Source organism: Calidris pugnax, unplaced genomic scaffold, assembly GCF_001431845.1.
Source record: "Calidris pugnax isolate Ruff unplaced genomic scaffold, ASM143184v1 scaffold626, whole genome shotgun sequence".
NCBI classification, from domain to species: domain Eukaryota; kingdom Metazoa; phylum Chordata; class Aves; order Charadriiformes; family Scolopacidae; genus Calidris; species Calidris pugnax.
In genome coordinates, this window is record NW_015091342.1 from 59766 (window position 1) to 181923 (window position 122158).

General features: G+C 36.2%; 1 protein-coding gene across 1 annotated transcript; it reads right to left on the minus strand.

The window, feature by feature from the left end:
* Positions 1–20907: 20907 nt before the first annotated feature.
* LOC106899272 (leucine zipper protein 2-like) lies at positions 20908–120722 on the minus strand. The gene is made up of 8 exons (XM_014961021.1): positions 120647–120722; positions 92622–92684; positions 89335–89397; positions 68158–68232; positions 63901–64065; positions 35519–35605; positions 22225–22302; positions 20908–21544 (listed from the first exon to the last, which is right to left on the minus strand). The coding sequence occupies exons 1-8, from the start codon at positions 120686–120688 to the stop codon at positions 21440–21442; spliced, it is 678 nt and encodes a 225-aa protein (XP_014816507.1). The 5' UTR covers positions 120689–120722; the 3' UTR covers positions 20908–21439.
* Between the last annotated feature and the right edge of the window lie 1436 nt (positions 120723–122158).

Genomic DNA, 122158 nt, shown 5'->3' on the forward strand with positions numbered 1-122158 from the left:
TTGTGAGTCTGTGATGTGCTCGTAAAAGGCTGGACTGCCTTGGGGAGCAAATCCCTCTGCAAACCCTTTCTTCTGTTCTAGAAGATGCCTTCCAGTCTAACACATCTTTCCCAACGTTTTTTGGGCCTGTTAGAGTGCTCTGCAAGTCGCACAGAAGACGTAATAAACCTCAGTCACACACGGCTCCTCAGGCCTAGAGCTGCCAGCAAGCTGCCTGGCTTTGCCAGAAGGTGCACGGATCGTCTGAGTTCCTGGCTCACTCCAATTCCCTCTTTTCTCTCCCATTTTTGTTGCGAGAGGCTGCTAGGATTGCCCAGCCCTGCAACTAAAACACCTACGTTTTCCATAGACGATAGAAAGGCCGGATTACCTCAGGTGGCTCTGGAGGCACACAGAACATGTTTGGGACTGCTCTGAGGAATAATTTAATTTCATGAAGTTACTTCTGATCATGATCAATCATATCAAAATCGCTCCATTGTGTTTTGGGTCAGTTTTTCTCATCCGTGATATATTCTGCTTCTCTGAATCATTTTCAGTTATATAATTCTCACCCACTTTTACTACATACATACATACATACATACATATAGTTGATCCCTTCATACCAATTTGTGAGTCTGTGATGTGCTCGTAAAAGGCTGGACTGCCTTGGGGAGCAAATCCCTCTGCAAACCCTTCTCTCTACACATATAGTTGATCCCTTCATACCAATTTGTGAGTCTGTGATGTGCTCGTAAAAGGCTGGACTGCCTTGGGGAGCAAATCCCTCTGCAAACCCTTTCTTCTGTTCTAGAAGATGCCTTCCAGTCTAACACATCTTTCCCAACGTTTTTTGGGCCTGTTAGAGTGCTCTGCAAGTCGCACAGAAGACGTAATAAACCTCAGTCACACACGGCTCCTCAGGCCTAGAGCTGCCAGCAAGCTGCCTGGCTTTGCCAGAAGGTGCACGGATCGTCTGAGTTCCTGGCTCACTCCAATTCCCTCTTTTCTCTCCCATTTTTGTTGCGAGAGGCTGCTAGGATTGCCCAGCCCTGCAACTAAAACACCTACGTTTTCCATAGACGATAGAAAGGCCGGATTACCTCAGGTGGCTCTGGAGGCACACAGAACATGTTTGGGACTGCTCTGAGGAATAATTTAATTTCATGAAGTTACTTCTGATCATGATCAATCATATCAAAATCGCTCCATTGTGTTTTGGGTCAGTTTTTCTCATCCGTGATATATTCTGCTTCTCTGAATCATTTTCAGTTATATAATTCTCACCCACTTTCACGCATGGGGATACAAAATATCATAAAGGATATTGCCCATTAGTTTAGCTACGTGAATCTTAACTTAAAATACTGGTCCTGACTTACCAGAATCTTTACTTTGTATGCTACTCAGCAACAACAGAAGATATGTTATATATTTCAGATTCTCATGGAAACAGCTGCAGCTGCTTCAGTGGAAATCTCTATTGAATAAGACCCGAAGCAGGATCATTTCTTTATTACTCAGGTTAGACTACTTGTTCTGCACTATTGTTCATCAGATTAAAAGACCTGTCTGTTCTGTTTTGAAGAAGAGTGAAAGATACTGAATATTACAGTCAAACTGTGTGTTGCTTTTAAAAAAAAGGAAGTTAAAACAAAATAGTTCCAAAATATAAACAATTTTCGTCAGCTTTACCAAAGCCTTCCAAATACTGTGAAAGCAGTGGTTTAAATGTCTATAAAAGGGGGTTCAATCAAAATAACCTAATGCTACCTATCCGCATCCTTTCCCTTGTGTTAGGTTGTAAAATAATTTTTGCTAAGCACATTTGGCAAATTAAAGTTCTTCCAGAAAGTGACAAGTGGCAGAGCTCTGCTAATAATTTCAATACAGCATAAACTGTCACGTAACTGGATGAAAAATTTTCAGAATATTAAAATGTACAGAGCACTACAAAGAAAGCAGCTATGAAATATAGATGCTAGCTATGTACACAGCCCTTAAATTTTGTACAATGTTTTTTATACAATTCAAAATCGCTGTTTACATTATTTGTAAACACAGCATTTGAACTAAAATATTTCTTTTTCAACATCAGTTTATTCCATTTCAAAATAAGAAATGTCAAGTCTCTTTAAAGCTTTATAGTAGGCCATTATAATGCTGATGACATGATAAATTTTATAGGTTTGAACCTACTCAAACTAATTTCATAGGTTAGCAAAGGTAAGTTGAAGACATAAATATACTTCTTTTTTGATTACCACAAATATTGCTTAACTGTAGATGCAAATTTTAAAAACATAACGTACAACCAGCTGACGCAATATTTTACAGCTTAAATCTCTCATTAAAGAGAAAAATTTACTTCACTGGATAGAGGAAAGATGCTTGGATTGTAAAGTCCCAGAGAATTTCCAAAAGTCTGATTTAAGTTTCACCATTTCCTCACTCATCCTCGATTGCTTTCCAAAGAACACAGCAAGCCTCCTATTACGGGAGCCAACTGATGTGTTACCTCATTAGGTACATCTATATCATGATTTTAGTCCACATCAGGACTGCACTATTAATGTGAATTTCCGAATCACCTGGCCTCATGCTGCGCAGTTTACACTGCAGTGTCATCTTCAAACACAAAAGCTGGATTCATTTGGGGTGAAGCTAAATCATTACATTTCTCCAAAGGAGGCACCTAATGCACCCCAACTGCTGATGGGAATTCACTCTGAAGGATTAGGTAAAGATAATGCAAAATAAGGTCCCTGAAAAGCATTGAGAGTGGATGAAGTCATGCCAATGTTGGCATGGTAACCTGTACTCTTGCCTTTGACGGGTGCTTGTACAAAAGCTTCAGAGGAAAACATATAAGGAATTTCACACCTGACACCAGGAATGACTCACCCAAAGTCTCCTGTTGTAGATAGGGAGCTGCCTGTTACTGTGACCTTCCTTCATGACAATTTCTATACCCGAGTGCACCTCACCCACTAACGGACAGGACACGATGAGGAGAGAGTGCCAGTGCATGGATTTTTCCAGCATTATTTCCCCAGAATTTCGGGTGAAACAGGTAAAATTTTTGCATGGAAAAAGGAGGAGGGATATTTGTTCCAAGTTTTACCAACTCTCTAATTCAAGAAAAGTGCCTGTAGGAGCTCATGGTTACAGAGACAAAGCAATTAATGAGTTGTGTGTTTCCTATCTGAATATACTGGAATCCCATACGTTTTGTGCATCATACAAGAGTTGGATTGTGGGAGGTATATTTAGACAAGTTTGAAGCAAAGAATTTACTTTATAATTTAGAACAAGATGATTATAAAGTACGACAGCTTGGAAATTGGGTAAAATTTGCAAGGTAGAAGTACAACAAAGCTTGGAAATTGGGTAAAATTTGCAAGGTAATGCGATCGTTCATTATTTTCCTTTGATGATTAACTTCTTACAAAAGCTGACTGTGAATACCACGGCATCTGCCTATATGTGCAAAATATAGTGAGGGTTTTTTTCACAAGTGCTGACTCCTTAATAGACCACAATAATTTGATAATAAGCCAGTGAAATGTATTAGATCATAATAATTTGATAATAAGCCAGTGAAATGTATGATAAAAGAACTTCATCCTCTTCTTTTGCTCATTGATGACCATAAATTTGCTTAGACAAAAAAAGTTACATAGTGAATAAAAATCTGTAATGACATGGTAGCTGACAAGTAAATGTACACCCCGTGGTTTTAAAATGCAATGCAATAAAAAGAAAAAAAAAGTAAATTGCTTGGAGAGACTTAATTAACATCTGAACTACCCTATTAACATTTAACATGCAACTGATTTGACAGTGCAGTGGTAGGCCATTCTCTGAAATCCTGTCCCTAGGACTCTCCAACAGTTATGAGTTTTGATCTGCAGCCCGTACTCCAGCGAACTGCTTGATGTCTATTTTTCCACTACCAAAGAAAAGACTGTGTAAAATGTGGCAGAATGATTAGGGTCGAGATGGGAATAATGGCAGGGTGAGAGATGAGGCATTTGAACTAAAACATCTGACTTTCCTGGCCACTGAAGTAAAAATAATCCATGAGGCAACCGATCTCCGGCTCTTACCTTCTTCACTCTAGACAGAAGTGTCAAATGGAAACAAAATATTGCCTTCATATTTCCAACTTAATTTCACCTTGGCACAAAAACTTTATTTCAGATCAAAACCAAACTGACAGAGAGATACTCAAACGAATTATGGCAACATTGCCAGAATATTCAAAGATGTTTATCCATAGTAGGACCATCCAAATAACAACTGTAGTTTTGAAATAATCCACAAATTCCACACTCACACACACACACTGCCCTGTAAAAAAAGACTTTCTACCACAGTTTGGTTATTTGGTTTTGGATTATTAAAAGGAGAACATTTATGTTTCTTATGTGTATATTTTAGACTTACACGTGCCTTCTCTCCTCTCCATGTCCCTTTCCCCCATAGAACTCAGCTGAAAAGAACTAACAAATTATTCATTATAGCATCAAACCCAAGAAAGCCTGGTTGCCTTGGGGTCTGAAGTGAAAAGTGGGTGAAAGAAGGTACAAAACCCATTTAAACCTCTTCTTCTTTTGGGGCACTTAAAAGAATTTTGCAGATGTTTCAGGGGAAAGAGGCACATGAAAGCCCTGTGAACAGTTTTATACTTTCTATCCTGCATCAACTGATTCTCCCCCTCTACTCCGCTCTGGTGAGACCCCACCTGGAGTGCTGCATCAAGCTCTGGGGTCTCCAGCATAAGGAGGACACGGACCTGTTGGAGAAAGTCCAGAGGAGGCCACGAAGATGATCAGAAGGAAAGCTGCGGAGGGACTCTTTACCAGGGAGTGTAGTGACAGGACAAGAGGTAACAGTTTTAAACGGAAAGAGGGGAGATTTTGATTCTTTACTGTGAGGGTGGTGAGGCACTGGAACAGGTTGCCGAGGGAAGCTGTGGATCCCTGGAGGTGTTCAAGGCCAGGCTGGATGGGGCTTCGAGTAACCTGCTGTAGTGGGAGGTGTCCCTGCCATGGCAGGGGGGTTGGAACTAGATGATCTTTGAGGTCCCTTCCAACCTACACCATTCTATGATCTACAATTTTCCTGACTCTTACCAAAGCTTTGAACATCTGAATCCTTGACTTCTCCAACAAATTTGGCTGAAACGGGCCAATGGGACCAAAAATTTCTTCAGAAGATGCTTTCATAGATGAAAAAGCAATATATCACAAAATCCATCTAAATACCTGGCAACTGAATGCTTCTTTCTTACCTAGAAATCTTTTTTTTAAGAAATAAGAAAAATAAATATTTTCATGTTTTCAAACACTTGTCTGAAAAATAAGAGTGTTGAAAAGAAGTCCTCTAATTTCTTCACTTTTTTTTTTTTGGGTCTTAGGAAATAAGCAAATAATAAAGGTAAGATCAAAGAAAAGAGTTTTAGTTTTGCACTGCCTATCTCATAAAACAGGAACACATATTTATAATAAAATGGAAGAGTAAACAAATTCAAATTGTAAACAAATAAATTAAATATGTTTAAAGTTTATAAATTGTCTGTGAGAGAAAAATATTTAGAGGAATTGAACCAAGATCTATTCTGTTATTTACAAAAAGATGTTCTTTTGACTTAAACTAAATTGCCAAGTAAAATAAAGAAAGAAAATTCTATTTCTCCTGAAGAATTCAGTTAAAATTAAAAATTCTATTGATACTAGGCAACCAAGAGCTTTGGAAGTAGTGTTAACTCTTATTTCAAGATTCAAGCAAATCTTTGACAACTATAAAACGTAGTAATTTCTGCAGAAAAATACTACATAAAACCAGTTGCCCTGTTCAAACTTTGAAGCATCTGATTATGATCTTTGGTCAGTGAAAGTAGTTTGTGATAATAAAGGATGCTGAAAAGATCATGCACAGTAGCTCACTCTTCCTTCAAATTTCATTTCCTTCCCTGCAGTGGGTCAAGTGTATATAACCTTGAAAAAACTTAAGGGATCTTTATGGAATTCCTCGTCCTGCCAGTGCTGCTGGCCCTGCCAGACTGGCCAAGACATTAATTGTTGTGAAATGTTTGATACGTGCATTGGGAAATTGTACAGAATATCTCCACAACAGTGCATGCTCTCTCTGATAATATGCTGTTGTCCTTTTGTTAACATTTGTGCTATAGAAATACAGCTATTTTTACATAGACAGCTCAGAGGAAGACAGGGATAAATAACAGATATAACACTTATTTCCCAATGCATAATCAAGATGTGCTGTTATTATAATTTTCACAGATTCTCTTTTAAAACATTTTGTGTTCAATTCCAAACACTATAGAATAGACTCTGTGAAGGGTTGACAGGATAAAACTTCATTATTAATGTTGCATAAATCCCATGTAAACCAAGACAAGCGCATCCCTCCTAACATGCCATTTTGGGGAGCAGAAAGAACAAATTCCAGGTCCTTTAACTACCCCAGAACATGGAATTTGTTGTATCAGAAAGGGAAGAGCACATGAATTACTGCTCAGCCTCTCTGCTCCTCAACAGCATGATTTCCTCCTTGCTGGTGTGTGCGATACATGGCAATTTCCCCTTCGTTCTCCACTCCTTTGCTTAATTAACATGAAAAAGATGTTCCTTTCCATTATTTGAGAATATTCTTTGCTTCTGTAGATGAGACTGTAATTAACAAGACTACGAGAAAGGAGAAAAACAAGAAATATGCCTAAATTACTGAGATATTGCAGATATTATGGATTAGAGCTGTTCAACGCTGCCAGCTAGAACAATAGCAGGGAGACAATGTCTGCTTTCTTCTCCTTACACTAAAACCATTTTTAATTAAAAGAAAAAGATTGAGTGGAGAGGAAGGCTTTTCTTTTATCCCCTCTCCAGTAACCTATGATTTGGGTTTGTTTTTTTTTTCTTTTTCCTTCTTCTGCTCCACATGACACACAGGATGTTTGCCTAGCAATGCAATCGGAGGTGTCAGGAGAACGCTGGCACTCAAAATTACCAGGTTTGACTTTTTACTACATTTCATTGGAACATCAGTCACAAGCTGCCTTCCACACTGCTGTCTCAACCCCCCACTCCCCCCCTCAAGAAACATACGGCTGGTTTTGCAGGCGCTCTCCCTTCTGCCCCAACAACGGGGCTGGTGGGAAGCAGAAGAAAGCTGGCACCCCGCCTGCGCATCCCGCCAGCTGAGCCATCCTTTAATTTGGAGAGATACATGCTAGGACAGCAACCAATTTAAAACAGCTCTTCCCGACTACCACAGATGATGAAAGATAAAGAGAGAAGCAGGGTGTGCCTAAAACCACCTTGAAAAAAGACAGGGGAGCTGCTGCTAATGTAGGTACCTACTGGGATGCGACTGTGGGAATCACCTTGCGGTTCTTCTGTGGATTGAGAAACATGAAATAAAGAATAAAACAGGTCCTTCAAAGATGCAGAATGAATATGAAAAGAGACGTTGCACGTACTTTGACACCTGGTTTTAATGTCTCATTGAACAGCAATAATAAGTATCAGACTAGAAAAATGGGGCATTCTTTTTACCATGCAGAGCTGGATTTTTTGCTTTTACTTTTTTTCTTGTCTTATCTATATTCTGCCCTTGTGAAGCATGTTCCCTGACACTTACCTATTTGCTGTGCAACTGACAACAAAGCTATTACTATGACAGGTCAAATCTATTGCTTCCTGACTAACATATCCCAAGCATAACCTGCTCAAGACATTGCATAAGGCTTCCAACTCTCATAGCTGGAGACAGTGAAATTCCCTGAAAAAAAAAAAAAATAACCAAACACACCAGCTGACTCCTCTCTCAAACCCATCATACTGTGGGATTTTTTTTGGTTTGTTTGTTTGTTTTCTCTTTTTGTTTCTTCCTTCTTTAAATACTTAAGAAAAAAAGAGATCAGGAGACAAAAAAGCCAAACGTTTCCTTTTTCCTTTTGATTTTGACTTCACAAGACAGCTAAAATGTTTTTTTTTTCTTCCTTCTTTAAATACTTTAAAAAAAAAGATCAGGAGACAGAAAAATCCAAACATTTCCTTTTTCTTTTTGATTTTGACTTCACAAGACAGCTAAAAAGTTTAATTCTGCCTGTAGAAATTGCAACGCACATACAACAAACACCATCTTGCAAAACGTATTTCACAGATTGTGTTGAGAACAGCCCTTTTGTATTTTGTTTTGGTACTACCTGCAGCAAAATAGATCCCCAGTATACGGTCAAGTCTCTTACTTCCTACAGTAGGAAAGAAGAAATATTGGCCACAGAAGTGAACTGGCTGCCCATTAGCAAATCACTGTATACATATGTCCATAGCAACGTGCTCCTAGGCTTGGCTGAGTAGCATTTAATGGGTTTTGAAGCTTGGTTATCTGGATTTCAGCTAAGCTTTCAGGAAAAGGAGGCAGAGTAAAAACGCACATATCCCACAAGTTTTGACACTTTTTTGAGCTTTACATTCGGGAGGAAGAAAATATTTAAATTTTGAAGTAAACCCAAGATCTCTTATTCATAGGGGGTGCAGCCAACATGAGAGGTCCACACCTGTGAAACTGTAAGGCTGGGATACTTCAGTATCAGAGCACAGCACAGTGGTGTTTTCACACATTAAAGGTGTTGGGTATGAACATTTCCCTGTACCTGAACCTGGTCAGGGGAATAATAGTGCCAGTAAAAAAATTCTGACTAGAGAAAAGCCTTCAAGTGCTCCTGTAGCAGCTGTTGACTGAATTTGCAGCCTAGCAAGACCATTTTCTACTGTTCCATCTGGTTGGTTGATTGTTTTTCTCTGAGATCACTAAGGTACGCTTATTGTGTAAAATATTTCTAATCCCACTTTGAAAGCTGATTTTTGAGAGATAACAATCTTATCACTTGGCCTATGATTGCCTGTTTAAGTCTGTGTTATTACACTGCTTACACTGACTCTACTGTACGCAGTGCGGAAGGGTTGATGGATGGGTGTGCGCAGATGAATCTATTTATGAATTAAAAATAGACTTCAAAGTATAAAAGAAATGTTAATTAACTTACTAGCAAGTATCCACACTTATATTTCACAGTTTTTTTCTACTGTCCTTCTAGCCTCATGGAATATGGTAAATAGATTAACACTGAAAGGTGTAATACACAACCCCTCTCTCTTTGGCACCATGAATTAATCTGTCCTTACAGGCATCTACTTATAGAAGTAGTTGAATCTTTCATGGTTTTTTTGCTTGCGATAAAAACTATGTCCTATCTGATTCCCAAGTCAATAAACCGCTTTACAAGCTTAAAAGCAAATGTTCTTGTTAAGTTAAGAACTGCACATTCTGAACAGGGTGTTGAACTGCTGACTAGACCATTACCAACTACTAAGGGAAGAGCAACGCACACATTTTTTCCTCGCTGCCATGATGTAGCGTTTTCCTTACCTGGCTGCACACTGGAAGGATTAGACCTATGTCAATGACAAAACAAATACTTTTTCTCAAAAGTCATTGCCCAAATTTTTTTTCTTGCTTACAGTTGTGAAAATAAAGGCAAAAAAAACCTCCATAAAATGAATCCAAACTCATTATTTTACATTTCAGTCATTAAAAGATATAGGATCACTGAGTCACTGTCTACGTCTTCTCTCCTTTACTGTTCATCATTCAGCAATTAAAATTCAGATCTGTGAAAGTTTTGCAAACCCAGGGAAATAAAAAGATTTTCTCGGCCATTTTTTTGGTTTTGCTGTGGCAGGCTTTTCTGAGTTAGTGAATTATTTTTCTCAACATAATAATTCAAACCAGTACGTTTCCCGGAGGATGTTCATTTCTTTTTTTAAGTACATTTTTTCCTAGTTAAAATGGTATTTGAAAAAGGGAGCAGGAAACGAGGAAAGGAACGAGACAGATATATCAATCACCAAAGAGTTTTAAAGAGCACTGACTGCATTAGTTCCAACAAATACATTATGTCCTGATTCAGGAATGGTAAGAAATTACATCTTACGTATTATGCATGAAGTAAATCCAGCTTCAACCTCCTTTTTGATCGCCCAGGTCCATCAGGAGATGAGAGGGGTAGAAAGGCACAAGAAAGCGCCTTCAGGGTTCTGCAAATGCAGAGCAACATACAACGTGAAAAATCAGGCTTATTTCAACAGATCTTCTAAAATACAGTTGTCATATGTGCACCAAGGACTGGCAATGAAAAATCCATTTCTGAGGCAGTAACATTTGCCCTGTCAAAGACGGTCCTATGATATTAAGGTTATTATACCCGGAGAACAAGACCCAGCTGGCACCACTAAATTTAGCTGAACATTCGGCCATGGGGGAATTTCTTACAGATGGCAGTCATCTCATCTGCACTGGAAAAGGTAAAAGCAATATAATTTCATTACTCGCAGTGAGCCTTTGCCTGTCACATCTGCAGAGCAATGACACCACAAGAAGATTTTTTAGTGTTAGATTTTGCTCAAATAACATATAATGGCTCCACTCGGCATGTGAATAACCTAAGAAATGGGTCAGTTTATCAGCAGCTAAAGCCCATATATTTGAATGTGTTAACTTTGTAGAAGTAATGGATGTTTTATTATGAGCAATCACAAATGTTATCAGAGCTGTAAAGCCATTATTTAGCTTAGCGCTGTTCATTGATTAAGAAGCACTTTTAATTAAAACTACCAAAATTCTAGTCTCCTTCATTAGTGACATATTAGAATTAAGATTAAAAAGGGTCAGTCTGGGGATTATTTTGTGAATATTAATTTATTCTATTAATTACTATTCTATTAATTAATATTACTTAACAAATTCTGTCTTGGAAATGATAGTTAAGTTAATAGAGAATTATAGCCAAAGTGGGAATCTCATATTTGTTTGGTTTTATATTTAGGAACATAAATTAGAAACCTGATTAACTGGAGTAAAATTCCACCTGCCAAATTAACATTGAAGTTTTGAGTTAGTTTGTGTTCAGATTTTAAATTTTCTTGCTTGTATTAGTAAGACAAAGAAAAATACCTACCCAGGAAATCCTGTTCTGTCTTTGATGACCCACGATGAAGAAAAACGGACAAATGAGGATGGGTTCCAAGTACATACAGACCTCCAAAACCAAAGACCTCTCTTACTCAGGGATATAAGCATCTAAGATATTTAAATATTTGTTGTTGTTTAGTGGGGTTTTTTTCTGTAAACCAAATGAATTAATCTGCAACAGTGACCCCCCTACTTTTTAATGTTATACATTAATACACATTGTATGGTTTTTAAAAAGTTTGAAATTGCATTTATATGGTCCAGTTTTACTCAATTTCACCCACATGTAACACAGGAGTAAATCTAACATGAACACAAGACAAGATACTTCTTTTTGAAATGTAATGTATATATACACACAAGGCAGAGGAATTTCCCTTCCCTTTTCTAAAGGTTTTTGAAAAGCGGCAGCTTCCTTCAGGGCTGCTCTCCAAAATGAGAGGGGAGCATGTGGTTCCAAATTATCTAAATTCTCCTGCATTTTCTGCTGAAATAAGATAATTAGGCAACTTTTTCTTTGGGAAAAAAAGTGTCATAGTACCAAATCCAAGATAATTATCTGCAATTGCTTAAGTTTCATTACAAATCTGAAAAATAGTAAGACTGTAAGCTGCTACCAACTAATTCTAGGCACGACTAAAAACATCAAAAAATCTGCAAACTATTTTTTAGTTTGAAAAACTACCACTCTGCCTAGTAGCTATCTTAATTAGTAGCCATTAGATGAATTTTAATTCATTTTTATGTGTATATAAAAATCAAAATCTCACCAGTAAATTTAAAAGCAGTGGAAACATCATTCTTTGTTTCTTCACCGGGGTTCTGCAATGGCTACAAAAGTGATCCAACATTTAAAATTCTTTTTCATAGTGAAAATAGTATTCTTTCAGAGGATGATTGGAGGTCAATTTCTGGTTTCTGTCCTATTCTGTTTATTCTGAGTTTGAATGTGAAGTGGAAGAAAGAGATGCAGTTACTCACACATATAAACGAAAGAAACGTTAGACAACTCCATATCCCAAATGTTGGGCTTTACTTGTCTGCACTCATTATTAGCAGCTTTGAAATAATCCTGAACCAGTCTTATTATTAGTTTTCCCAAATAATAAGGAATAAATAACCCATAAATATGGTTTTTGTGGTTTTATTTAACAGCTAAATTTAAACTCTTTTTTTTATATCTCTAGACCTATATATCTATCATTATATATAGATAGATACAAATATATATAGAAAAGTATTCTTGAAGCTACACATTATATAAGAATATGATGTATATACTACAATAGAATATACCACCTATAATATAAATTATGGATTTTATACAAACGCTACGTATTACAGTATAAATTATATTACTATATACTAATAAGAAATGCGTAATATAAATTATTGTTGGTTATATAAATATAAAAAGTATATGTTAATGTTAATTCTAATGCTTGTGCCTCCTTCCAGGTCACCAGAGAATGTTAGTTACCAGAAGCTTCACTGAAATTATATGGTTAAAAATTAAACCGGCTGAGGGTTCCTAAAACAATCTTGAATTAAAAAACCTACTTTATGTGGGTCCTATTTCAATCAGTAATCAACTCCTTCCATCAGTAAGTCTAGATTTTGTTTGGGGATTTTTTGCTTTGTTTACTTTTGGTCTTTTTTTAAATTTTTGTTCATTTAAATGATATCTTCCACTGCATTTCTCAAAACATCACTAGTTTGAACATCAACTGAAGCTGTGATGAATTACAAATCCATAAAAACAAAAGTCAATAATACTTTTTAAACAGCATGTTTTCCCATATCACGGGAAAGGTGTAAATAAATTCTCCTTGTTTCGAAGGCACTAAAGAAAGTGTGTTGAACACATTTTGTTAACTTTGCCAAGGCTTACAATTCTGAAACAGGCAGTTACGCTTGGTGTAATTTTCAAGGCTTTCAGAGAAAAGAACAGCCTGGAAACTACTGCTTACCACATCCAATTCTCTTTAATGTTGTCTTTAATTACGAAACAAGTGCCGTAGCAGTATTTGCTCAGAAGTACACCTGCCACAGCATCCGAGATAACACTGGAGTTCAACACGATGCCTCAGCCAGGATGTCAGATGCTCACCCAGCACTGCCTGTGCCAAAGCAGTCGTCCAAGTTCAGTGACCTGAGGAATATGAATAAACATACCTGCAGAAAATATCTTTTGTCAATGGGACGTGACCGCTGTGTTGTGTTTGTAGCAGGATTTAATAGGAACATAATCCTTGAAAACGACACTTCAGCCGACAGGCTGACAGTAGAAAAGACAGGAAGATGGGAAGAAGAAAGCGAGAGGATATTATCTGATGCATAAAATGAAATCCTTCTGAACATCACTTTATACTACAGGTCAATATTGGACAAAGACAGATGTTTAACCAAGTGTTTCTTGATATGCCAAAATATTATTTGCTTGTCATCGCGTTAATCAAAAGTATTCCTATTAAGTTACAGTTACGAATCGAGACAGATACATGGCAAATATCCAGGTTTCTATACATTTGCTATACAGTTTTAGTTAAATACTCTCCAATTGAGCACTGTATGGAGCACGGCAGAATGTTTGCAGAGTGCATGTATATACACCTCTGTGCAACATTATGTCCATAAAAGTGCTCATCTGTTTTCAGGGATACTGGTGAACTGGCAGTACTGAGTGAATAAAACAGCAGAACCAATATTAATTTAATCTCCAGTTCCTGAGAATGGAAAAACTGCCTGTTTCAGGAGCATTCAACACTTCCGACTATAAAGCCCTGTTCTTAGAAGCTCCTAGTTTTAATTATTTGAATTGTTCTTTCCATTTTGGACTTCTACCCCAGGTACAACTTTTCCTTTAATTTCATCCAAAACAATTTAACTCATGTCCCATGTAAGCTCAGGAAAAACAGACCTTTTTTCTTTTTTTTTTTTTTTTCCTAGACTTAATAATAAAGAAAACTGCTAATGGAAGACTGGAAAATTTGCACTTTGAAATCTGCAGTTGGTGGGATCAAAATCCACCAGAGTGGATTTCGTCTGTGCTCACCCTTTGTGATGCTACCGTAGATTATGCAGAGTTAAAACAATTTATTGAAGTAAAGGCTGCCTTCATTTTCCAAGGAGAGGGGGGAGCTTGGCGAAGCTTCAGCAGCACCAGCTGGGGGAAAGCAAAGGAAAGAGAGAGCTGCTGAACCTGCAGTCGGTCTGCAGGGCTGCCAAGGCAAAGCCTGGTGCAACGCACAGGGAGCAGCCCAAGGAACAGCTCCTGGAGGACAGGAGACTTGTCCGGGTGAGCTGCAGAGGACAGCTGCCCACATTTCCACGTTGCCTACGTATCAAAGGAAAAGTGATGGGCTGAGGACAAGGGCAAAGGAAAGGACGCGGCACCAACAGACAGACTTGTTTTCAAACCGTTTCTCATTCTGTCTTCACACAAACTACATTCAGGGGATATAATTTTCTGTATTTAAAAAGCTTTTAGTTGACCATTTGTAACAAAACCTAGCTTTTTGGCTGTACTATTACGTAACAAAACCTATTTTTGGCTGTACTAGTAAGGGAAGGGTGAAGGCAGCTCTTATCTGAGCTGGGCTGATGTAAAATCATGCATTTAGGAGACAGTGGAACCCACAGTTTATGTAGGTACCTAAATACAGATTGAACTGATGGTTTTGCTAATTTTGGTCCACGGTTTCTTCTGAATGTTCTGTATCTGCACATAATCAGCAGGTTTCCCTCCACCCCACCCAACAACTACATCCACTTTTGACAACGATTTCAAGTGAACAGTCTCTTCTGTTTACTTTCATTTAGTTCAACATAGCTTGGTCACTAGGTACCAATACATAATTCTAATCTCTTGCAATTAGAGTTAATTACAGTACGCGAATCTATAAAATTGAACTATTAATCATGATAAAGTACAAAGAGATCACCACATCATTGCTGTAGTACAAGGTTGAACGTGTTGCGGAAAACTGAAACTCATTATCTTTCTTACTCTTCTGAATCAGTGTATAAATTCTGGGACACTATTGTGTCACTATGCAAATCAAGGTGAAAGCATTGAAGTAAACTTCTAATGTTATCGTATTTGAAAATACCACAGAAATTTAAGGAAATATATTTTCACTTAGCACAGTTAATGACTCTCAGAAAAGTTTTGCCGTCTGATAATTTACTTATATGATTTACTTTAGGCATGAGTTGTTTCATGTCTTGAATTAAGGCAAAAATCATGAAGTTAAAACATGACAGTAAAATCAAATTAGTGTTTTATATATCATTAATTTGTATAGTCTTTACTCATGGCACTGTTAAGAATATTTTTGAAGAACAAGTTAGTGGTTTCTGGGTATGGCTTATATTTAAGGTTTGTTCAGTTTTTGTTGTTTTTTTTTTAAACTATTCATTTAAATAAATTAATAATACTTACACAGCAGTGTATTTTAATATATATTTAAACACATATGCCAAATCCTTTTGACTGCTTGTTCAACTTTAAAAAAGGCCACTAAAAGTAAAATAAAGCAGCAACTACCGAGTAGGATTGCAAGTGCAGACTTTGCTACTTATTTTCATTATGAAATGGTTTTCTTTTCTGCTTTTAAGTGGTGTCAAAATAGGAATTTTTCTTATAGACACCTTGTGAACGTATATAGAAAAAAGAATTCTCAAAGTGCATAAAATAGCAGACAAATAAAAAAGATTTTGCTAGCTATTACTGTTTTGAGATTTTTCTAGAAATCCACCCATGAATTTTTCTTATAGACACCTTGTGAAAATATATAGAAAAAAGAATTCTCAAAATGCATAAAATAGCAGACAAAATTGATTTTGCTAGCTATTATTGTTTTGAGATTTTTCTAGAAATCCACCCATTTCTGGACCTTCTCTTTAAGAAATCAAATTTGAATTTTTTTTCAACAAGCAAAGAAGAGGAGGAGGCTGAGAGGAGACCTTATCACACTTTATAACCACCTGAAGTGGGGGTGTAGAGAAGCGGGGGTCTGTCACATCTCCCAGGTCACAGGAGACAGGACAAGGGGAAATGGCCTCAAGTTGCGCCAGGGGAGGTTCAGGCTGGATATTAGGAAACATTTCTTCACGGAAAGGGTTATCCAGCATTGGAATGGGCTGCCCAGGGAAGTGGTTGAGGCACCATCCCTGGAGGTGTTCAAAAGACGGGTAGACATGGTCCTCAGGAATATGGTTTAGTGATTTTTTTATTGCTAATTTCTTATTTATTTTTTTGTCAGAGTTAGATTGATGGTTGGACTAGATGATGTTTAAGGTCCCTTCCAACTTAGATGATTCTATGATTCTAAGAAAATGTGCTAATATTTCAGATGCCACTATTACATTTTTTGATCAGAGTATCTGACTTAAAAAAATTAAACTATCTTATCCCATAATCATATATTCTTGTTATAGAAAGTAGTGTATCGTATCATTTGTACTGAAGTACTTACAGAAGTGAGTGAGACAGCTTTCCTAAAGCCACAAGGTCAGGGGGAGACACAGAATTTAACCTACCTTAAGTTTAATGTTCTAAGACTCAGTGAGAGCATCCTTTGTTCATATTCAAAGACATTCTTGTTCAAAGAGAAAAGTCAGTCCTTCTGACCACTTCGTAACACATGCCTCTGAACTGGACTGCCACTGGAAATTTTGGCTTTTCATAGCCCCTTATTACTGAAAAAAATCAAAAACTTCACCAGTTCTTGAATAATTGAATGAAAAACTCCGTATACAAAATTCCATATGACAAGTCAACAATGGACTGGATTTCACTACCTTAATTAGGGAAGCACCAAGACAGAAATCAAATCTAATGATATATGTATGCACACCCAAGGAGAATCAAGTTCTACTGCAGAACTTAATTAGGGAAGCACCAAGACACCCTGATGACTGAGACAGAAATCAAACCTAATGATATATGTACGCACACCCAAGGAGAATCAAGTTCTACTGCAGAAAATGACCCATTTTAAACACAAATAAACTAAAACATTTCTACAGTTTTTCAACAAGAAAATTAGAGAAACAACAAGAAAATAGTGTTCTATTTTTATATACAGGCATTGCCTTGATCTTTGACATTTTGCTAAAGTGACCACCTCAGTTATAAATTTTATAATGCAAAGTAAAATCTGACCATGGATGCAATTTCACTTGAGAGTATTTAATTTACATATACTCATATATGTATCTGCATATTCACATGTAAACTTACGTATATACACATATATAATATGTATTTATGATTACAAATACTTATGCACATAGATACAGACGGATAGAGAGATTAATTCAGAGAAGTCTATTTTGCAAAAGGAAAACGAAGATGGAAGTTTAAAGTTTGAAACAATCTAAAATCCAACCCATTCTCTTACAGAAGAGAAAATGTTTGGCCTGCTCTTAAACTGGAAATTACACTGCTTTTAACTGCTAAAATTCGGAATATCTAATAGAAGAGCCCTTTGTTACCTTATGTGTAAGGATACGGTCCGTGACCCAGTTGCCAGGCAACTCCATGGCATTACAAAACATTTTCTTTAGACATGCGGCTCCGCGGTATGATGAGTCCACACACACAAACAGACCCAGTGACACGGTTCTCTCTGAACCTGAGCATAAAAGAGTTTTAGAGTGTTCTAGAGAGACCAAGAAAGTGCAACTCTGACTTAAATTGTATAAACTGAAGTTCCTTTATGACCATGTTCTTTATAATGTTGCGTTAACTACAAATCAGAGGAAATAGCTTCAGCCCAGCGCTGGGATGTGAAACCACTCATGCTCATGGCTGGAGTGAAAGAATGGTTATTGATCCACTGAGGGAAAATATACACACCTTTGCTAGTGACAAGCTATGTTAAAGCTTATTTTTCTTTCTTTTTGAAATCCTTGACTTTTACCACACAAACTCTTATAAATCCCAATGTCCTCTCTAAAACACTTTTTTTTTTTTTTCCCCCACGTATACATTGAAAAGAAGTTTCTTCTCAAACTGCAAAGATGTTTATATGTTTTTGAACCGCAGTTCTCTGAGATACAACAATCAAGGATGGATTTCATTTTAGATGTGTACCAACCTCCTGATCTTCAGAATAGCCATATTTGTTAAGCCATACCTACAAAATAAATCAAATACACCTACATCGCACACAAATAAAGGATTAATTTATCCATCCTTATTTTTCTTAATTCTGTGTCATCATGTGGGTTATTCTAAATATAGTAGGTATGAAGATAAGCAGAGACTCCCGGAGTCATCATCGTCAAAAAGTGAAATTGTTAATCACACTGAAAATTAGTAGCAATCAATGTCACACCTGAAGGTAGTCAAGTAATCCTCAGACCAGACATAATTGATTCCTACACCTTTAATCAAAACAGGAGGATAAATTCTCCCCACCAACATGGCTTTATTCAGTTCTATCTCACCTGATCTTCACCGTCACTTAAGGGCCATACAAAAGTGAAAGCACACCTCCATGCAAACATCCCCCAGATCATGATCCCATGGCCAGAGGAAAGCTTCTAACAATACACCTTTTGGAAAAAAAATAAAACAAAAACACCAAAAACCCAAGCCCAAAATAACCTTACAGCACGCCACCCACCCCAATATTTTGGGTTGTTTTTCTGGTGGTAAACATATTTATTACATTAATTATCTGATAGTGAAACACCAATTAAATGATGCACATTTCCAGAAAGCAGAGGGCTGCTCAACCATTTCACGCACATTAAAAAAAAACAACCAAAAAACCAACCAGGCTAGATTGTTGCTGACTTACAAGGTACAGTTACAGTTTTTTCATATTGTAGACACCAACCCCAAGCCCTCTCTTGACACAGCAGTAATAAGTAGTTATAACAGAAGTAGAAGTGTTGTCAGCCCTGCTGAATCCTTCAGAAAGGTGAAAGGAATACCAGGTAGGACAGCTTACCTCATTCCTCTGGGACATGTACGTGAAGATCCATCTCCTTTCTAGAGAGATGACTGAAACAGCTTCAGTGACCTTTTCAGCCCATACCTCAGATACTTCAGGTAAAGCGTGTCATATACAAAGAAATGTTGGTTTTGACATAACTGAAAATTAATGCCAGCTGTAGGTATGACAGGATCACAAGTCTCTTGATCACTGAAAATTATGAAATACAGCAAAGTGTCTTCAGGCAGGTTTGTTGTGGCTGTAACTGAAATGCAGCAAATTGCTTTACTGGCCCACATTTCTCTGAAGCAAATTCATTTTGTATTTGATAGGTATGATTTGATGATAATTGATTTTCAGATCAGATGTGAAAAAACACATGCCTTTTCTGATTTTTATTTATTTATTTTTGGCAGGACTTCACTTCTTTTGACATTAAGCACAGATAACCTTCTCTTTGATAGTAGTGTGACTTTGTTGCGCAGTACTTTGCCACTATTTTGTCAGCTTATGAGTTTCTTTTCTTTTTAAAATTATTGTAAGTTCTCCAGGCAGAGAAACCTACTGTTCTGCAATATCTATTTTTGACAGCTACTGGATGAGACTGTTGAAGGATAGGTAAAATCTTAAAAACTAAAACTGGAGCAGAGAGCACCATTAAATGAAATACAAGATTTGTCTATTTGCTTTTTAAACTGATTCAAAAGCAAGCAAAAGCAAACTAATACAGTAAACTACTTTGAATCTAGTAGAAGTTGCAATGTGCTGCTGTGCGTAGTAAGAGGAAGGTGGGAGTTTACAAGTTACAACAGCTTAAAGCACTTCATGCAAGAGGAAAGCGTAAAAGCATTGCATCAATGTTTTTGCACTATTTCTTGCATCATTTGCATCTCAACAAGGTGAGGCATACGAGTTCCTAAATTAGACCAATAATGACCTATACACAAAGAAGCAAAAGCATTCTGTCCTCCTCCTCCTCCCTTCCTTTCTCTTTTCTTGTCATAGAGTTCCTTCTCCCTTCCTTTCTCTTTTCTTGTCATAGAGTATGTGACCCATGAGAAACTGGAAGAAACTCGGTGTCACAGAGGTTACTCCAACCAAAATGCTCCTCTGCTGCAGTGACCAAGGGCCACCTGTAGCAGACAAAGTTGAGTTTTACATTTAAAGTATATTTATCCTGTTAAGATCAGCACAAATATCAGGGAGTGAACTGACCTCCTGTGACTGGTACCCAAGCTCTAAAATTTTAGCTCAGTTCCACCTGCAAAAATTTTTGCTTGAATCCTCAAAGCCATGACTCTATCTCTATCCCTTTACTTCTGCATTTCTGTCAACACTTCAGTGCCCAAAACCAGACTACTTATGATAGCAGTTAGAAAAAAACCAACCAACCATCTTTTATTGTTTAAGTAAGCAGATTTGAAATGGTATTACTGAAAGGTAATGGACATGGACCCCCACTGTTCTGTTTTTACAACAGTTTATGTGTTGTGCTCCCTTCCTTTCTCTTTTCTTGTCATAGAGTATGTGACCCATGAGAAACTGGAAGAAACTCGGTGTCACAGAGGTTACTCCAACCAAAATGCTCCTCTGCTGTAGTCACCAAGGGCCACCTGTAGCAGACAAAGTCGAGTTTTACATTTAAAGTATATTTATCCTGTTAAGATCAGCACAAATATCAGGGAGTGAACTGACCTCCTGTGACTGGTACCCAAGCTCTAAAATTTCAGTAATTTCAGTTGTCACCTGCAACAATTTTTGCTTGAATCCTCAAAGCCATGACTTAGCTCAGTTCCACCTGCAAAAATTTTTGCTTGAATCCTCAAAGCCATGACTCTATCTCTATCCCTTTACTTCTGCATTTCTGTCAACACTTCAGTGCCCAAAACCAGACTACTTATGATAGCAGTTAGAAAAAAACCAACCAACCAAACATCTTTTATTGTTTAAGTAAGCAGATTTGAAATGGTATTACTGAAAGGTAATGGACATGGACCCCCACTGTTCTGTTTTTACAACAGTTTATGTGTTGTGTTGTACTTCAACTATGATTACACAGATGTTTTTTTCCCCACATTAACTGTCCCATAATTCTTAACTTGATTTAAAACCTAATCTGCCATAAAGGCACATGAAATAGAACAGACTGAGAAAATATTTGAGAATGGCTGTTACAAAGAAAATAATTTATAGTATGCAGTTACTGATCAGGTAGAACGATACTTCAAAAACCAGACTGTATTACAAAGCATTTCTTCAAACATCCATTTTGGATTATTGCTGAAAGGTACTAATTGGTCTATTCTAGACTAATTTACAAACATTCATAAAATAGTGAAAAATGCATGCTTTAGAAACCTGGTACATTTCATGCCTCTGGACTAAAAGGAATATGAAGATGGAAGCAAGGGATGGATAATTTTAATGTATATTAGTAGTGCTTAGAGTTTTTTTTCTTTTGCATTAACAGACTCTTCAATTTTTTTCTCATTTCTTTCAGGTGATTTTTTATCTTCAGGCTTAGTCCACGGAGGGTTGTGCAACTTCTGTTGAACATGAAAATAGCACCAGTGTAAGCATTACATACATGATACGTGCATAAACAAGCAAATAAAAAAAAGTATGTTAAAAATGCATGGCAGTAGCGCACGCAGAGCTGTATTTCTGTTAAACTGATGTTCCAGCTTTGAACTACTATAACAGAATATGATATTCATCAACTGTGTCTAGAGAAGGGTTCTGATCTCCACCAAAAAAAAAGCACATTGAACAATCTTTGACAGTGGAAAAGCATACAAGTCTGATGCTGATTTATAATCCTGGTGATTTTCATCTTTCTTGGTCTATCAAACGAGGAGCTCAGGTGTACAACTCACTTAAGACTTTTCTGTTGGCAACACGCCTGCATACAGCTCCACATAATTGTAGCTATGTAATGAATTTGGAAATCTCTCCCTTCTCCTGTTGCCAGAGGTATGGACATCACATTATTAAATTATTTGACTACTAGGACAGGCTGGTTCTCCAAGTATTATATGGGTTTGCAAATTGTTACCACCCAGAAGCCATTTTGAAGAGATGAACTGAAATCAGGTACAGTCAAAGTCTGAACTAAGCACTTCTCTTTCAAAAGTGTTACTGTAGAACGTGTAAACACACTTCAAATGATTGCATGCTTTACAAGATCTTTCAATAAAAACCTGAGAATTACTCAGAAACAGAATACCTGAAAGCTTGTCTCTGTTTCTGCTGTCTTCAAACGAGATGTCGAATTATTGCGATTCCCCAAACATGTCTTGCCAACCTGTCAATACAAATGTCAGAGATAACAGCTTCGTATTTTTTTCCTGAAATATTCATGTTTTTCCTAAAAAAAATCCCACCAATGAACAAACCCAAAAATCACAGGGGTTTCTTTTAACCTAGTTGATGAAATGGAACAAACCAAAGTTTTCATAGCTAAGCAAATCCCATACTCCCATCTTCCCTGTAATAGTCTAATAAGGCTACAGGTTTAACAACACTTATCTAACGCTTTTTTTCTCATGTTTAAATCTCATTGCAAATAGTGAAGTTTGTTCCTACAATAGTCCCATGGAACAGATAACTAATTATAATTGTCTGTTACAGGTGAGGAAATAGTAACAAACAACCGAAAACTATCACTACAGTGAGGATTTCTCTATTACTAGTCTATTGTCTAAACTGTTAGATCTCTCAGGTATAATAATCACAGAGTGGGGATATGTACAATAATTCCCTGAATGGGGAAATCAGATGACTCTCAAGGTACATAAAAACTTGTTAGATTCATCACTGCCATTTTATTCCAGCAATAATGTAATTTTCTTTGCCAATATGGTTTTTAATATTAGGGAAAACAGAGTTGAACAGCATAAATACAATTAATTACACAGTAGATTTTTGAACCAAAGAGATCTCGTGTTATGAGTCTTAAGTAGAGATTTACCCAGCACTGAAACGTCCACTGTAATTAAAGTCCCTTCAGGAGTGGGATTAATGATGCCATAGGCAAAGAAATTAAAATGTGAAATACAGTAGGATATTGATAGTAATGAATATTTGGTCATTAGTTTAAAATATGTTCTCATTGGAATTTCTCTACTTGTTTTGCTATTAAAACCGATACATTTAAATGGAGTGAAAATAAGAGCTTTACGTTTTTAGTCATCAAGACTCTTTCCAATGTAGCAGTAATTTTGTTTATTTTAAATTTTATCACAACTTCTTAGCATAAACCCTTGAAGATTTTGGAAAGTAAGTTAAGCTTAGATATAGTATTTTTTTACATCAGACATAATCCAGTATATTAATGAAAGAAGGTGAAAAAAATCACTAGTATGTGGACATAAGCTGTGCTCATAGGAATATGAATGCAAACATTCCTTCAACAAGAAACTCCCAATAATATCCACTATGAGATTGGCTGGCATTTCTGCAAATTTTTTTTCTTTTTTAATATTATGTTTGGAGATATCGGCCTAGGACAAAACAAGCTATTTGTGTCTAGGACAGCACAGGAATCATAATCAAAAAGAGAAAAAAAACCCCAAACCTCTAAATGCTGTTTTGAGGCATTTTTTTGGACAGACTTTCTTAAGAACATGGAAAGCAAATCTGAATTCATCCTATAACAGCTTAAATCATGACACGATAAAAATTACCTCATTCAGCAGAGAATGAAAAATAAATGAAAATAAATATCCTAACGTGTAAATTAAATATCAAGAAATTGTATAAATATCCTTACAGTATAAGTGACATTAAGACTGAAGTTAATTAAAAAGTAAGAGACTGACAAGGGAGAAGAAAATTCATTAAGTTTTTGCACTTGAGAAATTCTGACAGTCCCTTGCCTGTAACAAAGTTGATCTACGAACAGGTGTGAATATGAAAATGAAACATGTTATTACGAAAACTACTTGGAGAGGAGATGGTGGCCTCCCTCCTGAAAGCTTCTAGAGATATGGTGGCCCTGCCGAGGATTTTATAGTACTTCAGGGGGATTTTAGTCATGTTAAACCTACTAAAGTGAGCCTCTGAGATGGTGCAATTGAAGTGATTGATGGCGGGGACTCTTTTTCAAATTTTTCCCACTATACACAATACCTAATAAAAGATGGATTAATATTTCATAATAGGAAATAATGAGTGTAGTACACATTAAAAAATATAAGTCTATTGATAAAGTACCTATTCCTTTTATGAGAAAACAAAATATCAACAAATGGCTTATGTTCTAGATAAAGAGTGAGATGATGAAGACTAGAAATTTATAATAAATTTTTAATAAAAAACAAAGTATCAACAAATAGTTTATGTTCTACATAAAGAGTGAGATAAAGACTAGAAATTTATAATAAATTTTTAATACTTCAAAAGCTTAAATGTGTGGTCCTAGCAGAACTTGTATTTAAAATATTTACTAGTGAACTTGATTGAAAAAAAAATGTTTTCAGCTTAATCATTTTTAGAAAAAATTGAGGGTTTCATAGACTTCTAGGTGAGCAGCTTGAGGATGAAAGATGTTACAGGTCAAGAAAGGAACAGCATTTCAGGTTGTGTAGTGAAGAGGACAGAATAACACCAATGAAATACAAGATCATTTGCAAATCCATAATTTACCCTAACTGTATATACTGAGAAATTTCAGGTAATCTATTTCACCACAGCAATACATAGAAGACAGGAATCCAGAAATATTAATTGAAATGAATAAAAATATTGGTCAACCATTTAAGTTACATGCAAAGAAAAAAAAAAAAAAAGGTTGCATTAGAGAAAATAAAAGCTACTGATAAAAATAATGCTTTGTAAGTGACTAATCCTTCACACCCTTCTCATAGACCAGATAATAAAAGCCATCTTGGTAGGAAAACAGAAGTGAAGGGTTGCATTAAAGAAAATAAAAGCTAATGATAAAAATAACACTTTGTAAGTGACTAATCCTTCACACCCTTCTCATAGACCAGATAATAAAAGCCATCTTGGTAGGAAAACAGAAGTGAAGATTTATGTCTATAGTATTTCATATCTTTTCACTCACAGTTGTTTTCCTTTATAGTAACACACCATATGGATCGCTGTTGGAGAAAGACAGTAGAATGGGAGGCTTTTCTAAGCACAGCAACTCTTATGTCTTTATAGAATGGGAGGTTTTTCTAAGCACAGCAACTCTTATGTCTTTATGTCGTTAAAGCATAAAGCATTCATTATTGATTCCTTGTCACAGTGAAGCCTCGTCTACCATTAACAAATAAATTACAGATCAAACCACGGCGATGACTTTCAATACGCCATCGGTCAACAGCAGCTCAATAGCCAGAGTGGTCACCAGTCACTGTGGGTGAGCTGCGTCCGTCTGTCTGTCTGCTCTGGGCTTTACCTCAGGGCAGTTCCTAAAGCTGAGACAGACGGGTGCAACAGCATCTTCTGCTACAACTGTAAACTGGGTTTAACACAACATAAACTGAATCTCATGCATATATACAAGCACACGCACATATATACGCCTCTATATGTATGTGCTTATATATATGTACTACCATACCTTTCACAGCCATGAGTAATGTACAGACAAAAAAAAAAAAAGCCAGGTTTATTTTTTTTCCCTAGTTCCCTCTATGCCAAACGGTGGAAAGATTGTTTTGTTTGCTCTTCTGTGCGACTCTCCTTTTCTGTCAGATTCACTCCTGCGAAAGGCACACTAATTGCAAAAATACAGAATGATAGTTTGACATGGTGGAAACTAGCAAAAAGCAATAATAATTGCTTTTGGAAAATGAAGGGGTTGAAATGTTGTCAGCGTGGCTTTTCTATTTTATGAAGATGAGATTTTGGAAGCGCTGGCTGGAAGAGCTGCTGGGACTTTGCCAGGCTCTGAATTGAGATTTCAGCATATCAGGGATGCGAGGACAAACTCGTAGCTGTGTGTTTCTCTGACAAGAGTGGGCATTCCTGCCACCCTGTTTGGAGATGTGAGGGTGAGGAAGGGGAGAGGAACAGGAAGATGCCAACTGTGAAAGCCTCTATGCAGGACACTTAGGTTTCCAGCTCATGCACAAACCCTCTAATGCCATGGAACACAGCAGAGCACACCCTTACCCCTCATAACTCATTCCCTTCACACCTTGCACCACCAGGGAGGAGGAAGCCCAGTACTCAACGATAACCCACTCAACATACACTCGTACAGAATACAGACACCTGGGCTTTATCCATTTCTTCAGAGAAGATCAATTGCTTTTCTGCACAGAGGTACAGACACCTGGGCAAAATGCAGCTTTACCCATTTCTTCAGAGAAGATCAATTGCTTTTCTTCCAAAGAACAATTTTTTTTTTAAATATTATTACTAAAAAAGCTAATAAAATGCTAAGACTATAACAACAGACTAAAAACATTCAAGTAGAATCAATATCTCAAAGCTAAAAAAAATTGGCACTAAGTCCCAGAAAAAAGGATCTCAAGTTAGTCTGGTTATTTTAGTGCAACTCCATTGACTCCTCTTGTACCATTATAACAAAGCAGGTTGTAATTCAAAATCTTGTCAGCAGTACTTCAAGGATAATCTGGTTTTCGTGCCAAATATAACATGACATTTCACAATATGGGCTGTTTCCCCAGCTGCTGTGCAGAAAGCTGTATGGAGAGGAGGGGGAACATCACACAAAAGATGAAAGAGTTCTGTCTGCACATAATCTCTATTGGTATTTAATAATATGAAATAATTTTTTGCCTGTGCCTCCTCTTAGTGCTTCCAGAGAAGTTCAGCCAGGCTCTTAAGCTACATACTAAGAACTAAGAAAATGAAAGCACTGTATCTAGATGATTGTGCTCTGTCCCTTAGCTAATGTCTTTCCAGGGATGCAGGAGTATAGTAATAATGCAACATAATAACGTTGGTTATTTTCTTGTTTGTGTCTGAAATGACAGGTGGATAAAGAACACAAATTCAAAGGCAGAGGACATGGCAAATGTGGACAAGACTGAATACCTGGGAAGCTGTAAAGTAAGGAGAAGATAACACAGATGCTTTAATCTATCAATCTTTAGCCAGCATAACTAAAATCTTGAAATGTTTTTAAAAGTGCAAATTATTGTTAGCACGGTGAAAAAATGTCTTTAAATGCAAGATAAGAGCACTTCAGCATACAGATCTGCATTTCTGAAACCACCAGGAAAATAGCTAACAATGTTCTCAAATTCTAACTTCATAGACTTTAAGACTACTTCCTGCCATTGCCATTTAGAACAAAATGGGCAGTTTATTCTTAACTATGTCCTGTGTTTTCTTCTGCCTTCCTTTAAGAAGCCTGAGGGTGGCAGTTTCAAAGGGAATAGGGATGGTAGACTAACTCCCAGCCTCATTCAGAAGCACAATTCCCATGTTCCCTGTATCAATGCACTGCTGTAATTCCAAATATTTCACAAAACTCCAATGTGGAGTACAGGCACTTAAAACACAATGCAAGCTAAATGCATCTTTACGCTAACTTGTCAATTCTCCAATTTCTTGTTATACTTTAAACAGATGTTTTGGAGATTCAATTAGTACTTGCTGTATTCCTTGGCCACAAACAATTCTTACATCAGCAAGTTGGAAGGCACTTTTAGAATTTTTCATTGTTTTCCTCACCCAGCTAAGCTTAAAGTTTATTAAAGCATTAAATGCAGCTATCACATTTATAGGTTCATCAGAGATGAAGAGGGATTCTGCTATTAAGATTTTCAGTTCCTAAAGACTTTCAATCGAGTACATTTTGTCCTCGCTTAATTAGCGTGTGCCCTCACAAGCAACCCCCTTTTTCTCGATTCAGGAAACAAACCCTCCCCAGTACTTATCCAAGTACATGGTTATTAAGTAAATGATGACTAGTCCTTGAAGTAATTTTATGACTCAGAGCAATGAAACAATACAGAAAGTTGGATTTCTCTGAAACCTTGAGTCCTGCCTTCTTTCTTCCTCCCTCCCCCCAGATATTTCCTTATTTTAATAAAAATTATAATAATTTAATGTGTTGTATCTAACCATTCATAACTCATCCTGGAATTTCACCCACAAACAAATTCATTTTATGGAATATTTTTTATATTTCACATGTGGAAGCATTCTTTGCCTTGCCATTAAGTTGCTCCCACTGATATTTCCAGTATATCTGCCATGCATTTTGTAATTACGGGCATATTTATAAGACAAATATTACATTCATTAAATTACATACGCTGCATTTTTATCATAAAACATCAAGAAGGAACTAATGCTTGAACACTAAAATTTAAAAGTTCTAGCACAGACCAGCCAGAATTTCAAGTAGTAAAAGCCATACCTTTCCCAATTAAAAGCCTTCAGGAGAGAGAAATTTCACTGCCATTTCACTGTTTTCACTATTACTGACACTTTTTAATCTGTATAGTCTCTTCTTAATGTCTTCTTAATATTTAGCTTGGCCAACATTTACAATTTTTATAACTAAACACAAGAGAAGTCCTATTACGATTTTCTTCTACATGGTATAAAAATAGTCCAAACTTAGTGATGTTGAGTGCTTGTTATTTGCTCTACATAAACTCTAAGAAACATGTTAACGATCTATTTCTGTACGTAAAATAAAATTTTCATACAAGTGCATTTTGTCTTAAGCAATACATTTTGTATATATAAAAGGAAAAAAATATCAAGAGCACTAAGTGGGAAATTGAACAAGACAGGAAAATTGAAGCGGGGCACGTGTCTTGAAATACTGTGTCACCTTTATCAGTTTAGTGTGCAGTTTGATTAACAAAGTATCTTCATATGAAATTCTGGTTACTGAAATACGCAGCTTGATCGGTATAATCTGCAAAATTTCAGAAGTTGCTGTATTCAGTTCACCTGGTGAATCAAACAGCAGAGCTGGAGAGGTTCACAGCTGGATGTATAAATCATAAAGGATCAGCCAAGTGGGCATCTTCATTGAAAAAGAATTTTCACAAAAACAGTTAAAATTCAGCATGTCCCTTGACTATTAAACTATGCAATTTGATCTGCAACCCGCTGAACAATGTCACTAGAAAGGTATTCCACTGCATCAACACAGTGAATAAGAACTAGACTTCTTTCTCAATTTAAACAAGTGATATTATATTTGGCTTTTACAGCTAGAAAATAATTCTGTGGCTGCTAAAGGGTATCATACAGATTCAGTAGACCAAATGTTGTAGCTTCAGCATTCCTTCACCTCACTACAGCCCTCCCTTTTGGCTTCAGCAGGCACTCGAGCAGAAATGTGGGATGTCTGCAGAGTACGATGGAGGAGAAAGGGCTGACCTAGTTCTGAAGAAACTAAACCAGGTACGGAAGAAAAGGATGGCACAATTAGGTCAACTGACAAACTAGATATCTTAATCAAAGTGGTACTCAGCTGTGTCATTCCTACTCTCACAAGTCAGTCTCCTCAGCTCCACAAAGCACTTGGGCTGCTATGGGCAAAAGGAGCACGATGATTTGTTCACCTACTACGGCAATGATTAGCTTAAACCAGTGTAACTCACATAGCAGAAAAAGAAGTTTAACACCATTTCATTTTGACTCTGCTCAGATGAGAGATCTCTTTGGAACTATTCAGATAAATCTGCATTTCCAGATCCTTCTGTGTTTCTTGCATTGTTGGCTCAAATGACCTGAAATATTTATTCGACAAACTTGGTTAAAATTAGCTAAAATTCAAAATTAAACCAATTGAAAGTGACAGAATTTAAATGATTTGTATTTAAAAAAGAAAAAGTCTACATTTCCTCATTAGACAAAAGCTACAAATTCTATAAAAAATTGCAATGAATTTGATGTTTGAATTGTTATTAAACCTTACTCTGCCAATAATTATGTGTGTGTGTTGGTCTACCATATATGCTGCAGACCACTCATATTTTAAGAGGCCTAAGTCCTACTTGTTCATATAACAAATTGTGACCACTTGTACCTCAGAGTGATTGAAATTTTTTGAATACTGAGATTTTAGCTCTTTACTACATAAAATACATACTTCTCTGACATGTTTTTTTTTCCCCCCGACTGAATGGATATTTTGGTTTTTTTATATTTTTCACCCCCTGCAATAATACAAATTTTCCACTTTCTGAAGTGACTTGTTATGAAACCGAGACTTTGGAAATTGCAATTTTGTGCTGCCAAACAGCTTCAATGAAATCAGTAGTCTGCGTGCAGTTATATCCACTGCTAAATATGACTGGATGCTTTATTCTCTTTTTATTTTTTTCCTCCTGCCAAAATAATTCCCATACTTCCATGAAACATTTCCTTAATAGTTTGTTTTCACATTTACCATTTACATATATGCAGAATAGATGATGTTCTACTAAAATGCCATTCTGCAGCAGAAATAACATCATTAGTCAAGTTAGGTCCACAGTTTCTTTGAGGGCATGTTTTACCAGATCTGCTCATGAATTTATAAGAGATCTGTATTTCAATCTCCTTTGACCCTCATGGTTTAGAAGATATGGAGCAGGATGTATGTAAAACATGAATGTATGTTTTCATAAGACACATCTGCAGTTCTTCAAATCCCTCTCCTATTTTAGAGCACAGTGTATTGAGTGGATGGTTAAACTAAGTCGATGTAACTTCTTACGACCTTCACGGTCATCATTTCAGGAACAGAATTACTGAATTCACCTTAAGAATTTTATCAGGTTGAAATTTTGTTATAACGATGATTTCTTTTTTCTCTCATTACTCCCTTTGGAAAGCAATGGGGGACTATAATGTGATCAAAGCTCTGCAATTGAAACTGATAGAGAAAAATGAAGCAAAATATTGTGGTTGCTTAGAAACATGTACAAGTTTTGCTCCAATACTCAGTGTCCTTTGTCACTGAATGATTAATGAACATGCAGTGTTTGTTTACTGCAGGAAATTAAGGCAGTAAATAAAAGCACTATCACTTTTATTTATCAGAGAAGGCTCTGCAAGGACAAAGAGCAAGAAACCTACGATGAGAACAAAGAATCACTTTATAAATTGTTTGATGTTTTAGCACTACCAAATAGGTGGGTTTAAATGACATGTTACACACATAAGAATTATTTGATATGAAAAAGGGACAAAGTACATACTGGTATAAAAGCAAAAAAAAGCTCACAAAGGGTTTTGGGAAGAGGGAAAAGGGAAATGATACAGTGAAAAGAGCTCTGTAGAACTCTAGCTCTGCACAGAGACTCTCATGAGCCAGTCATAGGGAAATATCTCTGGACAAGACTAAGAAAAAGTAATTTTCACAAGATTCCTCTAACAAGGAGGTCTTTGATAAATTTCACATGATCTGAGATAATGAAGATGTTATATTACAGGATATCCTACCTACTTCTGGCTACTACAGGTCCCATGTCAAATTTCATGACAGCTAAGGTATCAGCAGTATTTAGTTTCAAAATTTGCTAATAGAATTTGGCCTGCCTCTATATCATTTGTAAAAAAAATCTTTATTTGCATTCATTCCACTGTAAACTACATTAATTATTCTGAACATGCATAAAACCATTAGAAGAAATTGCAGTAGGATTACAAATCTGGGAGAGAGAGAGGGATGTTTAGCTATACAGACTAAAGAATATCAGTTGAGACCAGCAACTAGCTATTTCCCTTAATTTTTTTCCTTAACTGAAATATTGCACATTCTTCTCTAATCAGTCTTTACTCAGTAATTTTTCCAAAATATAAATCACATTTTCTTTATCAGAGACATCACCAGAGGATCTTTGCAAAGTTCTGAAAAAGTGTTGCTGAAATATCAGGTTTCTAAGCAACAGAGTTTTAAGCATATTCATTAAGGTCCTAGCCTTTTATCTTGGCCTCAACCTTCATTTATTTTCCTTTTAAAAATGGCACATGAGATCTTGTCATACATTCTCAACCATCCAGCCTTTAATCCCGTCATTGGGAGTTTAGCAACACTGAAAGCTTCTGACAAAAACACACATAAACACATACAACCAAATAAAGATTAAAATTATGAGGAAAAACTCTAATGTACTCCCAAGTCTGTGGAATACATTCACAGTTCACAGGTACAAATGACAGGTTTGTACTACTGAAGTAATATGAACCTTTAGGAAAAGAAATATCTTATGTTAGATGTTACTATAAGACATAAAAAATAATAATAAAAGGTGGGAAGAGGTTGCTAGCCTGATGTTGTCATCTGCACTATTATGTCCCATGCAGTCCATGTTCAAACAGACAATTATGTGTAAGAGAAAGAAAAAAATTTCAACTTAATCAACCAGGGAAATTACTCACCACTGTGAGCAACCCACAGGACAAAAAGTGGTCAAGGTAAGTCCTTAAACTTGTAAAATGGTTGGAACAGTTGTGAAAAAATATATTTTAATGCTTTAGTTCTCTTTGAAAATTTTACTGCCTTTCTTTAATCTATCCTTAGGTTTACAAGAAAACTTTCCCATTTTCATAATTGAAGTTTGTGTGGTAGTTAAAGTGAAATCAGGGGATTCTGACAAACTCAGATGTTTTATTCTCCCATGACGGGCTCCAAATGAGCAGTTTTTGAAAATTCATGTGTGGAATCCTGTGAGTGCAGACAGATTTCTCATAAAACTTCATGGGTCAGTTTGGGGAGGGTAGCATAGAAATGGAGAAAATTCTTTGAAAAAAGAATTTAATGTCCCTCTGGCAAGAAAATCCAGTACTCTGAATGCAGCCGAAATTTGAAACTAAGTAAGTCTCTAAAATACTATGTATATTGTCTATTATGAAACTAAGTAAGTCTCTCAAATACTATGTATATTGTCTATTACTTGAGCTATATTCATAGATTTACTCGAGAAAATCCAGTACTTTGAATGCAGCCACAATTCGAAGCTAAGTACGTCTCTAAAATACTATGTATATTGTCTATTACTTGAGCTATATTCATAGATTTACTCTCGCTTTTAGGACAGGGTTGTTGCAGTTTGTCCTGCTTCACTGTGCAGGTCGTTGCACTTCAGAATAGCTCCTGTCTCTGTATCGCTTTGCTGCTACCTGCACAAAGATCCAACTCCTGGAATTCTCTTTGAATCATACCAATCAATGGGTTTTATTTATTTTAATTGAAAAAAAAAAAAGCTAACCAAACCATTTTTGTCTCCAATTACTATGGAAATAAATAAAAACACATATACCTTAAAAGTCCCACTTAACATAAAGAAAACATATTTCCCTGTGTCTGTAATGTTTTTAATTACGACGGAAATTCTGTTTCGAATTGGGATAAATACCACACTGTTTATGGTTTCCTTGTTTGTAGACAAAGCTGTCCTAAAACCTGTTTTGTAACTCAGCTCTCAAAGCCATTTCCCTCGACAGGCTCTGCGAGCACAGAGCAGTGAAACCTTTCCATACTAGTGTGAATCCTTGATCTATTTTTTAAAATGTGAAGCAAATGTAACTATGTATATATTACATAACATACATTTCTAAGCTGAAAATAAATTTATAGCAACATGTTTAAAGGCATGATAAGACTGATAAAACTAATGCCTGTTTAATTTTCCAATAAAAAATATTCCCTAGCAAAGTACAGTGAATTTGAATATCCCTATGGTATGCTTTCTCTAATTTTAATTCTTTTTCTCCATACAGAAGGTTTTGTCAAATGCAGATTTAACAAACCTTAAAGATTTAAAATTTAAAGGAAATGTGAGTCCCATAGGATATAGAATTGATCTTAAAATATGATAATTGAGAGAGTAAATGATATAAAACTTAATCCTATTACTCAAATTTAGATATATAGCCTAATTCCTTTTTCTTTGAATTATAATTCTACTAAGGAGGGAACAGAGTTAGATTTTAATTTAACTGGAATAATAAAAAATAGTTCAACTCCTCAAGACTTCTAACATCAGTTAAGAGTCGTCTTCTGCTCTCTCAGACAAATTTTTCCTACCAAGCAGCATACAATGCTGACTAAACGACTAAAAATAGTAGTTGCTAGAAGCACAAAATAACCAAATCCTTGATTTTATGGCAAAGTGCACCTTTTAGGTGTCTTGAAATGAACAGAAATTAAATACTCTCTTGATTTGTGAAATGCATTAACAACTTTTCTTTTTTGCTCTCTGCTTTAATATATCCACTTCTGTAAAAAAAGAGAAACTTTCTTGAACCTCTTTCCACAAATATTCAGCCAAAATAAATTCAGCCTTCACCTAAAGTAACCTATATTCCATCAAACTTTCCGTAACTTTCCCAGGTGATAACCAATCTCTACTCATAGTCTAAATGGAGTTCACTCTGACTTCACAAGTTTACATCTTATTCATTCTTCTCCTTCAAATTTTATTAATAAGAAATGAAGTTCCTTTCATCTTTAGACATTAACAAAGGTGCAACAGCAAATTGTGCACTCTTCACCTGGATACACAATTTCTCCTTGTCTCTGTCCCCCTCTAGAGGATGCAGCAGAGGGGAAGTCACTTATCGTTGGTAATTAATAAAACTAGTAACGTATCTGTAATAAATGGATAATATACACAACTTCTTACAATTTGTTGTATACTGAATTAAGATTTTTTTTTCCAAATTTTTCTACGCAGCAGAGGGGAAGTCACAGTTGGTAATTAATAAAACTAGTAACGTATCTGTAATAAATGGATAATATACACAACTTCTTACAATTTGTTGCATACTGAATTAAGATCTTTTTTTCCAAATTTTTCTACACATTGCTACATGTTGCTATGAGCGCTACCAGGAAGCTACCCAGTTACCTCCAGAGGAGTTTGTTATACTTGGAGGTAGGTAATGTGTTCCCTTGTTCATTCAAGAGCTGTTGTGACAGTCTTTTTCCTGCTGTCTTCTACATTTATTCTGTGAATTAGTCATGGTGGCACTATCCTTTTTGGGCTATTGAGTAGACAATACACACTCACTCAACAACTTTTGTCCCTCATCCTTTCCATCTTCCCTGTTTTACTTGCATCAGTATAATTGCAGCCATAATACATGCATTTGGGATTTCTGTTAACAGCTCCCACCATGCTTTTGCCTCAGTAAAAGCAGCAGATTTAGCTTTCTGTCAGATGTGTCATAAGAAAAACACAGCTTGTGGCTTTCCTAGACTGGCAGTGGACAAGATTACATATTTTCAACAGTTACGCTGTCACCTCTTACATCTCCCTGAAGGTTTTGTTTTAGCAAATGAAGCAACTGTGACAGCTGTTCCTGCTGATTAGTGAAAACAATATGTAAACAAGGTTTTTCATCTCGCTGTAATGCAGCAGTTCTTTAGCCAGGAACAAGCCAATTCTTTACCAAGTTAAACATCAAATCATATCTATTTCACTGCACTTCTTCCCACAAAAGCTCTACAGAGCTGGTTTATAAAATATAAGTACTAGCTTGACCAGGAAAGGTAAGTCATGAGGATAATTGCCCAAGGCAGTAATGTTTTCATACAATCTAGAGTAGAACCTGATTTATAGGCGAGCTATGCTTACATCTTGAGAATCGCACTCCTGGATGCTCTGGTTTTCTTCCTTTCTCGAGGCCACGTGAAAATTCTCTTTCTCTGCTGAGGCATTTTGCTGGACATGGGAAATAATAATAAAAAAAATAAAATAAACAGTTAACATAGACAAATTCTAAGAAAAGTCACATTTGAAAAATCAGGATAACAACAAGAAAACAAGAGGTCAGACACTGCAAACTGTGAACTACTTTAGACACAACATTTTCAGCAAATTTTCCAAAGGGAATGTTCTAATCATTCTCCTTAAAGCATTCCCTCATAAAGGACTACTGCCATATAAGTAATCAGGACTTTCTACTTGAAAACTGAACATGCAAAAGTGACTGGGTGGTATATTGTTTTGTATGTTACTAAGTAAGATCATAATGAAGTACAAGTTAAATTACTTTTTTTTTTTTGCAAACGTTTGGATGGGGGTTTTAAAGGAGGGGAAAAAAAAAAAAAAAAAAAGAACATTTTCAGAACTCATATTTCTCTGGCTCTTCCAGATTCTGGGAAAGATTTAGATCCTGAGTTCAAGCTGTTTATGGAGTGCTTTAGCTTACTGCAACTGTCTGCAGCCTCTGCCTTCTGGGACCTCACGTCATTGCGAGCTGGCAAAACGTGTTCCATCTCATGCCTTTCACTTACCTCCTTACCCTCCATATGGACTGCTGTGTGGGCAGCTACTCAACAATCCAGTCTATCACTTTATATAAGCAGTGAATTTCCTTCCACTGAAATATTGGCCAGTTTATGCATGTTTTTTCATGTCCTGCAACTTTTAAGATTCAAAAGGGATGTGAACAGGACAAATATGCACTGCTTTTTTTACAGAGAGCTTGCACTGTAGTTATACTTCAGTGTAGTTTAATTTAGCTTAATAACTTCACCATTTTACACCCTTAAATACTAGACCATGACAAGGAATTATTTCAAAAAGAAAAAAACCATAAAATCTGGAAAACATATTACTAAATTAACTGGATGTCCTGATATGTGTATCATTGCCTGTACACCACAATGAGACATAAAGCAACTAGAAGGACTGCACGTACCATAATTGCTGGTAGTCATGAAATAATTGTTATGACCACCTTGTTATATTTAGTTCTGCAGAATTATTTGTTTTATAAAGCATTCATCTTCCAGTGTCTAATTCAAAGTTCACTAAAATTCATGGAAGGAATGTAACATTTGTCAGTGTTTCCAAAATATACCTTTGCTAAAAAACCAAACCAAACCAAAAAAACCAAACAACAAAAAACTCCTCTAAAACCCAAATCAAAACTTACTGACTTATTCTTACTCTGATACAATATATTCCCAGAAAATAATCAAATTGAAAAAATAGCATCGATAAGCCCCACTTTTTGTTATAAGTTTCAGATAAAGAAGAGTTAGAAACTACCCTTAAGGATTTGGCTTCCATCAGATTGTCTGCAAGACATCTTGAAAGCGTTAAGAGGAATGGGACAGGGAACAAATCAAACTAATTTCTCTGTAAAGAAAAGTTAGAACTTCAGAACCATCCTTTCCTCATGTCACTTATACTGCATTGAATTACTAATAAATACAAAGTTTTCAAAAATGATGGAGAACAGAGGAAAACAAACCTGGCTGATTTCTATTTGTAATATAGTCTCTGTTTAACAGTTCTTCAGTGAGGAGTTGTCAGTTTTATAGAGAAACTGACTACTAGAAAAAGTGATGAGAAAGTGAACAGATTAAAAAAAACAATATAAATAATTGTTTTGTTAAATAATGAATGTAATTTCATTTCTGTATTGAGTGATTCGCCTGTTTGGACTGAAAGAATTATTACAGTTCTGCAGACTTAAATTTCTTTCCAGTATGAGACACATTATGTACAGTGAATGATAACACACACATTCACCTGATTTCTTGACTACCTGAACCAGTAAATCCACGCGGGATGCCAGGAAAACTGGCCAGCTTGAAGCCTTATTAACTCAGGAGAATAAATGCCCGTGCATAGTGCCTCTCGTTTCAGAATTTGATTCCTTCTCAAGATTGTACCTTAGCAAATTATACACACAGCATATATACGCAATTTCTCAGCATGGTGTACTCATTTCTACAGAAAAGGGGGAAGTTTGGGATATTTAGGTGAGGCTGTTATCAAGAAAACACTTTCCCAGTGTCATGTTGTCAAATCCTTATAGCATTTCCTACCTCTAGGAAAATGGAAAGCAGGAAAATTTCCAATTCTCATCCTTCAAAATATTCAAGTGCAATATTATATCCTAGAAGTCTTCCTCTTTTTTTCTCTCTCAAAGCAAAACATAATATTCTTCCAGGTATTTCAGTTTTCATATGATTGTCTTAACCAGTAGGACCAGATTCTGTTACAGTCTTTAAACACCAACTTGCCACAGCTGCAGTGCTCAGAGTCCAGCCAAGGGAGCAGTGGGAGGTCTGCTTCATTCCCTGTCTCGTTTCTAATTGATAAACATTGCATCAGCTATTGCACAACCATCATCTCCAATTATTGTTCATATTGTTACCCTAAGCTCACACGGATCTGTACGTCTTGAGTTCTAGTTTAAAACCCCACCACAATTCTCACAGCGGCCCAAGGAGGATGGCAGAACAGAGGGCAAGAAGGTCTCTTGCCAGGCTGTGGCTGGGTCCTGTAGATTCGAGTTATGTCCTTCTGGCCAGAATGCCACAGAGCTTTCTTGCATCTTATGTAGGTACTTTTAATCTATAACATTTTCAGACTACAATAAAAAGAAATATTTTCGAAGGCTTATCCATTTGCTGATGATGTGGGTGTCTTTGAGCTCGACTTTACAACAAGATCCTTTGTTATTAAAAATAATCTCTCCTAATAAAAAATGAATATGCCATTATTTGTCTGAATGAAGCCTATTTACCAGACTGACAGCTTACCTAATAAAAATGCCATCAAGTATTCCAGAGTGAAATGGTTTGGAAACAGTTTCTGAGCTCCTTTCCAATTTGCTTAAAGCCTTCTGAACCTTCCTCAAAGCTTTTCAATACAGGATTTCACATGCAAACATTTTTTTCAAGGATCATCAATCCTTTTATCTTTTCTTTGAAATAATTTAGAAATTACAGCATCCTCCTGGTGAAACCTTACAAGCTTCACTAAAAACCAAGCTTTACATTTCAGATACCTGAAATAAGCAAAATTGTTTACAATGCATTTCATGTATATTCTTGCAGATGAAACTAGACTCCGCTGGTGTGCACTTTGCTTGCAGCAAAACTTCCAGATTACTTATGACAGAGAAGCAAGCCAAACTCATTATTTCTTTGAGTTCTTTTCCAAAGTCTGCACTGGAATAAATGACAAGATCCCAATTCTGCTTCATGCCTTTGAAATTTCCTTCAGTTATGCTTTATATATTTTTAATTTCTAAGATCACACAGATTTTTCTTCTCAAAGCGTGCATTGTTATTAAAATATCCTCCTCTTAACTGCTAAATAAAATTGCAAAGCTAGGTCAACTGAATTCCATCTTTCATAACATTTTTTGACTTTGATATGCGGTTCAATTCTTTCCTATATTAGAAATAGTATTATCAGATCTTTCCTTTTCCCACATGGCTCTTTGGCGTGGCTGCACAACTCTCTCTAGTCAGTGTTTGTTCATGTGAGATGCCAGAGTGCTATTGACAGGACGGATGCCAGATGACCTGCCAACACAAACATGGGTTCCATCAACACATTCATTTCCTGTTACTTAGATTCTCACAAGATTACTCTTTTCTGCACTAAGGGTTTCTACTGATATTGAATTTCCATGTTAAGCAAACAAACTAAGCAATTTCTGGCAGAGTACAAGTTCATGATACCCAAGGACGAAAAAACACCCAACCTAGTTCTATGAGAGTCATGACAATTTTTCTCCAATGATGGGCAATGTCCTGATATGCATATTCATAGCCTGTTTTGATAAACTTTAAATGCAAAAATCACTGGAGTTTGCCCAGAAGCACATTTTTCGCTACAGAAGGCTTCACTGGCCCCATCAACAAATATTCAAAGACTACCTGTCTTTGGCATGCCTGCTGTGCCTGGTTGCACTTTGTGACAACCTTCTGGCACGCTGATGAGGCCAGCCTCAGAGACACCCCCCAGGCTGGGGGTTGCTCCCATTCACCTGCCTCCACTGCGGTTACTAAACTGGTGGTCTGCAAAGGAGCTACAAATAGGAAACAACCAAGGCCCTCTTCTCAGCACGCTCAGTTTGTGTTCTCCTGGGAGATGCTTTATTCCTTTGGGATGGAAATGGCTTATTGTCATGTCTAGGAAACCCAAAATTGCTCAAAGATTTGTAGCACTTACTGTGAAAAACTAGAGCAGTTGTATATGTAGCTGGTGGATGAAGTTGTCAGAGCATTTCTGGGCAAGGTGCATAGTGCAAGAGCCAGAAATACTTCCTTTCCAAAGCCAGTTCTGTCTGACTGCTCCTGGAAACCAAGGGACTTTGTATGTCATGTCCACACACAAGCCAACTGCCATGTAATGCCTCACATACTTATTTCAGTCAATAAAAGGGTGTCAAATCCTATCACCTTTTCCTTCCCACCTCTTTTTTGATTAGCACTATTTGCAATTACAGAAGTTCACAGCAGATTGTGTGATAGACTTTTGGCTCGCTCTCCTAGCCCTACAGATTTCAGACATTTAAAAGCAATTGAGTATCTATTACTTTCCACAAAAGAAATCACAGACAGATACATATTCATATCTACCTATAGTATAAAGGAAATAATTGTACTGGATTTCTTTATATCCTCACTTCAAAATCTTCCACAGTTTAACTCGCATGAAGAAATAAATGACAGTCCAATTCTAGTAACAATCATCACCCCTTATATTTCTATGACAGAGAGGGTCATCATATCTGTATATACATATATTTCTGTATTATATACAGATTCTGTATATACATATATTTCTGCTTTTCTCTATTGCAGAGTCAATAGTGCTCAGCAATAAGTGGGAAACATAGTTCAGTTTTTATTTCTATTTAATTAACAGTTGCATTCATATAGAGCAATTCTTCTCAAAGGACTGCAAATCCTACAATGTACCAAATCTTTAAATTTCTACATCCTGCTTCTTAAGTAAATAAAATTGTCTCTGATTTATGTTTTTTAATTATTATTTGCACTATATTCAAACATCTTTAAGCTGGAAGATAGCTGCTTACTGGCATACATTATGCCAACATCGAGTATTGAATGCAACAATCATAATTTTGCAGGTTATCTAGGACAACCTCACTCCCATTAAAAGTGAAAATTGTTTGGACTTTTTTAACATGGATACCAAAAGACCACATTTGTCTTTTCTTCGCATTTCCCATGCATTTGTGTTTGTTGCAATAGAATTTCTCCTAGATGAACATTCACAATAACCTCAAATGGCTGAACATCCATCAGAGGAAAAGGACTTGTTCTTTCAAATAGATCATTTGGGATGATAGATGACATATTTAGATGTTAATTTCCTGAATCACCCTTTTCATAATACCACTATGAGAACAGAATTTTCCCTCACACATGCAGCTGCCTTCCAGCAGTGCATTATGTTGGACATAGTATCTACATTATTGTTTCAAAAATTCTCTTTGCTAAGTGTTAAAACTACTCTAAAAGAAAAAAAATAAATCAAAAAGTTTCATTTCTCAAAGAGCTAGGGCAGTTACCTTGAAGTTTTCAAGCACTGTTTGCAGTATTTCCTACTAAATAATTCTCGCAGTTAAAGTCAATTTCCTTGGGGAAAAAAAAAGTAGTTACTAACAACCTCAAACCAGTGGAGCTCATCTCTAACTGAACACCCTTTCTACATGAGAGCCAGTACAGTGCTCCCTGAACTCCAGAGAGCTGGAGGATGACAGTCATCCAGAGCAAAGCACCCTCTCCGGGGAACTCCCCCATGATGTATAGCAAACTCACAGATGTGCTTAAGAAAGAAACACAGAAACAGATGACGAAAATAATAATAGGTCACCTTCCCCTCGTAATATACAAAATGTATTTGCATTTGCAGTATGGAGTGGAACTCTGTTAACTATGCTCAGGCATTTAGACAATTCTATGATCTGGTATTTAAGTTACCCAAATGCCTCCATGACAGCTGCAAAGGGCTGCTAAAGGAGAGGACTTGCAGGAGAGCAGTCTACAGCCCTTCTACAGAAATAGCTGGAAAACCATTCTAGGGCAACTAAATAGGCAATGAATGCTAATTCAAAGCAATTCCCAAAATACCTAGCTATGCACAAAAACAAAGAAGTCATATCTGTTTATCAGTGTGCTCTGAATTCTGCCTTTTTTTTTTTCTAATACAGCTTATTTTGAAAGCATTACATACTTCAGACATTTTAAATATGTGTTTTCTAGTAGAACATTAAACCAACATTTTCAGTTGCCTCACTTACTTGTAACAACTGCAGTTTCTTATTAATATTTCCACACAGATGAGGGGGGGAAACCCCTCCTGAAAATGTACGCAATCAGCTTTCTCAGGATCAATAAGAGGAGCTCTACGATGGTTCATTGTACCTCAGCTTGCAACAAGGAGTTAAAATGATGTATTTACTTATATTAGCCTGCAAACAATACAGATGATATCTAAGTCACATGCTTTGAGAAGAATAAGCAAAAGCAAACCAAACAAAATTCTGGTAAGATTACACAACAGAGAGAGCTAAAATTACCTAAACTAACTGAAGACAAAACTTAGAAATACTTTTCTTTGCACTGACTTTGTGAAACCCGTAAATAATAATCTACATTAAGATGAAGACAAAACATCACTATCTCCTCGTCACACAGCAGAAATGTGTAAGTTGGTATGAAACTTATGAGAATACAAAAAACCTGAAATTATTGGAGTCAGCTGTTTGGCAGGCTCTTCAGGAAAAATCAACACTAAAGAGAACTCCATATATCATACAATTTTGGAACCTAGTGAGGTTAAACATTTACAGTCCAAATTATATTTTAATCAATAATGACCACCATAAAAGAATCTAAGTAGAGTTTAGTGCACACACACCCCATATGTGTGCATATATAATTATATATAACTTATCTAATACATAGCATGACACATAATCTTGACATTAATTTAGATATAATTGCACTTGTACGTCTGTGCACAAGTGTGAGAGAAGAAAAAGATAGCACAAGATTGAGATTAAATATCACGTCTAATTACAAAATTAATTTTTTAATGTCTTGATTCTTATCCTTCCTAACTGACAAGATAAAATGAAAATTCAATAAACTATAATATTTAAAAGTTTGCTTCCAATATTTAAGAAAAAAAAACATTTTACAAGTCCCACAAGGTGACAATTTTATGAGAGTTAGAGAAAATGATAAGTTTGTTATTTTGGGTATGAGCGTTTCTACCTTTTCTTCCAGAATACAGTTAATGTCGAACAAAGTGTTATTACACTTACTGATAAGTTTAGATTTGAAGGTCACTGCAAGTTCTCTAGAGCATACGTTATTCTTTTTTGGGAGTAGGGAGGTTGGGTGGTTTTTTTTGACAGTACCCATTTATATATTTTCAAATACTCTGGTTATCAGCGTACACGTTCACGTGCACAAAGGACAGTAACGAAGCAACTTCCTACTTTTAAATTTTATTTTTAACAGGGGCTGAATGCCCCTTATGCATTAGAATATTTCCTAATAATAATAACAGTAGCAAGAAAGAAGTACTTGTAGATGGTTCATGAAAAAAAACAGAAAAAATAATCAAATAAAGCATTGACTATGAAGCACTTGTTCCATTCCAAAATTGTACATGGCTTCAATAGCCTATGTGGTAGTTTCCAAAGTAAACATTTATAATGGTCAGGCTGTCAAGACAGAAATAGAAATAAGACAGAATGACTATTCTACGCCCCTCTTTGCAGAGGGTGGAGCAATAGGATTGACACCGATAGTTTTGAATTTTTATAAATGTGAAATAATCTGAGATTGGAGCATTAATAGCTATTTAATTACCCACAAATTTTTGAGTCTTTACTGGCTCCCTGTAGCAATTCTGTCTTTGCTTGTTTTATGCTTCAGTCCTCTATTTCTAGAACCTTTTACATGAAAAATATAGAAAGTTAATATAATAAAGGTATTTTAACTGACAATAAATTGGTGTCTTCAAGTTTACTTCTGTTATCTCAAAAGCTGTGAATACACCATACACCACCTCCCCAAAAAACATTGCTGGTCCTAAATAGCTTATGCTTAGACCAATTTTACTTCTCTTTCACATTAATAGGGTGGAGAAAATCACAACTGGGCAAAGAACCTGAAGTTTAGAACTAACCAGAGAGCAATGCCTTAAGGCTCTTACAGCCAGGGAAATCTTTAATCAATCCTATTAGATCTATAGAAGACCTAATAATAACCCAGCAAAATTTAAGTTTGGGTACATTCTGACAAGCTGTATTTGCTCTATAAGATCATTTTGGCTGCCAGATTTTTCTAGCCTACACTTTTTTGAAGTGCGCCTTCGTAAGAATTAAAACCAAATTAAACAAACAAACAAACAAAAAACCATTTAAAGAGCAGCTTGATTCCCGTTATAAGACAATAAACCTGAATAAGTAAGTATATTTATTTTAACTATTAATAAATAGTTGACTATGAAGGATATTCAAGCCCTTGCTGTATACAGGACAATTCTTCTACTATCATACAGTTTCTGGTGATGAGAACTTGTGCAGTTACAAGAAAGATTTTTAACAAAAAAAAATAAATTGGAATTTTCAGCAGATAACAGAACTGAGAACTGCAGCATAAGAAAATCTTCTGTAATGTAAGAAAAACTATTGCAATATGAGGACAGATGGCATTCCAACAGTACTGGAAATGGCACTACATCATAACACCACCACAAATCCCAGCTATTCAACTTAGAGGGTCACTGAACACTAACATTTTCCAAATGAGTCCCAATTACAAAAGCACCTGTGCCCAGTAATTTTATCTTAATTCAATGAAAAATGCAACATATTTAGCATCAAGAGTCTTCATAATTTCTCATTTATTACCTTTAGTGAGTTAGCCTATTGTTTACCCACTCTATTTTAATAGAGGACATAATTGCAAAGTGAATTTAAAGGACACTTGTCTTACAATGTGCCAAAACCAAACCGGTTAGTCTCTGCTAAAAATATCCAAACTTGTTATTCATGTAGTGAAATTAAAGTACGTTAACATAAATATCAGGCTAAAATTTGTATATAGGTAAGAACCTATAAAATGAGCCCATGGAAACGGGAGTTATGTCGTGTCCGTAAAAAGCAATGCAAGACTTCAGTATTATCATCAGCAAGTGACACTGCATTCCTTAACAGAAGCCCATGGAAATGGTAAAATATTTGCTTTGTATGATCATCTATTGGGATTTTGTCTGTAACCGGGTAGGTGTTCCCACAGCTGTCTACAGCTTCTGTCTCGCTTTAATCATTTGGCTGATATGTAGAGAAGAGAAAAATATCTTTTGAAAAACATCTCCTATTTTACGAGTGTATACCAACATATGACAGTTTGTGCCTTAAAGAACAAAAACTAAATTAGACTTCATAGAATCCAGTTAGGAAATTTAACTAGTCCTATTAGATCGCTTCTACTCTGTCTGTAGGCGTAGATTTTGTTATTCCTGACTTTTATAGGTGAGACTAATGCTCTATAGCTATACAATTTGCCTTCTTTGAAGTCAACTGGGCTAATGATACAAACATTTTCTGAAGACTGGTGCTACCTCTAATGATGTAGTGAGGTGTGAGCTGCAAACATATTATGTATTTCGAGGACAGCTGACTGCTGTGGGAAAGGTGCTGATAAGACATGAGGGGTTTGGTCCTGCAAACTCCTAGGTACCACCACAGCAATTTCAGTTGAAGCTGAGCAGGCTCAGTGCCTTACCAAAACGTGTGGAATTCCTATAAGACATCTCTCTCCTCTCTTTTTTAATCCCCAAAGGTAGCCTTTTCCTTTGACCTCTCTGGTCTGAGATTTCCCTCAGATTAATTTCCTATTCTGTCACAGATTTTAAAGGAAATGTTTGTGTAGTACTACAGGATTTCAGTCCCAAGTTCACACCTCATGGCACTACAGTTAGGTCACTGGGTTGTGCTGCAGACATTTTTATAATTCACCTGATAGTGCGTTGTTAAGGTCCACAGACAGCCTTTGCATAAATATCTCAGGAGAAGTGGATCCTAAAACCTTTATTTATATCATATAGGCATGTATATGTCATTGGATATATTTAAGAGCATAAAAATATCATTGCTAAACTGCTTTCAAGGCACTTTATTGCACCCAATACACCTAAACTGATATTACCTAGACAAAACGAAAAGTAGAATTACCTCTAAAATGGCCAAGGAAAGAATTACATTTATTACTGAGTTCTCTAGATATTTGGCCTAGAAGTATGACTGGATTTGCCACCTAACACACCAAGATTTTCTTGAATTATTGTCCTGTGAAAGGTCTGAGTAATAGACTTCTGATGTCCGTATCATTAATCATTTGTATTTCAATTATGAAGTTTTAATTTGTTGTTTTTATGAGTCAAGTGAAAGAATTGAGGACAACTTGAGAAATAAGTTTGTTTTGTAGATAGTAAAAGCTATATCTACTTTTCATATCCCATAATTGTTCAAAGAATTGGTTCTGTGAATATCTATGCTATAGACCTAATACAAAGCACTTAGATATTAATATTTTTCTAATAATTTTTTAAGACAGGATTAGCTCTACTATGTTTTGCTGTCTCACACTGACAAAAGTGTCTGTCAAATCTTATTTCTGAGTACACTTTCAAAATCCGAGAAAGAGAAAGTAATCTTCAGCATGACTTTCAGGGTCTTTTATGACTCTCTGGCAACATATAACATGAACTTTATTTCCAAGAGATCTTTCTAAGCATAAACAACAGATTTTAAAATCTTTTTCCTCAGTGCACCTTGAAGAGAATTGTCCTGAGTGCATAACTTGAGACTGCAGAGTCATAAGCAATTTAGCAGCCAGAGCAGCTGAAGACAGAGAGATACAGAGCACTGACTGACCTGTGCAAATCAGAGCCTTAGGGTAGCTGAAAATTCATCACCTGGATGGTGCTGCTCATTAAAAAAGCAAAAACCACCCCAAGAACCCAAACCACCCCACTTATACACAGAAATTAAGGACAAGATAACAGAAAGCATATAAGGAAAAAGGCAACCAGTGTAATAAAAAAAAAAAAAAAAGAGACAGAAAGAGGCATTAGAGACAAATGATAAGTAAAAAAGAACAAATATAGTATATTTTTATAATGTGTCTGCATTGCCACTAACTACAGCACATAGAGTTATTCATGCAAGGCTGTCTGCATCTCATCTCTCTATTTTCAATTCTTGCTTGTCACATCATAAATTGAAATTTACTTGGAACAACGAAAAAGTGTGGATTTGATAACAATCAGCATGCTCAAACTAGCTTTCCTACCATATTTTTCAGCATACACTGCCCCTTATTTCATAGATGAGAAAACAGAAGTACAGCATGGTAAACTGCAGGATCACTTAATTAGTGGAAATAATAGGAACAGAACTTTTTTTCATTCAGTTAGCCATGCTCCATTTCACATGGCTCACCCCACCCAGGGACAATAAGTAAAATAACAGTCAATTAAGTTTAAGAATATTGTGGTAAAATACAGAACTTATTCCATCTCCAAACAAACACAAATACTCTTTTAGGCCCTAAGCACATGAAGTGAGTGAATACATTTGAGACTTCCTGAGACTCCCCACGCATTTAAAATATAAAGATGAAAAAAGACATAAACCAGGATGGCAAGCAAACTGCAATTTACATTCTACATAGGAATATCACAGCTTTAGAAATATGCTACATTAAAAAGTCAAAAAATTAAAAATATCCAGCTGCAGAGCAGAGGTTGTACCAGCACTATACTGTATATACAGAGTGGGTCTGGACTTCAGTTTGTATTATGTGCTGAGATATCTACACCATCAGTATTCCACATTTCTCCAGAGCACCTAGAGATCTGTTACTGTGCATTTTGAGAAAGAAAAAAAAAAAAAAAAAAAAAAACCCCAAAGGTTGTACCAGCACTATACTGTATATACAGAGTGGGTCTGGACTTCAGTTTGTATTATGTGCTGAGATATCTACACCATCCGTATTCCACATTTCTCCAGAGCACCTAGAGATCTGTTACTGTGCACTTTAAGAAAAATAAAAAAAAAAAAGAACCCACAAAAGACCAACCAAAACTTGTTCAATAAATAACATCTACTTTTCTAATATCTACATCTCTAAATGATGTATTTGGAGAGAAGCTGGTTTTTTTCAATGACTTCCTAATAGAGATTTAGGCTTTCTTGCTGGGAGTGGAGATCTCAGATCAGCATGTGTGATATTGTACACTGAATATACTGTAAACATCTAGGCACAAAGTTATTGTTTGAGGATGAAGGGTGACCTTGACGAAGTTTAATTGCTTTTGGCACTTATGTAACTCCTTTACTGCCTTTCAACAGATTTTTTGTGAAAGTCAGTAACTTTGTTTTGTAGATTACTTCAAACAAAAGCTAGCTGATGTGCTTCTGCTATTTTTGGCTATAAATTCATAATGAAACAATTCTATGCAACTCTACTGAGGCTAGCCTAATCCTAAAATCATGCATTTGAGATGATGTCTTTTCACTTTTTTCTCCCACTTGATTTGCAGTGGGAGTTAGATGTGAAAATTTTCTATCTTCATAGGTCTCTAGGCCATTGCTTTGTCACATCATGACAGAAACACAAAGGAAGATGAACCATGGAATCACCAAATCAAATATTTTTTTTTTTCAACTGTCACATCATTCGGAACTACAGCTGTGCTCAACTTCATGATGGTCCAAACTATGATATTACATTCACAACTGGAAATGGAAAGGAAGACAGTTGGTTCCCTCAAGGCTAAGATTTGCACAACTGAGCTCAATTTGCAGCCCAAGTACTAGAAGTACTCTGACATCTGTAATGTATTGGAGAGCAGAGGATGCCATTATGTAAATAATTAATTTATCAGGTAATCCATAGTCACTGTACCATCCTGCATGCCTTTGATGTTCACTCAATAGTACAGCAATTTAAAATCAATTAAAAAAAGAAAACAATTGGCTAAACTCTGCAAAACCTGATGAATGTGACTTATTACTAAAGATACTAAAGATATTAAATATCTCCTTTCAAACCTTCAAAGGGAAACAGCAGCTATAAAGTCATCTTAAGTACAGAAAAATCAAAAGTTGCTTCTTCTTTGCCCACACTTTTAGCAGACCAGTGTCAGAAATGTAATAGTTTTTCCCCTCTGTTCCCAGTGAGACCTGCACAACTACTTGAGAGGTGAAAGAATCATGTGTTATTCTGACAAGGAGCCTTAATATTAATAAAGAAATAACCAGTAACCTAAACAGAGGAATATTGATATGAATCATACAAATCAACTGAGAAGCTGGATTGTGTTCGATATGAATCAAGATAGATATTGATACAAATCAACTGAGAAGCTGGATTGTGTTTCTGGAAGGTGAGCTATCAAGAAAGGATTATGTTCAAGGACTGTGGGGTTCTGATGTTTCTTCAGAATGAGTCTAAAATCAGAAAATTAACCAAAACCACAATGTAAGATCCAATCAATTGTAGCTATTCTAAAGCAGCTGGAAATCATATTGAATTTTTAAAATAAAGGAATAAAATGTTAAAAAGGTAAACCTTCTATTTGGATAAAAGACACCTGTCATTTTGATTGCGTATAAGATGCTTCCAAATGCTGTGACACTAAAGCATTCAAGGCATCCCTTATTTTCAAAGGGCTGGAGAGTACATGGAAAAGAAACATTGCAAATTGTGTTCTCAACAGGAAAAAAGGTATCTTAAGGGTTGTAACCAATTTTTAACAGGTTTTCTCAGTAGATAATGAGCACAAGGTCAAAACCTGGATTTCTAAGACCTTATAATAGTCATATACATCCTTCCTCTATGAGAAAACTTTTGGGTGAAGAGTAGCATTCTCAGAGTTTAAGAATAGAGATGGTGGATTTTGGTTTCATTCTTTTAGTAGGGAGAGCAGTTACAGATGTATATGGATGTGGTGCAAAACATCAGAATCCTGTGTTGTGAAACTAGATTTAATCCAAAAGGTTTCCTCAGCTCTTCATACCGGTGCCCTACACCCTAAGGTACAAAATACAGAGGGGCACTGGTGAAAGAAAAAGCTTTGGAAAGGCACGCAATACACACGTGTCTGCCTCAGTGCTTCTCCAGGAATATCCTGTCAATATTTGACAGCAAAAAACCGCTAAATGTAACAAAAGGACTACCCTCAATTTTTATTTTCCTACCCTTGTTACTGTGGTAACTCCCTTGGAAGCGCTGAACGTCAGGAGCAAGGACACAAATCTCAGCACAGAGCACAAGGAAAGAGCAGCTATTTTCTCTCTACAGATAATACACCAACGCTGGACCACTGACAATTTAGGCCAAGTTGTCAGCTAGTACAAGTGCACTGCCGTACAATAACGAAGGATTTACTCCTTATCCTACTCACATTTTTTCAGTGATGAGGTCTTCCATAGACACAACATTGATCCTTTCATATGCAAAATAGTTTACAAAGAATAAACCCAAGCTTTCATATCAGCTTTCTTCTGAATTGTGCACTATTTTTAGCCATCTGAATTCAACAGAATCCCTAAAGCTAGAAGACTTCTCTCCCAGTGTGAAACTATCAAGATAACGTTACTTCTTTCCACACTTCTACATGGGCTTTTTTTCCCTTTTTAATTTATTGAACCACCCACTTTGTTATTCACAGTAAACCAAGATTAAAGCAAAGTTTAGATTTAAGGATGGGTTGGTTGAAATACAATCTGTTCGTCTGTTTATATTTATCCCTGTTTTTGTTGTGGCTAGACTATCTGCTGCATATGAATGTAGACTTTCTTCAGGTAACTGAATAATTTGAGCAATTACTTGTATGAGCAATCACAATCCCATTTGCAAATTCATTTTGTTGCTCTTCTGTGTCAGATTCAATGAGCAGCTAATGGAATTCTGACCCAGAGATGAGACATCTTTAATGTTCATCGATTAAAACATTTTCACAATATGAGTCTTAGTAACAATGACCAAATAAATTCCCTTACTAACCTTTTCTCCCAAATAAGCTATGGCCAAAAACTCATGACAAGTTTGTCATTGGCAGTGGGACAGATTTTCTTCACACTGTGCATGAATCACTGACATTTCTTACTGTATAGGTGCAGAAGAACCCACTGTATGCAAACAGAGAGGAATGGATTGAGAACTTTCAGCGGTTATTGGAAGGCAGACTATTTGATCAACATAGAGAAAATGATACAAAAATCACTATAGATAAATGCATATAGTAATAAACATATATCCGTATAAACACACATATAACCATTGGTATTTTCAACCTAATTGTACTTGATTGGTGACATATGTGGGTAATTTGGATTAAAAAAAAAATATCTTTACTCTGGACCAAGAATATGACCTTGCAAATCAAAAAATACAGAATGAGCACCCTGTTCAAAGCCAGAAAAATTTCAGTGAAACATAGTAGTTGAAATTTTGATTATAGATATTCTTTCATGGTAGATGAATTTGTGAAAAGAAATTGAAGCAGCAGTTATATATTTCATAGATTAAACAAGAAATATAATGATAAATTGTTATGGATTTCATATCAGGGGCTGTAACACAGGAGAGATTATAAATAAAAAGTTGGAATAATTAAACAAGCCCTTACTTCATGCACTTAAAGTAACACAGTAAAATGGAGTAAAGGAACTAAAGGTATTAGCAAAAATCTTTTACCTACTTCCCAGAGGTTTATAGATGGGGATGGGTGTGGAGGTTGGGGATGGTGTTTTGCAGTTGTATTTTTAGTTGAATTTTTGTCATTAGTGCTTCTATTTTAAATGTTGGAACTGCCAGGGCTAGGGGAAGCAAAGGCAAAGACAGCCAGGGAAATAGAGGAAAAAGATGTTATACTGTTGGGTTTTGCATTATAACTCCCAGGTCTGCTTGTATGCTTCTATCAAAGAACGTGCATTTTAGAAATGCATCGGGTTTTTTATTGCACTGTTTAATTAAAATATAAGGAAGCTTTACCATCTAAAAGGAATTAATCCCTTTGTTGTACTTCCAAGCATAGTTTATCATCTGCTCCTGGCACATGTGGCCGTATGTCCCTCACAGGTCTGCTGATATCAGAAGTATTATCTCCATTCCTGTTGAGAGCTTTTCCAATCAAGTAACTAACTAATGGAAAAAATCTACAACAGCCCTTTAAAAAAAAAAGAAAAATAGAAGAAGGCAGCAAAGGCAAGAAGAATCAGAAAACACTGAGCTAGACAGAGCTTGCTTTAAACCAGTGAGGCTGCTGGTTCTCTTCGCTTCTTCGGCTGTTTCTGCTGTCTTTTATATCAGCTGAAGCTGGACTGGTCTGGATGCTCAGGACAGCTAAATTAAAAACAGCTGGGGTTATTCTTTGATCTTTATTACTGTAATAGGATCAGAAATTTATGAATGCAAAAATAAAAACTGTAAAGCCCTTACTTCTCTCTACAGTTACGTCTGTGTACTAAGAATTACACATTTCGGTCTCCTTCTCCTCATTATTTGAAGGGTACTAAAACTGCAGAAAATACATTCCTGCTAGAATGCCACACCATATTTCCAAACTGGCTGTTACATGGTCATGTTAGTGTTATGAAGCCTAAATAAACAGCACAGCAGTACTTGTACATAAATTCAGCCAGGATGAATGCCGGTATCTCTAGTTCTGTTCTGGAGTGTGTGCTTTCTGACAGATTACAAATACCTGACATGTATATTTGTATCCCCATAAATGCAAAGAGTTTTTAAAGCCATTCTACAAAATACACCTCAGTACTCCAAGGACCCTTTGCATAAAGTGATCCATGAAATAATTGTCATTATAAGATCTGAAACTAAAAAAAAAACAACAAAAAACATAGGACCATAATTAGAAGAGCTTAAGTTCAGAAATATCCACCTTTCAACGTATGCCTGATGATCCCTATAGCAAATAATTTAGAATAATGGAAATATCCACCTTTCAAATTTTTCCATAATTTTTGATCCTATGCCTCATGATCCCTATAGCAAATAATTTAGAATAATGAAAGGCAGCTTAAACCCAAATTTCATCAAGATAGAGGCAAGCTTCGTAGCAGAGAACAGGCAGGATTTACAAGGGAAGGAGGCAGCTGTTGGATGCACTGTTTACTAATGCATGAATTTGTTTCCACATCAATTCTTTAATCACATTTTTTCCTAGTAACTTTTGACTTAGTAGTACGTCATGTGCTTATCTGTGTCCTTTTTCTTCATCATTTTGGGCTGTTGCCTGGATTAGGTGCCAGTATGCAATTTGCCAGGACTGCACTGGAGTCGGTTGTGATATATTGGCTTGACAGGGAACGACATTTTCATGCAGGCTCTTAGAAGTACAAAATGCATCATTCCATGCATTTGGAAAGGGCTTAACTCACATTAGTCCAATTTCAATAATAAATAATAACGGGCTGGACAGCAAAGTCCTAGCACCTCAGGTGGTGTTTTCTTCAGAGCAGTAGAATGCTTCCAGGGGCACTCAGCGATGATGATACAAAATGTCAGATGCTAAATTATTGTGCAATGAAATTTACTGTCCTGGTCTAGATTTTGTCTGTTCAGCTCTTTTATCTAAGATCTAAAAACCAAAATACACTTAAGGGTAATAGAGAATAAGGGGTGGTTATAATTCTGCCTAGCTGAACTATGTGCTACAGAGGGCGAGTTACCCAGCTTATTTCTTCTAATGAATGTTTATTTAGGAACAGGCAGAATCTGGGCTTCAATTACACTGGACCACAACATGCAAGACAGAAATTAAGGTCTGAGTTATGTGTTTATAACTCCTTTTTGCTGAATTTCTGGTACTGAGGACATGGGTGAAAGCATTATTAAAGAGTCTTTATGCAAGTGATAAACTGGTAGAATAAATTTTTCAAGGTATACATCAATTTTTTATAGAAAACCCTTGTGGCAAATATGCCAGGTGAGACCACAAAGGTTTCTTCTGTCCTTACTCTGTATCACAATATAATGAAATCATAGTGTAAACCAAGTTTCACTGATGCCAAAATATTACTCCAACATAGCAGGGGCTAAACAGCAGAAGTCTATTTTTTGAGTGGCCTTGTTATTCATGAACACCTTAATGCCAGAATGCAATTAGCTCACTTGATATGGATCATATGACTTCAGATTTCTTCTAACTATTTGTTTAGAAGTAGCTCCATATCTATTGTAAATATATCTGTAGCAACAACAAAAAGAAAAGGAAATAGAATTAGATTTGAAAAATAGAAGTTTTTGTTGCATCATCATACATATAATAAACATTACTAGAGAAAAAACTTGTTAACATATTTATACGTGTCAATTACCTATATTGCATTATATCTAAACCTGTAATATCACATTTCCTTAATAACTGCTAAATTTTACCATCAGTTCTCTTATAGATGGGGCATGTTAGAATACCTAATATTTTTTAGTATGCAAAGTTCTAGAGAGATGGGTGTATATTTTTTTTGATGTTATAATAATTAAAAAACTGAAACAACCAAATAAACAAATTCCTTCAATAAATGTCTTGATTTTCTACAGCTGTCACAAAGGAAAAAGCAATTAACTCTGGGATAATGAACATTGTATAACATTTCTTACACTTCAGAGCAGCAATAATACAGAGCATCAGGATAAGTTTTATAGGCAATTACAGTCTTCCCAGTTGAAAAAAAGCAGCTACTAAAGTTACAGTCACAGACACGAACATCTGTATTTTCAGATAAAAACAAAGCCAAACATGCTCAGCCCAGGAAGAGTTACAGACCCAGAAGGACAGACTCAGTGAAGTTGGAACCCTTCTGAACCATGAGCTGAGCGTCAAGAAGGTCACTTGGAAAAATGCTTTTCCTTTTCAGACTTCAATTTTTTTCCTCAATCATGCCTTAAAAGTGGCTTTCTTATCGATTTAAGAACACACAGGAATCCAGGCAGAGAAAGGTTTTCCAAAATAAACTCCATTTGCTTCCAATTGTCTGTTTCTTTAAGTCCCTTCTAATAAAGACATTTGTACTTATAAAAAAAACCACAAAAAACCTGACAATGCAATTACCATCATGACCACGGTTCCATCAACAGAGATGAGGACTATTATTTTCCAAAAGATATGAGAAAATAGGATTCTATAAATAATCCATAAATTTCCTCAAAATATTTAGTAATAGAAAAGATTCAATAGTCATTTATTATATGACTCAATTTTCACCACTTCAAACATTAAATTTAAGCACCATCCATTTAACTTTTAAAGACTTGAACAAATACAGGCTTGATACTAAAAGTTTTTGGGTTTTAATTGAATGGCTGGTTTTCTATTATATGAGATCACATAACTTCAGACTATGTTATTTTCTTATTGACAATAAAATAAATAACATTTTAGATTTATGAAATAATAAATGTAGAATAAGGGGCTGCTTAACAATTCTGGAAGATGATAAGACTTAAGGTGTAGGCCAGTAAGTGATTTCTTAAATTGTTCAAGACTAAATTGGACTTGAATGTCATGGGTTTATCACCAGTCCGTTCTGCATTTTTTCTGCTTTACGATTCAATGCAATGTTTTTAATCAAATTGCTAGAAAATTCCTATTAATGGCCAAAAGGCACAGAGTCAATCAATATTTTCTTTCTGAATACTTTCCAAATCGTGCCTTTGCTCAAATCAAAGAAAAAAGATCACGAATACTTTCCAAATCACGCCTTTGCTCAAATCAAAGAAAAAAGATCACTTAACTGTCTCTAATGTTTCCCACTTGTCTCCATATATACATATCAAGTGAAACTTTGTAACAGTAGATTAATAATATATATTGTATACAGAATACTGGCATTAATAATTTTTTAATAAACCCTTAAAATATCCTTGAGCAGCAAAATTCCTTTGGGAGTACTTTAACAATTGCATTCAAATTTGTAAGTCACTTAAAATGAATAATTAAATCATCTCCACATTCTGTGTCTTCTTTAACATGTAACCTCAGCAGAAAAAATATTAAGAATTCTTAAAACAGTTCTACTAATGTGCAACTGAAAAGGCACATAAATTCAGTTTTGTTTTCATTGATCATATAGACATATTTTTTAATGAAATTTAATAAATACTTCAGCTAGGAAAGTCACAAGATAAAACAATGTGTTATTACCTTTCTGCTAAATGCAACTTTAATATTAGAAGTACTGTATATTTCCCTAGTCATCCCTGCTGCCACCAGGGGGAAAAAAAAAAGAGAAACATTAAAGAAACCATCACTTGGTATGAGATATAAGTAGGTGAGGAAAAGTGTCTCTAAAATAATAACATCTGAAAAGTAATTAAGAGGAATTTTTCTTTTACCCTTTTGATGGAGAAAAAGACAAGTAAACTTGTCCAGAAAGCTGCTGAATGTCACAGCGAGCCTGAGGCTGCTCTAGCATGGCAGCTCAGTTTTAGACTGAGGTAGGATTTCAGAAGATGGATATAAGCTGCCTGTGTTAATCCCCCAGGTCCACACGAGACCATTAGCCATAATTAACAATTTGGGGTTTTGATGTTATTTAAGACATTCTTAAGATATTTAAATTTGATACAATCATACCCCTTTCAACCACTGTCAAGCGGCAACCCACAGTATTTTTGAGACTTGTTATGTACTAGATTGTGGGAGACTGTACAGAAACATCTGGTAAGTAAAGACATTAATAAAAAAAGAAGATATCTGGAGTGAGACTTGGAAGTATTTTTCATACACAGGCAAACTGACCTGCAGTTAACAGCTACAAAAGTGCAGTAATAAATGATTACCAGTTACCTCTTCAGCCCATTAGCTCATTGCTAATTTCAGAGTTGAACCCTGGGGTAATGGGCCAGTCCAGCTACTTATACTCTGTAACAAAGAGGAGTGAGGTCAAATAGTTAATGAAATGAAGATAATTATACAGATCATGTCACTAAAACTTGAAGAAGAATGATATTGTTTTGGAGTTACGGACTAAATAAGAGATGCCAGGTGCTTTCTTTCCAATTTTCCTTGATTGTACTCAGTTGAAAAAAAACTCTAAAACTAATTACTATCAAGATAATGTGCTAATAATGAAGACTTCTTTAAAGTAAGTAATAAAAGCAAAGAGCTTCAGCTTTCAATTTAATGATCTCTGGTGTTAAACGGTTTCCAGCATGTAATAAAATTTTATTAAAAATTAGTCACTGAAGAAAAAGGGAGGTAGAAAATGTCCTGTGAAAGCTTTCTGAGGCAACAGCAAAAACATACTCAATCTGAAGCAAATTCTGGAAATAAAAGATATGAGGAAGACTTGATAAACTCTTATGAATCATCATTAAAAATGATACAAGACTATGGTTGGTATCTAGTTGATCGTAATGAGAATAAAAGTCTATAAGACCAAAGAGAGCTATAAAAAGCAGAACAGGAAAGACTTACATGAAGAAACAGGTCATGCTAGTCATGCTTCTGCAATTAAATTACCTTTTATCTTTTTAAAAACAAATTTTTCACTACATTAGCCTTATGGATACTGATAATACCTGAGATTTCTATGGTCAGTACTTTAGGAGGAGACACGTATTTGCTACTTTCTTTGAAATTACATTCTAAAATGATGGAGAGTGTAATTTTTCAATGCTATTTTATTCTCATAATGTTTATGCATTAGGGTTATACGATCGTATGTCATTAGCGCATATTACAAAATGTGGCTGACTCTGCATTTAGTAATTGCCTTTTTCTTTTTTTTTTTTTTAATTGTGGTTTTCCAATCCCCACGCAGAATGCAATGATCTACAGGTCACCGAAACTGCAGGTGTCAGTGATACCTCATTAGCTCAGGCAGAATCAAAGTTTGAGGCAACAAAAATAGAGAAGCACTGAGGTACCACGGAGGAAGAATTCGTAAAGCTTTAATGGAGCACAAATCTATTCACTGCCCTCAGTCCTCTTGCTGTTTACTTATAGCTGACCACAGACATTATATTTTGTGTCCTTAGGCTCAACCTCTGTTTTCTCCAATAGTGTTATGAGGATACACGCTACTATTTTTCCCCTCAACTGTGAACACATAATTAACTTCCAAATAAATCCAAGCATGCAGTGCTATATCTGTATTGGTTTGCATTATCCTAAAATTTGATGAAAGAAAAAGTTTTGCTCATTGTTTCTAGTCTGAGCTTATGTTTTATGATCTCTTTGAAAATGACACTTTAAAACAGACCCTTCAACAAAGCTGCCTCAGACAACACTGGACCCGCCATTCTCTCAGGTCTGAATGCTCATTTTATAGGAAAATAAATAGTCTTATAAGATTTATTAAACTTAAGGAAGGGACAGATGTCAGAAGCGAATATGTCAGAAGGGAATATGTCATAAGGGAATGAGATAATGATGCTGAAAAGTAGTTACTTAGGAGAAATGAAGAGTATTTAGCAATAAAGAACAGGGGAATGAGAAAAAGCAGGGAAACAGAGGAAAAAACCGGAATACTAGAGCCTTTCTCTGCCCTTATGGTCTGAAATACCAGATAGATGCAGAGAATGATTCAGGCAACAGCAAGGAAGTAAGCAGGAAAAAAAAAAAAAAAAAAAATCAATGTAAAATTAGACAAGAACATTCACAAATATTTTACATGCTAAAGCTCTACATGTTAAATCCACAAAAGAGAGACAGAGAGACTATGTTACCAAAAAGTTAAAACATATTGTCAATTTCAGATATCCAATTCATATCATTAATATCTTTTAAATTCAGACTAGCGTCTTTTATTTTTCAGAAGTCCTTTTGCTCACCTTTCTTCCTCTGGGATGGGGTTATTACACACAAGATTTGGGGTGCTTCCTGACATAAACCCATGATGTCAGTTGGAAATGTAATGCATAAAGAGAAATAACTTCCAACTTGTGTTTTCAGCGTATTACACAGAGGTCACTCTGAGTAAAAATAATAAGAAACATCACAACAGCTTTCAGTGTCCTAATCTTTCCTATAAGGACAAAAATAAGTCCATAATTATTTGTGTTGTTTCATAGGTGCTTGAGCAAAGAATTTGCAATTGCTTTGTTCAAAGGGTCAGAACCTTAATTTATATTGAAATATTATGATAAATACTATGAACGGCAATAGCTCTGATTTGAGAAAATAGAAAATATTTCCTGAAGCAATTTGTTCGGATTTAGGTTTCTTTCTTGACCTACAAAGGGAGAGAGCTGAGATGTTACACTGCTACATTCAGTTGGTTAATCTTTCATGAATCTGAAGCTATTCTGTTAATTTTCCAGGCTCTAAAAAAATACTCTTAAAAGATAATTTAAAAAAACTTTTTTCAGTCTTTATAAACATGGATTGAGTCCAACCTACACATTTCAAATACTTCTTCACTCCTTCAAAATGTCTATGTATATTTTGAAGAAATGTACACATGACTTTAGTGTTTTTAAAATGTCTAGCCAGTTATATAATACCCTACAGCATTATCAGTAATATGATAAAATTTGTATAAATAATATTTAGTGCAAATAATCAACTATTATATCATTATTTTACATAAATATTCATTCTACTTTTGTAGAATGAAATGGATAAGATCTAGAGCCTAAGAAATATCCTGGATTTCTAGACAATTCATAGATCCTTTACAAATAGTTACTGAAAAAAAACCACCAAACGCAAACCTTCAAAACTCCTAATTAGTGAAGAAGCTAACACTCTTGACACTATAATCATCGTATTTTTTCAGCAGCTTTGCTCTATGTCTTGTAGTACATGCTCAGTAACCATGCACTCAGAATAACTGTGAGCTTAAATTTAACCTAAATACATTATTTCTGTGCCAACACAGAAAACTCAGCCTCTTGATTTCCCATATGGCCATTTCAAAATGCTTTTCAGAGTCTACCTTGATCCTGACCAACTTTCCAGACTGGTACCTTCTCTGAACAGTCTCACAAGCTCTCAACAAGAACACTTTTTTAGGTGTAATAAAGATACAAAGTTCCTCAAGCTCACTTTGATGGGGAATGAAGTACTTATTTCCAGACAAAAGGAGGATGACCCACAGTACTTTAACTTTTCTGAATTTTCACATTGATCAATGTATGCCAGAGCCCACAGTATTCTCAATATGTGAGGTAGAAGCAAGAGCTCCTTGCAGCAATTTTTACCACAAAAGCGATGCATTTTCTTGTGAAATCTTTAAATCTTTTAAAAATGGATTGGCTGTTCCCCTTTCAGTCTGTACTATACACTTCTACAGAAGGACAGTTCTCATTCTTATCCGACCTATATTTCCTCCATTGAGTCTAGGACACTGAAGAGGCATTCACAGGTGGTCTTTCCACCTATGTTATGTACAATATGGGACGAGGTGTTATTCTTCACAGTTTGAAATTCATGTGTGTTTCCACTCTTAAAATAGCACAGTTCACAAGATACAAAAAAACCCCCAAACAACAAACAGGGCATTTATGATGAAGGAATTCATTTGAGGAATAAATAGAACAATGCTTTTGCATTAGGCAAAAACACTATAGAGCAAACTACTTACTATTCTGGTATCTGTGTCACTGTGTTCCCCATAATACATGTATTCGACCTTGCTACTGGAAATAGACTTTTCTTCCGTTTCACTTCTGATTTCGGTTTGCCATTAATTTTCCACAGTGTTACTAGAGCTCATTTTGTTGCATTCAGAGCACAGGTATATTTACATTGCACAGCCAAAGATATGTGAATGACAGCCAATATTAGCCTTAATTTTTTTTAAGGTATAATGTTAACCTTTTTCAGAAAGAGGAATTAAAGCAAATGAAGTAAGAATGCATTCCATCTGCTAGCTCCATATAAATTCACAGAGTTGTTTGTTTTGCTGAGATACAGTAAATGCAGAAAATGCCTCAATAGGAAGTCAGTACCAGTGCTCTGATTCACAGATTATACCAACCCACACTCCCCACAGCAGGTAGCCTCGTCAGTATTACAGTTTCCATCCATTAACAACACTCTTCAAGGACCCAGGACATTTGGAGATTAAAAAGGAAAGCAGAGTTTCAGTTCTCCTCCTTCCTCTTCATTTTTCTTTTTCCTCATCACCTCTGTAATGGGCACAAGGCGAGGAAATTGCTACAGGAAAAGCCAGATTCAACAACTCTCAACTAGTTTGAAAAAATTTTCCACTGGCAGAACACAGAACAGTATCGCTGTGACATTACAGTGCAAAAGAAACTCTATAATAAATATAACTGCCAATAATCCAGAAAGTTAAAGACCTCACGGTTCAGGATTAATGATCAGCATGCTGGTTATGCTTGGGTTTAGTGTCATTGAACTTGTATGCACAAAGTCCTGTATCACTGTTATGACAGACACATGAAAGGAAAAATGGTTTGGTCTGAAAGACTAGTGCCAATTCAAATGGTAAATTCTGTATTTTACGTTCTCGTATACTGTAAATAATAACTAATTTAAGTCATGCCACAAAATACACATCAGACCGGTACTGCTTTTGATCACTTCAAAGGAACTTTTCCTGTGATTTAAATGCAAGAATTTTCTATTACTACCCACTCTTCCAAATTACTGAGCTATCCAGAACAACAACTTTTTTGCACTGATTCAGGCACTTTTGTCCACTGATTTGCACTGAGTTTTAAAACCTAATTTATGCTTCTTCATATCACATTCTCCAGAAAGACCAAAATACCTCACTAGGAAATAAATTTTTAAAATGAACCTTCCCAAGAAATTTGGCAATTTGCTTTCCTAATTATACTTTCTACACCACGTTCTTGTGTTAAATATCATCTCTAACAAGCACTCGGGTATTATGGTTACCAGTTATGAATACAAATATACAACGTACTTTTTTTTTTTTTAAAAGCAGGAGCCCCCCCAGGCCCAGTGATGATTGTCCCTAAGTGATACAAATACCACATGATGTACCCTTCACTGGATTTAAAATAAGTTTGACATTTGTAGAAAGCAATTTTTAGGTTGGATGAGAATATCTTTGAAATAAGATATTTACCAGACAAATCATAATTTCTTTCCTGAAGGTGAAACCACTGCTTATCAGACATGACAAGATGCGCAAGTGCTGCTCATCTGAAGTTCCAATTTTAACATATGAAAACATATGTAAGTAATCACACACATTTATATTCACCTGAAAATACTAGCCTGCTACATCAAAATGTTTATGTAAATCAAATTAAAAAGAAAAAAAAAAGCAAGCTATACATCTGTAGTTAGAGTTAGTTGGTTTGTAAGAGGGGGAAAAAAAGCCAAGGAAAAGACACATAAGAATGGATGTCAGAGAAAAAAAAGCCTTCTATAATACAGCTCAAGTGCAGAGGGTATAATTCTGGACTGACTACGATTCTTTGACAACCTATTTCACAGCAGCAGATTTCAGTGGTTTTATAATCACAGATAATGCACAGATTTGTAATAATGAGGTGCCAATGTGTGGAAGAAGAGGATTGCAGGCCATTATTTTCTCAGACATTTTCATGGCATGTGCCAAGTGCAGAGAAATGTGAGCAACGTCTATAAAAGAGGAAATGTAACTTATTCAAGCACTTTTGGATACAGAGGACTAAATGCTGGTTCTCAAAAGGCTGGAGCATGGAAATACTGATACATTTAACAAACAGGAACATTAAACACTAAATCTATACGATCGTGGAAAGAAGAAGAGTATTCTGTGTTTCAGTTAAATACCAAAAATCTAATTCTAATCTCTACACTGCATTCCCATTTCTCTCGTTGCACTACATCGATACCTTTAAAACCAAGGAGACCCAAATTTTTTCAAAGGCTCTGACCCTACATCAATCTCAAAAACAGGCAGTGTGGCGTGTTGAGTGTCTATCTTCAGCACACCTCTGCTTTCATGGCAGAGGCACAAATGTTTCCAACCTGAAGAAAAGGACAGTAAGAGTAAAATCAACAATCCTACAGCCACATAAATTAGGAAAAATGTCCTCCTGAGATCTCAGAGTGAAGTTCAGACTGCACGACCTACAAAGAAAGAGTCCACTCTCCTGCAGAACACAGAACCAGTGATTTAAATCTAAATGAGCAACAATATCCCCATGTGATGCTATTAATTAATAGTGTTTTGTTTCCAGAGGTAATAATTTTTGGGATGGAAGGTTTCTTCCTATAAAACAGCTATTAAGGAACCAACAATCATTATTGTAAGAGTAGCAACGTGAGATCCAGTTTTAGAATTATATTCTGCTTTCTGAAATTATATTTCAATTTTAATTACATACAGAAAGATGACTAATTTTTGGCTTCAGTCTCTGTGCTAATGGTGAATATCAACAGCTGCTGTATAAAAATTACAAATTGGCTATGAATTAGCTATTGCTATTTATATTTCAGGAAAGAGTTTTGGAATTTAGAGAGAATATTAAAGTATCCTTTGGTCATTCTTCTGTAAAACTTCCTTTTTAAATGAAATAACAGATTTCTTCTAGATCTATTGAATCAGTTGAATACATAAGGAAAATGCAACCTTGGAGATGAAAATAATCAGGACAGTTGTTAACCGCTTTAAATCATTAAAAATCTTAAATCTACTGAATCAAAACACTTTCCATCAAGTCTTTTTCTCATGCTTTCTCCTAAGCTGCATACTCCCTATGGCCTATTACTGATCACATAGAACCTTTTTTGGCAAGTTTGATTTGGGTGTCACAGACTACTTTATGGTTTTATATCAGTCTTTTTCACTAAAAAAAACATAACAAGGAAAAAGTATCTTACTGTTTAGTGCTACGTTACCACAAGCTCATTATCAGTGCCTCACAGGTAAGTAATCTTATAAATTAGCATCTTCACTTATTTTAGATGCAAATCCATCTTCCATGTAGATTTGGTATGCAGACATGGTCCATTTAGCAAGTGATAGATAGAATTTTGTTCCTCAGCAAAAATAATAGCTGCTTCTCAGCTTTTTTTAAAAAAAAAAAAAAAGTTTATTGACATCAGAAACAGTCTTAGAATTATCCTCAAAATTCATCCTAATCTTTTCAAATCATTTCAAATCCTCCTTAGTTCCAGTTTGGTGCTCTTACAGGACAAACTTTCAAAGATGTTGGAAAAAAAAAAAGAGAGAGAAACCATACCTTGGTGCTTGTCACTTGAAATGCAACTTTTGAGCCCTTTGTAAGCGGGGATGTCAGCTTCTCAGCTGGTTTTGAAGGGATTAGCTTCGTAGCGGGAGGCTGATTGTGCAGAACGGAAGACAGGCAAAGCTGCACCGTCTCCTTCAGAGCTTTCAGCTGTGACTCCTGGGGAAAATAAGAAATCATCACTTCTCTAAGGTGCGTTATTATAAACAGAATTGCTTGCTTTCTCTCTCTGCATTAAAGCAAACATATATGAGCAGCTGCTGCTTTTTCTTATTAACAGAAGAAATTGAGGCCGTTTAAAGCTGGGTTTTTTATATGATTAGGTTACTGTGCATTACACACCAAACTGCCTAGAAAGTCATTGCACTCTTCAGTTTCCTCCATGCAATTTTATCCACATTGATTATTGCAAATAATTATTAAATATTATTTTATCTGAGAAGAAACAAAAATACAATCTACCAAACATCATACAGTGTCCAGACTTTTACATATAATAGTTAGAGAGAAGTAAATATTCACTAGTATTGCAAGATGCAGACTTTGCATGGAATTCTGTTTATAATGTTTAGGATAATCGGTATTTATCCACAGGTTATAAAGACTGATTTTAATTCTACAAGGGCTACTTTCCCTCATGTGCATATTATGCTGCTGCAGTGTATAGTAAATAAACCATAGGTCTTTTCATCTGTTAAGAATATCATTGTCCAGATCCATTACTACTGTCCATCAAGCAGCCAAACTAAAACCTTTAAGTGATGAAGTGCTCGCAAGTCATGTTAGATAGAATGCTGCTATTTGACTCACAGAAATACAGATAGCTGTATTAATGAAAATAGCAGTCTGTCACTGAAATAAGCTGAGACAGTAAGAACAGTGAAATAAGCACAACACTGAGGAAATCTCATTTTAAATCCTCGCTCCATCACAGCAAGTCACTTGGAGTAACATGTTAGATATTGAGGTAACTTCCATATGTTCATGTTAGGTCAAGTTCGGCAGCATTTGGCCTTAAAATAAATATCTTGCTCTTAATTCTTTCCGTTAAGAATATGGCTGTAACTCCAGGGTACATCAGCACATTTTGACCCTCAAAGATTTTTTTTTTTTTTGAAGATACATAAATCAAGGATTGTGAGGTATACTACGGCAAAAGTTGAGGGAGAATACATGTATATTCAACATACTACACTCTACATACTATATTTTGCATGTAATATTTCACATAAAAGTATTTCAGTTATATGAATCGCAAGCAATGGCATTCAGCATACACCACCTTATTTTAGTTTATTTGCCGAACAAGTGTTTCTTAGAACCTGACAAATATTCTATATTTAACATCAGATAAACTTTCCCTGAAATGGAACGAGGGAGTGTATCTCGTAACTGGAAAAATCTGAATGTTTCTTTAAAAATAAACAAAACCAGTTACTAGGGTACATTTCAATGGTAGGATCAAAGACAATCATAAAAAGACCATTAATGCACAGCAGAATAAGGAAAATCAAAGAAATAGGAGGTAGAATGGAGATTAGTTTGTTTGCAAGCCGCACAGTAAGGAAAATCAAAGAAAACAGGAGGTAGAATGGAGATTAGTTTGTTTGCAAACAGACAAAATTGGATGTCTTTCCCTTAAGATGTGTTCAGTGAGGAGGAATGCTAGATTATCATCAAAGAGGACAGCACTTTGTATCAATAACTAGTTATTAAAATGTATGAGTCAGACCAACATGTCTCTGACCTAATGGCAATGTAAAAGGGGGAAAGGATTACTTTATCCATCTGACTCTGAGATCTTTTAATTTCTAATTGACGACAGAAGATCTTAGCATATTTCTTTTCATGTAATATGTCTTTTCCTCTACCTTTTCAAGCAGTGGCTGCACACAGAGCATAAATCACCATTTGGCATAGTCAAAATAAGCTCAGACACCAAACTGGCAGAGGCAGCAGACTGTCTAATTTTGCTTGAAGACATGGACTCAACCATGATAGCACTCTATGACCCAAGCACTCCCTGCATATCATGCTGATTGAAACAACACACCTCCTGTCCAGAAATCCTTCTGGATAATTTACTCTCATCTCCTGCCCCTGCCATCCAGTGCTTGTTCTACCTTGCCTATGGCCAGCCATCGTGCCATTCCAAAAGTAAAAGCAGAATATTTTGATTTAATCCTATGGGTAGCAAAATTCAATTTTGGCTTTGCTGACAGGAGATCTATAAATGGGCGGCACAAGAGTATGACATAAGGAAACATTATTGGAACCAAGGACGTTATCTGACAAAGTTCTGAATAACCTTGCATAGATGTGACTGTGGTCCAAACAGGCTGCTTAGTAGTTAAAATACTGCCAATGTGAGATGCGTGTCTTCAGATTTCCCAGATCTGTTTATACTCTTGTCATGTGGTTGAATTCAATATAGAATAATCTGGGCTATGGTAATGCAAAAATCTGTCAGTCTTCCAAGGATCCATCACGGAAACTAGAGAAGTGCTGTAGTGTAAATAGGCTTATGAGAGACACCAAGTCCACTGTCAGCACAAACTAATATTTAATAGATAAGCCTGACAGCCTCCCAAAAGAAAAATACAATTTAATGCCTATTTACAGGCACAGTCTGAAATTCGATCACTCAATTATTCATTTCAAATACAGCTCATGTTGCAAAAATGTGCATTGCTTTACATATTGCTTCCATTCCTTTAGCTGAAACTATGTCTGCTAACATTGTCAAAACAGTTAAGGCCAAGATTTCATATGGATGAGCCATCAGCTGTCTCTAACTCTTTTAAGTTCATAGTTCTTACAGAAAAGCTCTTAACCAGGGGGAAAAGGTACCTGCAACTTAAATGGTCTTACTTCTCTGCAGTTAGAAATAGTCAAACACAGACGTCTCATATAACTGTCTCACAATTCTCACTGGCATGAACTGTGCCTTTTTCCTTCCTCCGTGCTGCCTTTTTAACTCCTGTGTGCCATTTCCACTGGACTTTTGCAGCATGTAAGCGATAACGCCATCCAAAGGCTCTTTCAATGATAATTTGCAAGAAGAGGACACTGGGCTCCTGGTAAACCTACGAAATCGTAACTGAGCCCTAAATCAAAATTCTATAATATTTAATAGGAAAGAAACAGAAGGTCAGAGAAGTCAGCTGGGTGTGCTGCAAATCCCCTTTTAATTTGCAGACAGAATCCCTTAATAGCATTCTCATTAAAAGTTCCCGATGTCAAATGTTCTTTGCTGTCTCCTTCACAACTCTCTGCATTATAATGAATAACTGCATTTAGAAGGTATTCATGGCAAGCGTTGCTCTCTTGCCATTGCCACAGACAGTGAATTGGCACTAGGGAGAGACCATGCCTGGGAATGTTATACGAGCAAAAAAACAACGTGCTTAATATTTAAGTTAATACTGGAACAGTTCAGTTCAGTTTACTGACAAGAAACATGATATATCACCAGATGCGACACAGGTTTAGATAATGTTATTGTGAGCATTGCTTATATTTTGCAATGCTGGATGCAAATCCTCACTCAAGAGGATGATTTCAGTGATTGCAATATTGAAGATTAAAGACAAATGCTTTTAGCTCGAGGGGTATATCTTTTTAAAAACCTCTAATGGAACCTGAAAATACTAGAAAGCAAACAAAAAAAGTCTTTAATAACGTATTGGAGTTTTTTTCCCTATCGCATGACATTTTCTTCCCAGCTACCCTAAATTTAGAATAAAATTCCCCTGTTGCACAGCTGTCAGGAGTGAACGTGTCCTGCTTTGTCCCCTTCCTGAGATTCCCCACTGCCTCCCTGTCCTGGGCAGTCACCTCTGACCACAGCAGAGTCACATCAGTCCCACCTTAACAGGAGACTGACCCATTTCTTTACTGCATCCTACCTGGAACTGTGACTAAACCTCAGATGAAAATCCTATCAGTAACGGACAAGTTCACGCTAATGTACTTTTGCACATACATAAAGAATTGTAGCACTTGGCTTTCTGTGGGTTTTTGAGATGTTTCTTTCTAATTTGATTGCCCTTCTCTTAAATAACTTTGCAGCTGTACTTAGCTTCATGCATCATAATTAGTTCCACCGACTTCAGTAGCATTGCACCCAGGTACATGCCATTAAGTAAACATCTACATCTTTGTAAGACTTTCATTTGTTTTTGTCAAATTATACTGAAACATTCACAGGTGATAGAGATAAACATGCTTACATTACATTACACCTCTTACTTTGTCAAGGGCTGCCTTTTCCAATTCATCTTTTGCAACTGCTAGTTTTTGCTCCAGATCCGTTAGCTGCTGTGCCTGTGGGAATAAAGAAGAAAAAGCTGATGCAACCTACAAGGCATTTTTCCCCATAATTTTTCATGCAGTGTCTGTGAGTGAGGAAAGGATATAAATTTTACATCTAATACACACGAATTGGGTCAGAATCGCTTGCAAAAAAGACCAGGCCTCAAGGGATTTAATTTTTTTCTGAGAAAAAGTGTATCTTTATGTGGGAACTGGACTCAAATTGGCTCCACTTATGTGAATCCAAGTTTACCCTTTCATTTCAATGTCAGTAGCAAAAGTCATTCATAGATTCATAGAACGGTTTGAGTTGGAAGGGGCCTTAAAGATCATATTTCATACTGTAAACTATTTAGATCATGCCATAGTACCCTTTTGGAAAATTCAAAGCATTCAGACAGTTTTTATTATCTTGTTCATTTATCTGACTCCTGTTTGTAATATGAAGCACTATGTTGCAGTTTTAGAGCCTGAGATGCTAACATTAACATAACTTGGCATAAACAGAGAAATTAGAAAACACCCAAACGTTCATGCCTGTAGACACCTTATAAATGCTACTCTCTGCTGGTATAACAAGGGGTTAAGTTCAGATTTGGTTCTCCATTTCCTTCCCTGGAGATATGAAAGGAAAATTCTCAAGAATAGCTAGTTATGAAACTACATAGTGAGAAGGAATTTGGGGAGATTTGTGTTTGAAGTCAGGGTCAGGCAGCAGCCAGCCCCCTGTGCGGAAAGACTGTTGGCTTTTTATATGATGTAACATTATTTTCCTGCACAGTCCTTCAGGAGGAGATCTGGCTTTTTACAACACATATTCAATGAATTGAGTGCAGGGGTTCAGGAGATGCTTTTAAAGCCTCAGTAAACAAAGACAATGAATTTTTCTCCTCTTTTCTAGGAGCTAGATACACTCAGACAGACTGCTCGCTTTAGAGAAATACAACCTCTGCAAAACCTTTCCATTTTGGGGAAGCAGGACCTCCCAGATTCCTGCAGTTCTCTGCCCTGGCATTAATAATGCATTACTATGCAACCAAAAGGAAGAAGGCACAGTTTTCTTTTACTGTTGTATTCGCAAAAAATGCCCAGAGTTGTCCCCTGTTTATGATGGGAACCACAGAGAAAGACACTGGATTAATCAGTTATCCTTTCTCTCTGGAATTCTGATTAGGCAACAAACATTTTGTGTGTACAGAATAATTGGCTTAAATTCTTGCTTCTCAGCTAAAGAGCAACACGCTTTAATTTTGACCAAACATTTGCAAGCACCCTTTCCCTCAGCACCACCCCACGCTCACCCCACTTATGAAGTTCATCCCCAGCCAGATGTTATTTTCTTCCCAAACTTTTCAAGATCACTTCCACTCTGCTGACTGTAGCATAGCTTAATGTATAGCCACACAACAGAAATGCTCCTTAGTGTAAACCCCATAAAACATGGTTAACTTGGTCTCTACATTGGGGCGATGAGAGCACTTGCAGCACCTATCACGGCTGACGTGCATTACCTTAAACAAGCCTGTAGTCCTCAGCAGATACCTCAAGTGGTGTTTATTAGCATTAGGCATAGGTTGATAAAAGGCAAAAGCCTGGCATTTTCAGTCCCTGCTCATGTAAAGAGCTACTTAGTCACATTTTAAAACAGGATTAGGTATTTATCTGCAGATTTATCACAGCAGCCACAGTTTCATTAGTCAAAACCATGTATGATTAGATAATCTCGCTTCAAAGCAGAAGCCAACTGCTTGCTCGGATTGACAGGAAATCTCTTGTGATTGCAGACCCTAATTTCCATTGCATCACATTTCTTACACCTGATTCCAGTCACCATCACACACACAAGATCAGATCACTGGTTTGGTTCCTCAGTCTGGCAACAAATCATCCAATACAGAAAGAATCCTTCAATTTCATCGAATTTGCAAAATTTAACTCCACCTATCACTGGCTTTTTAGAGAAAAAAAACTTACTAACATACCAGAATTTTTCTAGAGATCATTAACTTTTGCATCTGTTACTAAATATAGTACATAATGTCACTCACAATAAGCATAGTCCTAGTCAATGTTTGAAAGACTGAACATTAAGCTTGGCTTTATCTGACACAGAGACAATTTTCATTCGATACTAGAACTAGACCAAGTATTTTCTCTCATCGTTAACATTTTAATTATTGCTACTTATTAAACTATTTTTACAGTACAGTTATACAAAGATATACGCTTTCAATTAATGAGAGCCAAGATTTGAAAAAAAACAGCATATATAATTAAGTAATTTGAATTGCCATTAAAAAGGAAATTATGCAAAATAACATTTAGACGATAAATGACAGGCCAGGATAACATCTCTGATGATATGCATTGCTAAAGGATTAGAACCACATGGAAGATGATGGATTGCTGCATGGTGTGGGCCAGACAACTAGGCAACTTCTCCTTTCTGTGAACCATCTGTGTTACAGCTTAAATCAGTGAAATACCAGAGCTAAAACTGTGAATTTTAGGATGTTTGGTTTTCTTCCATACACACATTATGTAGGCATCTGAAAATCCAGGTAGTTGATAGCAGCAGGTAATGGTGGTTACAGGTGACCGCTGCCTCCTTCCTTGCAGGGGAATGTCTGGTGCTGCATCATACAACGGAACTGCAGCCATCTCAAAAATCAAGTTGGAGGAAAAGTGTTTAATTTCTTTAATTGCTCTCTTCCATTAGAAAGAATTAATTAATTTAACATATTGTCATAGCATTGCTCACATCAAGTAAAACCTTTTCAGTTTATGGTGAAAAGGTATTCTTCCGAAGGACAGGTTCACATGTATTCATATATATTAATAAAGTCTTTTGTAATCCAGCTTTTGCCAAGCTTTACTCTTATTGTTGGTAAAATTATATTTTGATGGACTAATGTTTTCTGTAACTTTCATGTAGATTCACTTTATTTCACAGGTTACTAAGCCAATAGGCCAGTGATATAGATTCAACTGATGTCAAGTGAGAATAAAATCCTGGCAGTAAAAATGCATTTTTGATGAACCACTCAATAGAAAGCAGTGACATTTATCCCAAAACTGCAGCATAATTGTATTTTTCTGAAATTTTTTTTCTAACAAGGCTAGTTCATATTGCAATAGATTCACTGTTGTTTTAATTTATAAGTTTTTTAGGGAGTTCAGTTCAATTAACATGGACAAAGAAAAAGGACAAAATACCAGTATGACTACACAAGCCCAATTCTCATAAGGAGTAAAGTGTCTTTAAAAAGCATAGCCTGGAAAAACTTAAAATTATTAAGTTTCTCCCAGGCATTTTTGTAGAATCAGGTCTCACAGAGGAAACAGTGAGATAAATAAATTTTTCATTCTCTGAAAGGCTGCACTGAGCAATTACTGTCAGTGAAGTATACTTTTCTAACTCACTTAAATGAATGTACTTACCTTTACTGTGAATTACATTACACAAAACGCCAATATTTAAATTTTTCCAGGCATAAATACAAAAAGCAAAAAGACAAGACTAGTCTGATTTCAAGTAAAGAGACATCCAGAGAAAAATCCATACTGATATAGATTTTTTTTTTATAATAAGTAATTCAGACCAGAGAAAATTTCTGCATATAACAAAAATAAAGGAAAAAAAAAAAAAAAGAAAAAAAAAGGCAATGCCTATATGCCTTTGAGATGACAATTTTGAATGTTCAAGAATTTATAAATATCATATCAACGTAATACAGGTAATTGAAATATTCTTGTTTCTCAAAGTCACACAAAAGCAACAAAACAGCGGGGTGAAAGAAAAGCCTTGTAATCTGAAAAACAGGGGCTAGAAGCTTTATACTTCTACACTTCCTTAGTCACATTAGAAGGAAAAAAAACATTCAGTAGTGGTCTTTTGTGTACTTTTGGAGAAGTTGTAACTTTTGTTGGTTCTAAAAAATTATACCCACGTAAATACAACGCATAAATTACTCTGGGATTATACATTGATCATAACAACATAGTACTTTACAAATAAGTTTCAAATACAGTTCTTTTAAGTGTTCTTGTTGGTATTTTACCCTAAAAAGGTTGATCTGAACTTTCTTCCCAAACCTGGCTAGTCTATAGGCTTTTCTACCACATCCTCCCATTTCTTCTCAGGAGTCAGATAAAAACCCTAAAGCTTCTCACCTGTGAGGTGAGTTACTAGATTTTTTTCCTGAAGGTACAGGTCAGCAAAATCAGGCAGTGATCCCGTTTCTGTGTACAATTTAACAAACCCCAAACCACAATGACTCAAAAAAAAATCCTATTTCTTTCTGAGAATTCCCAGGAACAGGCTCCTTTAATATCATCAAATGCTGCGTGGGTCAGAGGGAGCGGTGCCCACCTTCACATTTCAGCCTTATTTGATCCCACATCTACTCCACGTTAATAGTGGGACATGAATTCCACTCACGGAATAATTAAGGGTTAAGGTTCAGGTCAGGTGAGTGACGCGGCTGTACAGCTATTACAAATACCACATGCTTGTTAGCACAACTAAAAAATGTTTTCTCAAAAGCTTTTTAGCATTTCTTTCCCAGAAAATTTATACAGTACATCAACATGGAATATAAAGTATATAGTGACAGTGGTAGTGTAGTTTTTGCGTGGTTGTTAGGTTTTTTAAAATTTATTTTGTAACTGTTGAAAATACTGAGGAAAAAAAATACTCCATTCACTTTCTTTTCTTTATACAAAATTTTAAAATTTGTTGTGGGTTTTTGTTTTGTTTTTTTTTCCAGAAAAGGCTAGCATATGGCTTCAAGTGAGAAGGATTACTCACACGTGCAGAAACAAACATAGTCATGACTGGGTTTTCTTCACTTCAAGACATGATAAATTGGGATTTTAGTTGGTTATTACAAAACTTTTAAGGATGTATTGCATTTCATACCAAGGATTGTTGTTTATCGAGGACAAAATTATCACACATTCTGCTTAATTAGAAAACATGATTGACTAAGTGATATTTAATCACATGTTAAGTAGATTGGATAGTCTGAACTCCATTTTTTCCCCTCATAGGCTTTAAATGAATGTTTAAGAAAAAAAAGATATTTATTGTACAAGTTTTTATTTTATAGTTGACTATTTTTTTAAAGTTGGACAACTTTTTAATTAGAAATCATTTAACCTGAAAATTGAATAAATTATCTGGTAAACACAATTCTACTGTGCTTACTCTCCAAGCATTTTTTGTATCTTAGAAAACAGAGGCTTGTGCTTTTAAATTATACTGTGTACTGTAGCACAAGGTGTTAAATGTGACTGAGAATAACACTTTTTGGCAGGTATTCCATTTAATCAGTTGTGCAGCAAAACCCAGACGGTCAGCAACATCTGAATTACATTTCAAGCACTTACATCAAGAAGAAGAGTCAGTTAAAAACATAATTTCTGCAGACTCACAGCTTGTACATTTTCTTAATGTTCATGACTTCCAGAATGCTTTTATCTCTCATTTGTGACTATTCTGGATGTACATTTACAAAAATGGAAATAAGACCTTTCTGCTTTTTTATGAGCTGAAATTTCCCTTTTTCTTCCCCAACCCTCGTGCTTTTCCTTCACATAAAACTCATTGCAGTAAAAGCAAAATAGCAGTTCGCTAGGGTTTTAGCAAAGTACTCAACCTCTAAACTAAAGGAAAATAACTATTTCTCTGCAGAAACAGTCTCAGAGGATGCTCATGAAGAGAAGAGGCACATCACCCACCTTCATGCCTGGTCTGCCTTTTTATCTCCTGGAGGGGATTTTCTCCCCCTCTGTTCAGGCCAGAGCACCTTTGGTTTTAGCACCAGTTGTTACAACCCATGGATGGATAACTGATGCCCATGATTACAACAACCTGCTGCTCTTTCTTTTCTGAGTCAATCTTTAAACAGTTGTATTGCTTATTTTAGCAGTAAGAGAACAAACGCAGAGAGCAGTAAGCATTTTAAAATTCATTTGGGGCATACCAGCACGGTCTACACCTCTGTCAGTAGTGCACTGGAAACTTACTACTTCTTTTCTTGAGAGAGGATTAGTTCACATCTTGCCCAAACCTTCAGGGATTTTTTTTGTTTTGTTTTGGGGCTTCTTTCTAAGATTTGACCATTCCAGTCAAGAGCATAATTCAGCCAGGAAAATACAAAACAGAGAAAACTGAACTTGAATTTCTGGGAATATCATTTAACTTAAAAGTGTTTGTCAAGAAATAACTCTCTCAAAACTTTGTTTTAAAAACATTACATCATATTCAGCTCATGAATGAAGCCTAAAATATCCAACACGTACAGTATTCATTAATTATTGCAAAGTGCCTCCAAATCAGCCAACAATGAGTCATATGGAAATTTAAAAAACCCTCCCAAAATACAGATTAGATTTATAGTATTTATTTTGAGAACTTCATGCTGCAGATCATTACATAGGTGGCTCTGAATAAGCTGCCAGCAAACAGAATCAAGCAAGGGGGAGACTACTGCAGAATGACCCTCTCAAGTAATTTTAATTTGTCTGTATGGAACAAATGCTGAGGTATTCAAAATTCCCTCTGCTAGGAAGCACACCCAATTTAGGACATACACATCAATGTACTCCAGATGCTGATTGCCTGGAGCCGAGTGATCTCCCAGGCAGTCACCCCACAGCATGGTTCATAGAGGAGCCCCAGGGCCAAGAAAGAAGCTGGTTCTGGATTTCAACCTGTGCCAGGTGCCACCGAGGACCCGGTGCCCAAGGCACCACCTCGCCTGCTCCTCCAGCCTCTCCAGTTCCAGGGAAAGCCAACCCATATGGACATCATGGCAGGTGGCTGCTCCTCAATTTCACAATTTGTCATGTTTGTGCCTGACCATTCCCTCCCTTACTGCACAGAGGCTGGCAGCACATCACATCCTGATATCCTCAGCATGAAATGTCTTCGGTTCTAATATTTCAGAAAAAGACATTTTTCATTGGGATTTCTACAGCACCTACCACTGCAGAAGATAAACTTTGAAGAAAAATGGTTGTGCCAAAACAGCTGCTCTCAAAGCGCACTTCTGGCTTCAGCACTACTCATACAACATCTTCCCCCCTTTTGACATATAGCACACATGGATTCAGGTCCGTTGCTTTCATAGGAAACATTCCCTCTTTTTCCTGCCATATGCTTACACGAGATGAGTTGTGACTCATCTTTTAGCATCTTATATGCCTTTCCCCGTCCTATTTTTTCCTCTGATCTTTGGGCAGTTCAGAATTTTTCAATACTTTACGTGACAATGTTTTTAAATTTTTCAACCCTGCTGGGCACGCTCCAAATCGTTATTATAATTAAACCATTTGGAAAATGTCAGTCAAAGTCCCAGTCAATTTCAATTTGATATCAATAGCAAACCTCTTCTCATTTTAGCGGGAGCTGGACCAGGGCTGTAAGTTGATTGAATAGCTGTACGCTGCCAGTTAAACGTGGAACTGCTGCTGCTAGATTTAAGTAACCTTGTCTCACGCTGGCTACCAACCAGCCTTGTCTCACCCAGCAACTCAGACTAGCTATTTAAGACTGCACTACCTCCTAAGGCAAGTTCACGTCCTTAAGGCCACATCCTCAGGGCCACATAGCACCTTTTAAAATTGGATTTTTCAGTTCATTAAAAAAGTTACAACAATTTTCCTGATCATAACTGTGTTGTAAAAAAAATTACCGGCAATAAACTAATCGACCTGAATTATTAAGTACTGACAGGATATCCAAATTTTGCAAATCTTCCAAAACCACATGAAACCATTAAAAAAAATAGAATAGTAGAAGGAGATTTGTTTCGATACAGATATAAATGAATTGTGTTAATACATAATTCGATGTCCTTTCTGGGAAATACATATATGACTACATCCCTCCACCTTCTTGTACATCACTTTTCTCTTTACATTAAAAAAAATTCCCATATCTGCAAATAGCTTGTAAGTATTTTTAAGCAGCCAATTTGGTCTAGATCTGTGGGCACCTCCTGAGTTGCTAACAAAATATGCTAACATTAACACATTACTAATGAATGTAACATCATAGAAACAATATACAAAATGCTAAAATATGATGTTTGAAGTGGAAAATATGCACCAGCAAAAAGATGCCAAGGTAAACATGACGTCTACTTCCTAAGCAACACACACATAATCTAGATAAGACTTCATGCATACACTTTTGTCAATGTTGTGAAAATACACTGTACCACTATTCAGAAAAAAAAAAAAAAGAAAAAAACTACTACAAAAGAAATAAAATCGAAAAAAAAATCTTACATATCTCGAAAACAAGAACTACTCACCATACAGTGATAAAAGAAGATGTAATGAGGAAATGGTCCCTAAGCTTTGTTATCTCAACAAGATAGCTGTCTGAAAAGTGGTATCTTTTACCACCCAAACATCAATGACAGCTATTTATTTATGCAACAGCTCTAATATATTTCACAAAAGTCAACTAAGACTAAGAAAATTTCAATTTCCTGTCTCTCCCAGAGGCCTCAGCTTCTACTGAGAAAAACAACTCAATATTATCTTGTCTTAAAGCATTTTTCTACATCCAATAAGGAGCAAGATCTAATCACAAATAACTGATAACCCAAAATTATACAGCCAATAGTGGAAAACATTCAACTACATATGTAAAAGTGTACAAACATGGTCACTTGATCAAGACAAAAACCACAAACCAAAGTGAATAATACATAAAAGCATTATAAAAACAAACTAAAAAAAAGCACCATATGCTTTCTCACTTGCAAAGAAAAAAAAAACAAACCAAACTACCACATGCAGGAAGAGCTATAGGGATCCTAAACCATGAAGACTAAATACAACATTAATTATACTACAGAGTGGAAATACCGCAAGGAAGACGCCACCATCTCTTATCTAAGAACTCAAAGAAAACATTAATTCTCACTCGTGACATTAACCCATAAAACCCTGTACAGCCTAGCCCATCAGTCATCCACCTCAGGATGTGACTTGCCAGATTCATAAGCAAAAAAAATCCTGGCACCAAACAAACCAGCAGTTTCTAAGACCAAACTACCACATGCAGGAAGAGCTATAGGGATCCTAAACCATGAAGACTAAATACAACATTAATTATACTACAGAGTGGAAATACCGCAAGGAAGACGCCACCATCTCTTATCTAAGAACTCAAAGAAAACATTAATTCTCACTCGTGACATTAACCCATAAAACCCTGTACAGCCTAGCCCATCAGTCATCCACCTCAGGATGTGACTTGCCAGATTCATAAGCAAAAAAAATCCTGGCACCAAATTTACATTCAATCCTATTATTCTCAAAATAGGAAAAATTGAATTCTGTAAAATTACTGTATTCTAAAATACACAACTAAACAGAATAACCTTCATATAACAACAACTTCAAACATGAATAAAATCTACACCATACTTCCATTACCTCAGCCATCAATGCAATTGCTTTGGGTACTTAAATTTTTTTTTCTGCCATCCTGATGACTTTCAACTAACAAGGATACTCTTTGAAGAAAACACACATGTTTTCAAGCAAGTCATCAAAGTAATAGTTGTACATTATCACATTGCAACATGAAATTTCAGCTCTTCCTAGCAACGTGCTCTTGGCTGTCATACATCACTGGATACTGCAACTTCTGTGAAAGAGCATTAAGCTATTAAACATATAACCCTCAGCCATCAATGCAATTGCTTTGAGTACTTAAAATTCTCTTTCTGCCAGCCCGATGACTTTCGACAAACAAGGATACTTCTTGAAGAAAACACACCTATTTTCAAGCAAGTCATCAAAGTAATAGTTGTACATTATCACATTGCAACATGAAATTTCAGCTCTTCCTAGCAACGTGCTCTTGGCTGTCATACATCACTGGATACTGCAACTTCTGTGAAAGAGCATTAAGCTATTAAACATATAACTTCACTGATTTTGTAATTACCTCGTATTGAAAATGCTTTGAACGAAAAGTATCATCAATCTTTCTATCTGGCTTTGCACAAACCAATGTATACAAATGGAACCAGAGCATGAAATGCAAACCACTCCATAAGCTCTGGGCTTGTCAACAGCCTGATCTGCATGTATAACCACCAAATCATGGCATCTGTCACTCACAAATATTTAGTAATATTAGCACAAAGACTATAATGCCTCACCTAAAGATGAAGAAAACCATTTTGCAATACTTGCAGTTATGATGCTGTCTCTTACACTCAAAGGACCTTTTCTACAAAAGAACAAATCATACTTTGAAATAATTACTCAAAATAATACTACTGAGCTCATTTCTCCAGATCAGGGCAAATTCCACATGATGTCTTTGATGCAAAGTATTATTTAAGCCTTCCGTCCCCAAATTTTTTTTTTTTTTTTTTTTTTTGAGGGGGGGGAAGGTGGGTGATGAATTATTTATTTCCACTACCACCTCCTCCCCCTTTTCAGGCATTTAAATGCTATGGTACACAGACCTCCCATTTTAGATGTAGTTCTAAATTTTTAGACAAATTGTTTTAGACAAAATATCAATTTTCTCTCTAATACCACTCTGTCCAATCACAAATTGATAAGAGTTTTCACCTGATTGTTTTGTATTATTTATGTTTATGCATCATCACTTTTATTACTTTAGGAAGTGGTTTAGGTTCTACAATCTCAGTTCCTTATAGACTCAGCAGAGTGGGTGAAAAACCTGAAGACTGGAAAAGAATATGTGCGATACCCATCTTCAGAAAGAGGAAAAGAACAAAAGAACTTTGAAATAATTACTCAAAATAATACTACTGAGCTCATTTCTCCAGATCAGGGCAGATTCCACATGATGTCTTTGATGCAAAGTATTATTTAAGCCTTCCGTCCCCAAATTATCTTTTTTTTTTTTTTTTTTGAGGGGGGGGAAGGTCCCCCCCCAAATTTTTTTTTTTTTTTTTTTTTTTGAGGGGGGGGAAGGTGGGTGATGAATTATTTATTTCCACTACCACCTCCTCCCCCTTTTCAGGCATTTAAATGCTATGGTACACAGACCTCCCATTTTAGATGTAGTTCTAAATTTTTAGACAAATTGTTTTAGACAAAATATCAATTTTCTCTCTAATACCACTCTGTCCAATCACAAATTGATAAGAGTTTTCACCTGATTGTTTTGTATTATTTATGTTTATGCATCATCACTTTTATTACTTTAGGAAGTGGTTTAGGTTCTACAATCTCAGTTCCTTATAGACTCAGCAGAGTGGGTGAAAAACCTGAAGACTGGAAAAGAATATGTGCGATACCCATCTTCAGAAAGAGAGAAGTTGAAGAGGTCATGACTTTTAGATCCATTAGTACAATATCCACCTTTTGGAAAAGTACTGAAAAGAATAATCAGACTACCTTCTCTAGGGGACAGAGTTTTATTAGGTATATGTATCATTCATGAACTAAACAGTGAACCAGCCATATACTCATTAAACATTCTGGTGACATCACACCAGAACTCTGTGTGTCATAGAAGAAGGGATATATCTAAGTTTATCCTGACAAACTGGAAAAAACAGGATGACATTCACCAAAGACAAATATATGATGCTAAATACAGACAAGAATAATCAATAAAACAAATATACAATAGAGAACAGTAGGGATGAATGACTCAAGATGATATCACCACTGAATACGTCATGGTTTTTGTAGAAAAGGGAAAGAATGCTTGGGTACAGGCTACAAAAATCCTTTTGCTCTATTCAGCATGAATGAAATGCCCTGCTGGACTTGGTGTCCATTTGAAGGACAGTGTCAAATGCTTTGCACCAGTCCAGGTAGATGATGTCTGTTGCTCTTCCCTTATGCAACAACGCAGTAGCACCGTTGCAGAAGGCCACCAAATTTACCAGGCACAATTTGCCTTCAGTGAATCACAGAATCTTCTAGGTTGAAAGGGACCTTAAAGATCATCTTGTCCAACCGTCAACCTCATTTTGACCAAAATAAACACCCACACAACAAACAAAAAGCAACACAATCACTAGACCATACCTCCCAGCACTACATCAACCTGTCTTTTGAACGCCTCCAGGGATGGTGCCTCAACCACCTCCCTGGGCAGCCCGTTCCAATGTCTGATAACCCTTTCGGTGAAAAAATTTTTCCTAATATCCAGCCTGAACCTCCCCTGGCGTAACTTGAGGCCATTTCTTCTCGTCCTGTCACCTGTGACTTGAGAGAAGAGACCGACCCCCACCTCTCTACAACCTCCTTTCAGGTAGTTGTAGAGAGCAATAAGGTCTCCCCTCAGCCTCCTCTTCTCCAGGCTGAATAACCCCAGCTCTCTCAGCCTCTCCTCATAAGACTTGTCCTCCAGACCCCTCACCATCTTTGTTGCCCTTCTCTGGACGTGCTCCAGCACCTCGATGTCTTTTTTATGGTAGGGGGCCCAAAACTTGACACAGTACTCGAGATGAGGCCTCACCAGTGCCGAGTACAGGGGGACGATCACCTCTCGGGCCCTACTCACCACACTGTTCCTGATACAGGCCAGGATGCTGTTGGCCTTCTTGGCCACCTGGGCACACTGCTGGCTCATGTTCAGCCGACAGCTGATCAACACCCTCAGGTCCTTCTCTGCCAGGCAGCTCCAGCCACTCTGCCCCCAGCCTGGAGCGCTGCAGGGGGTTGGTGGGAGGTGCAGGACCCGGCACTTGGCCTTGTGGAACCTCATCCTGTTGGTCTCAGCCCATCCATCCAGCCTGTCCAGACCGCTCTGCAAAGCCTCTCTACCCTCCAGCAGGTCGACACTGCCACCCAGCTTGGTGTTGTCTGCGAACTTACTGAGGGTGCATTCAATCCCCTCATCCAGATCATTGATAAAGATGTTAAAGAGAATTGGCCCCAGTACCGAGCCCTGTGGGACACCACTTGTGACTGGACGCCAGCTGGATTTAACTCCATTCACCACCACTCTCTGGGCCTGGCCCTGCAGCCAGTTTTTAACCCAGCGGAGGGTATTCCCATCCAAGCCATGGGCAGCCAGTTTCTCCAGGAGGATACTGTGGGACACTGTATCAAAGGCTTTGCTGAAGCCATGTTGGCTGTCACCGATGCTTTTCCATGTGCCTTGGTATTGTTTCCAGGAGGATCTGATCCATGGTCTTGCCACACACAGAGGTGAGACAGACGGGCCTGTAATCCTTGGGTCTTGCTTTTTCCCCCTTTTTAAAAATGAGTATTATGTTTCCCCTTTTCCAGTCAGCGGGGACTTCGCCAGACTTCCACGACTTCTCAAATATGATGGATAGTGGCTTGGCAACTTCATCTGCCAATTCCCTCAGGACTCATGGATAAATCTCATCAGGTCCCATGGATTTGTGCACCTTCAGGTTCCTCAGATGGTCTCAAACCCAGTCACTGGGCAGTACCTCATTCTACTACTTCCTGTCTTGGCCTTCTGCGACTTGGGTGGTTCCCGGTGAAGACTGAGGCAAAAAAGTCGTTAAGTACCTCAGCCCTGTCCACGTCCCAGGTGAGCAGGTTTTCCGTTTCCTTCCAGAGAGGGCCTCCATTTTCTCTAGTTTTCCTTTTGTCACTGACATACCTACAGAAGTTTTTCTTGTTGCCCTCAACGTCCCTGGCCAGATTTAACTCTATCTGGACTTTAGCTTTCCTAACCTGACGCCTGGCTACTTGGACATTTTCTCCATATTCCTCCCAGGCTATTCCTCCCTGCTTCTACCCTCTGTAGGCTTCCTTCTTCTGTTTGAGTTTGTCCAGGAACCCCTTGTTGATCCATGCAGGCCTCATTTCTATTTTCCCTCAAAAACAGCTTTTGCCAAAAACGAACCAGTGCTGATGGGATTGCCATGTATGTATAAGAATTTTTTATCTCAGTAAACAGGAAGTAAGCTTTCTTGTTTATGTATTTAAAAGGAAAAGTCCACGAGAATATTTTCAGACTCGGCTTGTATTGTGGGCACTTTTAATTTCACCTACATTCTTCATAAGAAAAGCAAAGGCTTATGGAAAACAAACTGAATCCAAAGAAAAAGAACACCTTTTTTTTCTAATGAAATCATCAAAGAATAATAGTAAGAAAAGCAAAGGCTTATGGAAAACATAAACTGAATCCAAAGAAAAAGAACATCCTTTTTTCTAATGAAATCATCAAAGAATAATATAGAAGCCGCAGTAGACAAGTGAGATTAAGTTTATAAAATAAAAAGCATCATAAAATAAATAAAAATATAGCTAAAAGGAGGTTCATTTTTCTACTTTCATTCATTGTGCCATTTCTGGCAAAGTCCAGAGAAACTTTTTAGAGAAATTTTCCTATCTGAAGTCTTTGATAGTTATCCTCTGAAAACAGTATCCTTAAAAATGCTTTACATTAAATGTATAATAACCAGCAAGTCTCCTCTTGCAGACTCTGTTCAGTTCTTATGCAACATGAAGTCAGTCTGTAGCTTATAGAATTTCTTTTCCCTAATAAAGTCACTGGTTGAAGATCTCTGCAAAAAAAACCAAACCCGCTAATATTCTGCATTACATTTATGTTAATAACTGATACGTTTTAACAGCTTTTTTTTGTTGTCTTGTTTTTCCTAAGGAGCATTGCTAAATTTCCCAAGGGAGGCCGCAGAAGATCCAGATGCTGAGGAAACACATTGGATGAATAAACACACTACAGGCTAGAGACCCTGTCTGAAAGAGAGATGAGTTGCAGTATTCTCTCAGGGAAGTTGATATGACAGGCCCATAGGAAACCATCCTCAGTTTTCTCTTATCATTTCCTTTTAACACTGAGCAACAGAAGTTACATTTAGCATTACAGGGCAATGTAAAAACAACAACAAAGATAAGAGCATTCTTTTTGTGCTAAAAAAAAATAAATCCATGTATAAATACGGTTTAAGGAAAACAATGCTGCTTTTTAGGAAAGCTTTCTGCAGGCATTTTATGGTACTTTGAACAAAATGAGGAACCCTTTAAAATGTGTTAAATGGACTCATTTTTCAAACATACAAGGGTCAGCTGATTTTTGCAGTTGATAAAGATTTTAATAGAAGCAGGTGCAAATCATGGGTGAAGTGATTGTACAGTTATGAAACGGCTGCATTTGGGTCAAGCCAGACCACCAACTGCATACAAACAGTTAGAAGAATTGCATTGGAAACCCCAAAACATTTGCATCTTCACACATGTGCAAGCACACTTCTGTAAAAGGTTATCAGAGATTTAAAATTATGTAATCAATTATTTCAAGCCCAGGCAACAGGGTAATTTATTTTTTTTCATGTTTAGCAAAAGTGCTCTGCTAAATTGGGATTTTAATGTTTAGCAAAAGTGCTCTGCTAAATTGGGTCTTTGGTGGTTTTGTGGGGCTTTTTTGTTTGTTTGTTTTTCTTTAATCATTTCACCTCTTTCTCTGTAGGGAATGCAGAATCTCATATTCTGCATTACAGAAATAAATACTTTGCAACTCTGGAAAATAGGCTTACCGTGGCATGTAATTAACTAGTTCTAATAAGGAGCAAAACACGTATTTTACTTCAGAGGGAGGAATGGTATAAATATTTACCATACCCAGACAATATGATGTGAAAACAATTTCACATCATTTTGTTTTTCTTTGACTCTGTTTACCATATCAAGTGCATGGTATAAAATGACTTTCAAACATACAAGGGTCAGCTGATTTTTGCAGTTGATAAAGATTTTAATAGAAGCAGGTGCAAATCATGGGTGAAGTGATTGTACAGTTATGAAACGGCTGCATTTGGGTCAAGCCAGACCACCAACTGCATACAAACAGTTAGAAGAATTGGGTTGGAAACCCCAAAACATTTGCATCTTCACACATGTGCAAGCACACTTCTGTAAAAGGTTATCAGAGATTTAAAATTATGTAATCAATTATTTCAAGCCCAGGCAACAGGGTAATTTATATTTTAATGTTTAGCAAAAGTGCTCTGCTAAATTGGGTCTTTGGTGGTTTTGTGGGGCTTTTTTGTTTGTTTGTTTTTCTTTAATCATTTCACCTCTTTCTCTGTAGGGAATGCAGAATCTCATATTCTGCATTACAGAAATAAATACTTTGCAACTCTGGAAAATAGGCTTACCGTGGCATGTAATTAACTAGTTCTAATAAGGAGCAAAACACGTATTTTACTTCAGAGGGAGGAATGGTATAAATATTTACCATACCCAGACAATATGATGTGAAAACAATTTCACATCATTTTGTTTTTCTTTGACTTTGTTTACCATATCAAGTGCATGGTATAAAATGACTTTCACACATCCTAATAATTAACTGATTGGTGTAGCACTCTGTTTCAAGGAATTTGGAAAATGGTTTTGACTATAAAAGTCAAACCTTTATAGGTCTAGTTAGGTAAGTCTTTAAAACACATCCTTTGCCCCTTATTTATAAGTCAATTCAGGTGTTTCCCAGACAAAAATACTTTCTCGAAACAAGGCTTTGCAAGAAAAAAAAATCCCATTATTTGTAACCCTTCTCATATAAGCCTGTGTAAGTGGTTATAAGACAAGCCTAAATTGGAGATATTGGTGTGGTATGGAATAGCCTTTTCGAGGTACTGAGCGCTCAGTACCTGAAACACTATTTAGGACTATAAAAGAGAACTGAAGGGAAGCGACAATCCTGGTCTTAATTTGTGATACTGCAGTTCACAGAAACATGTGGGTTCAAGAACACCACCACAGAAACAAGCTAGACCGCTGTGAGGAGCAGCAGAGGTTGTCAGGCTTTGGAAGTAAGATTCCTATAAGCAAGCACCTGGTGGCTCTAAACATGTGAAGAAGTCTCCCCGGGCCACAGGCAAGCAGGTCACCGGTGTAAATAGCCACCTTGACAGCTGTGCTTCAGGAACTGGCCCCAACTGTGGACCCAACTGGAGCAAACATGGTTTGCTCTTCAGAGGAAGGTGCGTAATTACAAACCATCCTGCTCATGATAAGACCACAAGCAGAATACTTATTAGCAATTACCTAGTTTGTTGCAAGGCAGATGCTATTTATTTGCTTATTTAAATTTAAATTCTACTATGGAACAAAGATTAAGTACAGTAGTAGGCTAAGGTTAGTTAGCTGTTGCTCACATTGGAGATTTTAGGGCTGTCTATCAAAATACTTTGTCTCAGAATTTAAATGACAAAAGGGAAATACAAGTTTTTTAGGGCTGTCTATCAAAATACTTCATCTCAGAATTTAAATGACAAAAGGGAAATAGATAAAACAACAGATTAAATTCATAATTCTGCAACTCTGAAGCAGAATCCTTAGAAATTAATGATAAAAATGCTAAACAAAAATATACTCAAGACATAAGAATGAACCAGTCTCAACTTTTACATTTAAAAGAACAATAGTTTCAAAAATACAAGATACTTGCAAAAACTGACAGTGAAAGTTCTTGCTGGGTTTATTTTTCTTCATCTTATATTTTTTCAGACTCAAACATATGTCTGCATTTCATGAATAAAAAACCAAATTATTTTTAATTCTTTTTTAATTTACTAAAACATGTGACTTCTAGGACAGTATAGCCAAATGATGGGAACTCAGTTAATGAAGAAGGAGTAATTTGAAAACAAGTGGGTACGAATGCATGAAATAAACGTAGCACTTAATTCAGAAAAGCATTTAAACTTAAGAGTACTTCACTGACTCAGAGTTTTAGGACCATAATTAAATTATTGTAATTAAAAGCAGACTCATTCAGAACTAGTAAGTACCTTCTTACAAAGGCAGCTATAAAATTAAGAAGCTTAAGCAAAGATTTTTATTAATGATTCCTTATTTTTCTCATTTTAATACAAAGCAAATGTCAACTTTTGCCAACTCTTTAAGGATACTACACTGCACAATGTAAGGGACTGAACTCTGACAAAAAGACAAGAGCTCAAATTCTAATCTCAGCAGTGACACTGACAACCTCTATAGCCTTGAGCACATCACTTAACTTCTGTGACTCTCACTGCTTAACAGTCATATGGTATTATATCACACATAGAGACAGAAAAATATAGAGATATATATGCATATGCCACATATTTAATCAGCTAGACTACTAAACACTTTGAAAACGTAAGAGTAAATACATGCCAAATAGGACGAACTTATGTTTTATTTACGACCACTTATTAAGTTACTGTAACATATTGTGAAAAGTAGACACAATTTACCAATTCACTGGACTATAAAGGAGAAAACTCTCTTTTCTCCACCTTTATCTCCCTCTCCCACTTCATCCCCCCAGCTCTAGTCAGTATGGAATCACTGACATCAATAGTTATCACAATTTAAGAACTAGTTTCTCGGTGATGATTATGCAGAATAGAAAGCAAACAAAAACCCACCCTACTTACTTCACATAGATCTTCACAATTAATTCAACAAATTACAAGTTTACATTCTTCTGGTGAACTGCTGGGAGAAGCTTGCAACGTTCAGAGCTATACAGAGAACAGAATTCCCTAAAGTCCTCAGTAGGACATACAGAAAATATAAGGTTTTACGAGGTAGGAATGTGGTGGAAGGGTAGAATCCTGTAATGTGACAGTAACTAGGAGCCCGGAGATTATCACACACACCATTCATGCTCTGTGCTGGCAGAAGACTATCCATCCACTGTTTTGATCTTTTATCAGAAAGAATCAGAGCCTCACAAAACAGCCTCAACAGCAACGATAACAGGAAATCTGTTTAGTTCCTAGGCTCAAAGCAACTAGAGATTAAATACCACCTGTTCGTGCCCAAACCTAGCAGTGTCTCTCTGATCAGACAGATATTTTAAAATCTTTCCACTCTATACAAAATGGCTTCTACTCCATTCAGCATTTCTTACTTCAGACCTGAAACACACACAAAACAGCACACTCAACCTACTCTTTCCCACATATCACATTTATTTTTGAGGATAGTACGTTTGCTGTTCCCTTTTCTTCAGAAATCAGATTTCCTTCAGTCAGAAAAAAAGACCAACAGAAAAAAGACTAACAAATAAACCCGAAAAAATATTTATGACTACACATGAAGGCTATATCAAATTAGCAAGTCAGGCAGTCATGTAAACAGTCACGCACAGAGTCAAGAGATGTTTCAGATATTTGCATGTGCCTTTCTCAGTACTTAGGAATCAACTTCACAATTCATTAACATCACCCGTCTAAAGTTCTCAAAGTGTTTTTAATTACACTAGTTAATAATTCCTCTAAAAAGCAAGTAGGAGCATTCCCTTGCTAAGCATTACTACACAATCTTGCATAATTCAGACCCATTTTGGGGGTCACTGCATATTAGCATGATGAAAACAACACGTAGACAGTAGTACTGAACAATCCTTCTGCCTCAGCCGAAGAAAAGAAGCTTTAGCACCCAGGCAAGTTTAGAAGCTGTAATTTTTTTTCCTCTGTCCAAACTAGCAATTATAGCTAAACTGAATTTCAAGAAATTATCACAAACACAAAAATTTGCTTTAAGGTGCTGGCAGTCATAGAATGGTTTGGACCTTTAAAGACCATCTAGTCCAACCCCCCTGCAATGAGCAGGGACATCTTCAACTCGATCAGGTTGCCCAGAGCTCCATCATCTTTACAGTACTATGCATACAATAGAGAGACAGTAGAGAGAGTTAAATACTTCCAGAAGGCAATTTGGACCTCTTATTGAGATGAATTACTTTATAAGAAATTCTAGCTCTAGTCACTTTGAAGATGACTACTTATCTTCATCCTTTATGCCAGTAATAAAAGCACTACTCAATTAGCAGCCTCCAGTCAGGTGACCTCAATCCCTCTCTTCCTTCTTTAACAGGGATTAACTTTTCTCTGTGTTAACAAGGACTTGATGCACTTCAGCAAAATGTCTGTATTTTCTTTCTTTTTTTTTTTCCCCTGCCTCCCTCTCACCCCCTCTTCTTTTTTCTTTTTTTTTTTTAATATGCAGGCTAGACTGGCTATTCATTTGGATTGTATAAATCACCAGACTTTTTTTTTCTAGAAGGTTTAGTTTTGATAAAGGTGTGTCAGCATATAGCAGGAATTTGGATCCAGGGACCTGAGGAACATTCCATTGCCCAAGCTTATCACAAACACAAAAATTTGCTTTAAGGTGCTGGCAGTCATAGAATGGTTTGGACCTTTAAAGACCATCTAGTCCAACCGCCCTGCAATGAGCAGGGACATCTTCAACTCGATCAGGTTGCCCAGAGCTCCATCCAACCTGACCTTGAACGTTTCCAGGGATGGGGCATCCACCATCTCCCTGGGCAATCTCTGCCAGTGTTTCACCACTGTCAGTATAAAAAATACCTTCCTTGTATCTAGTCTGAATCTACTTTCTTTTAGTTTAAAACCATTACTCTTTGCCCTATCACTACAGGACCTATTAAAAAGTCTATCCTCATTTTTCTAAAAGCCCCCTTTAGGTATTGAAAAGTTGCTATAAGGTCTCCCCAGAGCCCTGTCTTCTCCAGGCTGAACAACCCCAACTCTCTCCGTCTGTCCTCATAAGAGAGGTGCTCCAGCCCTATCATCGTTTTTGTAGCCCTCCTCTGGACCCACTCCAACAGGTCTGTATCTTGAGCAATAACTGATATTGCCCTGGAGAACTGCTGAAAATAATAAAAAAATCTGTAAAATATTGTTCAGTTAGAAAGATGAGAAATGCATGAGAGAATCTATGGAACAGGGCAAGAGATTTTGGTCACCAGCAGGAAACTAGAACATTGTTTTATGTGAGCATGTAAATATTCATAAACTAAATACTTTCCACTGCTTCTGTCAATTTAAAAACAAAGACAACTTTCGAGGCTTTGACTCTTTTATTCCTTGCAAAAGTAATTTAATAAAAAGCACTGCCCCTGTTAGAGTGGTTTGCAAAAAACCAACCAAAATAGATTCTATTTCTGAAATTGCATTACGGTACTATGTCTGTCTTTGGTGCTTTGAGGTCTTTTCGGTATCTTGAGAAGGAAATGATTCCTTAGAACTACAGTAATAAAGGCAGCTATCATACTCCTACATTACTTCAATACTACATTAAATCTAATACTTTAGCTAAATATAGTGAAATAAAACTTACCTTAAAAATCAAATCCTTTTTCCCATAACGAAGCTCTTTCAGCTGGGCTTGGATCTTTTTGGACTGAAATTAAGGAGAATAAAATCAGGGGGTTTTAAATTTTAAATATTTACTTTTAAGAACAGAAAGAAAAAAAAAGGGTATTAAGTTCTGACAACAGCAGAAACTAGATCAGCTATAAAATGCAGAAGAATAATCAAAATCAGTCAATTTCTTTTCCAGGGTAGCAAAAGTATCAAGGAAAATGTAAAATGGAACTCACCTAAAGAACATACATTAATTCACACTATTGTGAATAACCATTGGGCTTAGACATGAGATGTTATTAATACTTTTCATACTTTTCATGAAGCATAACTAAAGGCATCACCTTTGAAGAGTTTTCTTTTTCTTAGAGGGAAAAAGTTTCCATAGTGTTGCATAGATTCTTCTTTTTAATGGCTAGGGAGTTTCAGAGACTATCCAAATGAACTAAGTTCTCAGTTTGTGACCATGTCCTCTAAAATAGGCATATTTATGCTGATTTATATCACCTTAGGCTGATATTTATTTTAAATATTATCAAATTTATCCTTCAAATAATTGTAAGTAGTGGTCTATACATTCTTTTACTTACGTGACCAAAATATAATAGAAATGAGGGGATTTTTTTATATATCACACAACTATTTCACTCTTTATCTAAGAATTTTGTTAACATAATAATTTATATTACACAAAATCCACAGTCTCAACTGATATTCAATAAGCTTTCTCACATTACTTAATACCAACTGTTTAGAACTCACTGGAATGGATTAGAAGTCTATTCCACGTTTACTGAAACAGCACATCCATAAATATAACATATTACAGATGGTAGCATCTCTTCTGTAAATTGGAGCTTTTAGAAAGATTTGATGTCTTTCCAATTAGTACAGTCAAATTCTGTGACAGAATTTTGGGAAGGAGAAATGAATCTAAAGATAAAATTCTAGCACCTGCTTTAAATATTTAAGAAATACAACCAAATTGGTTATTGTAGTCCATAAAATCTGAAACAAATAGCCAAGACCAGTTGTGTTCACTTCTTTCTTCTGTAACCCTATCTGCTGTTATTTCATCTACACAGCAGAACGTGCCAATTGCCTAGACTCAGTAGCCCTGTCTTCTGATCTGGACAGTTGGTAGAGCTATGAAATACATTCCTCATCAACTAAAGACCAATGATAAAACCTTAACTGACTTTAATTGTTCTAGGTGTTGCACTTAAGAACGTATACAGCCTCTGTGACACACAAGGTATCCAAACTGGATGTAGAGGAACCTAAGAGTTATGATCAAGGTATCACTCATTCACTAAATCACAAACCTGTGATGTAATTAAGAGTTATGGAGCTATATATATCCAGTGAGTAATATAAGTGACTCAAAAGCACACATATGACCTGTAGTTCTTTGTGATAAGATTTGTTTGGTTTGTGTTTTTTCTGTGCTTCTAGGGAGAGGACTTACAAAACTGACACTTTTTAGTGCAGTCAGCCAGGTAAGACCACCTCTAGACAAAGGTTGATGGCCATTCCTAAACCACAGCATCTGGCAATATTTCCATTTCTGTATCCTGAGATGTTTGAGGTTTGGTGTGAATCCCTGGAGAAGAAAAGCCAGCCATAAAAATGCTCCCATCTATGCAGCTGGACAACAAGGAATCACAGGACACACTAAAATTGTCTGTCTGCAGTTGGAGAGAGCAGAACGAAGCAGGAGCTTCCTGGTAGGCAATTGTATCCATGAAGGGTATTTGATCTAATAACTGAAAGAATACTGATTCCACACAGTTGTTATGCTTGGTGAGTACAGTACTCATTAAAGAGCAGAAAATGCACTATGTTTCTGTGGCTGACACCACCTAACTGGCAAAACAATAACAAAAAAGGGTGCTCCAGTAGCAACTTTGCTTGTTCTAATGGCACTAACCCACTTATAAGCCACATATTTGCCAGGATGATTAATAAAGTCTGAGATTCTTAATGTTTAAAATACACTCACAATCTGCTGCCTTGAGAGCTAGCTAGCTTATGTTTAGTTTTTTGAAATTCTCTGACAGCAAGGCTTGTCACACTACACTAAATTTAATTTAATCCTAGGCTTCACCCTTAGATTTAAAGAAATTTATGTTGCAAATATTAAAGGAGACATAATCAGGGAAAAGATCTTCAAGTTAATTACCAAACATTCAAGATGTTATGCAGCAAGGAAAAACAAACTTGAAATAGAGAGGAAAACAGAAAGCTATGTTGAACACACTGCCAATTTTTTTAGCAGTAAACAAGGGAAGAAAATATATTTGTATTAATATACTGTGGCATGTTTGAAAGCAACAGTGGTGATATAGGAAGTAACACAGATTTTGAAAAGTTAGCAAAAAAAAAAATATAGAAAAAAACCAAACCTAAACCCCTATTATTTCCTACCATTGAGGATTTCCCAGAAACAGTGCTTGCAGATCGCTTGCAGATCTTCAGTTAGGCTAAATAACTAATATAACTAGGTAACATTCAAGCACAACTATGAAAATTTTAGTCAAGAAGAAAAGTGTTATACTTCTGTTTCATTCTGACAAGGTGCACTGACTTTAGTCATGTTTCTTTGCAAATATAAATTCTGCGAAAGTCACGTAATTGAGATTCATATATAGTAATATTCTCTGTCATGAAAAGTTAAATAGCTAAAGGGACTGCTAATGTGAATGTATTTAGCTGTACATTTATGTATTTGCAAAATACAGAGCTTTTGTATCATCAATGTCTTTGCTAGTTCACTCCTCAGTAGAAAGAAGATTCCTTCCCCTGTATTTTTCAAAGTGACCCTTTTTACCTTGAAGTAATACATTCTAGAAATGAATAATAATAAATCTTTCTTGTCTCTATAAATTATTTTTTAGAAGGTATTTAGCTCTTCCTGTCTTATTCTAAGCAGAGAGATCAGGGAAAGGACATCAGTTTTATACATGTTACAGATGTATGATATACATCTACAGGATGTATATATATATACTTTTCATATATACTTTTCATAAGCATGCACAAACTTTATTTTATTTGTCTAAAACTTGAGTTTGCAGCTTGCTTCTAATACATTCAAGTTGCTTCTAGCGAAGTCACAGAAATAAGTTGAGATGAGAACACTTCAGGAACACTCAGCATATACACATAATACATAACCTATACCTGAACCTCAGTAGAAAAGACTATTATGCAAGCTTTTGGGGGTTGTGTTAGATCCCAAATAGAGAGTAACTTACTTACCTCTTCTGCATGAATACCACAAAGCTTGTTTCCTGACAGGAGCTTGGTTTTGAGGCTTTTGTTCTGAAAGGGAGAAAAAAATAGAGTTTTATTACTGAGAGTTACTGAAATATTAAGGGACCTTTTAAATATTTGATCATACTGGTTTTATTTTATACATGGATAATACCACCTTCAAGTCACCAGCAAAGACACAGATAAGAAGACAAGATAGATGCACCATGGCACAACATCAACTCTTATAGAATTCTAAATGGCTATGTCTTTGCATTAAAACCTGCTCTCACAGAAAGAGGATTGCACATCGAAACCCTTCAAAACACTCTAGAAACTGAAAGCAATTTAAATTGGTTATTCTGGGGTAAAATAGGAAAGAAAAAACCCTCTAATTCTTACCTGGTAATACCGGCTACTGCATAGATCAATATCCTTTTCAGTAAATCATTGTAACAACTAAGTGATAGGGCAAAGATCTCATCACTTGACCATGATGAGCAAATTCATGGGGACTTCGTGCTAAATTTCATAATTCAAAACTGCAAGTAATCGAAAACTTTAGAAGGTTAGCTCCCTGATAGCATTTTCCCAACTCAATATTCTTTTTCATGTAGGAGTTTTAGATTTATTTCTTCTCATTTTCAAGGAAAATAATAAACTTCAGTAAAATGAATTTTCAACAGTCTGGTAATTCTTCCTGCACCTCCTCACCCATATTATCCCAAAACTGACAATCAAGGTTAAAGATTTCTTTCAGTGTGAAAATATCTCAAAACTGTTCAGAAACATAGGTATTCAATAAGCAGATCTTCAAGTGCTGGACATCACACGCTTACGCTAAGAAGAACTTAAAAGCACACCAAAACCAACTTCTCCTGTGCTAATGAACTGCAAACATACCTACAGAAACCTAGTCCATCATGTTTCAGGAATGCATATTTATTACTGAATAGCAATAACTTTCTTGAATATTGTGTGCAAGAACAAGCTGGCATTAGAGAAAAAAGGATAATTCCATCCAGAACATCCATTCAAATTTAGGTCCATGTCCCACTGAAACAGTGGAAGCTTTATTTCCAAAATTAGAAGCCCTGAGTTTTTCTTGAAAAAACCCCTCTTACTCAAACAAATGCAAAGAAACTCAAATTCCATTTGAAACCTCCTGTCCTGGTTTGAGGACCTAAACAACACCACCTCCTTTGCACAAGTCCAAAATAAGGAAAAGATATAACATCATTTCACATTTCACCATTGCTATCTATTGTGCACCAATACACGTCGCTGTAGAAATAAACCTTTTCCAGCTGTTTGACACGGGTGCCCACAGCTCTGTAACGCAACCAAAAGGAATTGGGATGTTACTTTGAATGAGACAACCCAGAGTCTGCCTCATAAAATGTGATGTGCAAAGGGCTGGGTATGGGGAGGGAGAACAAGTGTTCTTGTAAGTCTCACAGTCAATTATCTTTGCTCTTTTATGAAAATGATATAGCTCATCACAGAGCAGCACCTTATTGTACTAACCATTGTAGAAATAGAGAAGATTTCTGGCTCCACACAAAGGGAACTGGGTAGCAGATACAAGATGAACAAAGATAAACCAAATAGAAACCAAAGAGATGAAGCACACCCAGCACATCTATTGCTCACCAGGCGTGCATCTAAAGAGCTACATTGTACTGTGACCACACCGTAGGTGTGATTGGTTTCATATATGGCCAAACAGATGTGACAAAGACACTGCTTAATTAGGGATTGCACTTGATTAACCCAGCAATTCAAGTCATCACTCTGTTTTGACTAACTAGCTTCATTACCCTCCACTCTCCTCAGCCTAGCAATGGTTGGCTTAAGTAACAGGCTCTATCCATATTTCAGAACCAAAGTTGTAATCCTTACACTTTTACTCATTAACGTTCCTTTGACCAAGCATGAGCTACTATAAAAAATACTTTTATTAAGGCATTAACATTTTGCAAGTAGCTTCAACACACATTGCTTTGAGAAGACCCTACAGTAGCCCAGAACATGAAGAACTGAATGCCTACCCCCTTGAAAGGACACACATTTATTAGATGGTTGTCACAACTTCCAGATTTTGTGCCAAAGTAGCCTGGCAAAAGAAGATAGTTCAAAAATAAAACATGATGAATATATTTTAAGATAGACTCTGTTTTGGAGATTTAGGTAGGTTTAACAGGAATTACCAGTACTGTCTCATTATCCAGTCTACTAGCAAAAAAACCCCAAACTCCAGGGTTACCAGAATGTAGGCAAAACAGTCATGATTTAATCTGCACTTAGCGTTTTTAGAAATGAGAGCAAGCATTAAAGGTTACAATTATCAAGAGCATAATAAGTAGGAACTTGTCAGAGGCAGACGACAACTTCTTGCTTACAATTTGAGTGTTTATGTTACTTAGCAAATAACATGTCACAGACAAATACAGCTTTGCATTCTGATTAACAGTGATAAATTTTCTATAGCAGAACATGAAATATACCAGTAAAACTATGTGAAGTATAATAAAGCCTGATTTGATGAGGATTGTGAATTAAATGTTTCAAAATGAATGGTCTGATCAGGTACATATTCTGTAAATTTGCTTGAAAGGGGCTATTCAAAATCAGATCAATTAGTGAGATTTTTAGGTTACAAATGCTTGTTGAATCAGGACAGAAATTCTGACTTCTAAGTCTTCGAAAAGGATTCAAAATGATGCTTCCTATTAAGCATCCTTCAAAGAACAACCACAAAAGTTAAACTAACTGGAATTTTACACAGTTTTTATTTCAAACGTTTTATTTGTTATGAAATACTTGAATGGAAAAGGTCCTACAGATTTCCAGTTTAAAAACCAGTAAGATTTAAGGAGTGAATTAAGTATCTGTAAACATGTCTTTAATAGCCTCTTTGAAAAGTATGTAGAATAATGATTTTAATTAGACATGGCCTTTTAGATTTAGAGAAAGAATACCATTATATTCAAACTAAGTAGATATTTTAATGTATTTTAATATCTTGGAAAGCTTGTATGACAAACAGTAAGCTGGAATAATCATATCATTAAGCCAAGTTACTCTAGTATCTAATTCTCAATTAACTAAATCTTTTAGCTCATTTGCACCAGTAGTTTCAGCACACCCCTAAATTCAGGTGCAGAAAATTGCTCTCAGTGGTTGCCACGTGTGGGAATCCTGTTGTCGCTTCCCATGCAGTCCTTACTGTCCTGGTACCTACACTCAAGAAATTACACCAAACACAAGGACAGTGTCAATCAGCGTCAGCCAAAAAAGTGAGAACTCTCAATGACAACTTGCCAGATTTGTTAACATATTCTTCACAGAGCTTCCATACTGAAAATAAAAAAAAAATTCTGCTTCATTCCTAAATAGAATTGTCAGTCAGTCCCTGGGCATTCTTTTTCCTCTTTCCTCTTATACTGCCATAACATTCATATATTTTGTTTGAGTTCTGATTTTATTTTCAATATGTGAGATCAGGCTTAACAGAAGCTGAATTCATTATATGAATATTGACAGTAACCCTCTATTTATGTTGCCTAAAGTATCCCACTGATATAAAAACACATAGAAGCTGTAGCATCTGCTTTCCCAGTGTGCCTCTGGAACCTGGAAGGGAAAAAACACCTTGCTCACTGGCTAGAGGGATATATATTCCTCTCTATTCCTACCTTCTGAAAATAATCCCTTCACTTCAGTCATTTATTCTCCTGAATCAAAGGCTGGTAACTGGCCAAAGTAACCACCAAACATCTGAAGAGACACACTTATACATTATGACAAAAGCAGCAACCTCTACATGACAGTCTGAGCACATCACCTCTCCAGAGGAGGAGGAGAGAGGGAGAAAAATTACAGAGAGATATGACTACCTTAGTATTCTTGGAAACAACATCCATGATGCAAATGGTGTTTCTTTTAATATTGTTGCAGAATTTTACTAACTTTTATCTCAATGAAATTCTAGTCTTGTTCCCTCTCCTTTCTCCTTCTCTCTATAATATCAATGCATAATGGCACAAAGGTGTAACGGTTTTATTTATTTAATTCCCATCTCCATACTGTAAAACTTGGAGAAAGACTTAAAAAGAGAAACATAGAACTACACACTTAAAAGCTCAATATAAGCACTTTCACAGTTGCACTTTTAGTTCCTTCCTGTTTTGCGAACTCATTTTATTACAATCGTTAATTATACAGCTTCATATTGTATTTTTCATAATATCCCCTCCTTCATTTAGCATATACAATAAACACCACAGAAGGCAAGAGTTACAGTTTACAGGCATTGCTAAATGTGTCAAACTACTCCTGGGTCCAGTTATAAGGGTTTATCATCATTGTAAACCTGAAGTTATGGGTATTGACATTTATCTGATTTATCATATGTTCTGCTTACAGAAGGGAAAATTATGTGACAGACATAAAAGGCACAGATTTTCAGATTTCATTGCTTGAAGTCAGGCTACCTTGACCTCTTCCCACACAGAGAAGTGCTTTAATACTCTTACGGTTATGTTTCCTAAGTTGAAACACTAGTATTACCTCTTTGAAACAGCATCAAGATCTCAACCCAGGCTGAGCAAACTATTCAGTGTAGACCTCATCAGTACAAAACAAGTCTAGTTTGCCTGCTAGCCTTTGAAAGCACGAGGACACAAAGTATGTTCAAAGAAAGAAAATCACTTTCTCTCTCAGAAAATTATTCCCAGCAATCAACTTCAATTCATACATTTTATCTGAGGTCCGACAGCAGTTATTTGTTGTATACAAGACAAATTTTGGCTCTGCTCCCCTTGATGAATAGCACAAATCAAATCACGCTGAGCCCCTGCTCATCACTGGAACATTTCTCTCTTATGGACATCCTATTTTTAAAAAAAACCACAACACACCCAGCCCCAAGAACAACAGAAAACAAAACAAACACACCCAGCCCCAAGAACAACAGAAAAATATCTGGACTCTGCTCAGCAGGAGTGTCAGGGCCCATTGCCAAGATGAACCATTTTCCACCTCATGTTAAATCAAAGCAGTTCACTGCACCCTTAGGAGAGAAATCAGAAGACAGCAACAGACCAAAATCAAATATCTGGACTTATCTGATATCACAATGTATTGCTAACGGTTTTGCTTTGGATATTAGCTTTGTATTTCACGAGGATGAAAAATGTTTTATACAGCATGAAACAGTGCAACTGCTTTAATCCCAGCAGATTTGGCTCAGCCCTTCATCTTTCTGAGACAGATAAATTGAGTTTCCTGCACTCTACTATGCAGCGTTTTTCAGATAAGACCTTAAAAACCAGCCACTTTACGGCCAGTGAAGACACTGCTACTTTTTGTAAGAGGAAGAGTTTGCCTTGATATATTGAGGATGTTTGGGTCTCTTTTCCCCTCAGTTTTTCAGGGATCAAGTGTGCCAAACTGCTGAAGGACTCTGCCCATCAGTGTATTTTATTACTGATGATGCATATACAAACTGCACATTTTTCAGATCTGTCTGGATCTAAACTCAGCACCATAGTCATTGCAGCTCCAAATTCCTGGGAAAAGTCTGCTTTCACCATGCCCAGGCTTCCGCCTCTCCGTGCCCAGAAATGCCCTCCGACACCTCTGCTTGCTCTGTGTTTAGGAGGCAAACACAACAGCCAGAAGCTGACAACCAAACCCCGGAACCCAGCAAACACACCACAGACTACGCTGCTGTAAGCTTAGTCCTGATTTCTGTGAAGTTTGTTACGAGTAGCCTCTACTATTGCTGTGCATCACCTCCAAATCTATCTGCACTACATTTAAAGATGTGGAGCTTGTTTTTCATCCTTTTTAGCCTGTATTTTGAATTGCATGTCTGCAAGTAACAATAAGTTTTGCTCTACAGCTCTCAGTTAAGATAAGATTTATTTACTGTCCAGTAAATTAGAATCACTTGGAGAATGATGCCTACTCAGAACGCTGGGCTCTCAGCTAAGGTGAGATTTATTTACTGTCCAGTTCTGGCAATTAGAATCACTTGGAGAATGATGCCTACTCAGAACGCTGTAATTCATTCATGTTGAACAGTCATTCGGGAGCTATCCTCATTCCTTCTGTTTGCCAGGTGGAATTCAGAGTCTTCACTATGACTTGTAAAGCAGCTTGTCTTTGCTACCACCTCCATGTACAAATAAAATAAAATGTCCAATCTCAACTTCCCCTGACACAGCTTCATACCATTCCCACATGTAAATAAAAGAAATATAGACAAATGTAAATAAAATAAAAGAGAGAAGAGTACACTGGAAACAGATCTGCACTGTAAAAGGAAGATTATAATACACTGATACTTTTTTAATACTGGGGAACTTGCTTTGTTTCTCCTTAAACCAAAGCTCTTCTTTTTCTCAGAAATAACTAAAATTTGGCAACTTTTTGGATTTGCTAAAACATGCACCTGAATATTAATATTCTGCCAGAGTTTGCAAATATGTATCCAAAGACAAAAGAATTGGTTTTAGAAAAAATAAAGCAAATTCATGAATTACTTATTGTTTAGAGGGTTAGGATGCAATATCAAATGTTGATACACGCAATCTTTTCTATGCATGTCTTAAAATAGTTCAGTGGGTAAAAAAAAAAAAAATCTCTATATCTTATCACTGAGAAACAGTTGATTTTTATGTTTCAACAATGAGTCAGTGCACTGGACCAAGTATGCTTTTTTCCCAGGGTGTTTTTTGCCTTTGGATTATAAGGGGTCAGGGCCATTTATTTTCTTTTTCCTCTAAGACAGCTCATGATGGGAAGATCATACACAAAAATATTTATTGGACTGTTTTAGTTCTCCATTACTTCTTTCTACCGTTTCAACAGGACTTCGTTATGGGAAAGCAAATGCCATTTCTAATTCTTTCCATGTCAGATATTCTAATTAAAAGCATAGCGGCATATTAAATACAGAATCCCATTTTACAGAATTTTTATCTGAAATTAAGGGTAATTGCCTATGCCGGGCAGGATTATCTAGAGAAGAAACCTGACAATTCTTTGATCTTTTCTTTTGGTAGAGATGGCTGAGTGCCCTGGGGATGGTTTGTGGGATCAACAAAGCAGAACACCTAGTTAGGTAGAAGTTAGCCTGAAGCTCCTTCTTTTCATTTGTCTGACATTTGTGAACAGAATGGTGGAAAAGAAGCTGGTGCTGCTGCGAGCTGCAGGTTAGGCTTAAAAAAAAAAAAAAAAAAAAAAAAACCCGAGGAAGAAAGAAAAAAAGCTCAGTGAGAGCTCTATTAAAGCAAGGTGACAGAAATGCAAAGAGCGTGCTGCATGTGATCAAATGTGTAAATAAAAATAATGTAAATATAAAATGCATTTCTGACTTTCAAAAAACCAAGCTCCTCTACTAGAAGAGTGAAGGGTCATACTGGTTACATTCTGCTCCACAATTTCACTTTTTCTGCTTTACCAGTGGCAGGGGATGAAATGCTGCATTAAGCATATTTTAGATCCTTGCACATTTGCATCCCAGAATTGTCAACATCTGTCTTAAAACATAAATGGCATAGTTATGAAAGGAGAAGGGCAGGAGATGACTAAGGAATACATTTATGCTGCTCTCTGCGGAGTCATCTCGCTCAGGTTCGCTTTAATATTAATAGGCTCTGTCTCCTGAATTCTCTCAGTAGCAGTGCATCGAGTATTTGTTGTTACAGAACTTTTTGGCCAATATATTTAATTTTTAAAAGAGGTTTGCAAGTACAATCTACAGACATATAAAATATATATCAGCTGTTTTGAAGAAGCTACTACAGTATCTTTCAATCAGGAAATAGATATCCCTGAGGCAGTTTTACTGACTTGATTCACATATTAAACACATTTCCACCATGCTGTGCTTGTTCAATATACTGTGAGATAAGTACCTACATAACAGGTACTAGATAATATTTTCTTCTTGCCTCGGTCCTGGTATGGTCTACCCTCACTTTTAGAACAAAGTGATCTCCAGAAGTATAATAATTTTCATGCTAGGATATTTCAGTACTTTCTCAAATATTATTTTAAATTCACAAATTCCATGCAAGCATTATCACCAGTGTTTCCGTATTTGGCAGGTGAGACTTTTGTAAGGGCAGGAGGAATGCAATACTGGCTCCATCTTTGGAACAGATGAAATAGAAGTGAGTTCACATTCTCTTATATTTTGTTAAGCAAATCATGGTAGCAATTTATCACAATCAGTAGATGTATAATAAAACCCTGTGACACCCCTGTGTCTTCAAAACATCAGAAACAATGAGGTACACCCCTGTGTCTTCAAAACATCAGAAACATAACCAAACACCACCCACTGTCCTGCTACATCAGCTGAGGGCAACAACACAAAATCTACTGACGTTTGAAGCTGGTAGTACATGAAATATCTTCAGCTTTGAAATAACCTGGTTGCATTAGCAGGGACACTGTACTGTCTATAAGCAGCACGGAGTAAATCAGTAAATAGCTCACTTAATAATGCAAATGTAGGCTCGGGACAATTAGCATAGGCAGTTCAGGGTACTCTTACTCTACTGGCACAGAACTCTAATCACATCATCATTAATCTTTAATTATTTCCTAAAAGTCATTCAGTAAGATAAAGAGAAGTCAGGAGTAGGATATAATTCAGAGGACCTGACTGACATTTTTGGGGCAATTAACACTAATTTTCAGGAAGCATTGACCTACCCATGACCGTGAATTTATTCCAGGAATATATCCTAATTTAAACTAAGCTATTTTCCCACGTTATTGAAAAGTATTAAAGCTCAGTACAGCAACATAAGATACAGATACTTCATATGTGGCTTCTAAGGGTTCTTATGAAAAAATAAAAAGAGGCTTTGAGCAAAGCTTAAATTTCTTTGGTTTCTGAGAATAGATAACTTATATCTATAAACTAACTAAATATTTTTCAGAAAAAAATAAAATTCAATAAATAATATTTTAGTGAAAAACTGAAGACGTTAAAGATCATCACAGAAAAAGTTGAAGACAACATTTCTTGGAACTTATAAGAGAGCCCAATTAACCAAGAGAACATGGGACATCCTTCCTCTAAGAACATCTGGAACAGAAGGTGACCTATCTCATCATCCGCTAATCAATTCCTATTTTTAATCAGAATAGCTCTTTTTCATTGATGCTACCATCAATATGGACCTGAGTGAATATTTCAAAGTCAAGGGAGAGTTTCAGTGAGATTTGGGGTCATACCCCAAAATGGTAACAATTTAATATTGCGAAATACACATTTTCTTTGTAATTTTTAGAAGTATTTTATGCAATAATGAAAAGTTTTTTGAAATTATTCCAACAAAACATATTTCTCTGTAGATAAACTATTACATGTTTTCATTTGATGACTCGATTCACTATCATTGTCCAGCAAAGGACAAAGGGGATTTGCTGATCATATATAATTAAACAAGAGGTTATGCTATGTTACTGTGAAATTACACAGACCACAATTTTGAATTATTAAGAAAGGACAAATCCCCAACTATTTGAAGGATCAAAACACATGTGTTGTTTTCCACTCTGAATCTCTGCCCAACAGCCTATAACTTTTGGCAAAGACCACCTCCAAAATTTGGCAGTGAACTGTGCATACGAAAGAAAAGCATGTGCTTCCTTCGTCAGAAAAATAAATTATTATATAAATTATACCTTTTGATATACACTGAAAAGTAAGGCAGCAATCAGAAGTCTCTTCCACTGTAACCAGACTGTTAGTCTTTACTGTTATCTCCTGGCATCCTGTTTTTGTGAACATTCCAAATGTCATCTATTACTGATAATGTTCTCTGAACAGCTGCATTGATGTGCAAGTCGCAAAAAGTAATTTGCTTCAAAGTACTAGAGCCATTGACTGTATTTAAATGTCAAAAAAATATTCTGTAATTCTTGGTTAACTTCACATTTTGTTCCATATTGCTTCTGCAACAAAACAAGTTTCAGACTGCTTGATACCAAAACTTGCTCTAAACCTGTTTCACAAATCAGGTCATAATTAATTCAATTCAAGTTACTATTAGCATCACACGTCAGAATCCCAGCCATGACTCCAGCTACTTTGCCATGATTATCACGTTGAAATAGCATCCCTAAACCAGCATCTTCCTTTTCTTTGCCATACTTTCACCTTCCCAAAGCAGAGAAGAAATGGCAGAATATATTTCATTCTGATCTATTTTATCTGTCCTTTGATCACCTTTGGTGAGTCTTGATAAGACCAAAAACTTTAAACATTTAGGGAAATTTCCAAAATAAAAATACAATGTTTCAGCCAAACTACTAGACTGGCTTGATTTTGGTGACGTGTCAAGCATAAATGTACGCATTGCATTTTTTAAACAGTAGTGTCTGTAGTAACACTGCACACAGTGTAATAAAGACAAACAATGACTTAGAAGAACAAACTTGTGATATCAATGATAAATTCTATGCGTTCAACTCCATACACACACAGAAGGAGAGGCTAGATGGGAAAAGCTGCCTACCTTAACCTCACAGACCATGTGTTAGTCATCTGACAGATGTAAAGATCTGTACAGTTAAAATGTGTCAGGACAAAATGGGTTATTAAATAAAAAGCAACCATAGCCATGAAAAATCTCAAGTTGGATCTGCAATCTTGCTATCACAGGTTTATGTTGTACAAGTCACATAAATCACATGCTGTTTCCAGGCTATAATTTCAACAATGAAAGACTCGGACATTTTGGATGGGAGCCATCACTTAGTCAAATGGACTGCTGAACATTCCCAGATACTTTATCTACCAATGATGGCAGCCATGAAAAGGAGTCCAGATTTTCCTCTGAGAGTACCGGGTTTTTTCCCCTTTGCTTCAGATATCCAAGTGAACGCCATTTGGAAAGCATGGCAAGACATAATAGCAAAGAACAGAATGTGCATATCGATGGAAATTGTAGAATTTACTGAGCATTCTCCTCCTGACAACAGCCACTATCCTTAAAGTAGGACTAAGGAATTATTCCTTCTACATCAGGTAATGATAAGATCTCACTTTCAAGATTTTATTTTGAAGGCTCTGTTAACAAAGTATTTAAGATCTTCTCTGAAGAAGTTTGAAAGGAACTGCATGATTTTATATCTGCCCTTGAATAGCATCACAGTTTAAAATATTTAGAGCAGAAAGCATACTCCCATAAACAATACAGCCAGTAAAACAATGCTATGCTCTTACCTTCCGGGACAGAGACTGCTCTGTCTTTTAAGCACAGGAGAGTGGTTTGCAGATGGAAATTTTATATAAATCTGTTATTCTGTACTTTAACCATTGGAAAAAAAATATGTCAACTGTCAATACGTTATCACTCAAAATTCTATTTAACTCAATAGTTTGATAAATGGTATTTACAAAATCTGTTTGGCTGTGTTTTCCGTAGCTTAAGTGCAGTCTATGCACATTGGCAAGGTATTTTTAGGACTGGAAACATGCTTTATTGGAAGGTGCATAGGTATTTTTAGGACTGGAAACATGCTTTATGAGAAACAGAGAGACTTGCTATTTTCTAGATTTATGATCCTTTTTATTTTGCTGGATAGAATATAGGCATATTAATCATAATAGCAATTATTTTGATATTGATTCAGCTAAACTTTCACAGGACCTTTCATGCTAAAAATAGAACAACAAAAAAAATATCTGTGGAGTAAGAAAGAGATAGCTCTTCAATTCTCCTATCTCAACACTATAAATGTGAATTTAGAGTGTTCATGTTCCTGCTTGAGGTTATCATGATGCAAAATATTTTGCTGAATGTGGTAATTGATGCATAAAATTACATCAGAATTAATGCCTGGTTGCACTTTCTCCAGATTCCTTCTGGATTCAGAACCAAGATGGGAAAACACTGCATGCTGATGGATTGGAAAAAATGAAGAAAGTTTATGCATCCGGAGAACTATTAACGAATGCTTTAAAAACCTCATCTGGTTGGGACTAAAATGTTGCACATCCCAAAATGAAAAGAAGGCAGCAAATCTATCCTAGGAAAGACCAGGAAAACCAGAAGAGGCTCAGGCAGATGTTCTATCCTTTGAGGGCTGTATCAGTAGGTGCAATGTCAGTCAGGAGTTGACCACATCCCCTGTCCCCAGACATCAGTCAGCAGTGCCAGCTAATCACATCGAGTGCACACTGACACGGTGAGTGATGACAAAGTGATGTATAAAACAAAACAAAACTGTAAGACTGAAAGGAGGAGAAGGGAAGTAATTAATTTGTCTGCCTGGTGATTTAAGGAGACTAGGCACCGGGTTCATCATTCCTGTGTAGAGCCTTGAATTAACAAACACTAAAATTCTCATGCAGCTGCATGAAATTTATGACCCAGCCCGAGATTTCAACTCGAGGAGCTGGCAAATGCAGCTATAACCACGGAGAACATTGTTGTAGCATTGCCCCAACATCAAAGGCTTCCCAATCCTAAAGGTGTCTGCCAGTTGAATAAAGTACCAGGAAATGTGCCAAAGCAAAATAAATGACAAATACACAGTATTTATCCCTACAATATATTAATAAACCTATACGTGCACACAGAAGCAAAGGATATAAATGATACTTCCTTTACAAAGGCTCCAGGGAGAGGTAAATGATGTAAAACAGCTCAGTGCTGTTTACTGCTCCCACAAGAGGAAAAGGCTTACACAGCAAGCAAAAGGCCAAGCGTGTCAACTATGTGCTCATTAGGTGCAGATTCTGGAGTAAGAGTCGAGAAAAAACAATCTTGCAGGGCAAGAGATGCATATTTTCTTCAATATGGATCCCAACTAGCTGCTGTAAAGTCACGTAGCTTAACTGGAATTACCTAACTGAATTACACTGATTTACACAGTGTCAGACAACAGGTCGTATGGGGGTTTGTGTTTTTCAACATTGTATAAAATCCAAGTTGCAAACAAGTCACACACCAAAAGCTGCAACCACTCAGGTAAATACTTTAAATACATACGTACTTGTTCATCTTCTCTCTCTGCTCTCTCTAGTCCTTCAGTCCAGAGTATTAAAACCTTATATGACTGACACAGGGCTTTTAGGCACCTTTTGGTCTCTCCAGCATTCAGCAGCTCATCTTTACCTCACACAGTTACAAAATGAGAGCTGTCCTGTTGCATCTTCACTGAGGCTGTGGAAGATCTAGGTTTGGCATTTTTCTTAGAGAGGGCGGATCCAATACACACATATATGCATCTTTTCAAAGGGGTGCTCTAATCCTGGAATTTTTGGTATATTTGGGGTCACAGAAGGAAAAGGAAATTTAAATCACCTCTAAAAAAGTTTTTCCATTTTGCATAAAATGTATGAACATTCAGGACACGTATTCCTAAAACAGTACCCACAAAATTCTGTGCAGGATTAATTTTTCTTTTTTTTTTTTTTTTTTAAATTATTATTCACCCATACTTTATACTTCAATACCTATTAGATTTTTTTCCTTTTTATTTTAGTTGAAACTAACTGTTAATAGGTTTGCACAAGAACGCAAATTTGACAGTCAGCAGATTTCACATTAATACTCGTCTTGGAAGAGAAAGGATGTAAAAATGTAATTTACCCAATCCGATGATATCAAATAGAATATTGGTCTGTCAGTCACAGGCAGGCAATCTAAGTAATGCATCTGCCCAGCACATTTAATAACTTTTATGCTCAGAACTATCTTAGAGATCTGGCTCTGGGTCACAGAAGGTGTACTTCGCATGAATCCTTCTTAAAGCTACAGCTAACTGTGCATACTATTTAGAAGTCGTATGCTTTTATCTGAAAAATGTATTTCAATATTTCTGAATGCAGCTGGATTTTCAGAGGAGCCATCTTTCAATGAACTTAATGCTCAACAGCTGCATGACTTGGAATCCATAATTATTTCTCAACATCCAAATTCCACGTGTGTCATTCCAAATTCCCACACACTCAGGATTTAAATTCATAGATTCATTTCTGGAAAATATAAGTAACTACACTTTGACATACTAACAGCCAAGACAGGACATAATCATGATGTAAACTTTGAACCTGACGAGCCAGGCAGGTGTGTGGTTCTATTCCCAATTATACTTACTATATTTAACATAGCTGATAATATCTCATTTTACTTTCTGTAAGAAGCAGTGATCCTACTGAGTGTTCTTTGGAATAATTGATTAACCAGAGAAATAAGGTAAGTAAGGAAAGGGGAAAACAAGGCACAGAACAACCAGAATCCTGATTAGGGGCTGGTGAAGAAGAATAGCCAACCAAGCTATCAACCACGCTGCAGCAAAGGCATCCATCCCAGGGGTGGTGCCGGTGCCACGGCTGAACCAGGTAAGAGAATCAGCAAACACTCGTGTACTTTGGGGATCCAGCAAAGCTCAACAGACAAAACCGAATCTGCCTCACTTTCCAAACACTTCACAAACTTCTCTTAGAACTTTGAGATGGCTGATTCACCAAATCACCTCTGCTGAAGCAGGAAAGTGGAAGTGTTATACAGCTGATGATTTAATTAGTGGTTTGTTAAAATTATCCGTACAAAGCCCAGTTCCTGAGATGTAAAAATAAAGAAATAAAGAAATAAAAGAGCAGAAGCTTCACATTTTCTTTAGGAATCACGAAATACATATATTAACGTGCTTAAAAAAATTTCCTTAAGATTTCTATAACACAAGTCTGTAGCCTCTATAAAAGACACACCTTTCTCACTCTAAAGCACCTACCAAACAGCAATATTCTTTTCCTTTTAAGCAAATAGTCCTGAATTCTTGCCATAAATACATAATTCTACTTACAAGCTTGCAAAGACAAACAGTACTTCATGTTACAGGGTTGAGTGTCCTGTCTGGCACCTCCACTCACCTTTGCAAATAGGAGAGTTATTCTGTGAAAAACATATAACACTATTTTACAGTCAATCTTAACTGAATGGAGCATTTAGACTATATTTAAAGTATATCTAATCAGACTTCAAAAGAAATCTGAATTAGATCTAGAAATATATAGTCTAAATCCTCACTAACAATAATAGGAGAGAACCCCCAAAGGTTAGGGCAAAGGTAGGTTTTAATTTCCTTCCTTCTGACACTTGCAGGACTACTCCTAATTATATTACAAAGACCAGAACAACAAAAGGAAAATCAAACATTTTCCAAAGGAAAAAAAAAAACGTGGGACATTAATGATGAAAAATAATTAACTTAGAATTACTGAGAAATTTCTACACCATTCGCTGAGCTTAAACCACCATAAAAACTGGGTATTATTTTACAATAATTTTAAAGAACTCCCAGTAACCTTGTGATCTGTAGTACATGAAATGTTACCCAACTGACTGTTTTCAACGTAGTACTTGCTCTGTGCAGAGCATGTAAGTCACAGTGAGCAATGCAGTGCATATAGGACTACTGTGAACTGGACATACACATTTGCCTCTTTCAAATGTAAATAAGTTGGGGCTTTAGCCAAATGATAAAAACATGAGTTGGCAACAGTCACCGAGAATCTGCATCAATTAGGAGAAAAATATTTACAATGTGTTTCCATCTAAGCAAGCATTTTGGTGAAATGCAGTGGTATAATACTGCTTTTAGCTTAGCTGTGCATATTTTAGCAATCAAACTAGATCTGTTTTTGCTTGTTGCAACAATAGAAAGTTGAAGAAATGTTATTTTTTTATCCATTTTCAGCCACAGGGAGTCACCTTCTGACCCAGAAAAGGATGCAATTAACTGTAATCGTATGAGTCAATTCACTGAGTCAGTTCTTGTGTGTTGTTGAAATGATGCTTAAGGAAGCAGCATGAAGCTTGAAAAAAAAAATACTTCAGATTCTACAGAGTATATGAAGACGGCACACTGTATCGGCAGGGGGACTTTGCAGCAGTAGTTCATGAAGAGTACTGAGCTGCTGCATCCTTATGCCTGTCTCAGCAGTTCTGGGTTTGACCGGTTCTTCGCTATGTCATTTTATTTACATTTCTGCTAAAAATAATGTGCTCTTCACAATTAATTTCCATGCCACATTTTATCTTCCTGTGAAATTACAATAAGGTGACATCAGGTATCTTAGCTGAATCGGGATGGGGATTCACAAGACAGACAGCACTATAGGATTGGTAAGGAGCAGGTTACTCCTTTTTCCCAAAAATAATCAGCACCCATTCAACAGCCACAGGATACGAATTTCATGCCTGGGTGCTAATATTTCCTTGATGTAGTGAGGGCAATTTTTTGGCAAATGAAGGAGGAAATCTTAATTCTCAGGTCCCAGATCTCCACTTTTCTCCTAAGATTTAAAGTTCAACAGCATAAAATCTGTAGTTTAAATGCTGAGTGTCTGTCACTGGCCAAACCAAATACGCTCAAGCTCATGGTTGTAACGCACAAATGCACAGCAAGAAAAGATTTTTTTTTAAAAAAAGCACAAATTATGCTATTGAGAATTCAAAGAGGGAAAAAAAATCCATTAAATCTATTCTTCTCTATGCAGGAGAGAAAATGAGAAATTTACAGCATAGCAAGCATTTGATTTAATACAGCCAATACATGGGAATTACCTCAGGAACTTAAATTGGGTTCATCTGGCCTCTGTGACTACTGAAGCGATGCAGCAGAGCACAAGCAGAGAGGCTGAACCACTGTCCCACCTACTCCTACTTGTTCATTTAGGCCAAGCTGAAGCCCCAGCTGGCCACATCAAACGAGGCGTCATCGCACGGCTCCTGGGAACTTTGGTTCACACAACTCTTTTGCTATCTCTAATATCCAATATTTTTTGCTGTCCATGTGCACCAATTTAAATGTAAAACATTTAACAAAATAAAATAAAGCAATAAAATAAAAACAAAATAAACCAGAACTTGAAAAATTGGAAATTAAGAAAAGCTAATCCTATCATCTGTATTCACTCCAACAGTAAAACATCCTTGTTTTTACCACATTGTTTTTCTACCATCTTTCTTGTTAAAAAAGGCGGCCTTTAAAACACAAATAAACAGCCAAAAAGTACACATACCCAAGGGGACAGAAGTTGTTAATGGCTATGTTTCAATTTTCGGCTTTTTATTGTATCTGGGTATTTTTCTACATAGGAAAAACCTCCCCAAATCCCTTTCATGCCTCCCAGAGGCTCAGCACCCAAAGCCTACGATGCTCAACATTGTGCAGCACGTCCCACTGTCTTCCACCGAAACGTTACTTTACTGCACAAGTGGGCTTCTGTCCCAGAAACATGCCTCTCAAGATGGGCTCTGGCATAAAATCCCTCATGTTTAAAGGTACTTGTCCTTGCAGAACACCAGCCATCCACTGTCAAAATTAAGGACAGCAGGCAGATACCATTTTAAGAAAGACTAAAGGGATGCATTTCCATGGATTGGTACTTGAGACGATTGCTGAGTCTAATTTTGAAAACGTGGATTTTCTAGCTCAGCGCTATCCTGAAGTACTTTAAATTTAAAGATCAAATTATCTCCTTCAGTAAATCAGCTAAACTCAACTGAAAACAAGTGAAAAATAATCTTACGTAAGGACTGAAAACACTGATACAAACAGAATAATTTAAGAGTGACACGGAAAGATCTGGAGTTCTGAGAGAAGAAATAAGATCAGCAAATCAATACTAGAAAGAGAAAAGTTTCCTGGGCACACCCAGGGAAATCGAGCCATTACAGCTGAACCAAATGCTGGCATTTTGGTACCTTTAAACTATTTTTTAACCTCACATTAAACTCTTGGACACACATAAATATGTCTATATGTTGAGTATGTTTTTTATTTAAATGAACACATAAATACGTCCACACAAATACAAGCATAACTGCACACGAACAGGAAGTGGACATCTTACACACAGAATTAAATGTATAGTCTGAAATAGAATAAGTATTTTCTGTTTGAAAGACAATAACCACAGTATGTTAAAGGAGAGCATAGATTGTGGATGAACCATAAGAATTTGAAATTTTCACAATCTTTTAAGCCTTGCAGACCTTTCCTGAGTTCATATATCTATTTAATAAAACAACACTATTCAGAGATCCTTATTCACAAAATTAAACACCTTTCAGAACACTTTAAGCAGCATCTACTTGAGAAAACCCTTATTTCACCTAAGAAACATTTCCACATCTATTAAAGAATGCGTGTTTTAAATTGTTTTCAAAACAGAGATCATTAAAAAAAAAATTAATAATTCAAGCATTATGACTTGCTGTGTCAAATATTTTTGGTTATAAAAATTATGAAATCAAATTCTTCAAGAACGGAAGATTCATTAGATGGGAAAGCTTTTATAGGTAAACTTGTCAAATAGGCAAAATTATTGGGACAGATACGGCAAAAGCACTTCACAGCAGTCTAACGAAAACTGTATTTTTAAATTATAGCATAGTTATAAAACCACCTTTCTTAAGATCAATACAGTACCAAAACAACAACTAAAAAAAAAAAAAAATCAATGCAACTCACTCGAGTTATTATGCTTAAAATTAGTGACAAGTCGATTGATCTGTTTAATATTTCCTTCTCCAATAACATCTGCCCCAGATATGGTTGAACAGTGTTCAAAAGGGAGTACAGTGGGAGAAGAGACTCCAGAACTAAGTGGTTTAAAATGTTTCTGGATAGGAGAAGACTGGCAATTTTGGCCCAGAATAGCACAATTTCTGCATTTACGACTCAGTATGTGGTTGACTGGACACTGAGGTTGAACTATTTCCTACCACTAGAGTAATATCTAGTGATTTGCTGCAGTGATTTTATAGAAAGAAGACAGTCAAATTTGTTTTATTCCCATAGCACTAGCCAATCATCTTTTTCCCATATCTTTAAGGAAAGCAATTCCCTCGCAAGGCTGAGATGTTCATTAGGAAAAGTGATACATAATTATTTCAGATGAACAAACTGTGAACACTTCTCCTAATAGGACCCCCCTGAATTTTTTGCAGGGACAAAAATGTCTGCATTTAAAAATATTCCAGGGTTTCAGGCTGAAACATATGCAAAGCACACAAGAACCAATTCTTTTGCTGGCAAGAAAAAAAAACTGTTTCATGTTTTTGTGCTTCTTTTAGAACAACATGGTAGAGTCACATTCCGGCCAAACAGCTTGCACAGACAACCAAACTCAGGTAGTACATCACCAACAACTTGGGAATTTTACGTGTGGCTTTTTTCTAGAATAATTCTAAGATGAATTTCAATTAAGTATTTTATTATTGTTATCTTTTAAACCTCTTTGAATATACATACGCAATTGAAATTAGCATTCCAAATATTGTATTTAGTTTGATCAATTTACAACTAGAGGATAATGAGTCTCAGGAGAGAACTATAATCTTTATAAAGTCACAGGCTATCAACCCTCCATTGAAAAAAACCGCCATATAAAGTTGACATTTTCCAGCCACACTTCATCATGATTAGAATTAAAAAGTACAAAACCACAGCAGTCAAGTTTAATTTAAACCTCTGAATAGAAAAATATATTTTTAAAAATCACTTTCTGCTCCCACTGCACTTAGCAAATAATCATCTGTATTCAACAGTATGATCCTAAAGAAAATGCAAACACTCCAAGCCTTCTCCCTCAAAATCAATGGTAGTTTTGTATGGTGTACCATAATATGATCATTTTGGGGTTCGCCAGTCTTTCTCCCTCTAAATTCTTATTGACTTCCATGGAAATCTAGTTATAACTATGAGAATTTTTCTCTAAATTCTTATTGACTTCCATGGAAATCTAGTTATAACTATGAGAACCATTTTCCTGCCAACTAATGCAGTAGTCTGAGCTTCACAGCCTCTGGAGAGCTCTCAGCCCAGGACAGGAACATTCCAGGTGCAACATAACTTTATCAAGCAACTTTTCAAATTAATAGGCCAAATGCATTTTAATGTCACATATACCTTTTTAAATTATGTTATGAAGTACTGTGTGCTGTTTTCAGAGGCAAAGAGTACTCTGATACTGAATTTTTACGACTCCGAGCTCCTTGAGGATGATCCCTCTTTTTTGATCCTAAGTGATAAACATCAGTAATTGATAGCATTATTTGTAATGTTGAAATCAACAGCTCACCTTCTCTTTCTTTATGAACCATGGAAATTTGGTTATTAAATGCTCTTTTATTATTTTATCTAAGCATAAAAATCAATAATGTCTACTTAAGATTTTGAAGTATCAATTTACATTCTTTTCTTTTAACCACATATACCATTATTACTTCCTTTTAAGTGATCTTTCCACTAAAAGCAAACTTTTCCACTTGTCTGCATAACATGAATAAATTAGATCAGCACTTTTATTTTCCTGTTTGGCAAAATTTACACTAGCTTCAGGGAAAGTTTTACATTAATTATAAAATTTCACCTGTGCTTAAAGTTCTCTGGAGTTTGGCTCTGAGCCACCTTGCCCTTGAGATCTGTAACGCTGGAAAACACTGATTTGGATAACACGATGATTCACAACACTCTCTGTACAAGTTCAAAGATCAAAGTTTTTAATTAGGTTTCATGCTGCCCATTTTGCCTGGTGAAGTTGTCATTGAGAGTTGTGTGTGCAAGGAAGAGAATACAGCTCTTTTAAACTTTTACTATTCAAGATCATCTCCTATACTTCATGTTTTGCTACCTTTTTGAAATAACATGTAGAGTAGCAAAAGGTTTTGCTACCTTTTTGAAATAACATGTAGAGAAGGAACCACTGGGATTTTTTATTCTTTACCCTTAGTTTCACACATACTGATCATACTTGCATAAACATAAATGAAATGGATTATCAGAGAACCCCTATCCCAAAGGCCTATACAATCTGACCTTTGAAATGCTTACAGAAGTTTATCTTGGACACTACCTACATTATGTAGCATCGGTATCCAGGAGCACTAATTAGCAATGGCAATTTCCTATGCAAGGAAACGAAGGCACAGATTGGAAATTACTCTTTCTTTTCTCCACAGACGATATTTTGCTACAAATGACCACTGAAAAAGACTAAGCTTCAGGGATAAAGAGGCGGTTACACAGATTTGAGACCAGATGAGTAAGAAAAAAATAAAGAATTTAGACCCATTTTTGGATTTTTTGACTTAATGAAGGAGAACTTCAGAAATAAGAATTTATTAAAGCATCCTGGGAAAACTGAGTAAAGACATCAGAATTATTTCAGCCAGCAAGATTACAAGTGAACATTGCTGAGATTTTCAACTTTGCTGTTAACTGAAGAGACAACAGACAAAAAATACTGGGAAAAATCCCAGCAGTTTTCTAAACTCTGTGGCTAAGTACAGGATGAAAAGAGGGCCCTAACAGGTATACATTTAATTTTTAATCTCATTTGTTAAGGTACATTTTACCTAAACATTCTTATTTGAACATCTCCTTCCCTTTCTAGTAGTTCATGGATGCGAATCAGATTGTGTAAACCCTGGATCTGGATGTAAAGAATGAATTAAGAATCAAAAAAGACAGCAGTCCCTAGAAGAGCGGGATCCAGACACAGCAGATCCACTATATTCCCTTAATTGATGCTGCAATTCTGACTGTCATTCAACAGCAGGTGAGAAAATGTCTCCTACACTCTTGGGTCTACAAGGTCAGGAAAACAAAACTTTTAAAAACAAAAGCTTATTCTCACATTCACTGCAGTTGCTACTGCATGATTATAAATATATTTCACTGACAATTTGTATGCAGTAGGATTTGTTCTCCGTATGATCTCATAGATTGTTACCTAAGAACAACTTTCAACTTATTAAACTGCATTTCCACCTTTTCCTTATCATATCCAGTAAAAAAACCTCAAAGAGCAATTTTCAGCAAATATATTTTTTTAAAATAGGACATTTTACTTCAAAAGGAGGACATGAAACATGAATCAACATGAAACAATACCAAATTCAAAGCCCTTCAGCAGAATATGGTATCTGAAACTGCTTCTGTGCTCTCCCTGCTCGTTCACCTTTCTCTGGGCAGTGCCCCTGTCCCTCACACTTCTGGAGGTTTTCTGCTAATTGTAGAGCCAATGCAGTACCCAAACAGGGAAGAGGACTTCATCCAATTTTTTTCTCAGGGGGACAGACTTTTATATTTAGAAAAAAAAAAAAGAAAAGATAGCTTTATCTACAGAATATGAAGAGCAAAAACCACAATGTCCTCCTTTACAGAGTAGTACCAGCATACAGTCTCAAAGCCTTTAAATTTCATTTCTGCTTCACTAAGGGAGGTTTGTTGTGGGGTTTTTTTTCGGCACCACAATTCAATGCAATTTGACTGAATTCACCCTGCAGGGCATAAAATTCCCAATAGATCAGGTAAGACTTTAAACTGCTGTGACTTTACCTTTTATTAGTGCAGCTAAGCACAAAAAGATTGGAGAAAATTCTGTTTTAGGATGATTTACTCAACACTAAAGCTATAACCACAATTTATACATGAATAGAGCAAAAGCATTGTTTACAAGGTAGTTATTTGAAACTATGCTTCTTAGCAAAAATAACACATATTACTGAGCGCTACAGTCAAATTCATTTTCCACTCCTGGTTTTCTTTGTATTGCCTGTACTACTATAAATCTTTTATGTAATTCACGTTTTCAAACTTCTGCCACAGCCTAAAGAGCAGAGAAACATATTGCTTAATATAAACCACTGAATCAACTTTATAAATTGTTGTAAATAGCATCTGTAAAGATATTAACATACCTTTATCTAGCTATATGAAGAGAGATTATAAAATGCTTTGCCGAAAGATAATAAGACAAGCTAGACAGTCACCTCTTATCTAATCAAATGTAATTTAATGATTTAAATAAGAGCAAACTTTTCTTTTATACACAACTCTTAAGTCTAATTTGAGGCAATTCTAGCATGCAGGTGACAAAGCTGAATAAGGTTTCACTACTTTTCAGTAGAGAACATACACCATTTATTGACTTTCAGGGAAAATTCCCGTCTCCTTTATCTCAAGGAAATTGCACGTAAGTGTACATCAGCTGGGACACTTACCTTTAACTGAAGATGACTTTTATAGGCGTACCAGTAGGAAATGAATGAAAAGCTAACAAAATGTACAACAGATATCAAGGCAGACATTCATTTAAGAAATTAATCCATCATGTATATGTCTATTTAGAGTTGCACTCAAAACGATCCATTCTGAATGCCAAATGACAATTGTTAAGACCCATGATTTTTCAGAGCACTTTAATAACCAAGGGTTAACACAGGATCCTGCCTTAGCTTCATTTTTAGAGCAATTTTGGCATCATTTTCCACAAATGATATATAACTGACCTGACCTAAGTGAGGTGCTCACTCTGTAACAGGTCATCTCAAAAAGTGAAAATTTTTCAAGCATATTATACTTATTCTATTTTTCTCTACATTTTTGCCAAGTTTCTTAGCTCTACTAGTGCCTCTGAATTTCCAAACCTCTTGGTTTCTTTGTCAACAATAGAAACTTCTCAACATACAAGCTTATCTGTTTACACGTCAATCGTTTATTAGAGTGCATTAACACAATGCACATGATGTTATAGCTGGAAGTCTCACAGATTTTTTTCCTGATATTGCAGGAAGCACTTAGTGACCGCTAAAAGACAGGCTTTTTAGACACATAATCCCTCTATGTTGTATCTGGTGCTTTTTTCCCTCCACACCAGGGACTATTTTTGTTGTTCACTGCTTTTTTCCAAAGGCTTGAATAGCCTGAAAATTGCCTTTCTGTACAATGTCCTCTCCTCATACGCTACACCACAGCTGCTACGTTCAGTCGGAAGCTGTTGTTGTCTATTCCTATCTCTGAATTGCAAAGCTGAACAGCAGTAGGGCACGCACTGAAAGAATAGAACTAAATAGCGAATTATTTTTACAGTCATGGAAGAGCCTGAGATTGCAAAATTCACAATTTGCCGATATAAACTGAGGGCGAATACAATATTTGAAAGGGCGAATACAATCTATGAAAGGAATTCCATTTTTATTATCTGTTTCTATATATCTGCATGCAGATAGGATTTTTTTAAAAATACATACAAAATGCTATCAACTGTTTATTATACATGGCGTATCCAATCTTATAAACAAGATTTTCAAAAGCATATTGTATATTCAGTGATTGGAGGCAGGACCTAGATAACACAATGCTTCCTCAAAATCATACCACTTAAATTTAGTCAAATCTGTCTCAAAATATTAAGCCCTTATTGAAACCCTCAAAAACAATCACTGAAATTCTAGAAAACCTGACATTAGTGGACTTACTTTTAGGGAACTGGCAAACATAATGCAGTAGTTTAATAGGAAGCCATGAAGTGAGTATAGCTATTGGTTCCTTTCTCACACACTAGCTGATGCAGAGAAGGACTAAGCAATACTCTCAAATCAAATTTCTCTCAAGGCAAGTTTAATTGGACAGAATGTTGGAACTTATGATTTCCTGGGCACACTAGGATCATATTGGTTCTTTAATCACAAGTACTACTATGTGTTTCCTCCTAAAACATGTGCAAAATAAAGAGTGACCACAATCTTTTCTTACAGCTCTCGGAACATCTTGCAAGATGACAATATAAAAATAGAAATATTTCAGGCAATTTGATGAAATTAGAAACTAAATAAAAAGTGGAGTTTTCCAGTATTTATCGAGGTGAATTGTTTGGATAGAGTAGCAAGAATGACAGATACATCACCCAAACGCAAGTACTGTCAGTACTTGCACAGCAAACCTTCTCCTGCCTTTTTTTTTTTTTTTTTAAGCTACGTATCATTGCTGTTCTTAAATATATGTGTGCAAACCCCTTGTATCTTGGGCCAGGGCGGGGATGGACAGGCATTTGGGTCTGGGTGGTTGGGGAAGAAACAGGCCTTTATCACTTCTCATGCAGTTTTGAAAACCTAGCAGATCAAATCTTTATTGCATTTTTCCTACACCTCATTTCCTTGTCGCTGCATACGATATGAAGTCTCTTTCCCTTAGTCATGTCTTTGTTATTACACTCCTTCTGCAAGATTTAATCCTTTTATTCCCACATCAATTTCAAAACATTTGTAGAAAGTACTAGAAGGTTCTGTAGTTCCATTTAGAGCATCTAGACATTAATTCACCATTTCCCTAGAGAAGAAAGTGGCCTTTTTCTTCCCTTCAGTGAAATGTCTTTTTCCCCTTCGTTTTTGATTTCATGACTTAAAAAAGACGAGTAATACAAATCAGACTGATCTTTTTGAACAATTCCAGTTGAACGATAGTTAAATCCTATGTAATTTTGACATATGGAGAACGAAGGAGAAGCAGGTGAGCTAGAGCAGAAAACACATCGCCAAAGACTAAAAACTCAGTCAAAATCACAACCGGTTGTGGCAGGATAATGGAGACACATACGAAAAGTACTGCTCAAACACTTATGATCTTATAAATGTCAGCTGCTTAGTTTACATATGCAGTTTTTTCCTGTGTGTTTATCTGTTCTCCCAGGATTTGCCAAGATATTGAAGAGAAAACATGATCTTTTCCATTCTTCATATAGACTGTAGAACCCCAACCAGACTCTACCTTCATTTAGCGCCAGACATTTGCACTATGAAAAAGACCTTGACAGAAAGAAGCTACGAAGTGAATCACTGCAGCCAGCCCTGCAGCCCCCAAGAAGAAATGTTATTCTGGTCTGTTCTCAAGGGTTTCCTTGGGCTGAGCTCAAGAGGAACTAACGGGAGACAGCTTGCAACAGCTATATGTGATAATAGCTACTACTGTGGCAGGACAGCAAAACACACATAAATGCAGCATGCAAACATTCTATCTCATGACAGAGTAATATGTAAAAATATGGCAAACAGTAACAAGTTTTGAACAGTCAAATGACAAAAACACCACACAAACTGCCTAGAAGTTTTTAAAAAATGCTGTATTAGAACCCCCTCAAAACCTTGATTGACTCTATAAAGCTAAGAAGGCTACACAGGGAACAACTAACTCAGAACGTATAAAAACTTGCTCAAGGGAGGAGAATGGGAAAGAACATTAAACAAAATAAACATAAACAGTGAAGTAAGAGGGACTTTGACAGTGTAAGAAGTTGTGGAGGTATCTGATATCAAAAAAGGATTTAGAGAAATTAATGGATGGCAGGTTTATAAATATACACTCCGGGGAATATGCAGGGATACATCTTCTAACATGCCAAACCCAGTGGTTGCAGATGCTGTGGGAAGTGAGGCAGGCTCACCCCAACGTGCTCTGCCCTAGTAGCATTTACTACCAGCATTGTCACAGAGAAGACACTGGGATTGACGGACCATTGAGCATTTCTAACGTTGTTGTAATTCCAATGATGGGAGGAGTCACACTACTGTGCCACACCCAGGGGTTTTACTTCTAAGAGGAAGTGGGAAACAGATTTTGAATGTGTGTGAACTTGTACATCTGTGGGTATCCAAGTCAACATTTCTATATTTTGAATTGAAGTCATGTTGAGCATTCTTAACCGCCCATTCATTTTAGGTAGTTGTGGAAAGTCACTCTGCAGACTGACACACAATTGGAAACATAACATTGTAGGTATGCAAAATAGATGTTTCTCTGAAAGGCCCCATGATAGGCCTAAAACCCTTGCAACAACAGTACATCCAGTTTACCCAGTCAGCTCTTGCAATTTCAGACAGGACGGCATCAGCAAATAAAATGTAAAATCAATCACTCCATCCTTAAATTAAGAAACAAATACTTTTGGTGCCAATAACAAAGATTGTTTTCACAGCAGATTTTCTAAAATGTGCTATAAATACACTAAATATTATAGAAGTCTACTTCTACAGAAGTCTTCTACCGAAGAAAATCATTAGCAGTCAGATGTTTTGCACGTTGACTAATGAAGTATTTATTTGTGTATTTATTTGGCAGTAAGAGACAGGGTTTTTTAAAATAGGATCAGACTGATATGACTTATTAAAATTAACAGGCTCAATTGCAAAGCATCTAATAATCACAGGTGGGAAAAGAAAGCAAGGCAGTTGCCACTGTAGAAGATGATGAGATGACTGAGAATGTGGCTTAAATAACGTGAGCAACTGAAACAGACAATATTTCCTATATGAGTTAAAAAGCAAGGTGCGCTTTGTTCAGCTTGACAGTACAGATACACTCTCATAGACCAAAGACGTCAGAGATCACTGTTTTAAGTGGTTTAAGGAGATCAAGTTTTCACACACATCAAACTCAGAATAATTTAGAAGAGCAAAACATAAGAATTGAACAGAACAGATAAAGACAAGACGTCTGGATGATAAAAGAGCAAGAGATCATCTGAATAAAATACTTTCAACTGCAAAGTTCTTTGCAAAGTGAAGCAATGGAAAAGTAAACAATAACCTGATTTAGACGAATTGTTTGGGGAGAGAAAGAGAAGTAGGAAAAAAATATGGTGTTGCTCAAATGTTTTAAGTTTCTATTCCAAGATCAAATTTCAAAATAAATTCAGTTTAATTTTATAAAAGCATACTTTTGGGGGGATTTTGGGATCAATTTGCTATTAATATTCATGACAAATCTTAAGAAAACATTTTAGGAATATATATTTTTTTTTTATTTTATTAAGAATCCCAATTTTGAGATTTTATTTCCCTTCTCTTCCTCTTGCCGTGTATTTTTAAAGCAGGTAATAGTACTGTGGGTAAAGTTTCACTGCATATCAATAATCTATACAACTGAATTACCTTTCTGAAAAAGCATAACTCATAAATACAGAAAAGTTACAGAGGCGTACTATGGAGCTATGCACCGGTAGCAAGGAGTAAACAGATGCATTCAATAAAATACTATTTCTAAATGCACAGAATCATTTTTTGTTTGCTTTTGTGGCTTAGAGTATTTCACTGGAGCTTTAACTTTCTACTACAAGGTGTGTTTTAAACACGAATCCAAACCATAATCTTTTTCAGTGTAAACTCTGAATGGAGATGACAATCAAATGTCCCTCTTACCTCATTTTGGAGGTCACGGATCATTTTGCTCTTCCTTTCCATTTCAGTCTTCAAAAAGTTAATCTACAATTTAAAAAAACATTGAGCGTGAGCTGCTGAAATGTACCTAAATATCAGTTTAACCATTAACTATTTTTTTACTTTACTCACAGCTTTCAATAAAAAAAAAAAAAAGAAAACAAGTTTATATACCGAATTAATACAGGCCACAGTTAGGTAGTTGTTAATACAAACATTTAACATGATATTTATTAGAAAACTTATAATCAAGAGAAGAAAATTGCTGTGCATAAATTGGTTTACTCTACTTTTGTACCAGTAGATATAGTGTTTATTTTTCACAACAAAGTCCCTCATGATCTTCAGAGACAAAAACCAAGCTTATATACCAAATTAATACAAGCCACAGTTAGGTAGTTGTTAATACAACATTTAACATGATATTTATTAGAAAACTTATAATCAAGAGAAGAAAATTGCTGTGCATAAATTGGCTTACTCTACTTTTGCACCAGTAGATATAGTGTTTATTTTTCACAACGAAGTCCCACATGATCTTTAGAGAACTAAGGATTTTTACAATATTAACTGAATTTACAATCTAAAAAGTTTTTAATCCTTTAAGAACACATCCACCATATCAGGTTTCTAACACAACTATTTGATTTGAATGCTACAGTACTTGTCCTAATGAGAGAAATTCCTTGATTCTGATCAGACACACCTGTGGAATAGTGTATTATATGTGAAAGTATGTAAATCTGGTCTTTAGTTCCTATTTAATTCAATGACTTGCCTTGGAAAGTAGATAATCTGAACTTAGTTTTAAGACTCAATTTTGTCAAACACACTTAAAAAAACGTTTTCACAAATCATTCTAAGTTTCTTTCATGATTAACCTTTCCTCCTAGTTTATGGAGAGGAGATTCTCCTTTAAGGGGAGAAAGGACATAATTACAATAGCTAGGATTAAAAGAACACATTCCTGTCACTTTGTAGGAGGATACTCTTGAATATACTTTAATTATACTCTTGAATATACTTTAAAATCCTCATCCCTACATACACCCCTTGCCCCATGATGCATTCTCTCCCCATTGACACCAAAGCCTGTCTATGTTTCATGGAAAACCACAGTTCATTTGACATTGCAGCAGACTTGTTAAAAAAAACAAAACCTCTCTAAGATAACAGATTTGGATTCCAGAGACATTGACCCAGAGATTAATGGTTTGGATGTCATGCATATAAAAAATGACATTGCATCTGCATGATATGACAGCTGTTCTTAGAATCGTGTCCACACTCAAGTAGACAGATGTCAGTAATTTAAAAACCATCACCGGACTTGACATCACTCTCATCTGTATCAAAAGAGAAGTCAGAGAACACTATCATCACTGAAGAGAGAAAAGTAGGGGGGGACGGGGCATGAGACGAGCGCCAACTGACATGCATAAATGTTACTTCTTTTGCAAACTCTACCAAAATTTTGTCTAAGTGGTCTGGTTG

Coding starts and splice junctions, on each gene's coding strand:
- LOC106899272 (XM_014961021.1), bottom strand. CDS start 120,688: ATGGAAAGGAAGAGCAAAATGATCCGTGACCTCCAAAATGAG. Junction 89,398..92,621: donor GTGGTATTCATGCAGAAGAG/GTAAGTAAGTTA, acceptor CCTTAATTTCAG/TCCAAAAAGATCCAAGCCCA. Junction 22,303..35,518: donor AGGAGTGCGATTCTCAAGAT/GTAAGCATAGCT, acceptor TTGTATTGACAG/GTTGGCAAGACATGTTTGGG.